Source organism: Mauremys mutica, chromosome 1, assembly GCF_020497125.1.
Source record: "Mauremys mutica isolate MM-2020 ecotype Southern chromosome 1, ASM2049712v1, whole genome shotgun sequence".
Classification (NCBI taxonomy): Eukaryota; Metazoa; Chordata; order Testudines; family Geoemydidae; genus Mauremys; species Mauremys mutica.
Genome location: NC_059072.1, coordinates 324461805 through 324605983, shown reverse-complemented (window position 1 = coordinate 324605983; position 144179 = coordinate 324461805). Strand labels below are relative to the sequence as shown.

Genomic DNA, 144179 nt, shown 5'->3' with positions numbered 1-144179 from the left:
GCTCAACTAGTGTAAATCAGCATAGCTGCATTGACATTAATAGAGCTCTGCTGATTTACACCATCTGTGGGTTTGGCCCACAGTGTTTATCTGATCCTGCTGAGAAAGGAACCCACGTCTTTATTTTTTCCTGCTACAGAGAGAAAATTTAGAGAGAATCAGATTTTCAGAAGTGCTTGTACCTGATTTGATACAAACTCTCATGTATATAGGCAAACCCTGATTTGTGCACAAATATGTGTACACACACACACCCTACCTACCTTCAGGTGTGGCTATGCCTGTGGAAATCTAATCCATACTGTTCTTCTGAGTTTACTGAGAAGAGAAAGGAATAGCCTATTTGCCATGCCAAGAAAGGAGAAAACACATGGGACTCTTACCACCATAAGGATAGGAACCTGTTAACTAAGCATTCAAGGTACCTTTTTGAGCATCAGGGAATAAGAAGCTAAATCAAATAGAACTGCTCTCTTCTGGAATAAGGGCATAGCCCACTATTTCTGGGGTGATGATCATCTTAAACAATGTTCTATGTTAAAAACATGCATCTTTTTATATTTATTTCTGAATTCTTCCAGCAAGTTCTCTATTAACTAGAAGACACCCACCTAACATTTTATAGTCATAACCACTATGTGCAACTGGTGATATCATAAGAGGATGAAACCTGAGTTGTATCTCGACCTAGCCCTAATTAAGGATTCCAGAAGACAAGAGGCTTGATATTCCTAATGTGGAAAAACAAGCAGGATATTTTTAAAGGCTATCTTCTACATCATAAATGAGGGGAGAAAGGCATAAACTCTACTTTTGCTTTGCAGTTCACCTTTAAAAGGGATTAGGAAATGCACAAAGTAAGCAGTTTTTCCTAGCTTCTCATCCCTTTAAAGCAAAGAAACAAAGAAAATGCTAACAGGCTGAATAAACTGTGTTTTCAGTAATTTATTCATACCATCATCTTCTCTTAATCGTAACCTTGGAATCATTGGACAAAATGATTTTTTTTGCATTAAAACTCACTTCTTTTGTAATCTACTTTAAAATATTCTAAATTTCTCTTTAACCCCTGACATTGATTGTACATTGTAGCACTTGATACGGGACACCATTTGCTTTAGTGTAACATCTCCTAGAGCATGATCTATTGTGGGGATGTAGGACTAGATGTATGCACCTTTCTGAACCAGGCTCTGGAAGGCACAGGGGATGGACCACTGGCAACATCCTCAGCTCCAGAGGAATTCTTTTTAGGACAGTATGATTTAAAAAATTCCTGTTTCCCCTTTGCATGCAGTGCATATTTACAGAGGAATAAGATCACCTGGTTTAATTATGCACATGTATTTGCATTGTTTCTTTAAGTTTGCTTTAACCATAGCACAATATAAAATGAACAATAATATGTGTCCCGAACTAAATCTTCTCCTACTTGCCATTTTGCAATTCTGTACAGAGCAAAATAATGGGGATTACATCCTTCAAATCACATGCAAGATACATCACCAAATTAAAGTCAAGTGCTGAAGATCGGAACAGGGCCTTAAGCTTAACATATTTGATGGATCTGGTACATACAGTAGAACCTCAGTGTTTCGAACACCTCAGGAATGGAGGTTGTTCGTATCTCTGAAATGTTCGTAATTCTGAACAAAACATTATGGTTGTTCTTTCAAAAGAAAAATGCTGCTTTTCACCATCTTAATTTAAATGAAACAAGCACAGAAACAGTTTCCTTACCTTGTCAAATCTTTTTTTTTTAAATTTCTCTCTTTATTTTATAGTAGTTTATGTTTAACACAGTACTGTACTTAGTCTGGGGGTTTTTTTGTCTTTGCTTCTGCCTGATTGCATGCTTCCAGTTCCAAATGAGGTGTATGGTTAACCAGTCAGTTTGTAACTCTGGTGTTCGTAACTCTGAGGTTCTACTGTATGTTCATTTCTCCTCTAAGATTTTCTGATACTTCTGAGCTGAATTCTGCACATACACCTCAGTCCTGGAAAGTCTTATGCATGTGACCATGTATTTTCTGCAGATGTGTAAGAGTTTGCAGGAACAGAACCAAGGTTACACTGGAGTCCTTTCACTGACAACAATAGGATTGCTCCTATATAACTGAACAGAATTTGGCTGTATAACATAAAAGTGCCACGAATGAGTTCATGCTAAGTAATGATCACCACTGAAAAATAGCATAAAGTGAGAGAAATTGCACCAAATTTAAACAAGTTAAATAACCGTATAGTTTTTAATGATAGCTCTTAAATCAGATTTCACTTTCAAGGATGCGTTGTATCTCTACCAGCACATTTCCATCAACAATACTTTATGGGCTAAATTATGGATCCCCCTGCCAGGGTGTAGTGGATGAGGAGAGGTCACAGGATGCACCCAGATTCTAAACACAACATGCCCTTAAGCACTAGCCTGTTAGACCAGCCAGCATGCCCAGTGATGCCCTTTGTTCCCAAACAGGAGTGACCACTGCCTTACCTTGTTTGCACACCTGCTGGAGTTAAGCAGCAAGTTGTGTGAGCACACAATATTTCTTTATAAAGAGCAGTAATATTGCCAACCCCAAGAGTTCAAAAATCATGAGTCAGACTCCCTGCTCCCAAAATCAAGCCATTGGCACAATATATGTATATATATTTGGGGGTTCTTTTAACTTGTTTTTGAACCTTTAGAGTTCACATTTTCAAGATTTTCTCCTCATCCTTGAGGGCTACAAAGTGACTTTTTTTTTTAAAATGGAAGCCGAGATTCTCACATAGCAACATGACTCCAAGAGCTGGGGCATTTAGAAAAACACCAAGAATTGCAGGACTTGCAATAAAATTGCAAAAGCTGGCAAGAAAGTAGTAGGCAAAGCTAGGAATCACAATGTCCCAATAATACTTGAGTTATTCTATTTGTATAATCTCACAGAACATAAATTTAGCCATCAAGTGGTTAAAGATTACAACCATAATTGTCTGAAATATTGTTATGTTATAAGAGAACAGAATGGCGGGGGCCAGGGATGTGAAACTTGGAGGTTTGGGTAAAACCTAAGCAAGCAAGTTGCATGCCTCTTTGTCAGCACTATCTCTTCAGTGGTCAAAGTTCACTCTAATTAAAAACAGCCTAGAGAATGCAAAACTGTAAGTCAACATTTTAACAATTAACTAGGAACTTTCAAGTTCTTAATACTTTAAGGTCAATATTTTGTCAAATACAGCCAAAACTTTCAGAGTTAGGCACCTAAATCCATCTTTAGGCACAAAGTTGGAGGCCTGATTTTCTGAAATTCTGGACACTCATAATTTAGAGTGAATTCAAAGAGGATTGGCATTCTTACCATCTTTGGTAATCAGGCCACTTATTTTGGTCGCTAAATATACTTTAAAGTTGGGCATCTACAATGACACCTAAATTTGAAATTTTTGGCCATATATACACAATGCCATGAACAATTAAAGTCCTAGTATCATTATTTCACAGAAACCAGAATTTTGGATATTGAGTGTAGCGAGCAAAAGGTTGCAGCTGTGGGAGCAACATGTGCATAAAAAGTGCACGCTTGCCTACAATACCCTATATTTGCATGCACAGCCCAATGTGCTTTACTACTGATTTGCATGTGCAGAAATTCACTTTGGGACCACAAAAGAGTATTTGCACTCACAATTACAGATTTTGTGGGAGAAATAGGTAATGTGTACTTTTCTGGGTGCACCAACAACTAAAAAATTGGCCATCCTAGAGGAATCCTTCAAAAAAGGTTCACACATGCTTAAGGAAAAGCTCACTTAACATACCCCAACTCTCAGTTCAGTTTTGTCCTGACTGCTGCAAAGAACTTCCAGCATAAAGTAATCAAACTCTGGGGGGGATGCAGTTCTTTAAAAATTATCTTTCAAAATACTTTAAAATTGTGCATCATTAATGGTAATTTTAAATAGGAAGCATTCAAGTATTACCCAACTCCAGAGTTTTGATGTGATGCTTATGTTACTGGAGACATGGGGGGGGAGGGATTCATTAGCTTTTAAAGAGCTGTTGGAAGCATCTGGAATAAAAATAGCTCAGAACTATGGACTCTATATTTTTTTTATCAAAACTTCAAAATACGGAGGAAAGTTCATTAAAGCATAGTCCCTGAGGGAGCCAGATGCTCTCCTGCCCCTCTGAGCACATCCTCTTCCTCCTGAGTCTCTTCAAAGGCTCTACATCTCCTTCCACGTTAATTCCTCAAATTCTAATTGCTCACCTTGAAGGCTCTACATACCACCGCTTTTCCTACATTTTCCTCTTGCACCACTCTGCCACTCAGGATTTATGTTGTGCTAATACTGCTTCCCTTTATGTCCACTTTGCATCCTCTAGCACCTCTGTGATTTCTCTAACTTCTCCTCTCCACTTGCATTAACATCCTCAATCTCATTTGCCATGCAGCTTCCATCTCCTTCCTCCAAATTCCTCCTCAAAGCTCACCTCTTAATGGACTGATGGATGGGAACTGATAAAGTATAAATAAAACAGATCCATCCACTAACCACAGAGGACAAGATGACAGACTAAGGACGAGATGACAGACTAAGGACTCGTCAACATCTATTTAAAGGTCCACAGTGCACCTGCCCTGCACGTAAAAATGCTGGAGAATCAGGCCAGGGCAAGGCATTTGCAGGTATATAGGTTTTTGGTGGGAGGGGATTTGTCTGTGTCTTAGGTATGTAAAGGAAAGGTACATATCACCAAGGTACCCAAGCACTTATTAATCTACATTGTTCATTAATTGTGTGGACACCAGTAATACAAGCATCTCTATATAGAGAAGAACTATACAATTATACAACAAAGTCAATGGGGTCTGATCCAAGTGCAGAAATTATGACAAGTATAATGGCAGACAAAAGTGAGACGAGGTGCTGAGAGTAGAAAAATACAAGCATGATTAACATATGCCATAGTAAGGTCCTTAACTTTCCAAACCTCAGCCTCACTTGAGACAATTATTTACTGGAGAGACTGCAAAGCTGCAGGCATTATACACTCACTTATGAGGCTGCTGGAAAAAGTTAAGGCTGATAGTTTCCCTGAAGGCTTTGATAATGAAATTCAGGAAAAATAACCAAAAATATACCTCAAACTCTTCCAAAACATAGAGAACACATGAACCAAAGACTCCAAAATGGCCCCATTAACTTCTGTCCTTAGAAACTTGAGTGCAGCCTGACATTTGTGGATGAGTGTTCTGTTCCTGGAGGTTAAACTACCAACGATTTAAACACTTCACTACATTTCACTCTCTTTTGATTTGAGACAGAGTAACTGTCTTATTATCCCACTTAACACAAATGGAGGACAACTTAAAACTAACATATCTGAGGGGAATCTATATCATAATACATGGCAATTGGAATCACAGCATTGTTACACTTTCTTCAACTAAAACATTGAAATATCCTATACTTCAGAACTTCAAGCACCATTCTGTTCACTATTTGAACTTATCTGTCAGAATTATTTGGTTATAAAAAGCAATTCCCATTATACATTCAAGGTCAGTCAATACCCCACAACATAGTATAAACTGGACGCAGCCTTCTTATTCACTTCCTGATCTAAACTGTTAGACAGTGTTCCTGTGGGACTATGAACAGAGGCTGTCCATCAGTCACGGGTGAACTGAAATATAAATATAAAATTTGTAAAATGCTTCAGGATCCTTCAGGATGTGTGGTAGATAAACATCTAGTTATTACTACTCTAATTATGATGACGTACAAACTTGAGATTCCTGTGCTTTTTTATTTTTAAACAGCTTGAGAAATCAGAACATTCTTCAAGAAAAAAAACTGGCCCTGTTCAAAACACAATTTAATCTGCCACTGTAATAGTGGGTGCACTACTCATCTCCTCCTGCTGAAAGGTACTTTGTGGCATAGAACATGCAGCTGTGGGAAAAGTTGCAGTGTCACAAACAGATGATTATGAACTAAAAGTCTGAATGGGAAGGAGGTGGAGAAATCTGTCTTTAAATACCAGTATCAAATAGCTACCTGAGAGATGAATTCCTGAAAGGTAAATGGATTTCTATTTAAAGTATTATTTTCATTACCCTTTCACTGAGCGCAAAAAGTATGCCAACAACATTCTGAAAGCAGCAGGAAATGAAAAGAGACAACCTGAAAATCAGTATTGTGGTTTCTGACCCTTTAACCTTGCTCTTCTGGCTATGTTGAAAATGACCATATTTTGGAACAGTTCTAGTGTTTCTCATTTTGCTATCATTTAGCTTTTCTTCCTCTGTCTTCAGTATGTAATAGCATCAAAACATCTAATTTTTGTAAAATTTACATACCTGTCTTTATTTTCATGTAATCTAAGAGGCTGAACGTTTAATAATGACGAAGACAGAAAGCTAAAGGAAATTTAAATACTACAATATTCTTTGTTTGTTGTGCCTATAAAACTAGTAGCGTATGAAAAGAAAATGAAGTTACACGTACACCCACGAGTCTCCATGCCTCACTAATAACTGCATACTGGAGACGGTTCAGAACAAACCCATCTATCTCTTTGGTTAATTTGACGGGTGACTGTCCAATCTTCTTCATCAGGGCATAGGTTTTATCCACTGTAGAAGGCTCTGTTTCTGGATGGGGAACCAGTTCAACCAGCGGCACATAATAGGGAGGATTCACCTTGACAAGGACCAACAAAAAAAAAAAAAGGTATTAATTAACATTGTTACATTGAACCAATAAAATGTAAAGCCTATTTCTGCTCGTACAATTTTATAACAGAATGGGCCTTTTCTAATACCCAGGATGGGCCTGATTTTCAGAAGTACAGGGCAGTCACAAAGCCAGTTCACAAGAATGGCCTGCACTCAACATATCAGAAAATCAGGCCAAGGGGGCCAAATCCACCACGGCTTTAACTCCACAGAAGTCAATGGAGTTACACCAAGCATGAGTTCACTCCAATACTATCAGTATACTTTATGCCAATTCAATTCATTCATTCATTTCTAATTTTCAGAACTGTTTGTTATTCAGATGCTGATTATAAATAACATACCTCTTTTCAAGAGAGCATCTCAAAGGAAAGATTTTCTGCAATAATTTTGCTGTTGTCATAAGTGAACTACACTTCCAAGCAGTCTACACAACTTCTTTCAAGATTCATTTATTTTACTTACTAATTTATATTGACCTGCCCCTCTAACATACTCTGGGTGCATTAGTGAATGTCACATAAAACACTATTCCAAGAAAGCTACAAGACAGAGTGCTTCCAAAAACTACACCCATTCATTTAACAAAAGAGAAACCTCTCCCAGCCATATCCCAATCCCAAGCAGCATTTCTCACCACAGTCAAGAACTTTATTATGTAAACATTAAGGAATAATTAAATAAACAGTTCATTAAAGTTCTGGAATTCTGAAAGAAAGTCCTATAAATAGCAGGAAATTGTACCCACGTTCCTTTCCAGCACTCCATGGAGCCACAGGACAACTGGCACCCTTGTGAGTTTCAGCAGACAGTTCAAGGACTGCATGGATATGGACACATTTCTGTCAGTGGCTGGTCCTCAAGCCCTGCTCTCAAGTTCTTATACGTGCAGCCCTCATGAACAATAGTATTGTCCGGCAAGAGCACCCGAAATGCTATAAATGGCCACTATACATAGTATTTGCATACACTGGATTGTAACAAAGCACCAGTGTTGCCCCCAACTCCTATTGCAATTGTAATTCCATTCACTTTTCCTCAACTGTGCTCATTTAAGTGCAGACTTTGGTGAGCAATGTGCACCTTTCTCCAAATTATCCATCTATGGTACTTCTATAGCTCTCATAACCACAGCACCTGAGCACCTCACATTAGGAAAATATAGTTATCCCCATTTTACAAAGGGGGAAACTGAGGCACAGAAAGACTAAGTGATTTGCCCAAGATCACACAGAAAGATTGTGACCAAGTATGGACTTGAACTCAGGTCTCTCATATTCTATGACTAGTGCTCAGACCACTGGACCATCCTTCTTGTTATGCAGAAGCCTTTCTACACAGATCCTGAGCTAACAGGGGGCCTGATTTTCAGGTACCTGAATCTCCTGCTGACTTCAGCTCGAGTTGTGAAACCTCTACACTTCTGAAAGTCAGGTCCTGAGCGCTCAGCATTAGCCCTTGGGCACTCTAGGCTTCTTTCAGGAGCACTCATCAGCCTGCAGGATACCTCTCTGGTATTAAAACTCAGATTAAACATGTAGGATTAAACGTAAAGCAATTAACAGAGTCTGTTGGAGTACTTACAGGATGTGCCACAATACACTGCTTCACATGCTTAAGGCCAGCGAACAACTTAGTAGGCAAAAGCGTGGAAGTTGAGCTGCTTAGGATAACATCATTATTGACAATAAGATCTAACTGACCAAAAATCTTCTTTTTTAATTCTAGTTTCTCTGGCGTGCATTCCTGGAATAAAAAGTAGTAATAATAGCATTAGAAATCCTCCAGTTAATACTAGTTATCAATACATTTATTTATTTTTCTGACATATATACTGAAGCTTTCAAAGAGATCTAGGCACCCAGGCAAACAAACAACCTAAAATACATATGCAAACAGATTTAGATGTACCTGCCAGCCATAATACTCTTCTCAGATCAACTCATCCATTTAGAACAGGCCTACATGAGGAAATTGGCAAGCATAGCTATAATGAAATAATTTTTTTGCTAGGGATAGGCCAATATAACTTCCCCATGTTGATGCTCTATTCTGGAATAAAAGGGACTTTATTTCAGAACAATTACTATTCTTCAGCATAATTCTGCTATAGCAATGCCGGTCGATCTGCCTATGTAGGCAAGCCGTAAGTGAACAGATACGCATCGCAGTGTACCTTAAAAGGTAGACAAACTCAGGATCTGTAGGATCAAGAGGGACAAAGCAAGTTTCAGAGATCAAGACCCTGCACTGGAAATGTCTGCCAGTGGCCCTGAGACATACAAAGCTAGGGATTGACATCTGAAGTGCCCCCCATGACTTCATCTGTGAAGGAGAGAAGAGGTCTCCAAACCTTAATGGGCACTGTAGGTCAAAATATTCAAAATAACCAGCTGGAAGTCAATGCAGTCTGTGGAGCACATGTACGAATCTTTACTAAGCGGGTGGACAGCCATGTTCTTCACTGACTGAAGTTTTTAAATGGTCTCCCAGTGCAACCCTATGCAGAGCATGCTACAGTAAGCCAGTCTAGAAGTAATAAAGGCACAGAGGATGACTACAGTGGAGTCCATATCCAAGAGCAAAAGTTGCTACCTCTTTGCCAAGTGAAGATGGCAAAAAATAAAAACAAACAAAAAACACACACAACTCTTTTCTACAGGCTATGATTGCTCTCTGGACACCCAACAGTAGGCAAGGTTCAACTAGGATCCAAATTCAAATGTGAATTTCTGTAACAAAAGGCAGATCTATCCCCTCAATAAAAGGGCAGATAACATTTCCATCCTCTCCTGGGGTCAGCGCCCCAACCCACCCATCAGCATTACTCCCCCGAGTTACATTATGGGAAGAGATGGGGGAGGAGGCTTACATTTGGTTTATATAACTTCAGACGGACTTTCTGTGGATGTTTTGGGGTAAGGAATTCCATCAGACTGAATACAAATAGGTAAAAAATATTTTTTTTAAAAATCAGTTTGTGTGGAATTTTACTAAGCTTTAAGTCATAAAATGTCCATGACTCAGAAAGGATAAGTGAGGTCATTTAAGAACAGTAGATAGAGTCCATTGTAATAAATTCCATTATCAAAACAAAATGATACTCTGCTTGTAATTCCTGGATCAGTTAAGCTAGCAAGCTGGTTAAATTTAAATAGTTTATTTTAGCAAAGCCACAGATGAAAAGAACTCTGCAGATACTGTTCAAACTAATAAAAGAGTTGCACTGAATTGCTTTATTGTGAGAACTTATTGTGAGACTCTTTACCTGAAATACTATGCCTTCTTTCAGATCATACGATAATCAAAGGGGGAAAGCTCAGAACTGTAGGAAACCCAAACCAGCTATGATTATGTAAGGGTTCTGAATGGAACATTTGCTTGAAGTTTCTTGTATAGTGACACAATTGTATTCAATTTGTTCGACCAGTGGAATAAAGTTTCTGTCCTTGTGAAGCTTGGAATTATTTTTTTAATCAGGGATACTGACTCCCTGAAGAACAGAGAGAAAATTAAGCCCTAAAAAACCTATTAATCTGGAACTTCACTTGCTGTCAATTAGAAAACTTGGAGAAGTCTGTAGCTATTCTGTTTACCCTGAGAAAAGGGAGATCAAATTATAGGTAGTTAAAATACAGTACTAAGCCTCTCATTTGCTCTCTGGAATAGTCAGTGCAATCCATCTGAATGCATTTTAAGTGACACTGTATATACCTGTGCCTCCCCCCACACACATTTTTTGAGACTATCACACTTCTCTTTTGCTGCAAACAGTATGTCCTTATTCCAAGTCTCTAATGCCCGAATAAGGTTACTACAACCCAACTTTCAACTTAATTAAACCTTACAACAAACATATTTTGTAACAGCCTGATGAGAACATGCCAATTTGTTGGCTTTCAATAACAATGCCCTGGAGAGGCTGCACTGTACAGAAGTTTAATATCTTTTAGAGTTTAACCAATTTCCAAACAGTGCAACCTTTCCAGTGAATCTAAAATATAAATTCAAATAATTCAGAGTAAATACATGTCCAAGCTGGAAACATTGACTCCATCTGCCAATTAAGAGCCTGATCCTGAGAGATCTGGCAACTCTAAAAGGGTAGCTGTACACTAGAATTTTTTACCTCAAGTTAATTTATTGCTATGCCTCAGCCTTGGGTAAAGTACAAATGTTTGTAACCTAGAACAAAAGGCCTCTAAAAACTTAGGTACCTCCAGTTAATTGGCAATCAATTAACCTGAGGTCAGAAAGTCTAGTGCAGACAAACCCAAAGACTTCAATGTAGACAATTATCTTGCACAACTCTGCTACATTGTGCATTCAACGAACCTTTTAAAAGCCTGCTCCAGCCTTCATAACCTTAACATACTGTACCTGCCAAAAGCAAATTCATAGGTACTATGTCAATGTCTGGTACTCTATAACACAGTGATTCTCAAACTTTTGTACTGGTGACTCCTTTCACATAGCAAGCCTCTGAGTGTGACCCCCCCCTTATAAATTAAAAACACTTTTAAATATATTTAACACCATTATAAATACTGGATGCAAAGCGGGGTCTGAGGTGGGGGCTGACACCTCACGACCCCCTGAGAGGTCCTGACCCCCCGTGTAAGAACCCCTGCTATAACAGCTAGAGGTGTTTATTATTATTATTGATTCGGTCTTTTGATATTAGATCAATTCTTTGTAAGACAGAGCAATCAGGACATTCTCCCAGATTTTCATTTTTATTCAAAACTACTGAACATAGTTGTTTCAAAAACTCAGTCAGTGGTTTGGGGTTTTTTTGTGTGGTTAAGTCCTAAAGTTAATATACAGTAATACATGACCATCTGCTAAAATAAATGTTTCATGTCTGTTACAATATTTATGGGCCACTTTCATTAAAGTTTGTCATGTTTAAATGTGCATGCCTATTCCAAAGTTGCTGTTTCCGCCATGTGCATGCAAGTAATTATTATTTAGTATTTGTATTGCAGTATCATCTCATGACCCCGCTCAGGGACCAGGGCTCCACTCTTATAGACACTGAACACATATATAAACAAGAAGTCCCTGCCCCAAAGGGCTTGCAGTCTTGGCCTTGATCCTGCAGTGGTGCTCTGCATGGGCAAAGGGGTCTGACCCCACAGATCTCATTGCAGAATTGTGGCTACAGTAATCCTAAACACAATTTTCACTATTGGCTTGTCTGTACAGTTGGGTAATGCACCCTATGCGGGTGTGATTTCTAAAGCGCACTAATCAGTTGCACATTAATTGGCCTGTGAGGACTCTGCCGGTGTGCATTCAAGGTTCCCCCACCTGCTTTCAGAAGCATGTTAGGGAACCTTCATTGTGCACCCACAGCGTCTACACTGACCAATAAATGCGCAATACATTAGTGTGCTTTAGAAATCACATCTCACAGTGCACATTGCTGCCCTATTTTTCTCTTGGATGGGGTTGAGCAACTCTTATGTAATGGAGAGTCTCAGCTTCTAGCCTCAAAGAGCTGATTGTCTTTTCTTAATGAAAAACCGAGGGGGAAGAACCTCTGAAAGGAAAAGCACAAATCAACATTGCCAGGGGCATAATGGCACGCACCTGAGGTCTTCCCTTAACCACTACCTCATTCTTCCGCTTTTCAGCATATAAAGCCTGATTTCAAGAAACGCTGAGCACTCAGAGATGCACACATTGACTTTTACTGGAGTGGTGGGTGCTCAGCGCTTATAAAAATCAAGCCCATAATGTCTTTCCTGTGGCTATGGGAGTAACTGCTGAACCAAGGAAGCTGTGACAAAGAAATCCTGATCACTTTCTGATGATTACAAAGTGTAATCTGGTTATGTGAAGTTAAATCGAGGTTTCCCAACACTACAGATCCTGGCAGGATGATTTCTCATACATATACACCTTACAGCAGATCATTAGTCTGTCTACTGCAGCACTATCGTGACAGAAGCCATGTCCAGTCTAGCCCTCAGCTAGTGGGACAGTTGTTGAGATGCAGCAGTGAATGGAAGGATTAAAACACAAGAAGAAACCTTATGGTTCTGAGACAGACTCAATAAACCCCATCAGGAAAATAAAGTGACATCACTTTTTCCCAAATACTTTCATCTTCTTTCATAGATAAAATCCACTCAAAAAAACAGTGTGAAAAGATAAACAGAGAATTCAAGCATAGTTATTGCTTTATCATTCAACTACTGAAATAGTTAAAAAAGCCACCTGGATTTAAAAACAAAAGGCCTGATAAGTGTCAGCCTACATAAAGAATATGGAGGCAGCTTATCAGCATATTGATAGGCACCACCAAATATTTGGAAAAGATATTTGGAAATTTAGTCAAGAATCCCTTGAAATTCTCTCATTGTGTCACTTAGCTATAAAGCTGGTGGCCATAGTTAGTTAAAGATAATTTTGGAAAACTGCAGCATATCTTTAATAGAAAAGTGACTCCTGTAGAAAGCCGGCCACTTTGGAAAGAAATAATGTGCACACTCCAAAGTTACTGCCAAGAAACAGTCCAAGCTTAGCTCTATGCAAATTGAACATTATAACTTATGAGCAAATTATGGTTTTCTTTCAAAATTTGCATTTAAGATTTTTTTGGAGGGTGGGGGAGAGAGAAGTATATCTCCAAGTGTCAGTGGCAGTACAGAAGTACATCCATATTTTGACTAGCCCCTCCAGTAGGAAGGATGCATGTGTAAGAGCTGAGATGCATGATGAGATAAACTGCAAAATCTATGCATTCATTATCAAGTGGGTCAGAAAGGTACTGACAAAAGTGGATTCAACAGTACAACAAACAGATGGTAGTACATATGTAGAATCCCCTCTTTGTACACACAGTTTCATACATTCCATTGAGGAAAACGAGATCCATACAACCAAGCTATGGAGTCCTGATTAGTCAATGTGCTTACTAGAAAAGGGGAGAATAAGCAGAAATGTGACTAGGCTGCACATCAGGCAACAGGATGTTTATTGAAACAGAAACCATAATTCTACGGCTGCTGAGCAGTGCACAGGTTAAGCTCAGCATGAGTCCACCAGAATGCTGAAGAGGTGTAGTCTATGATCAAAGCCACAAGCACAACAGAGATTTGTGTCTGTATGGCACCGGTGACCTGTATGATCAGTCATAATAGGTGAATCACACAACAGCAGACCAGTGAAACTGCAAGGTACAATAAGACCGGAGGTGAAAGTAAGCCGGTTCGGGCTGGTACGGAGTACCAGTAAAAAAAGGTGCAGCAGCGTACCAGCAGATAAGTGGAGCATTCAGTACTGGCTTACTTTCACCTCTTTTGGCTGCATAAAAAACAGTTTAAACTCAAAGCTAATAAAAGCTTGGAAAGGGAAAACTCACTGTCACACTGGTTTCTCTCCTCCCTCCTCCTCCCAGACAGGCTGCCAACGTGGCTAGGCTCCTCGTTCCCCTGACCCCTCGCACTCAGCAGGTGCTGCAGCGGCTCCCCTCTAGCTTGCAGCAGGGGGACTGGAGGAGAGAAACCAATGTGACAGTGACTTTTCCCCTTCCACTGGCTTTTATTAGTTCTGGATTTAAGCTGTGCAGCCAAATGCCTATTCTATTCTGCCCCTGCCTTGGTCTCACCGCCCCCCCGCGCAAATAACGGTGAGTGAAATTAACAAGGATGCCAGAAATGTCCCCTAATCCTGCCGGTTGAACCAGGGAGTGAACAGCTGAGTTTAAACTGTTCCTATGCAGGCAGCAGGCATCCTGGGCAGGCTTCTCCCTCAGCCAGTCCCCCGGCTCCCTGCTGCAAGCTAGAGGGGAGCCGCTGCTGCCCCTGCTGAGTGCCAGGTTAGGGGGAGGGGAAGCATGGAGCCTAACCCCGGGGGCAGCCTGGCTGGAGGAAGAAGAAGAGAAACCAATGTGACAGTGAGTTTTCCCTTTCCACTGGCTTTTATTAGCTCTGGATTTAAGATGTGCAGTTAAATGCCTATTGTATTCTGCCCCTGCCTTGGGCTCACTTCCCACCCCCCAACAACTGTGAGTGAAATTAACAAGGATGTCATAAATGGCCCCTAATCCCACAGAGTGAACAGCTGAGTTCAAACTGTTCCTATGCAGGCAGCAGGTGTCCTGGGGAGGCTTCTCCTTCAGCCAGTCCCCCTGCTCCCTGCTACAAGCTAGAGGGGAGCCGCTGCAGCCCTTGCTGAGTGCGGGGAACACGGAGCCAAGCCACATCGGAAGCCTGGCTGGAGGAGGAGGGAGGACAAGAAAAAAATGTGACAGTGAGTTTTCACTTTTTCAGGCTTATTCCAATATTAAAGTTTTGTTACAGACAGTACTAGTAGTAGTAACTTTATTTTGTATATCAAAGTCATGCAATGGGAGGTATGAAGTATGTAGGAGAGGTAGGTTGCTTGTCTCTGGATTGTACCAGTAAGAAATGTAACTCACTTTCACCCTGGCTCCGCCCCTTCTGCCTGAGGCCCCGCCCTTCCAGGGCAGAGTGGGCCCCATACCGGTAAGACCTGTATTTTATTTTCTCCCCTGAATAAGGCTAACAAAGGGTGTGATTCAGTGCCCCCTGAAACTAATGAAGACGCTCCTCACTGACTTCAATGGGCTTTGAATGAGTCCCAAAGCAACACACAGTGGGCGTGCATACTGGGTAAATGAATAAAGGTAAACTGTGGTAAACCTGGTATATTCATTTTGAGGGTGGTATGATCACCAAAAACTCATATTCCCCCCAAAGCTGTTTCACGTCAGAAAGTTTTACATGTAGTTTACTGATCTTGTCTGAAGAAGGTTTAAGTAAAATAGTTTTAAAATATTAGGTCATCCAACCTCAAAGTCTTTTACTTATGATTCTTAGTTCTGCTAGCTCAGGCCTCTGCTGCAGATTGGGACCTATATCATACTTTTCTTCTAGAAGTCCAAAAATGAAAATCAAGAGCAAGGGAACTGGTGGCCATTTTCTTGCCTTCTATATCATATCCTGATGTGCAGTCTTCTCAATGAACAATAATTATCTGCCTGAAGCTAGCAATTCACAAATTGAAATCCTAGAATTTTAAGAAGAGTATTAATACACCAGTGTCTATTGTCTACACACACAAAAATTTAAATGGTTAGTGTATAAGAAGGATTACAAAATGAAAGTTAGTGGTACATTTAGACTGCAGTTTTGTTTTGCTATTTGTAGTTATTACAGCCAAGATGAAAGCACCAATTTTGTTTCCAATCCTATGATTACCATTATATGTGCCCATTCCTTTTGCAAAAAATATCATGAATAAAACTGTAAAAAATATTTATATTCTTGGCAAATGTATTGTTGACACATGTAGTTTTGCCATTCTAATAAACGGTTAAATGATGGATACCCCAAAATATATCTAATAACTTAAATAAAGAGAAGAGCACTTCCAAAGATTTACACTTACTTAACAAATCAGTTAAAAAACTTTCAGCATTGTGAAAATGGGAATACCTTCAAATTTTTCCACTGATACACTTTTGGGATGGTTTTGTTTTTAATTTAAAAATTGCAGATAAACTTATTTGCATGCATTTTATTAAATCTCCAGGACATAGAAGATAGTTCAATGATTGATTTAAATCAGGGGTGGCCAACCTGTGGCTCCGGAGCCACATGCGGCACTTCAGAAGTTAATTCGAGGCTCCTTGTATAGGCACTGACACCAGGGCTGGAGCTACAGGTGCCAAGTTTCCAATGTACCGGGGGTGCTCACTGCTCAACCCCTGCCCCTGCCACAGGCCCTGCCCCTGCCACAGGCCCTGCCCACACTCTGCCCCCTCCCGAGCCTGCCGCGCCTGCACTCCTCCCCCTCCCTCCCCCAAAGCCTCCTGTATGCCACAAAACAGCTGATGGGAGGTGCGGGGAGGGAGGGAGAGGCACTGATTGGCGGGGCTGCCGGTGGGCGGGAGGCGCTGGAAGCGGGGGAAAAGAGCTGATGGGGGGCTGCTGACATATTACTGTGGCTCTTTGGCAATGTACATTGGTAAATTCTGGCTCCTTCTCAGGCTCAGGTTGGCCACCCCTGATTTAATTAAAAAATGGTAGAAAGCTTGCCAAGACTGTAGAATACACCACCACGGACAAGTTGATAGAAATCAGACAGTGGCTTCGGTCTCTATAGATTGTCAAGCACACATCTTTCCATGCTTCACTGTACAACTGTTAGCAGGAAGATGATGCAGCTGCTGAGTAACTGGGTTTGTTCCACAACTGTGTTTTGTTTTCTATACGATGCACAATGTGAAAGGGCTGTATCCATTTATGGTATCATACAAATAAACTGCTGCATGTCATGTGTGATAAGTTTTGACACCTGTCTGTGTCCTGACTATTTTAGAGAGTTTTAAACATTTTACTAAGATTAATATTTTGTATCCCGGCCATCTCTATAGCCAGCTGCCTTGGTTACTCTGGACCACATTCATCACAAGAGGAGAGGCAACTTCTCTCTGCTTCAGCCCTTAGGGCTGTCCTATCTCTTGCCCTTGCTGTCATGGCCCCTAAGGGCTATTGCAGTACGTGGTGTTGCTGGGCCATAGAACCGCCCTGACCACTCCCCCCATAAAAATCTAGAATGCCCCATATAGGAGCATTCCCAGGAGGGCCGGATGGCCCCTATGCACTGATTAAGACAGTGCAATAGGGCTGTAGTACAGGGGTGAATTCTCTTGTATTAATCAATCAGCCTATACAGGTCTTAGAAAGACAGACAGAGACAAAGAGAAATAGAACGAATGCATTAAACATTAAAAAAAACTTTAAAATGATAAAAAAATGGCTTTTGTACACCTACAATAAAAAACCCACCATCTAAAAAAATCCAATATCTCAAGACATTCCAGGCCTAGAAGCAAGTGCTGTGTGTTGCACTGGGAAGCTAGCATTCTCATTTCCATCGCCTTAAAGCTCCCATTTCTAACCCTTCAGCATTGTGAGATAACAGACTTTAAACTTCAGGATTGAATATTGCCTGCCCTGGCTATGAGACCCATATCACCTGTCGGGGGTCAGGACAGTGGAATAATGTAGGGAAAGAAAAATATTTTTCTGTCACATTGTACTGTCCAGGAAAGGGCTGAGCGGTACAAATGTCTGAGTTGCTTCCAACAGTGACTTTGGAGTTACTTTATTTTATTTTTGACAAATACACTAAGTCCATTATTCCTTCAACAGAATAATATACACACAACTTGTTACCCCAAATGGAGTAACCGAGACACTTCAGCTTGAACACACTGGATTGGATAAAACAATAAAACAAGTTTATTAAATATAAAGAGATAGATTTTAAGTAGGGCTGTCAATTAATCGCAGTTGTGAGTTGATTAACTCAAAAAAATTCTTGCAATTAATCGCACTGTTAAACAATAGAATACCAATTGAAACTTCAGCCAATTACTCAGACAAACAAATTTGGTTACAATTTGCAGGCAATAATGCTGCCCGCTTCTTGTTTCAATGTCACCTGAAAGTGAGAACAGGCGTGCGCATGGCACTGTTGTAGCGGGCGTTGCAAGATATTTATGTGCCAGATGCACTAAAAATTCATATCCCTTCATGCTTCAACCACCCTTCCAGAGGACATGCAATCATGCTGATGATGGGTTCTGCTTGATAACGATCCAAAGCAGTGCAGACCGACGCATGTTCACTTTCATCATCTGAGTCAGATGCCCCCAGTGGAAGGTTAATTTTCTTTTTTTGGTGGTTCAGGTTTCCACATCTGAGTGTTTCTCTTTTAAGACTTCTGAAAGCATGCTCCACAGCTCGTCCTTCTCAGATTTTGGAAGGCACTTCAGATTCTTAAACCTTGAGTCGAGTGCTGTAGCTATTTTTAGAAATCTCACATTGCTACTTTCTTTGTGTTTTGTCAAAGCTGAAGTGAAAGTGTTCTTAAAATGAACATGTGCTGCTATAACATGAAATATATGGCAGAAAGTGGGTAAAACAGAACAGGATACATATAATTCTCCCCCAAGGAGTTCAGTCACAAATTTAATTAACATTTTTTTTTAACGAGCATCATCAGCATGGAAGAATGACCTCTGGAATGGTGGCTGAAACATGAAGGGGTATACGAATGTTTAGCATATCTGGCAAATAAATACCTTGCACTGCGGGCTACAAAAGTGCCATGTGAATGCCTGTTCTCACTTACAGGTGACATTGTAAATAAGAAGCAGGCAGCGTTATCTCCTGTAAATCTAAACAAACTTGTCTGTCTTAGCAATTGGCTGAAAAAGAAATAGGACTGAGTGGACTTGTAGGCTCTAAAGGTTTACATTGTTTTGTTTTTGAGTTCAGTTATGTAAGAAAAAAATCTACATTTGTAAGTTACACTTCCACAATTGAGAGATTGCACTATAGTACTTGTATGAGGTGAACTGAAAAATACTATTCATTTTATCATTTTTATAGTGCAAATATTTGTAATAACAAATAATAATATAAAGTGAGCATTGTACACTTGGTATTCTGTGTTGTAATTGAAATCAATATATTTGAAAACGTAGAAAAGTAATTGAAAATATTTAATCAATTTCAATTGGTATTCTATTAACAGTGCGAGTAATCACGATGAATTTTTTTGAGTTAATTGCGTGAGTTAACTGCGATTAATCGACAGCCCTCGTTACTTTCTTTTATTATACAGGTATTATAAAGCATCCATTAAAATGTTGGCCAATCTAGTTGTTTTTTAATATAATAACTAACTCCTAACTCAGTTGCTGCAAGTCTTCTCAAGGCTAAAGAAACAAAAACAATTACTTAGATACCCAAAATGCTTTAGCTCATACTAATATGAAATTTGACACTTGCTAAATACACTGGCTCTTAAAATGACAGAAAAATCTCTACCCATATGATACTGTACAGATAACCACTAACTCGGTAAGGTGAAATCCAGAATCTTGAAAGAAACATTTTGTACTTTTCTAAAGTTCAGAAAACAAATAGGCTATAACAGTGATGAGCTCCCAAAATCCTAAGAACCGGTTCCCTACCGGGTCCTCAGCAGCACTTCGGCAGCAGCGGCGGCGGGGGGGAGGGGGTGTCTTCACTCTCACTCCAGGTTTTCGGCGGCATTTCGGCAGCAGGTCCTTCACCCGGAGCGAGTGAAGAGACACACACACACACACACACCCCCGCTGCCGCCGAAGTGCTGCCAAAGACCCGGTAGGGAACCACGCAGTGAGTACAGTACAAGCCCCACGTGCCTGTCTCCCCGCCCCCATCCAACCCCAACTGCCCCCCTCAGAACCCACACATTTCTCCCCCCCCAAAGGGGTAGCAGCAGCAGCCTGGGGCTCTGGGGGCTATTTAAAGGGCTGGGGCTCCTCTGCTTCTACTGCCCCGGCCCTTTAAATAGCTGCTGGAGCCCTGGGGAAGCGGCGGGACTCTGGCAGCTATTTAAAGGACCAGGGCAGCAGAGGCAGCTGGAGCCCCGGCCCTTTAAATAGCCCCCGGAGCCTCCCACTACCCCTGGGCTCTGGGGGCTACTTAAAGGGCCGGGACTCCTCTGCTTCTACCGCCCCGGCCCTTTAAATAGTTGCCAGAGCCCTGGCGTAGAAGCAGGGGGCCGGCGGCTATTTAAAGGGCCGGGGCAGTAGAAGCAGCGGGAGCCCCAGACTTTTTAAATAGCCCCCAGAGCCCCTATCCCAGGGCTCCAGCAGTGGGGCTCTGGTGGCAATTTAAAGAGCCCAGGACTCCAGTGGGAGCCCCAGGCCCTTTAAATTGCCCCCTGGGAAAGCCAGGCCACCCCTTTAGCAACCAGTTCTACACCAGCTTCTAAATTTAACAACCGGCTCACCACTGGGCTATCAGTGTTCTAGTTCCTTCAATTTCAGATTACTGTACTTGAAATCTACTGCATGCTGTTCAGAGCAAGTAACTGCCTTACAAATGTCTGTTCAACTTTACTCAATATAAAATACAAGACAGGGTATGTGGACACTAATTTTCAGAACTACGTTACTTAACTAACCTCCCCCATCTTCCACTTCTATGTTGTATCCTTTAATTTAGTCTATTATACAGCTGAAGTAATTTACACATGTATAACAGAGACGAGGTGGGTTAGGTAAAATCTTTTATTGGACCTTTTATTCAGTTGGTGAAAGAGACAGGCTTTCGAGCCTCTAATATCCTGGGACCAACACGGTTACACGACATTGCAAAACATATATAACAGACAGAGAGATCCAGCATGATCTCATGCAGGGAAATCCTCTAGAGGATTTTACGTTGTATTTATTTATTTTGGGTGGAGGAATCTTGGAAGAGAGGAGATGATGAAATTCCACAACCCAAAGCTCCTAAAATGCTGATGCTCCTGTCAAAATGGAATACCAGGCTGAAATCTGCAAACGACTGGATGCTCTAGCCCAGGGGTGAGCAAACTACGGCCTGCAGGCCGGATCTGGCCCAACAGGGCTTTGGATACAGCCTGCGGGATTGCCACCCCTGTGGGGCTGCGGGCCTCGCGCCACTCCCGGAAGTAGCCGGGACCACGTCTCTGTGACCCCTGGGGGAGGGAGGACAGAGAGCTCCGCATGCTGCTCTCACCTGCGGGTACCTCCCCCTGAAGGTCCCATTGGCCAGGAATGGGGAACCGCAGCCAATGGGAACTTTGGGGAAGGTAACCGCAGGTGAGGACAGTGCACGGAGCCCTCTGCCTCCCCTCCCCCTGGGGCCGCAGGGACGTGGTCCCGGCCACTTCCAGTAGTAGCAAGGGGCCAGGGCAGGCAGGGAGCCTGCCTTAGCTCCGCCGCGCATTGCTGCCACCTCAGAGCTGCTCAAGGTAAGTAGTGTCAGGCTGGAGCCCACATCCCCAACCCCTCCTGCACTCTACACCCCAACCCCCTGCCCTGAGCCCCCTCCCTGGACCCCTGCCCTGAGTCCCTTCCTGCACCCCAACACCCTGCCCTGAGCCACCTCCCACCCCACACCCCTCCTCTGCCCCAACCCCTGGCCCTGAGCCCCTTCCTGCACCCCAACACCCTGCCCTGAGCCACCTCCCACCCCACACCCCTCCTCTGCCCCAACCCCTGGCCCTGAGCCCCTTCCTGCACCCCAACACTCTGCCCTGAGCCACCTCCCACCCCACACCCCTCCTCTGCCCCAACCCCTGGCCCTGAGCCCCTTCCTGCACCCCAACACCCTGCCCTGAGCCACCTCCCACCCCTCCTCTGCCCCAACCCCTTGCCCTGAGCCCCTTCCTGCACACCGCACCCCCTACCACACCCTGCACTCCCTCCTGCACCCCAACCCCCTGCCCTGAGTCCCCTCATACATCCCACATCCCTCCTCTGCCCCAACCCTTTGCCCTGAGTCCTTCCTGCACACCGCACTACCTCCCATGCCCTGCATTTCCTCCTGCACCCCTGCCCCAGCCCTACGTGCAATTTCCCCACCCAGATGTGGCCCTCGGGCCAAAAAGTTTGCCCACCCCTGCTCTAGCCCTTGCAGATGAAAGCCTGGAACACAAGCAATTTATAGGACTGTTTCCAGTCTTCTGATATGGCTGTCACCAACAAAGCGCTGCGGACAAAGGCATCTCAGACCCAAACATCAATGGATCGGCCAACAGACCCTGGATAGCATAGAAAAATGATGTATGACTTGCTTAAACAGGACCAACCAAGAATACCAACTCCTCAATACCTTGCATAACACAGCTTTAAAACAGGACAGTAAGACATTTTGGGCAAAGGCGGCTCAATTGATGAAAGCTGCATCTGCCAGAAACAACTACAGTACTGTCTATAAAGAACTGCACAACTTAAAAGCCAGTCCATGAAACAAACCTTTGCTTGTCAAAGATTGACGTGGTCACATACTGAACCCCAGGGCAGAATGTCTGAGTAGACGGAAAGAAAACTTACACAAGCTTCTTAACCACATCAGAGCTGCAGATCTGCAGCTGCAGGAGCACCCGAGAGTCCAGTGACTGCCTTTCCATGTAACAGAGGATGTCCCTGTCAAGGAGGTTCAAAGTGCAGCCTGTAAGCTCAAGAATGGCCATGCTGCCAGTATTTGTCTTATAGCTGCTAAGCTGATCAAGCATGACCGGGATTCCATCTTGGAGTGGCTGACTCATATTAGCAACAAAGTATGGATTCATGAGAAACTACCTGTAACAGGGCCCTGGCTCCTCTCCCATCCAGTTTGCTGCAGAAATTTCACAGACTCCACCAGGGGTGTTTTTAGTGACACTTTATTTCTATTTCTCTTCACCAATATCACCACAGTCTCCCATGCTCCTGCCTATTTACAATCTTTGCTAAGCTTTAGGCCCTCTCAGCAGGACCTGAGGGGAACAGAAATCTCCCAACTCGGAGGCCTCTGTATGGCTAGGCTCAGCTAGCCCTGTTCCTCCCTCCCTCCCTGCTACGCTTTCTTCCTGTGCCTCTTTTATCAGCCCTGGGGTGATGGGGCCAATTGAGTTCTTACCCTCCCCGCAGCCTGATTAGATCATTACTCCAACCAGCTTCTTCTGGGGCACTAATTAGCCTTTAAGTGATCAGAGTGCAGGGTCACCTACTCACTCCCTGCACTCTGTCACATGACCCGATGACAGGTGCTGGGGGATTATTCTCCCACTTTGGAAAGGGAAAGGCGATGCTCTGATGTGTTCCCGTCACCACAGCATCACTTTGCTTTCCATTCCAAGCCAACTGTTCACGCTGGTTCTTCTTGAACTTGCTAAGCCTGCCAAAAGCAATCTACACCATCTACAGCAAACCAGGTTTATGCCTGGATGATCAACCACAGTGCAGATTTTTTCAACAATTTGTGTAATAGTAAAAGTCCAAGAGTTTTGTCCCAGGAAGGATGAGGTGTCTATAGTCTTTACTGATTTAAAAGCTGCCTTTCCCTCTGTTGATCATCACTCCCTTTGGCGCTACCTGCCTGGCAAACTCCTCAATCTTCTTGAGAAATGCACTGCCATAGCGAGAGCTGTGCCCGCTTAGGTACTAGAATGTCCAACTGGTTTGAATACAACAGAAGTGTCTGTCAGTGGCATGTGGCTGCTCCTGATTTGTTTAACACCATTACTGACCGAAAGATGGAAGCCATCACTAGCGACATACTGTAAGGTCTGAGGCCTTTTTCTGCAACCATATTAGGAGAGCAGCAATCATGAGCCAAGAAGCAGAAAGACAAATCCTCACATCCATTTAAATTACATTAGAATAAAACAATATCGACCAGTTAAGAAGGAAATCCTGTCCTAATAGTACCTATCATCACCAGATAAAGACACAGATCTTAAGGTGTTTAAAGAAAACTTTGTTTGACAGCATCCTGTCTGGCAAGGAATCACTTAGCAACAGTTGCGGGTGCAAAATCTCTACCTCGTTATTGTTTTGCTTTTATAGACTCATAGGGCTGGAAAGGACCTTGAGAGGTCATCTAATCCAGTCCCCTGCGCTCATAGAAGGATTAAGTATTATCTACACCAGAGGTAGGCAAACTATGGCCTGTAGGCCATATCCGGCCCACAGGACCGTCCTGCCCGGCCCCTGAGCTCCTGGCCCGGGAGGCTATCCCCCCTTCCCCTGCAGTCTCAGCTCGCTCGCTCCACCGCTGGCGCAATGCTCTGGGTGGCGGGGATCTGAGCTCCTGAGGCAGCACAGCTGCAGAGCCTGGCCTGACCCGGTGCTCCGTGCTGCGTGGTGGAGGTGGCGGCAGCAGCGTGGCCCAGTGCGAGCCGGGCAGCCTAGTGCCGCCAGCCACCGGTGCTCCAGACAGCACGGTAAGAGAGCAGGAGTGTTGGATAGAGGACAGGGGAGTTCGGGGTGGTGGTCAGGGGCAGGGGTGTGGATAGAGGTCAGGGGGGAAACAAGGGGTTGAATGGGGGCAGGAGTTCCGGGGGGGGGCAGTCAGGGGCAGAGGTTCTGGGGGCAGTCAGGGGACAGGGAGAAGGGGTGGTTGATGGGACAGAGGTCCAAGGGGGGCGGTCAGGAATGAGAAGAGGGGTTGGATGGGGTGGCGGGAGTCCGGGGGCAGTCAGGGGACAAGGAGAAGGGGTGTGTGGATGAGACAGGGGTCCCAGAGGGGCTGTCAGGGAACAGGGGGATTGGATGGGGCAGAAGTCCCGGGGGTGGGGAGCAGATAGGAGGTGGGAGCCAGGCCACGACCCCCTCCCCTAACCAGCCCGCCATATAATTTACGAAACCCGATGTGGCCCTCAGGCCAAAAAGTTTTGCTGCCCCTGATCTAGACTATCCCCAACAGGTGTTTGGCTAACCTGCTCTTAAAAACCTCCACAACCTCCCTAGGCAATTTATTCCAGTGCTTAACCACCCTGACACTAGGAAGTTTTCCCTAATGTCCAAACTAAACCTGCCTTGCTGCAATTTAAGCCCATTGCTTCTTATCCTATCCTCAGAGGTTAGAAAAATTATTGTTCTTTTCTCCTCCTTGTAACAACCTTTTATGTACTTGAAAACTGTTGTCCCCTCTGAGTCTTCTCTTTTCCAGACTGAACAAACCCAATTTTTTCAATCTTTCCTCATACGTCATGTTATCTAGACCTTTAATCATTTTTGTTGCATGAGACACAAATAACTTAGCGTGGCCACTTTTTACAAATCTGTGTACAGTGAAGGGTGCAGACTGACAACCAAGACAAAAGGAATAAAATGGTCTAGTGCAAAGATTCTTAAGTTCTGGCAGAAAGTGAATAAGATGAATTCAAATAATTTTTCACATTTACCCAACTACTATAAGGTTCTAAATGATCAAACTTTGCTAATGGGTTATAACAGAGCTTAGCTAGCAAATATTATTATGAACCCTGATAAGGCATCAGGATTTTAAGTCTCATATCACTTGCATGACAATTTTTTCTTCAAATGAAAATGAGTTAAGCAGATAAATGAAGATATATATAGGTTTAAAGTTTACTGCTTCGGTGTGTATTCAACAACTTGCCCCCAACTGAACACCACAAAATATTACAATAACCTTTGTTTGCTAGAAATGGAAAAGTCCTCAACTTACCTGAATGAACATAGCACCATCTACTGCTGTCTTTAAGTCCGTACAGCCACTAATGAGAGACAATTGCTTCTCTGCATTCAGAGTTCCTTTCAGCATTCCTGACTTTTCCAGCTCCTTCATTTCTTTGCTAGTGAAAATACAGAATATGCATATAAATTTGTTACATCACACGCTCTTTTTACCAGTTGGCAACCACATCTAGCCATTCTTTGAAAACTATTTTTGTTATTTTGCAATGTCACTTTATGAGTTTGATAAGTTTAAGTGCATGGTTAACAGTTCATGCTTCCCGGTTGGAGGAAAGAAAAGAGATAAGGAGAGCATAAGTGAAATCACTGGGGAGGGAGGGGTGAAAGGTACATGACCCCTACACACAGCTTTTTATTATCCTACTTATGTCCTCCTCAATGTGGCTCTAGGATCATTCTTGGTAGGGTGACCAGACGTCCTGATAAAATCGGGACCGTCCCGATATTTAGGCGGTACTCTTTTTTTTCCCTCCGCCGGCAGCACTCGGCCTTTGTTTGTTTGTTTTTGCTCTGCCGGCGACACCTGCCCCCGCCCCATGTGTCCCGATATTTTCTTCCTCTCATCTGGTCACCCTAATTCTTGGTTCCATCAACTTTTTAAATAATCAAACAGTGTGATCCTGCACCACTGAAATCAATGAGAGTTTTGGCATTCCCTTCAGCGTAAAGAGGATCAGGCCCTTACTGTGGTTGCGCTGGTGGTAAGAGAGAGGATCAATAAATGGTACATCCTGAAATGGGACTGTATCACCAAGCCGATTACACATGAAGTGTCTGTATTTTAGGACAGATTAATTTCTACAGAAAGAGGGAACATACTCTGCATTAATGGACTGCAGAGTATCAAGCACTATTTTATGAAAGTGGAGGTTTGTTCTATTGTAAACCTACTATTTCATATGTTTATAACATGAAGTTAACTATAGTTTGTTTTAAAACAGGGATCGGCAACCTTTGGCACACGGCCTGCCAGGGTAGGCCGCCTGGTGGGCCGCATGCCAAAGGTTGCCGATCCCTGTTTTAGAACTTAGTACATGGTCATAGCCTGGAAAGAAGGCATTTTCTATTTAACCTTTGCTTTGTAAGGGGGAAAAAAGCCACTGTTAGAGGAATCTCCTACTCGCATATAATTTAGAAATACTTTTTATGTTTTTAAATGCAATTTTGTGGTGCTTGTCCCTATGCTGTCCCTTATGTACCTTCTCCAAATCAACTATCTGAGCCACTACTCTGTCTTCCTTCAAATCTCTTTTTTAAGATTAATTTCCATTGTTTGGTTGTGATACACTGCAAATTAACTCATCTAGGAACAAGGAATGGAGGCTATACCTACTGCATTTGGGGGCTCTGTCCTGGAAGGCAGTGACAGTGAAAAGGTTTTAAAGGGTCATAGTGGACCAATAACTCAACGTGAAATGCCAGTGTGATGATGTTGGAAGTAGGGTTAATGCGATCCTTGGATATATAAACAGGGGAGCAAGAACAGGGAAGTGTACAGTATCTTTAATCTTTGTACAGTATTGATAAGACTGTGTAGAGTTATGGTGGCCATATTTTTAAAAGAATATTGAAAAATTGGAGAGAGAGCAGGGAAAAGCCATACAAGTGATTTGAGGGCTGGAGAAAATGCCTTATAGCTAGAGGCTTAAAGTGCTCAATCTGTTTAGCTTATCAAAAAGAAGATTGAGAGGTGACTTGATTTCAAGGTGTAAGTACCTCCCACAGGGAGAAAATACTGGGTACTATAAGGTTCTTTATTCTAGTGAAGAAAGACATAAAAAGAATCAATGACTGGAAGCCAGGGTGGATAAAAATCATTGATTTTTTTTTAAATAATAAAAAAAATCTGATTTCTTTTATTTAAATCGGATTTTTTGATAATAGGTTTTTTCCTCAAAAAGCATATCTAAAGATAGTTTCGAGCTATAATGTATCTCATCATGGAATAGGGATTATAAATTCTATAGTATGAGACAATATGTTCATGTAATGTTTAAGAAAAGTTTTGTAAATGAGTTCCAATAGTTCATGGATTAGGGACCCAATCTTATGGGTTCCCACAGCTTCTATATAGATTATTTAGGTTAATCATTCTATCTACCCAATGGGACTCAGTGCTCAGTCTAGAACAGGGGTAGGCAACCTATGGCACGGGTGCCAAAGGCGGCACGCGAGCTGATTTTCAGTGGCACTCACACTGCCCAGGTCCTGGCCACCAGTCCGGGGGGCTCTGCATTTTAATTTAATTTTAAATGAAGCTTCTTAAACATTTAAAAAACCTTATTTACTTTACATACATACAATAGTTTAGTTATAGGTTATAGACTTATAGAAAGAGACCTTCTAAAAACGTTAAAATGTATTACTGGCACGCGAAACCTTAAATTAAAGTGAATAAATGAAGACTCGGCACACCACTTCTGAAAGGTTGCTGACCTCTGGTATAGAAGATACCATCAGAGATGCTTAGTTTTGCAGTTCTCAAACTGTGGATTTGTCTCTCCAGAGATAACATGCTTGTTAAGCACAATAAATGTTTTAAAATAAATAAAATATAGAGGTGAGAAATACCAGACCTCAACCCTATTGTCCCTCTGCAAATTTGTGTACACAGACTCAATCCCTTACCTCAGGGTTTCTCAAACAGGGGTCGCCGCTTGTGTAGGGAAAGCCCCTGGAGGGCCAGGCCGGTGTGTTTACCTGCCCCGTCTGCAGGTCAGGCCGATTGTGGCTCCCACTGGTCGCGGATCGCTGCTCCAGGCCAATGGGAGCTGCCTGGATCGCTGCTCCAGGCCAATGAGAGCTGCCACTTCCAGCAGCTCCCATTGGCCCAGGGCAGCGATCCGCGGCCAGTGGGAGTCACGATCGGCCGGATCTGCGGACGGGGCAGGTAAACACACTGGCCCGGCCTGCCAGGGGCTTTCCCTACACAAGCGGTGACCCCTGTTTGAGAAACTCTGACTTACCTCTCTCTAAAAGTGAAAAGTTTCAAAAAGTTCAATGAATAGAAGATTGTTGGGGGCGGAATAGATCTAGACAAGGAGAAGAAGTCTGGAGATAAATGTGAGAATGGAGGGACCAGGCAGTAGAAACAAAAATGAAACCATTTGAGAAGCATATTCCAGAAGTCTTGAGGTCTTTCTGAGTGTAGCCTTCATTGATTTGAGATCTACCATACCATTCTCTCACTAGAAGGGAAAACCTATAATGGCAGCAGGCCGTAAAAGAGACCCAGTTTGGGAATATTTTAATGAAGTTCCCCTATCTGTGGGTAAGACAGGTATGCACGCAAAATGCAAACAGTGCAACAAAGAAATGCAAGGCCTGGTTGCCCGAATGAAACAACATCATGAGAAGTGTTCCTTCTCAGGAGGAAGCTGAGTTGAAGATGATGAAAGGAACATGTCTGAACATGCAGGATCTTCAGGTTGGTAAACTTTTTTATTTCATACTTCTTTCTTAAGGACTGCCTGTCTTCCTTCTGGACTACTCTTGAATTCTCATGTTAGAGCAAAAAAGATAGTTGTTACTCTATGGTACTATCATTTTAGATGCAGTTGTGATAAAAAATAAATAGCTGAAATAGGCAGATCTTCCTTTCACAATTTCACCTTTAAAGTAGTACTGAGTGTCAGTGAATGCAATGAGTAATACTAAATGAGCAGTATGGTAATAATAATTAAATAACTGCATTGACTCATTTTGTTTAGGAGAATCAATCCTCAACATACAGGATTCTGAAGACTATCCACCTTCAAGATCATCATCATTTTCTAGAGTTTCAGAGTTATCTGCCAATATAGTGTTTCAGTCACATCACATAGCCACAGTATATCACCTGTAGCAAAAAAGAAAAAAAAAATCTCCATCATCCAGAATCTCTTATCATCCATAAGTTTGTGATATGTACCAGCAGATTAAAAAAAAAAAGGTAATTGATTTAAAAAATTGTCTGGTTTCCTTATGCAACAAACTCTCCTTTCCATTGAGAACCCACACTTTATTAACATGGTTCAGTCATTAAGGCCAGGATACAGTCCACCCAACTGAGCTGATGTCACAGGCAAACTGCTGGATAAAATGTATGAAAGAGAAATTGAGCAGTGTGCAAAAGGTCTAGAGGGTAAAATTGTTAACCTGAGTCTTGATGGGTGGAGCAATGTCCACAATGATCCTGTTGTATGTGCTTGTGTGACAACAGAAGAAGGGAATGTCTCCCTTACAGAAACAATTGCTACATCAGGAAATGCACACACAGCAGAATATTTACAAGAAGTAGCTATAACAAACTGTGGAAAAAAAATTCAAATGTCTAGTACACAGCTTGGTCAGAGACAATGCTGCAAATGTATCCAAGATGAGAAGAAATTATTTAGAAGAGAGCCCCAAGCTAATAACATACAGTTGCAGTGCTCATTTGATGCACCTCCTAGCCAAAGACTTCAATGTTCCAGAAATAAAGACTAATGTTGCTGAAATTGCAAAATACTTCCATAACAACCACTTTGCAGCAGCTGCGCTGAAAAAAGTGGGAGGAACCAAGCTAACTTTCCCACAAGACGTGCGATGGAACTCAGTAGAGGACTGTGTTAAGCACTATATCAAGAACTGGCCTAGTCTGATGACAGTTTGTGAACAAAATTGTGAAAAAATAGACAGCACTGTCACAGCCAAAGTTCTCAACTTTGGGCTTAAGAGAAATGTTGAACACATGCTGAGTACCCTGAAGCCTATTTCTGTAGCCTTGAACAAAATGCAGAGAAATTGCTGATGCTGTTGAAGTTTGGAAGGAACTGAGTGAGATCTTAAAAACAGAAATGTGCAATGATGGAGTTAAATTACAAGCATTAAAAAAACCGAATGGGACAAGCACTACTATCTCCAGCTCATTTTCTTGCAAATATTCTCAATACTCGGTACCAGGGTCAAACCTTAACTGCTGAAGAAGAGGAGTTGGCTATGACATGGACATCCAGCAATCATCCCTCTATAATGCCAACTATAATAAACTTCAGAGCTAAGGGTAAACCATTCAAGAAATATATATTCACTGATGATGTTTTAAAGAAAGCCACACCAGTGAACTGGTGGAAGTCACTTAAGCACTTGGATTCATAGACTATTGAAATGATAATCTCACTTTTAATAGCAGTAGCTTCTTCTACCAGTGTAGAAAGAATATTTTCTTCCTTTGGACTAATTCATTCCAAACTGAGAAATCGTTTGGGACCTGAAAAAGCAGGAAAGCTTGTTTTTCTTTTCCAGATTATGAACAAACAGGAAAATGAAGGTGAAGATGACTGAGTTAGCTGCAGAAGCCAATATTTTAAGTTTCTCGTGTTGACCTGGCTGATATTGTCAATTTAATTTTGGGGTTTTTTTTTAACATTTCATTTAACTATTTTAGTTAAAAACAATTTTAACAAAAACAAACCTGATTTTAAAAAACTTGAATGTTTAACTAAATTCAAAAATTCATATGCTTATTTTGTTAAAATAGTATATGTTTGCTGTTGAAGACAAAAATCCAGAATACATAATGTCGTTGTTTTAGTTAAATAAAACAAATTAAATGTCTGTCTGGTGATGTTCTCCTCCTAATACAGCATGGCAAGAAAATCCTCCAAATATTAATGATTAACCAGTTGAACTGGAGATAGTTCACCTCCCAATGAATTCATAAATATCTGCTTCAATTACCTTTGGTAAATGAAATAACCAAACAATCATTCATTTTCTGACATTTTTAACAGTGAGGGTGATTAACCATCAGAACAAGCTACCAAGAGAAAGTCTTCCCAATACAGTATGAAAGAGAAACCCCTCAAAACGCCTGATTTTTTTGTACATCTACACAGAACATAAACTGCTAAAAATAAACCTTGAAAAATAAAGTTAAATAAACCCTAAAGAAGCCCTAGTTATGGCCTTTAACTCCAAATATCCTCAATAGATTATAAAGAAGGTGGAATTGCTAATATACTAGAAAGAACAAGTGAGGCTAGTCATTGCGTGGAACATGCAAGACGTCAGCATGGACCCTGGCTCATGATTTTTAAAATAACTTTTTCCTATTGACTTTGGCCTTTTCTTTAAATAAAGTTTACATATTTTTTTGTAAGTAACTCCGTGTAAGTATTACTGTGTTGTAGAGTCGACAATGTCAACAAAAACAAAAAGAAAATGGATCAATGACACAATGATCTTTAACTTCCAATCTAAGAAGTGCAAGCCTGGGTGAACAGACAGAGATATTGCATTCCTATTCTCTCTTGAGCATTTGTACTGAAAAAAAATCCAATAAATTAATTCTTTGTGAGGGGAATGAAACCAGAAGTCTGAAATGAGAACAAAATTTCTGGGGTCAGTTTGGCTTGTAACTCCCTGCAGTTGCTTAAATCCATAATCGGCATTAGAAGTTACATTTTAGTATATGCACATCTTTAACCTTCTGCTGAGACTTTTATTCTATTCATAAATTCTTGCTGTTTTGATTGCAAATGCATCTACAATATTGAGAGTTCACCATAAGTATGACAGAAAATGGAAGTGACTGACCTGTAATTGGAGATTTTTCAATATGTGTTGTTCCTATCTATATTCCACAAGTGGGCACGCATGTGTTCCATGCGGCTGAGATTTGTAAAAGTAATGTCTGTTGGTCCGCGCACGTGCAGTTGTTCTTCTCATGCTCCGAACTGAGGGCACAAAGGGCAGCAGAGACTGACACCTTTCCAGTTCCTTTTCTTACGTGAATCAGGTGGGATACGAAGCAGAGGGGATGGAGGGCAGGTAAAGATGGTCTCTTTGGGTGTAGAAATGTTTCTAAGGACTCGGACCAATAGAAGAGGAGACAGTGGATAGGGCAGAATGAAAATATCCTCTGGTGAGGTAAAGGTTTCAGTCCCTCCTGGAGTCTGAGGAGTTCCTGAGGTGGGAACCAATGAATCAGGGGTGTCCAAAGGTCTGGTACTCAGAGGATCCCACAGGGAATGTGCTTGAACTGTCAAATGGGAGTCCAGCACAGAGCTTCCAGACTGGACCTGATGCTAATCTTTTTGTCTATGGACAGTGCTAGAATCAGCACTGATACATCTTCTTCCTTTGAGTCTTACCTTAGAAGATGTATGTGCAGGCCTAATTCCTTAGGACCTGTGTTCAAGGACTCACCTGTGTTGGACCAAGATGGGAATGGAATCCTTTTTTCTTAGAGGCAGATCTGAATGAGAATCTGTCCTTATGCTATGGTCATGTCCCCGATTCTCATGAGAGGGTTTCTTAGGCTTACGTGTTTTGCCTCTACTCTGGAGTTTGTGCTCAGAGGAGCACTGCTCACAGTCTATACGGGGGGAGGGGGATCTCCTCAGCCTTGATCCAACTGGGGCCTCATGGCCTGATCCACAATTGCTACTGTCTCTCACAAGACTAAGGAGGGTAGGGAGCCCCAGGTGCTGCACTTGGTGGCAACGTGAGCCCCACCATAGCAGTAAAGGCAGTGCTGGAGCTTGTCACTGATGGATAAGGAACAGAGGCAGGAGACACAGGGCTCTTGGCATAGTCCTCCTTGGGGTGAAGCTCCCACAGATGGGAGACTAAACGAACGATAAAAAACACTAAACACTAAGTCTAAACTTACCAAAAACTTTTTACAATATGTATTTACTGTAGAGGAAGATCATAGTGGACACAGTATTCTGACTTAGGCCAAACAGAGGTAAGGAACTGGAGAGACATCGGTCCACACCACCCTTTATGCCCTCAGTTTGGAGCACAAGGAGAGAAACTGAACACATATGGACCAACGGACACTACTTGCTATAAATCTCCAGTCTCATGCACATGAGCGCATGTGTGCCCAAACATACAGGAACCAGCACTCGAAGAAGAATCAGACCTTTTCTGTCTGAAACTTAGAGCTGATTGGAAATTCTCTGATGGACTATTTTTCTGTGGGAGAATACAGATTTATTGAAATCGAAACATTTCATACAGACTGAGCTTCCAGGCTTTTTTCTCCCCTTTAGCCCTCCAGGTTCTTTCTTAAACACTGCTCTGTGCACATGAAACACCATCCCTGAACTAACCCATAAGGCCACAGCCCTCTTACCCTTGCAATCCATCATCAAGACCCATTTCTACAAACAAAAAAAAACCAGCCAATTAACAATGGCTAACTAGAGGTCAACGTTAACTGGCATTTATTAAAAACACTCTTATTATTCAAATACATCCAAAGGTGCACACATAATGATGAAAAGTTATTACTGTCACTTTTGTCTCGTTTTTCCTCCTTCTCTTGTATGGTTTATAATACTTACTTGTGTCTTGTCTTAAACTGTTAGTTCTTTGGATCATGGGCAGTGTCTTCCTAGACTGGAATCTCTTGGTGGTGGGCAAGGAAGAGAGATTTCCCATGGCCTTTCTTATTCCTTATATTAGTTTTAAGTAGTTTGTAATGCACTGGCTTGCTTATGTATAGTATTGTGCACCAATGACCTCTGCTGGACAGAGTGTTAATTCTACTTACAAACCTATCTAGATTCATTGCTTTTAAAAGCCAGAAGGGATCATGATGATTATCTAGTCTGACTTTCTGAATAATACAGGTCACAGAACTTTGCCCAGTAATGTCTGCATCAAGTCCATAACTTTAGCTATTGCATATACCTTTTAGAAAGACATTCAACCTTGATTTAAAGATTTCAAGAGATGGAAAATCTACCACACCCTTAGGTAAATGATTCCAATGGTTAATTACCCTCCCTGTTAAAAAATACATCTTATGTCTAGTTTGAATTTGTCTAGCTTCGGCTTCCAGCAATTGCTTCTTGTTATGCCTTTGTCTGCTAGATTAAAGAGCTCTCTATCATCAGAAATCTTCTCTCCATGTAGGTACTTACAGGTAGTAATGAAGTCACCTCTTAACCCTTTTCTTGGATAAAATCAATTGAGCTTTTTAGTCTCTCACTCTAAGACAGCTTTTCCAGATCTCCAATCATTCTGTAGCTTTTTTCTGAATAATTTCCATTTTTTCCACATCCTATTTGAAAAGTGGTACAGTACAACCTCAGAGTTGCAAACAACTGGCACAAGAAAAGGTTCAGAAAAGGCAGGGCCAGCGCTTCCATTTAGGTGACCTAGGCAGTCGCCTAGGGCGCCAGGATTTGGGGGGGGGGGCGGCATTTTGCCGGGAGGGCGGCAGGCGGCTCTGGTGGACCTCCCGCAGGCGTGCCTGCGGAGGGTCCGCTGGTCCCGCGGATGCAGTGGAGCATCCGCAGGCACGCCTGCGGCAGGTCCACCGGAGCCCCGGGAGCAGCGGACCCTCTGCAGGCACGCCTGTGGGAGGTCCACCGGAGCCCCGGGACCGGTGGCGAAATGGGTAGAGCCGGCCCTGCACCTATGGCGCCAAAAACCCTGGCGCCGCTCCTGAGAAAAGGGCAACTAAAATGATTAGGGGTTTGGAGAGGGTCCCATATGAGGAGAGATTAAAGAGGCTAGGACTCTTCAGCTTGGAAAAGGAGACTAAGGGGGGGATATGATAGAGGTATATAAAATCATGAGTGATGTGGAGAAAGTGGATAAGGAAAAGTTATTTACTTATTCCCATAATACAAGAACTAGGGGTCACCAAATGAAATTAATAGGCAGCAGGTTTAAAACAAATAAAAGGAAGTTCTTCTTCACGCAGCGCACAGTCAACTTGTGGAACTCCTTACCTGAGGAGGTTGTGAAGGCTAGGACTATAACAGCGTTTAAAAGAGAACTGGATAAATTCATGGTGGTTAAGTCCATAAATGGCTATTAGCCAGGATGGGTAAGGAATGGTGTCCCTAGCCTCTGTCAGTCAGTTTGTTTGGAGATGGATGGCAGGAGAGAGATCACTTGATCATTGCCTGTTAGGTTCACTCCCTCTGGGGCACCTGGCATTGGTCACTGTCGGTAGACAGGATACTGGGCTAGATGGACCTTTGGTCTGACCCGGTACGGCCATTCTTATGTTATGTAACTCAGGAATGGAGTAACTAAGCAAATATTATGGTTGTTCTTTCAAAAGTTGACAACTGAACATTGACTTAATACAGCTTTGAAACTTTACTATGCAGAAGAAAAATGCTGCTTTATTTGTTTAGCAGTTTATGTTTAACACAGTGCTGTACTGTAGTTGCTTTTTTTTGGTCTTGTACACGCGCGCGCACACACACGTTACCTTTAGTTAAATTGGTGTAATTTATTTGTAAACTTATTTTGTTAAACTGCTGTAAGCCAGGTTTAAACCAATGTAGGCTTCACCACTCACAAAACTGGACCAGTTTAACTAAATCAATTTAAAAAAAAATAAAAACGCAATACCTTTAGTTAAACCTTTTGTTTGCATCCTCTGGATTTAGACCAGACCTAAGTGTTTGGGAAATCCTTGTACTAAGCTGAGTGAATCCTGCCTTTTAGAAGCAAAGAACTCCCAGCACTGATATGTACTACATCCAAAGGAAAAGTCCTTACAGCCAAAATTTTGCTACCAATCATTTTTTAAATACAGAAGAGGAGGGATCACCACTGTGATACCTGAATCAATTGTGTGTTGGAGCAATATAGTTTTTCCTATTTCTATTACAGTAGCACCAAGAGGCCTCTACCAGGATCAAGGCCCCCATTTGCTAAACAATGTATCTATACTGAGCAGGAGACAATCGCATACCTAAAGAGATTTCAATCTAAACAGACAAGAGAGACAAACAGTTAGAGAGTAACAGAGGCACAAAGAGGTGAAGTAACTTGCCTAAGGTCACGCAGCAGGTCAGTGGCAGAGCCGGGAACAGACCTTCGGTCTCATGGGGTCCCGTCTCATGCCATATTTACTACACAATATTGCCTCTACTCAATATGACCATCACCACTAATTATTACTAATTAGCTCTTTACATCTTCAAAGTTCCATAGAAAGATTAACTATTTAATCCTCACAACAACCCCTTGTAGACCAGGTAATTACATATTATTTTCTCCATTTTACAGGTGTGCAAACTAAGACAGAGAGGTTAGTAACTTGCCAAAGGCATTAGGAATGATATATTAATCCCATGCTTATACATTTGCCCCATGCTTCAACTAGCCTAAGCAAAAAGAGATTCCTGAAGTACCCTGAAGGTGAAGGTAAGGAACAAAATACCTCTTGTTAAAACAAAATGTGTTGCAAAGGATTAAGAAATGTGATATGGTTTTCTGTACTTTTCCACAAGCATTTAGTATTTTCAACTACTCTCACAGAGACAAGAATATTTTGGCATTGCAAAGTGCACTGTATTATCACATCTGGAACTCTGTTGCTGATTATTAATATTCATATTACCAATGTATGTCAAATGGAGTCTGTTTTGAGGTATGTAACAACATATCCTATTAATTAATAAAACTGTTTTGACTGAACTTTCTCTGCCTTGATTGGCTGTTTGTGCCAACCCTCTCCCCATCCCCATAGTCTTTTGTCACTACAGGTCAGTCCACACCTGCCCCTCTTACACTCTTCTCCCCTACCCTGTCCCACATACGTCCCTTCCCTTCAACGTGTCCTCTCTCTTTGCTTCTCTTTCCATTTAGCTTATCCCCTCCTAAATAAACCCACAGCCCAAAAAACTGTGAAACTAACAAAACTTCGCAGCCATCACATTTTACACTCTGCTTGTGTGTTACACTCCCTCCCCCAATCCTGTGTCCATCTTGTGTATTTAGATTGTAAGCTCTTCAGGGCAGGAACCATCTACTACCCTGTATCCGTTTTGTGCCTAGCACAATGGGGCCACATTCTTGGTTGATCCTTAGGTAGTATCATAATAAACAAAATTATAAGAAGATACACTGTCAAGTTACTGGCTTTACTGATTATTCATTTTGCACCTTCCCTGATTTTCAGAAGCTTGAAAAATACTATTCCTAGCAATGCAGTCCCTTCCCATTTCGTCCCTCTGAAAGCTCTTGAAATTATTACAGTTGTACTGCATACTTTTTGAGAGTTGTTAGTTAGCTATTGCTTCTGATCAAGTGAGCAAGAGACGAAACAAAATATTGCTGGTTTTGGAGAAGGGCAGTGAAGGGGTTAGCTTATGTTAAAAAGGAAGGCTACTCTGATAAAAGTTTCTGTCACAGGAGCCCCAACATGACGCTAGAGCTACCACCATACCCCTCATCAGAGCACTCTGTGGATGGAACCCTCCAAAGAATTTCCCAGGGTGAACCGCCAGCATCCTGCACGAAGAAAAGAGCAAAAGAAGCAATGTTCAGCAGCGTTAGGGGCAATGACGAGACAAGCCCAAACAAGGAGCCAGTAGCTACAGCAGTCTGCCTTACTCCTTCCAGCAGCACCAGGGGGCAGCACATTTACACAGACAAAAGCCATTTCAGTCAGCAATTCCGGATTCTGTGAGCTGTTTTGGGAGACTGATGGCTTGGGTGAGAGGTGTGTAGGGTGACCAGATGTCCCGATTTTATAGGGACAGTTCTGATTTTTGGGTCTTTTTCTTATATAGGCTCCTATTACCCCCCACCTCTTGTCCCGATTTTTCACACTTGCTGTCCGGTCACCCTAGAGGTGAGAGACCGTTGTGTAGGGCTGAAGGGGCAACAGGGGCGGCTCTAGACATTTCGCCGCCCTAAGCATGGCGTCATGCCACGGGGGGGCGCTCTGCCGGTCGCTGGTCCCGCGGCTCCAGTGGACCTCCCGCAGGCGTGCCTGAGGAGGGCCCACTGGTCCCACAGCTCTGGTGGAGCCGCGGGACCAGCGGACCCTCCGCAGGCACACCTGTGGGAGGTCCACCGGAGCCGCGGGACCAGCGGACCCTCCGCAGACAAGCCACCGAAGGCTGCCTGCCTGCTGCCCTCCCGGCATCCGGCAGAGCGCCCCACGCGGCATGCCACCCCAAGCACGTGCTTGGCGTGCTGGGGCCTGGAGCCGCCCCTGAGGGGCAAGTGGAGATAACTGGGAAGAGGGGTAGATAAGGACAAGCCCCAGTGGCAACTTCACAGCCCCAGACAGTAATGACATATGAGTTTACATTCCAAAACTGACCTATGAACTTTCTGCTCTCTTCTGTCCAGTGGCTGTAAGGACCCACCCTAGACTCCTGGACTGCAAAAGAGAGCAGGAGATTCCTGAGACAGGCATCCAAATGCGTGTGTGCAGGGAGAGAGGAGTTAAGATGTTATGTAAAGGAAGAGGGCCCATTGCTCAAAGGAGTTGTGTGGACAGCTGTTTGTAAAGGAAAGAGCAACAAATAATGCAAAGATGAGCGACAACTGGAGTGGGAAAAATATACACAGTGAGACCATGGACCCTGCCCAGAGATCACATTTTAAAGTGTACAAGACAGTACAAAACAATGCAGGCCTATGAGTAGGGTGTGTTATTTACAACCAGGATACTTCCCAGAACAAGCGAATTTTCAGAAGTTTTTTGAAGGGAGAATTTCTTTACATGATTCTTTTGTTAAAAATAAAATTTAAGTATAGACAAAGTGGCACTGAGACATGGCAAGAATACAACCCAGAAGCTGGTCTTTCCTCTGTCTATTCCTTCCTGCTGTGACTCAGATTGGAGAGGTGTGCAGATGGATGGTTGGCTTGAACAGCAGTGGCAATAAGGCACTGAATTCAAGCTGTGAGGTTGGGATAGGTAGAGCTCACGAAGGCTTTTTCTGGAATAGCATATTGCGGGATCCTACGTGATAGAATATCCTGCAGTTGTGGGGAGGAAGGGAGATGGAGGGACTATCCTAACTTGTCCTATAGACTGAGGCCCTACAGAAAGTAGAAGTCCATGGCCTGGTGATAGAGGGCATCCTGCCCCTGTATTTGAGTGTAGTGGGTGGCTAGGGGGTCTGTTGGTTTAAACAAGGCTACACACACCCCGCAAGATTTCTCTATAGCTGGTAAACCAAAAAGGTAGGTGCAGATTATATTAAAAAAGAAAACACAGAGAAAAATACTTATGAATTCATATATGTAACAAAAGAAACTAAGGCCAGAATTTTTAAAGGTAGGTGCCTAAAGCTAGGCTCCTGGTTAAAAGTGGATTGATTTTCAAAGATGTTGAACTCCTGCATCTCCCACTAACTTCAGTAAGATTTATGGGTGCTCAGCACTACTGAAAATCAGGCTATTTATTTAGTTACCTAAATATTGCTTCAGGAACCCAACTTTAGATTTAAAGCTTCTGGCTTTCATTTCTTTCATACAGTGACTAGTGGAGCTCTCCCTTACTGACTGGACAGCCACCACAGGCCCCAGGAAGGGCCAAAATTAAACACGTTGCTAGGTATTTCCAGATTCTAATACTTACGTCATTTTTTACTGCAGTGTTCTAAATTCCTAACTCAAACACTTAGTTTTTCTTTTGGTGTGTACACTAAATGCATGAGCAAAGAAACAACTTTCAGATAAGGTTACCCAAGACCCCTTCAAAAAGTGACAAACTTCTCAGGGTATCTCAGAAATATCTCTATTTATTTGGTGAATATGAGGGAGAAATGGGGGGACAAAAAAGAACTTTTATAAGATCTATACGCTATTTGTTTCCACTTATTTTGCCAATAACTTCCATTGATATAATTAGGAGATGAAAGATACTGTCCAATGTTTTACCGCTCAGGATTCCATAAGAGTCTGTTCTATTGAGTTTAGGCTTTGGAGTTCTTTTTAAAAAGTTAATTAATTGGATATAGAGAGAATAGTGTTTTATTTATATAGAATGTTACCCAGCCTTGCCTCTGTATCTCTAAGTGTTAGCTGAGGTGCAATTTTGTAAGTGGCATCCTTAAAAATACACACAATAATATATGGGTAAAAGCCGGCCACAAACAGCTACAATTAGAATACAATACGTTAGTTTCTGCAAGAAGAAAAACTGACCACAAAACTAACACAAGTTCCTCTTTTCCCCGGTAATTCACTTTTTCCTTTACATTATTTTTCCTTACAAGTTAAATGTTGATGTGAAACAAAAATTGCTCCATAAAACATGAATCAGCGACCTAAGGGAAAATACTTGTCATCCTTTTCAGCCATTTCTTATCTCAGTTGCATAGTTAAGCAGTGCACAGTGGGATGAAACACTTCTAATGTGTAAACATTTTATAGAACAGAATATGAATTCATGCAAAGTCTTTTTGGAATCTGACTTCCCATTACTGTATATAGCTTCCTTCTTGCTGTAGTAAGATGAGGCCCTGAAACATAAACTCTTGTATCAAAGGCCCAGTCTGAGGCCTGAAGCCTGAACCAAAGTATTTCCAGACATTGCTAAGCAAAAGCTGGGATGTGAGCCAGAGGCAGGTCCCACTAACAGAAGTTGGTGAGAAGAGGGTTGCTAGAAGCAGGTGCATCCACACATAAGTGCTAATAAGAGGAACTTGTGCCAAGATGACGTCAGAACACTCCACAGAGATAACGAGGCACAGGCAGGTGCATCTTAAAAACCAGGTCAAAAGGACAACATGATGGATAGATTTGTTTGAACCAACATGATCAAAGAGGGAGACAGCCCCCAATGAGTCAAGGGGCTGTACTTCAATACATCAGTAGGGATGAGTAATCTGTCCTGTAACTGTATAAAAGTTGGTCCCAGAGTGCACATCTTTGTCCAGCCTAGGGGTCAGTGGAAAGTCCCACCACTGACTGAGCCGGTCCATTGCCACCGAGCACAAATTTGTAGTATGTCTTGTAGAGTATACGGGAAACTATTACTGTGTTCGTTTGACAATAAACCTGGCTCAGGTTCCTTCATACCTTACTAGTCTGTGGTCTTTGGGGGTTCTCTCGGGGTTTGCGGTGTCAGCGATCTGCGCAGAGCTGGGGCAGCGCACAGAGGGAACACACGCAGCCGACTGTTATCATCATCGAACAAGAGCAGAGCACCACACCAGTAGCTATTGACAACACTTGCCTTTTCATAAGCAAATGCAACATACATAAGTTCTGTGTTTAGTCTCAGAAATAGGGTACTACTTGGTCTTCTGACCCACTAACTTTTAACTTTAACATGCTGTCCTCAAAGAATACTGTACTCATAAACCAAAGGGACTGCTACTTGCAGGAAAAGAGTTTAATGAATGGCAAAAAGGTTACAGTATACACTTTACACAGCAGGTTGCACCATTACTGAACAGAGACCATGAGAATTTAGCAATTGGTGTGGTGTAGAATTCTTCATTAACTTGTCCATTCAACTGAGCACTTCTAGGCTGTTCCAATATAGTGAATTCTTGTTAAGAATGCTACTAGTGTTAGTTCTAGCTGGATGTATGTCACTTTTACAGCATGACCTTCCCCTTTTCCTCCCATTTCCTCTGTGTCAGGGCTCTAAATGCTGTGTGCCTGATAACAATTAGCTAGGCAGGAAATGTGTCTCACTTAGTTATACCTTATACATTCCTGTTTCCTTACCTTATGCTGATGTACTGTATGTGTGCTCCCAGCTGATACACCTCCATATTTTCAATCTTGCCGCAGTGGGCCCAAATTTCATTATTTCATTTGTTATTTGCTAGCATATAACTACTCTATTAGTCAACACACCTGCCACAGGGCATGCTTTAAATTTTCAATACTGACATTATTAGGGAGGCAGCTTTATTGATATTCTTGTTCCACCTGGATCTCCTCTCCAGTCACAGGGCAATGGAAATAATTTAGCCTGTGGACCGGCTCAGTCAGTGGCGGGACTTTCCACTGACCCCTAGGCTGGACAAAGATGTATGATGGAAATAATTTAGCCTGTTTTGCGGATGTATACATGGTAATTAATATCCATTGTGTAAGACTTGCATAAAACCTGAAACACTTGCTTCAAATATGGTTTACAAACTATTACTCTGGGTTTTCCTTTTATAAATCAGGTTTATGTCCTAAAAAGTGATGAATACCCAAGTTTTATTACATTTCTTTGTACAAGTAATTTGGCATCTGTAGTCATTTATTATTTTTAAACACATTCTCTCTTGGTAAAAAGGGTGATCTTCAAAAAAAATTTTTTGGTATACTCAAATTTCTTATGGTTTCAAACAGTTGTATACAATAAATTCAGGGTATGTGAACCATAAAACAGTAGCTATTTGATACAAAAGCTAATTACAGTGGAACAAAATTCCCTTTTTTCAGTTCTAAAGGTGTGTAACATGATAGATATGCTGACGTCTTCCCCAATCTTCTTTTAGAGGACTTAAAAATAAGGAAAATCAATAAAACCAAAATTCACAATGGAGTAACTGTCAACTTGTTTTGTAGGAGTCATAATACATGCATTGAAAAACACCATGTAAAATCATAATTTTACTCAGCTTCCACTGCAATTAAATATTTCAGCTCCTGTAGCAGAACCTAGCATCATGGCAGTAGTTCAGAGTGAATTATAGCAGTCTGCTGTAAAGTCACTGTGTTAAGAGTTTTCATGCTAATGTGAATTTGAACTATCAATATAATTTTTATCATCAAAACATCACCTAATGTAACTGCACAATCTGTTCTTACTCATATAAATATTGAATGAGTTTCAGAAAATCATTAAGCAATCTACTTCTATTAAAATATGCTGTGTCACTGAGTTTCACCGATTAATTATATTGTGTTAAAGAAGAATTAAGTCTCTTGACATGTATTGCTTTTTACTACAGAGTGCCTTGAGAGTTATGCATGAAGGAAGAGACTATGTGGAAACATCCAACTAGTCTATTTCCTTTTATGCTTTTTTTTTCCCTGTGTTGAAAGTTTTTGGGTGAAATCCTGACCTCATTAAAGTCCATGGGAGTTTTGCCAGCATTTCACACATAACCTGTTCTTAGGATATGCCTACACTCAAAACACTGCAGTTGTGCCACTGTAACACTTCAGTGTAGACACACACTACAGCGACGGAAGGGGTTCTCCCATCACTGCAGTTAATCTACCTCCCCAAGAGGCAATAGCTAAGTTGACACATACAGATGGAAGTTTTCAGTGTAGTCCAGCCTTTACTTTCCTGTAAATACGCTAACTCCCTCACAGCCACCACAGATTTCTCTAAGTCAGAAATGCACAACCTGTGATATTGTGGTATAAAGGTATTTATATTGGGTTATGGTGTCACCAGAACATCAGAAGTTATTTCATGTCACAACAAACATCACAAAGCAACAACAAAATGCCATGCCTACAGTAAGTGGAGGACTCATCTCTCATGTTGCCCAATTTCCTAGTTTAGGGCTAGACAATGCATTTTTAGCACTGACCTGAGTAAAACAGTGGGTAGCTGGACTGCAGCACAAAGAACCACAGAAGAGATTGTGCCTTTCTGCCCACCCTAGTTCACTGGTGTGTAATCTGCGACAACTCTTTTTGGTTCATATTCCTCTCCCCAGAGTCAGCTGGCTCTGCCTCCCCACATTCCACCCACCAGAACCAGCGCAACCTACAAGTCACCTCTCCCACTTGCTTCCTTGGGATGTAGTATCTGGCTCTCAGCCTCTGTGCTTCTCCCCCAGCACTTGGAGGTAAGATCCACATAGCTCTAATTTGGCAGACAAATTGGAGAAGGAGGAGGGAGAAAAGCTTTACTCCGCATGATCACATAAGGGCTAGATTGTCACTAGCCCTAAGATGGCTTACAGTTCTTTATAACACTTCCCCATTTTAATTAACAATAACTGAGTCATCAGTAAAACTTGCTACCTCACTAGTCACCCTTTCTGCCAGGTTGTTAATAGATACAGAACACTGAACCCAGCAGTGATCATTAAGGAACATAACCATTGATATCCTTCCATCTTGGAAACTCTTTAGACTCTGCTTCCTTTCCATTCAAAAGCCTCTATGTGCGGATATTTTCAGTTTACAATTGTACTCCATTCCTGAATTATTAAGTCACCAAGTTTAGAATTTGTGGGTGACTAAACCCTAAGATCCTGTAGGCTCACGTTTTCAAAAATAGGAGGTTAAGCTCCATATCCATCTTTAGGCACCTACGGGTAGTCATTTTTGAAGTCTCTAAATGACTTAAGAGCACAATCCCACTGAATTCAATGGTACTTGTGTTCCTAAGTCACTTAAAGAACAGGAGTACTTGAGGCACCCTAGAGACTAACAAATTTATTTGAGCATAAGCTTTCGTGGGCTACAGCCCACTTCATCGGATGCATAGAATGGAATATATAGTGAGGATCTATATATACGCACACACAGAGAACATGAAACAATGGGTGTTACCATATACTCTAACGAGAGTGATCAGTTAAGGTGAGCTATTACCAGCAGGAGAGAAAAAAACTTTTTGTAGTGATAATTAAAACCCGACATGCTAACTTTAGGCTCATTTTTTAAGAAAAGGGATTGCGGTCAGAATATTTTTATAATTGTAAATGCTAGACCTGAGTAGAGATTTATGTTGCAGTGCCAGTTTATCTCAGTTGAAGAAATCAGGTGACCTACCTAATGTATTCCAGAGCGCTTGTTATCTGCTGTTGCACAACATCATAAAGTTTTACTCTGAAGCCTCCACCAGCAAACACCATAGCCCAGCTGCGACCAATGAGTCCACTAAAGAGGAAATAAATAGAAAATGTTTATGCATGTAACTACATAGTTCACTTCTGCACCATCAAAAGGATTGTTGATTTAAATGGGTAATGACTTTTCCTACCTGGGAAAAATGTGCATTGAATGCAGTAGACTACAATATGGCCTCTATTTGTTTGACCACCAGTATAATAATTTATATGAGTAATCAACTGCCGCTGCATAGCCACAAAAGGATTACGGGGGTGGGGTGGGCATATAGGAGGGAAACTAGAGAAGAGGAAGGAATAGTGAAAGGTTGGAAGAGGGAAGGACAAAGGGGGGCACAAATAATTTGTGGTTTGTTTTTTATTTAAACTGTTAAAATAAGCTCTCAGTGGATGTGACAAGTCACTGAAAACATAGTACTCTGTTCTGAGCTATATCTTCTGGACAGCGCAGCTCAGGAGGTACAGGTTGGGATGAGGAGGGGCAAATATGGCTTTAAGGCATCTTTGTGTCCTCTGAATTCTGCACACACCCCTAAGCTTGAGTTGGAGCAGCCTAAGAACACCCACGCTAAGGTGTGCCACCATGCTGTAGCCTGTGCAGGAGAGCTCAGTCAACAACCTTTGGAGAGGTCATGTCACAGCTTGCAGCATGCATGCTGCAAACAAGAGGAAAAGAGCACAATGATAGTTCATATTTCTATAGCATCTACCCTCCCAGGATCTCAAAGCGATTCACAAACATTAATAAATGAAGCTTCACCATAGCCATTATACTCCTCTAACAAATAGGGACACTAACGTACAGTGGTTAAATGACTTGGTTTTGTTACAGATCTGCTCTGTGACATTAGTCAAGAATAGAAACCAGATCTCCTTACTTCCATTCATATGTTTTTTAACTATTACACCATGCTTCCTCTTGTTGCTAAGAGAGGAACTGCTCTTGTATTTTCCTTTGAACTGCACGAGTGCCACAGGAAAGTTTCATTCTACAAGGCCATGTGACCAACAGTGAAGGAGGACATAGGTAATGAAAGAGAATCAGCAATATGCCAGGAGGCAAAGGAAAGGCAGAAGAGGAAAGAAAACCGGAACAGTCTTCAATTAAAAACAAAACAGGAAGCTTTTCAAGGAGACAGAAGGAAACAATGGAAATAATTGGAACACAAACAGACTTTAACTTCATGTTAAATGTTGCTGAGCTGGCACAAAGCTGTTCTCTCCTCTTTCTCTGAAAAAAGAAACAGGATTCCATAAAAAAAAATAATAAACCCAATTCGCATCAACTTCTAAGCTGTTTACTGAACCCATGTGGATATGGGATTAAAACTTGTTAGCCACTGTGGCATCCTTATATCGTGGTTATCACTAAAGTATTTGTTAAGTGCTCCTTAAACTATTATAAGCTTCTTATTATTCTGCACCGTCAATATTAAGGAGAAATCCATATATTGTGGTGTCTTGATGCCAAGCAAGGAGTCAAATTTTGACATACTTTTAAAAATCTCTATTCCATACTTTGACTAACACGCTCAGAGAGCACAGCACTTGTAAAGATGTCAACACAACACTGGTGCAAGAGGGACCCAGGCCTTAGTTTCAGGTAACTATAGCTGCCCACTTCTCACAACATTCCCACACTTTGTCTTGGTTAGGCTACGTCATATGGTGGCGTTACACATTATGTACAGACAGGACAAGCCTTCTGACCCTCGGCATACCAATGGCAAATGACGGGTAACTAAGTGTGACCACCAGCTATTAGTCTGGTCACTGTCATGTGACAGCATAAAGACACGTGCCTGAAAATATAACTCACACCTCAAATGGTCTTTCAAGGCAGGCGGCAGAGTACTTTAGCTAGTCAGTAGCAGGTGTGCATTTATAGTGGTTACTCACAGCCACTGATAAATCTGAAGTAACTGGAAAAAGCTATTTTTAAATAAAAAAGCTAATCAGCTTTATCTCAAAAACAAATTGAAATGAGACTTGTATTAATCTCAGTCCCAAAAAGCTACTTCTTCATGTCTTGCTTCAAATAAGTACTATTGTGATACTGTATCTTATCTCTACATGCCTTATGACCTTTACATAAACTTGAACCCACACACAACACAGACAAATACATGGAGAGTTGTGCTTCACGATAAATGAATATGGAGAGAATGAGCACATGCTCACAGAGCTATAAAAAGGGGTAACAAAAGAGACTCTACACTGGACTGCAGCACAAAGTTTTCAGAAGGATCCAAATTTATCAGCAACAGAATGACATATGAACGTATAATAAACCAATCGCACTAAAGCAAAAGTTTTCACAGTTGATGCCTTTTGTACTAATTCTGAGTAATTGTCACTGTTACACAATTTAGATAGATAGATTATTCTCAGTTAACACCTTGCTGTGGTATCTGACTGCTGTTACAGCTGCAAAAACTAAGGCAACATTTTGTGCCTGCACCTATTGGCAGCACATAGACATCATCAGGAATCAATACCAACAGCACAAAGTCCAGGGCTGTGGTTTCACTGGCAGGGTTGAGGTGAAATGCCCAAACCCTTCGCACTTCCCTGTGGCATTTGTCACCAGAGCCCCTGGTGGCTCTCAGCAGAGCTGGTACCTGCTGCTCCCTCTGGCCACTGCATCTAGCCTCTAGACCCTGCCTCCAAACAAGAGACCGCTGGAGCTTACCTGCCAATCACCACAACCTGTCCCGCCTGGGTAGGCTCCATGTCCTGCAGGGACCCCTGCCGCTGCAGGAGCGGGACGCACCACCAGAGCAGTAACCTCCGGGGGCACCTCCTGCTTAGGGACGCTCTCTCCCCATCCCTCACAGGATGTCACAGCCTCTCTGATTGGCTCCCTGTACAAGCGTTCCGATTGGCTGCCCGAAGGGCCCCTAAGCAGTTGCTCCTATAGAGTCCCTGTGCCGAGATGTTTCGCTTACCCGACGGTGAGGAAAAAAAAAGGGCGGGCGGGCACGACAACCAGCTCACCCGTCAACCCGTAATTACCAGGCGTTAGGAGAGTGATTCTCTTCCTGGCTCATTGTGAGAACGACTGGGGAGGGTGGAATTTGGAGGCAAAGAGTCTCCAGCAAGGTTGTATTTGGGGAGCCCCATTTCCCAGCCCCCACCACAAGTCCCCAAACACCCCCATACAAAGTCCCCTAGTCTCAAGTCCTTCCCCCTAGCAACCCTCCCCCCAACACAGCTCACTCCCATCTCTCCTCCCTTGCCCCAAACTCCTCCTCAAAGCTCCCCCCACAGGAATGCCCCCTCTCTCTTGCTTGCCCTGGCCTTCACATCAGCTCCCCCTGGTGGTGACTCTTCTCCCTACCCTTCCGTGGGCAGCAGGAGGATGCACTGGGAACGTCCCTGTTCCCTCCCCACCAGGCAGTGCAGTCACTGCTGAGGCCCAGGGCACCAGCATGTTGCACAGGCGGGGGTGATCAGCATCCCACGGCGGAGGGTGGACATGGAATTCCAGCTATTGCCCATAAGCAAGAACAAAGGAGCATGTGCTTCCCCAGTTGTTCTGCCCTGATTGATGTGCCTGTCATTCAGGCAATCTCACACCTCTTTCCTCTCTACCCCACCACTGTTTTACCTACAAAAATGACAAACACCTACCCTTTTGCCATGCCATTTATAATGTCCATGCAATACAGGCAGGACTTGAGTGTTTAAGGTCCTTTGAAAGAGCTACACACATTAAACTGCAGGGTACTTAGTGTATTTACCTCAGAAAGAGGAACTGCTGAGCTGATCCTCTTTGTTTAAATTAAAAGCTCTCAGTAATGAAATTGGCAGGTCTTTTCTGAACACAGTGTCTGAACAGAAAGAAATACTGTAGTTGTCAGACCACAGTTGTCCTCATTTACATATGAACTATTTGTCTTAAGCCTAACCAGTGATGTGCCTTGATAGCAGTTCCATACTGAAGTTGAGACCTTCAAAATCCATTCTGTGCATTTGTATGGCAGAAGAGGGTTATTGTTTTGAAACAGTAAGTTTCCATTAGAACTAAGAAAAAATAATGGAAATATTTCTGTTGATCTGGTTTTGTAAAAACATATTTCTTTAAAAAAGAAAATGTTGTACCACATTTGACTTGATAATATTCATTTAATGCCTTCAATTGGATTACAATACCCTCTGTTCCTACTGTAGTGCTGCGTCTCCCTATTACTGTGCACTAATCCTATGGATTTGCTACTTGTCTAAGCATTCTCTCTTGTAATATTATGCTAGATTTCCCTGAAAACAAACCATAAAAAGGTTAATATTTTAAATTCATAGGTTATAAGGACAGGAGGGACCACTGTGATCACACAGACCTTAGGACTTACCTCAATTAATTTTTTTTTTAACTGGAGCCTCTTTTTTAGAAAAAAAATCCAATCTTCATTTTAACAGTGCAGATGATGGAGAATCCACCGCAATTAACAATTTGCACCTCGTTTCTAGTCTGAATTTGTTTAGCTTCAACTTCTTGCCATTGGATCATGTTATACCTTTGCCTGCTAAATTGAAGAGCCTATTATCAAATATTTGTTCCCTATGTATGTACTTATAGACTGTGATCACTTCACCCTTCACCTTCTTTTGTCACACCTGCTCTTAAAAGCTATAGCATGTGGTATTAGCATTACAGTAGTGGTTGAAAAGACACTTCCATTCTAAGCACCTATTTTCAGGAGCTTATAAATTTCAGAAAAATTTGGGTTAAAAATTATTATACTTAGACCAAATGTGAATGTTTGTTGTTTTCTTGGTAGAGTCTGGTGAACCTCTGTTGGGATAATTCACAAATGGCCTAGCATTTTAAAAGTATTTTTCACATAGTCTTTTTAATTCTCCAATAAATTAATTTAAAATGTCATTTTCTAAATGTTCTAAATGCTCCATCAAGGGGTGCGGGCCCTGGGGTGGGGCCAGGGATGAGGGGTTTTGGGTGCAAGTGGAGGCTCTGGACTGGGGCCGAGGGGTTCAGAGTACAGGAAGGGGCTCAGGGCTGGGGCAGGGGGTTGGGAGGAGGTTTGGGGTGCAGGTTCTGGGTGGCGCTTACCTCAGGCAGCTCCCAGGAAGCCGTCTGCATTTCCCTCTGTCTCCTAGGCCGAGGCATGGCCAGGCAGCTCTGCACACTGCCCCTGCCTGCAGGCGCCACCCCTGAAGCTCCCATTGGCCACGGTTCCCAGCCAATAGGAGCTGCGGAGATGGTGCTGAGTGTGGGGAGCAGCCCACAGGGCCCTCGTGGCCATCTCTAAGCCTATGAACCAGAGAGAGATACCGTCAGCTTTCTGGGAGCCATGCAGAGACGGTCAGGCACCTTGCCTGCCCCGTTGCAGGCAGCCAACTGGACTTTTAATGGCGTGGTCAGCAGTGCTGACCGGAGCTGCCAGGGTCCCTTTTCAATTGGGCATTCCAGTCGAAAACCAGATGCCTTGCAACCATATACTGGAGCCTGACCCCTTTAGCCATTACCCAGGCAAAACTTCCACAGAAGACAATAATAGATTCTTCTGTGTAAGAACAAGACAACAGGCGTTTTCCTTGCTGTCACTGATGATCAGACACTCTAATGCTTCCATGTCGCCAGTGAATAGATAGATGGGCAAAAACAAGAAAAAGAAGAACGATGAAAAGATTAGAAAAGGAAAAGGGGAGGACATAGGAGGTGAGATTTTCAGGGTCAAAATGACAGGAGAGAGAGTGGAATAAGGAAAGAAGCGTTCCCTTGCCACAGCATAAATATTTGCAGGCCCGTTAATTTGAGTAGATGGTTGGTGACTCTTCTCTTTCCTGTGATCCCTGCAGTAAGATCAGAAACCTTAACCCTATTTAGCAGAGATGTGATGAAAGATTCTGGGCTTAATTAGAAAAGGAAAGCAAAGTTTATCTTGACATATGAGATGTCCAAGTGGCGCAAACATGCACTCACCAAACTGGGCATTCTTTTCTTCTCTCAATATAGAGATTCTTTCTCCTTAGTCTAGAAGCAGTAGGAGCAGCCTTTCACAGTTTCATTGACAGCAGCAAAGATGACCACTCCATTATTTTTTGGTATGTGTTTTCTGTTGAACATGCTCCACTTCTAAACCATATAAGGGCAAAAAATCCTGCTATTGGCTGAAGACAGTAGGCAGGATCTTACTGTAGGGGGAGGAGCTAGGGCTCTATAAGAGTAGCTTGGATGAAGCAAAGCAGGGCAGAGCTAAGTATTACTTTAAACAGGCTGAAATGGAAATATGCAAGAAAGTAAATGTTTGTTTTCTCCCAGGAAAGCAAGGAATCATGTATCTCTGAAATGCAAAGTGTTTCTTGAGTTAGGAAAAATTTACCAAACCCACTGGAGTGGAATGAAAACAGAGGCATAGTTCATGTCTGTTAAATATTAAATGCATTACTTGGTCACTAAAGCAATCAGAAATAGCGTGTTTCACTTGAAGCAAACTAAGGTATGTTGCTAGTTACTATACTATATAAAGCTCAGAGAAATCATGCTGAAGAATGGAAAGTTAGTTAAAATGCTTTTGTTTTAGTAACATTTATCTATCTTTGTAGAGTTAAATGTAGCTGGTAATGTTCAATGCAAATTATGTGATTCTAACTTATTACCAAAATTATATTCAAAAATACTATAATCCTGTAAAAAGCTGTCTACATGAGGCAAAAGAGCAAGTGTAGTGGACAGGTGGATGTTACAAAGGACATGCTATAAATGTGATTTAACAGAAAATTGTCTTAAAGGTGGATTTCCTTGTTAGATAACATCTGCTTTACACACGAACTACAAGACAAGCACTGTTCATAATCAAGGTTTTTTTCACTATATATTTTAGACTAATTTATTTATTTATTTTCAAATCCCATATTGGATCAGTTTATGTACACCTCCACCCCGATATAATGCAACCTGATATAACACGAATTCAGATATAATGCGGTAAAGCAGCACTCTGACAGATCAAAGCAAGTTTGATATAACGCGGTTTCACCTATAACGCTGTAAGATTTTTTGGCTCCCAAAGACAGTGTTATATCGGGATAGAGATGTATTTAGATAAAGTAAGACTACACTGAATTGCTCTTTGGAATAGAATACTATATATATATATATACTAGATCACCTAGGCTCATTACTATATTATTGTGATTAATTTTGCTTTTGTGCTGTATATTTTACTTTTCTAGATCAGTTTTAAAAAATATCTGCTGCTGCCCATTTTTAGTGTAATATGGTAGACAAGAAAATTCTGAAACAATTATTGGGCCTAGTGCTTACTGCTGGTACCATGAGTAGCCTTATGGACTCCAGTACTATTTTCTGACTTTTATTCTCTTAAACCAAAAACCACAATAATATCAATACATTTCATAAATAAACCTTTTAGAAAGCCAGACATGCAAATACTTCCTACCATTATTTTAATTGGGCCACATTGCACATACTCAGAGACAAAAAAAAAGCTTTCTTAAGTTGAAGTTGCTTCGGAAGAAATGATGGTGAAAAAAATTGAGTATGAATAATGAGTTGATGTATATAGATTCAAATATCCATATTGTTCATGTACTCTAACAAAAAACATACACATATAACAGTCAACATAAGACACATCTTGCAAGCTCTTTTCCCCAAGATATGGCAATCAAGAAGCTTATCAGTTAATTTATTAAATAAAGTTTTAAAATACTAATTTCACCACATTATCTGTATTGACTGTAGCTGTGTAGTAGCCAACTACATAAGCAATAACCTTTGCAGCATATTGCACTCACATCTGCATAACACTGATACAATGTAAATATATAATTAGGCAGATATTGCACAATGAACTGCCTAATTATAACTAGGGAGTCCATGTAACTTACAAGGTTTACATGGACTCCCACAAATACTGGACTGCAGCGCATAAAGCGTTGTGGGATAAAACGAAAGCGATTACATGATCCTTGGGGTAAGTTTGTTGTCTGTAGTGTATGTGTTTGTGGTGTGCTTGCTGCTTGACTGAAATATGGTGTGGTCTGTTCGTTTGGGGGACCATGTGCCAAGCCTAGTGACCTGCTAGGCAAGGCTGAGAGCTTCTTGACAAGGCTTTGATCCCTACGCCCATTAACACCCATCATCCCTTAACCAGGGGGCCGGGGTAATCAGGAAGACTAGGGCTTTATAAAGCCTGCTCCTAAGCAACCAGAGGAGTTAGTGAAGAGGGGAGTTTTGCCATGGAATTTAGATAGGGAGCGGGGGCGGGGGGCTAGATATACTTATTCTTTAAACTTAAGGCAATAAACACCCCTGATAAAAACAAAACAACAAAGGAAGGAGTGGCAGGAGTAAAAAGAGAATGCAGGCAGAAGTTCAGCAACAGAGTTGGAGCTATCCAGTTTATAGCACTCAATGCAGCATGCATGATTATCTGCCCTATGGGCAGATGGCATATATGTGTGCATTTGGTGCAAGGAGCTCCTGGCCCTCAGAGACTGTTTGCAAGCTATGGAGGCTAGAGTGGCTGAACTGGAGGAACTAAGGGAGACAGAGAGGTACATAGAAGAGACATTCCAGGAAACACTAGAATGGTGCCACCCCTGGTCTGACAGCCTCTGTGCTGTTGAGGTGGATGAAAGTCTCAGGGAAGGAGAACATCCAACTGGAGCAGAGGGAAACGATCCCATAGTTGAGACCCTCCTTCCAGATGATGTCATGGTATCCTCTCGCACTGAGGATACTTCTCAGGGGGAGGGAACTCCAGGTATTAGGAAGAGACAGGTAATAGTTAAGAACAACATAAGAACATAAGAACGGCCGTTCCGGGTCAGACCAAAGGTCCATTTAGCCCAGTATCTGTCTACCGACAGTGGCCAATGCCAGGTGCCCCAGAGGGAGTGAACCTAACAGGCAATGATCAAGTGATCTCTCTCCTGCCATCCATCTCCATCCTCTGACGAACAGAGGCTAGGGACACCATTCTTACCCATCCTAGCTGATAGCCATTTATGGACTTAGCCACCATGAATTTATCCAGTCCCCTTTTAAACAATGTTATAGTCCTAGCCTTCACAACCTCCTCGGGTAAGGAGTTCCACAAGTTGACTGTGCGCTGCGTGAAGAAGAACTTCCTTTTATTTGTTTTAAACCTGCTGCCTATTAATTTCATTTGGTGACCCCTAGTTCTTGTATTATGGGAATAAGTAAATAACTTTTCCTTATCCACTTTCTCCACATCACTCATGATTTTATATACCTCTATCATATCCCTCCTTAGTCTTCTCTTTTCCAAGCTAAAGGTCCTAGCCTCTTTAATCTTTCCTCGTATGGGACCCTCTCTAACCCCCTAATCATTTTAGTTGCCCTTTTCTGAACCTTTTCTAGTGCTAGAATATCTTTTTTGAGGTGAGGAGACCACATCTGTACACAGTTAGGGGGATTCAATCATTAAAAACTTAGATAACTGGGTTTGTGATGACTGGGAGATCCGCATGGTGACTTGCCTGCCTGGTGCAAAGGTTGCAGATTTCTCGAGACAACTAGATAAGTGTGCTGGGGAGGAGCTGAGGAACTGTCCCAGCTGAGGAATTGTCCCAGACTGAGGTGTCAGAGGAAGTTTTGGAACAAATTGATAAATTAAACAGGAAGACGGGACCAGGTCCAGATGGTATTCACCCAAGAGTTCTGAAGGAACTCAAATGTGAAATTGCAGAACTACTAACTGTAGTCTGTAACCTATCATTAAATCAGCTTCTGCACCAAATGACTGGAGGATAGCTAATGTGTTGCCAATTTTTGAAAAGGACTCCAGAGGTGATCCTGTCCATTACAGGTCAGTAACCCTGACTTCAGTATCAGGCAAACTGGTTGAAGCTATAGTAAAGAACAGGACTGTCAGACATGTAGATGAAGATAATTTGTTGGGGAAGAGTCAACATAGTTTTTGTAAAGGGAAATCATGCCTCACCAATCGACTAGAATTCTTTGAGGGGGTCAATAAGCATGTGGACAAGGGGATCCAGTGGATATAGTGTACTTAGATTTTCAGAAAGCCTTTGACAAAGTCCCTCACCAAAGGCTCTTAAGCAAAGTAAGATGTCATGAGATAAGAGGGAAGGTCCTCTCATAGATTGGTAACTGGTTAAAAGATAGGAAACAAAGGGTAGGAATAAATGGTCAGTTTTCAGAATGGAGAAAAGTAAATAGTGGTGTCCCCTAGGGGGTCTATACTGGCACCAGTACCATTCAACATATTTATAAATGATCTGGAAGGAGGGGTAAACAGGGAGGTGGCAAAATTTGTGGATGATACAAAACTACTCAAGATAGTTAAGTCCAAAGCAGACTGTGAAGAGCTACAAAGGGATCTCACAAAACTGGGTGATTAGGCAAGAAAACAGCAGATGAAATTCACTGTTGATAAATGCAAAGTAACATAATCCCAAATATACATACAAAATGATGGGACTAAATTAGCTGTTATCACTCAAGAAAGAGATCTTGGAGTCATTGTGATAGTTCTCTGACAACATCCATTCAATGTGCAGTGGCAGTCAAAAAAGCTAACAGAATGTTGGGGATCAGTAAGAAAGGGATAGATAAGAAGCCAGAAAATATCAGATTGTGTCTGTATAAATCCATTGTACGCCCACATCTTGAATACTGCATGCAGGTGTGGTCGCCCCATCTCAAAAAAGATATATTGGAATTGGAAAAGGTTCAGAAAAGGACGACAAAAATGATTAGGGGTATGGAACAGCTTCTGTATGAGGAGAGATTAATAAGATTTGGACTTTTCAGTTTGGAAAAGAGATGATTATGGGGGGATATTATAGAGGTCTATAAAATCATGACTGGTGCGGAGAAAGTAAATAAAGAAGTGTTATTTACTCCTACTCATAACACAAGAACTAGGGTCACCAAATGAAGTTAATAGGCAGCAGGTTTAAAACAAACAAAAGGAAGTATTTCTTCACACAGCAGCCAGTCAATCTGTGGAACTCGTTGCCAGGGGATGTTGTGAAGGACAAAAAGTATAACTGGGTTCAAAAGAGAATTAGATAAGTTAATGGAAAATAGGTCTATCAATGGCAATTAGCCAAGAGCATGCAACCCCATGCTCTAGGTGTGTCTAAGCCTCGGACTGCCAGATGTTGGGCCTGGATGACAGGGGATGGATCTCTTGATAATTGCCCTCTTCTGTTCATTCCCTTTGAAGGAGTTGTTATAAACATTGGGATTAGGCCTTGTCTATACAACAAAGATAACCATGTTTAAACATGGTTGTAGACAAATCACATTATAACTTTAAAAAAAACTGCCTCTGTAGAGAAAAAAATAAAAACAATACCAGAAATCTATAAGAAAACTATATTTTAACCCTGATAGCTACCTAGGCTAAAATATGGTTCCTTAACATATCCATAACAGTGGAGGGAGTGGTTCTTTCCACGTGGGAAAGAATAAACATGTTATAACATGGCTTACCTATAACCATATTAAACATGTTTATTTCTGTTGTATATATGGGGCTGTAGAATGCAGAAGTCCCTTGTTCTCAGTACAGTGCTCAGTCCACTAGATCACGCTTCCTCTCGCTATTTTTGGCTTCCTCTTGTTGATGCTACAGTGGCTATCAACATCTGAGTCAGCTCAGTTACCAGCAGACAGCTTAGAAGGGAACTGTGGCAGCTGTACTACTAGCAACAGAATCCTGAAAGGCAGCGCCTCATAAAAAGCCATGAACTGAACGGGCATTCTGCCAAAAATCAAAGTACCTTTGGCTCTGGTTTACATGGACACGAGGGGCCAGCTACAGGGTGGGACCATGAATACTATGATCTTTAGAAAGACAATAATCTGATGACAAACTTTCAATCATAGCTAACAGTTTATATCAGGATATCTTTGCCAGGAAAGGGGACAGAAAACTACATTTTTAAATAATGAAGTAGTGGAGTAAGGGGGAGGGGGAAGAGTTGTCTTGGGCTTTGCAGGGCATAGAAACCAGGTCCCAATTGGGCCATTTTTTTTTTACAAAATTGTATCAACTTAAATGTCTAGATCCTAGATTGCAAACTCTCTAGGACAGGGTTTCTCAATTTGTGGGTCATGAGTCGTGACCCAAAATGGAATCACCAGAATGTGTCAAAGGGACATGGAGGCCCTTGAGAGGAGGAGAGGAGTTGGGTCCTGTCCCCACGGAGGTGGAGTACTACTATCAAAGGGCACTTGAGATCTACCAAACAAAACTAGGACCGGATGACCCAAATGTAGCCAAAACAAAGAATAATCTGGCATCCTGCTATCTGAAACAAGGAAAATTTAAGCAAGCAGAAGGAGGCTTCGGGTGGAAGGGGTTCAGAGCCTGCACCTATGTCACAGCAGAAGCTCCTGCGGCTCCTGCGGCTCCAATCCTGAGGTTGACGGGGCTCGGCTTCCCATTCTGGGAGTTGCTACCTCTTGCAGGGGTCATAGCACCACTCAGGTTTGGCCCTCCATCATGATGATTGAGGGCCAGCCATTCCAAATTAGAGTGAATGGCATTGTGATCCCAGGTGCCAGTTTGCAATGCCACTTATACAAATTTGGCCTGGCTGGCCCCCCTGAGTGACGCTATGACCCTGTTTGTCACAACACCGAGAGCAGGAAGCCAAGTCCAGCCAGACCTGTGGGGCAGGAGCTCCTGCTATGGTATACATAGTGTACTTATTATATTAATGTGTATATCATATACTGTGGGTAAGAATATCAAGTAAACAAGGTTCATTTATTTGTTTTGCTCTAAAACTATTTATTGGGTTGTGACAAGACATCAAGTTTACAAATTGTTCCTGAGCCCAAAAAGGTTGAGAACCACTTTTCTAGGGCAGGTATTATCTTCTGTTATTTATTTGTATAAAGGTATAGTACAAGAAGGTCCTAATTCCTGTCTGGGGTCCTGAGCCACTACTGCTATGGAAAGAATAAAAGGTACAATTCCTATAAGTTTGTGTCATTAATTAACCTGAGTGTCCAATACCTTCACAGTAAAGCCTCTCCCAGCTCTCAAGACACCCAGACAATTACAGCTGACCTATGTTCGTCTATTAAGTAAACATGGTACAACTTGTTCCCTGCTATAATCTAAACTAGGTTAAACTGTACCAAAACCATTTAAAAACATGTTATCAATCAACAATCTGGAGATGATTAGTTTGTTTCATTAAAGATATCGTGCTATTAAGAAGCACCTTTGGCCCAGCTACTTAAGGGTTTTTAGGCTCCTAACTTCCATTGAAATCAATAGAAACAAAACAGGAATGTTTGCCTCACTAAGATCCCACCTATTCATGAACTATTGCCAGTGTCCTTTCAATCTGCCACATGCACATTCAACAGTTATCCTGCACCTTCTCAGACAGTAATTAAATAATTCCTTGATGCTGTCCAGTATCTGGTATATGGTTTCATGAGCCAGGGATACAAAGGGTAGGGCAGCTTCCCCAGAATCACTAGTGGCATTTTTCACAGTCTGTACCCTGGTGTTCATCCATTTTACAAAACTATGATAAATCCTGTACAAAGTATGCCTTGTGACATATCATTTAAACCTCATAATTTGCTGATCATTGTTGTCCTGGTAAAATGTGTATGGCAACACTGTATGTAAAGTTATAAGATTATATTGTATGACATTGCTGAGACATGCTCCAAGTTTAGAAAAGCAGGCGGACACCAGCTCCTCAGAGACAAAAGGCAAACTGATGCCTCAGCCAAGTGTCAATAAAATCAGATGGACTAACACCTGGTTAAATGGCCATTCTTTGGCAGAAAGAAGAATGTGAGTGAGAAATTTACGTCTTGGCTAACAGACTTGCTGTCGCCTGAACCCAGCTGGAGAGAATTCTCAAATAAGAGAAATGCTATGAGAAGGGAGAACAGAGGACACAAAACACATCTCACCCCTCATTTTGACTCATGACATCAACAACGTTTGAAAGACAAATGAAGCATCATTGAACTGAGGGAGTGGTCCTGGCTGAAGGAATACAGCCAGACTGCTGTGAGCATGTAATGAGAAAAACCTTTTTGGTTCAGGTTCACTTAGCTTGTTAAGTTAGGTATTAGTTTGTGTTTTACCTTTTATACCTTCGTAACCAATTCTGACTTTTATGCCTCATTATTTGTAATCGCTTAAAATTTATCTTTCTGTAGTTAATAAACTTGTGTCTGTGTGTTTGGAATCTCCATGTGAGATAGAGGGTTTGTGCATATCATTTTCTGTTAGTCTGTCATTTTATTTTCTATGAGCTTGTATTATTATTATTATTGCGGGGCAGTACAAGATGCACATTTCTGGGGACAACTCTGGTACTGAGAATTCTGGAGTGGCTGGCTGAACACTCCTATAACTCAGCTGGGAGTAATTTACATGCTAGAGGCTGCCTGTGAGCAGGCCAGGAGAGGTTGCTCTCAAAGCAAAGCAGTGTAAAAGGCACCCCGGCTTGGAGAATTGAGGGAACACAGCTGTCCAGCAGTCCAGAAGTACTCCAGTACTTTGGAGAATGTCACAGCATTCCAGCAGTGCTAATGTGGTTGTGCTGGTACAGGATAAGTATCCCTGCTTACATCTTTTCAAAAAGTATTCCTACAGATGTAAGCATCATGAGTCTTCCTTGACCAGCCATCATTAATGTCAGTGAAACACCCTCCAGTAATATACAAGTGCTTGCATAACCAGGCACAAATACCCATTTCTGTTTATGTACTAAGCGCTAAGGTCGGGGGAGGGACCAGGCAGCAGGATCAGGCTATGCAGCCTATTACCCCACCACAGTTCAGGAAGTCCATTGCTTCAAGTCCCTTTATTATTTCCTGCACATTGCCCAGAGTCACAATACTATGCAACAGGACACGCTTAATAGCCACGCACACCTGGATGACAAACGTCCCCACCATGGACTAATAGCAGCCTGGGATTGCACACTTCTAGAGCACAATCACCACCCTCTTTTCTATGGTCAAAGCAGCTCTCATTCTGATGTCTCTGCAATTGAGGGCTAAGACGAGCTCACCACACAACCCTAGGAAAGTGGCCTTTGTATTTGAAAGTTCTACAGCAACTACTGCTCATCTCAGATCTGCCTCACAATATAGTCCCACCACTTCAGCCCCATTTCATGGGCCCAGAAGTGCCACTCGACCACGTGGACCTCGTCAGCGAATGCCAACAGCACCTTGCAATTTTTATGTACTTTCTGCATCATCCATTCTTCCTTCTTGTTTGTCTCATCTTCATCACAGCATCACCAGCTACTGTGGCAGTGGCAGTCATTGAAGCTCTGCAACTAGACCTGTCTTTAAAACAAACACAATAACTCCAATCTGTGCAAGGTGATCCTGGATGGCAAGATAGCAGACACTGAAAGAGCAGCACAAAGAACTGTGCACATTTTAAAAAAGTCACAAAAGTTATGGGCTGGAAGAAAGGGAATTGCAGGAATTTAACCCTGAGCTCCCATAATTTCCTGAACATATTGCTGGTATTCTACAATGAACTGCAAAAATTTCCCACAAAGCTGTGGAGTGGATGGTGGTATTGGGTACACTAGGATACGTAAACATACTGCATCACATCTTTTGCTGACAGAACCTCTGGCAGTGAGGAAGCATAGCAACAAAGGCTGCTAAGTGTGCACATGCTGCACTGACATAGAAATGTCGGTAATGTTCTACCAGGAAAACTTTCTAGTTTAGACATGGCTTTAGATTGTAAACTCTTTGGTGTAGGCTCGGGACCATCTCTCTGTGTTTGTACAATGCCTACCAAAATAGGGTCCATGACTAGGGCTCCTAGTCACTACGGCAATACAAATAATAAACAAGTTATAAATATTAGGACTTTCTATTATATGCAATATAGAGCAACATAGCAAAAGAGTTGCCAGAATGTGTTACTCTCACACTCTAGGGCACCCCACTTTTACCTTTCCATGGACTCAAGGCATAACCCAGTTAATTTAAGCACCCCAACCCTTACCCAGTTCCTAGGGCTCGGGGCGAAAGCAGGGGCGGCTCTAGGAATTTCGCCGCCCCAAGTAGGGTGGCGCGCCGCGGGGGACTCTCTGGCGGTCGCCAGTCCCACGGCCCCGGTGGACCTCCCGCAGACGTGCCTGCGGAGGGTCTGCTGGTCCCGGGACTCCAGTGGACCTCCCGCAGGCATGCCTGCGGATGCTCCACTGAAGCCGCAGGACCAGCGGACCCTCCGCAGGCACGTCTGCGGGAGGTCCACCGGAGCCGCGGGACCAGCGGACCCTCCGCAGGCATGCCTGCGGAAGGTCCACCGCAGCCGCCTGCCGGCCTCCCGCGGGACGCCGCCCCAAGCGTGCGCTTGGCGCGCTGGGGTCTGGAGCCGGCCTTGGGCAAAAGGAAACTACCCTTACTCAGTTCCTAGGGTTTAGGGCCACCCTTACCCGATTCCTAGGACTCAGGGCATAATCTTCTGCAGGTTTGATGGGTCTTTTACCAGTTAAAGAACCTTACCCAGTAATATCCTTAACCTCTATTTATTAAGAATTACCAAAACAGAATACACATGCTAAGCATACAATGCTCACCACTCCCAATAAAGCAGACACTTTTCTCAGTGGCTAGTCAAGATTAGATCGTCCAGAACTCTAGCCTCTGCACTGTATGATTGGCAGGATGCTGAGAGTGGGAGTCCGAAAACACTTCCCATATTGAGGGCATCTCATTTTTTGCCTCCCTATCAAAATGCTTATCTTTCTTCACAGGTATAACTGTAGCAAATTCCGACAGATGAGCATCTGTCAGAATTTGCTATCCTGGACCAGGGGATGAGGAAAGGTGAGTGAGGGGAAGCATATTCTGACAGGATTACCATCGTCCGTCTTAATTTTCTGGTCTAAAGGATGAGGAAAGATGAGCGGAAGAATATGCTGCCCCTTGGTAAGCACATAGGCTACAATTTGTAAACATGCTTAACATAACCCATAAAGTACTCACATAGAATCATGGGACTGGAAGGGACCTCAATAGGTCATGCATAACATTAGGAACATTCATAAGTGTTTGAAGGATTGGTGTCTCAGATGGTATGGTGATGGATGCTACACAGAATTCTAGAAGGATCAAACAGGAATAGTCAACCTACATCAACCAAAATATTTAGGTGCCTGATATATCCCAGTATCAGAGGGGTAGCCATGTTAGTCTGGATCTGTAAAAGCAGCAAAGAGTTCTGTGGCACCTTATAGACTAACAAACGTATTGGAGCATGAGCTTTTGTAGGTGAATACCCACTTCATCGGATGCATGCATGATCTATCCCAGTGGATCACGTAATTCTCTTGAAGGATCAGGGCCTAAAAGTTGTCACTAATCTTTTTTCCCATTGATTCATAGATTCCAAGGCCAGAAGGAACCATTGTGATCATCTAGTCTGACCTCCTGTATAACAGAGGTCATAGAAATCCCCCCAAATCATCCAATCTTGATTTAAAAATTGTCAGTGATGGAGAATCAACCATGACCCTTGAGAAATTATTCCAATGGTTAATTATTCTCACCATTACAAATATATGCCTTATTTCTGGTCTGAATTTGTTTAGCTTCAATTTCCAGTCATTGAATTGTGATATACCTTTCTCTGATAGATTAGATATTTGTTCCCCGTTTATGTAATTGTAGACTAATCAAGTTCTTAACCTTAACCTTCTCTTTGTTAAACTACCAGTAAATACATTTTGCTCCTTGAGTCAATCACTTAAAGCCAAGTTTTCTAACTCTCTAATCATTCTTGTGGCTTTTCTCTGAGCCCTCTACAACTTAGCAATGTCCTTCTTTAGTTGTGGGCACTAGAACTGGCCACACTATTCTGGCAGCAATTGCACCAGTGTCAAATACAGAAGTAAAAATAATCTCTTGACTCTTACTGGAGATTCCCATTTATGCATCCCAGGATAGCATTAGCTTTCTTGGCCACAGCCTGGCACTGGGCGCTCATGTTCAGCTGATTATCCACCCCCCACCCCCAAATCTTTTTCTTTGTGAACTGTGGGTCATGAAGGAGCGTCTCCTTTTTGTGCATGTTGCTCCCTCCACCTTTCTCTGTGTGTTTTGGGGCGCGGGTTGGCTTTGCTGAAACTGACTGGGTTTCACCTCTGAACCTGCCTACCCTAGCAGGAAAAAGGAAAACCTGCCTCAGAATCAAGTCTCCAGCAGGCAGGTGTCTACAGCTTCCCTGACGTGGCACAGCTGGAGCCCGGGGCACTGGGGTAGAGGAGGCCTCTAACAGCACAGCCCTGTGTAGGGCGCTGCGGAGCAGCACAAACCCCGCTGACCTCTCCGCTTTTTGGCCCCGCTCTTCTCCCGCCCTTCGCTCAGGGAGCAGAAACTGAGGGTCAGGGCAGAGTGTGAGCAACGGCTTCCAGACTTGCTACTGAGCATGCGCCAATCGCTCGCGCACGTTCAGCAAGTGCAGAGTCTCGCAGGAGGCTGTTTCTGACGCCACAAGGGCCAGGGCCCGCCGAGTCTCTCTCGTCTCCTAGCAACCGGACGCACTGCTCCCGGCCGCTCCGCTTGCCGCGGTGCATTATGGGATGGGATCCTGTGAGCGACCACTGCCCGGAGCCCGTGCGGTGCGGGCCTGTTACCGGCTCCCCTGCTAGCGGGGCCGCAGAGCGGGCGGGCTCCCGGACAAGGTAGCGGGCGGAGCGCTGAGGAGCGGGAAGATAACGGGGCTGGAGTCGATGCAGGAGCAGCTGCGGAGCGGGCTTTGGGCGGGGCCCGTCCTGGGGAACCGGGGGCGAACGGCGTGTGGCGCCGTTACAGTCTGACGGTTTCTTCCCCTCCACTGCCAGTGCCGTGGTCGGGAGCCCTGGCTCTTTGGGAAAGAGCCCATGTCTCCCGCTGGGTCTGTACGCTCCGTACCGCAGTGGGGCCCCTCGCCCTCCGGCGGGGTAGGGTGACCAGCCAGCAAGAGTGAAAAATCGAGGCAGGGGGTGATAGGAGCTCATAAAAATAAGCCCCAAATATCGGGACTGTCCGTCTAAAATCGGGACATCTGGTCACCCTAGGGCAGGGGTACCCCACATGCGAGGAATCCCACGAGCCCAGCATTGTGTAGCGCTGGTGAGGGGCGCGCGCATTCAGAGACAGGCGTGTGCGAGCTTCAGTTCTGCGTCTCTGCCGTAGATACAGGAATTGCCAGACTAGCTAGAGCATCGGGCCAATTATTAGTCCATTCTCCTTGCCCCGGGTACTTCAGATCTGCTCAGAAGCTCGTTGACTTCAGCGGGGCTTGCTACTTTTCCCAAACAGACTAGGTTTCAAGGGGACTATGTCCCTTTAAGTCTGTGTTGAAGCTTTTTGTCAGGGTTTAATTCGAAACCCGCTGAAGTCAGGGTTCGATTTCAGTGAGGTTTGGATTAGGTCTAAAGTTTTAGTTCTTGTGAACGAAAAAAAGCTTAGTACTATTCATAATTTTCCAATTGTAAGGAGACTTATGATAATGCTGAGAAAGTATTTTGCATAATGTTTCTCAGGTAAAAATGATGCAAAATGTCCACCTGGCACCTAAAGCCGATGAAGATGATCTTTATTCTGGCTACAATGACTATAACCCCACCTTTGACACAGAGGTAAAACTACTTACCATTTCTCAGTTATATATGTGTATGATATAAGGTAATCTTCACATGGAGTTGGCATTTTGATGGTGCTTTAGATATGATCAGAAACAAACCAGCAAGCATTGCTGCTTTGTAGTTTTCCTCCACCCATCCATCCAGATTTATCAAAAGTCTCAGAGATCATTTTGAGTGGTTATAATTTCATTGCTGGTTTTCTATTCTGAGATAGTTTTGTTATGCACCTTCAACCAGTGTCTATTTGCTGTGAAGATTAGAATTTATGAAATATTAAATTGTAACTGTTTAAAAGCAGAGATTTAGTAGGTTTGTGTTTTGGCATCTGGGATGAAATCCTAGCCCCATTGAATTCTATGGGAGTTTTGACATCACCTTCAATGGGACCACATTGTGATTTTCTTTGAGTCAAGTGTATATATTAAATGGAATAAAATCACTAATTTGTCAAAATAAAATTATATTTGGAAAATTACTGTTGCATAAAATCATTTTAACCCAATTAAATAAGAATGCAGACTAAGCATTCAGTTAATAGCTTCTATTCAGTGTTGAACTACTTGAACTTATTAGGTCCAGTATTCTAGAACTCATTTCTTTTCCCTAAAGCTGTCCCTCACCACATGTACCTATATATTTCTATGATTCTGTGATTTCATAAGTGATGTAAAACGGCTTTGGAGCGGAGCCCGAAGCTGGAGCGCGGAGCAGCTCCGGAGCAGTGGAGCTGCAGGTTTTTGCCTGGAGCTGGAGTGGAGCCGGAAAAAGACATAATAGGTCATGTAGTTCATTGATCATTATAGTGTATTTTCAATATACTATGTCCTCCTCCATAAGCTAGTAAGATTTATACTACATCCTGCATGTTTAAATATATAAATAGTGGAATACCTAATATATGTTTATGGAATAGCAATGAGAGATGCACACTAGGATCAGTTAAGCATTCAAATTAGCGCCTGTATAGCCCTTTAGACAGAAATAAAAAAGCTGTGTATGGTAACTACTAAGTATTATAAATCAAGCTCAATTTTCTCCCAGTGTTTTACTATTCTTCAATGGTTACTCTGATTTGACATTGCTCTGTGTAAACTAACAGTTCTTTAAGTGGTATAATCATAGCTTATTGACACTACAAACTGTAATTTGGCAGTATCCAAGGGCATCCAAACGCAGGGGCTAGTGCCCCCACAGTGGAAATATTGTGGGGGCTCCACCCTCACGTATACTTGTGCATGCCTGGTGGGGATGAAGGGAGGCAGAGGTGAGGGCGGGAACAAGAGGGGCTGAAGGCACTGCAGCAGGGCCCAAAATCAGGCCTGGGAGCAGATATGAACTCCCAAGCTCCCCTTTCCAGCCTGGAACTGCCCCCCTCCCCTCCACCTGCCAGCCAAGTTTTAGTACCTCCCCTCACTCCCTCTCCTATTCCTCATCTCCCAGGCAATAGTAAAGCACTGTAGGAGCAAATTACTTATTTTTATTTGTTGTCTTTGGATAGTTCTTACATTATTGTTTTGTTTCAGGATTTAGAAAATGACACAGCTTTTCAGCAGGCTGTGAGAACTAGTCATGGTAGAAGACCCCCAGTAAGTAAATTTTAAAATATATTGTAATATTTCTAAACATTCTCAGGAGATCTGGATTCTAATCTTGGCTCTGCCACCCATTGCCTTTGGGCAAGTCTCAGTCTCAATGCATTTCTAAAATGACGATAGAATGTTTAGCCATTTATGTGAGATATAAGGCCGAAATTATTAGAGCTACAGCATGAGATTTTAAACTTCCACCATACAGTAAGTATAGTTCTTATACATGATTATTTTTTAAATATTTGGATGGGGAAAAGTCAACCTGTGGAATCCTTTTCCAGAGGATGTTGTGAAGGCCAAGACTAACAGGGTTCAAAAAAGAATTAGATAAATTCATGGAGGATAGGTCCATCAATAGCTATTAACCAGGATGGGCAGGGATGGCGTCCCTACGCTCTGCTTTCCAGAAGCTGGGAATGGGCAACAGCGGATGGATCACTTGATGGTTCCCTGTTCTGTTCATTCCCTCTGGGGAACCTGGCATTTGCCACTGTTGGAAGACAGGATACTGGGCTTTGGTCTGACCCAGTTTGGCTGTTCTTATGTTTATCTGTCAGGGGGTGAGCCTCTCCAACACACCCCTATGTGCCTTCCCCCTGGGTTCTTTCAATCAGTTATCAGATTTACATTGACTCAAGAGCATGCACCCCTCTGTGGGGTCTGATTTTATTAAGTTTCTACAAAATGTGACTTACCAGGTGGAACTAACAAAAGTCACCTTCCTCTGGCTCCTTATAAGACTCCTCGTCTGCTCTTTGTCCCATTTCAGGAGACATCCTCCTGGAGCTGAGGTTATGCTTCAGACAGTCCCTCCTGGGCAGCAGGATATACATTAATGAAACAGCCAGTCAGTCAGTCTCCTAGGAACAGCCTCAGCCCTCCTTCTTGGGTCTGGGTTATAATTTAGGCAGCTGTAGGGCCTTAGCCAGCTTCTGCCTCAACTGGCCCCTTTTTCATCAGTTAATCCTGATGTTAGGAGGATCCAGCAGGCAGCCTTCTTTCTTCAGTGTCTGTAGGCAGCTCCCTGAGATGACAGAGGAGACAGCATTTATGCTGGTCCCCTTCTCCCAGCTCATTCCCAATTGGTGGAGGAATGGTGGAGCCTTGCTCCGCCCTCTCTGCAAGGATCCTGCCCCAGGCCCTTAAAGATACAATGACAGGATTTCCTACTCCTGTTCTTTTTGCGGATACAGACTAACACGGCTGCTACTCTGAAACCTTCCAGGCACTGTTCATTCCCAGGACCGCTTCCTCTACATATCCCATCTAGGTCTTTATGTTGGATCCTTCAAACCCTTAAAAAGGACATGGCAGAGTGTCCTGACCACTAAGCACTACTGCCTTATTCCTATACAATAAAATGAGCCAGACACTGATTAGAATGAAATAACAGATTCTAAAGCGTCCCTGCATAATGCATCAATCCAGAAGGAAGTTGGCCTTGACATACCTCAAAGGTGGGATGGAGAATGGAGTATAATATACCAAACTCTGGAGTGTTGTTGCAATTTAATTTTATTCAGATAACTTTGGTTGCTTTTATTTAGTTATAACTTCAAAACTCTTACATCCTTTTTCAAAAGAAATGGAAAATTGACATGTAGACCTTACTTTTGAAATGTATATTCTGTTGTAAGGACTGTGTGCTTCTAAATAAGAGCTGAACCCATTAAGAATCATGTGCAATTTAATCACCAGAAAGGTACATATTTTAAAGCGGGAGCTATGATTTATACAAATAAAACTGAACATAGAGACATCACTATAGAACTTTCTGTACTTTTTTTAATGCATGATCATTTCTGTGAACTTGTTTTATTAACCTATGTAAAAAGACCGAGTAATCATATTTGGATTAATTATGGTTTGTTTGTTTTTTTTACCAAGATAACAGCCAAAATTCCAGGCACATCAGCTTCACGGCCTTTAGCTACAGGGTTTGGGGTAAGTTTTAGTTCTGTGTTTTAAACTTAATCAAAGAGAAGCTCTACCTGGGGTCTTGAGTCTATACAACCCTCTAAAGCCTATGTTCAGTGTTGTCTCTTTTTGTCTCAATCCTTTCCTCCGGTGAGCCACACTCATTGCTTAACTTTGAATATCAGCAGCTGCGCACTTGGATAAGGCACAGTTACTGATTTTTCAAGATACTTGACAGTGCTTCCTAGGTACTGTATTAGAGGACAGAATTCAACATTAAAGGTTTGATTGAATTTGCTTTGAAATTGACGGGAAGACTTCCATTGACTGCAGTGGGAGTTGGACTGCACCCTTTGTGTTTATGTGGTGGTCAGTTTTGGAGTATGCTATAGAAATTGCATGATGCTAATGTAAATATTAAATTTTAAAGAATTTTCAAATTACATTTAATTTTATACAGATTTCTTTTGAGTTCTTAAACCCTAAATATAGACAAGATCATTTGAATAATTATTCATTACTTTAATTATAGCTATATTTGATGCCTAATTTCTCTTCGGTCATCTTGTGGATCCCACTGCCATTGCAAGATTAAATTGGAAGGAACATTCTTGAGTGCTTTTTATCCAGTCCTATTTAAATAACTCAAGCAATGGAACTACCTTTATGAACTATTCCACAGTGAATTGGACTTCTGTTTGGAAATTTTTCCCAATAGTCATAATTTTCCTGTTGTCTAATTTGATGTCATCACTTCCAGTTACACTCTCTCGGAACACCTTAAAATTCCTCATCCTCCTCAGTGTTTAGACCCTTTAAGTATGTGCTTCTCTAGACAGGTATATTGCTTTAGCTATCTCTTAGGCAAGCTCACTGGTTAGAATTTTCAAAAGCACCTAAGTCCCATTGAAAGTCACTGCACTGTAGACTTTCCTCTTCCCCTGCCCTTTGATCTGGACACACCCCTTTACCAGATTATTTTTCCTCCCAACACTCATAGTTGTGGATATTTAGTGTAGTAATTAGTGGTGTTTGGAGAAATTAGTTTGGTAAAGGGCTGTGTTCAGAGGGGCAGTTCCCATGGTAAGGGAAGGCTGGCATTATTATTATTATGTGTATTATAGCAGGTAAGGGCTCCAGTCATGGACCAGGACCCCGTTGTGCTAGGCAGTGTACAAACATGGAACAAAAAGACACTCCCTGCCTCAAAGAGTTTACAGATTGCATTGGTTAACACCAGAAAGAAGAGTGATGCAGTAATCAAGATGCAATATAGTGAGAGTACAGGTTTTAACTGTGTGGCTAGATAGGAAAGGACGTATCTTAAATAGCTTATTCAGAAAGAATCTCTAGTGGGACAGAGTTTAAACTGTGGTGCACGATCTATGGTATACAGTAGTTATCACAATAGTAAGGTGAGGAGACGTAGATGGTCTTTACTGTTAGGAGACTTGACAGCAAGTAAATAAAAAGTTGTGTGTGTTATGCATGCAGCAGCTGTAACTGTTTATAAATGAAGATGCTTAAGTGGCAGGGAAGGGGGTAGAAGTGTATCTGCTGATGGAGAACATATTAACAATTAGCTGTTGCAAATTAACCCTTTATATACCTTTTCTGTTGTAGAATAAAATCTGACAGAAAAGCATAGCTCACAGTGAAGAAGCTTTTATGGGCACGTGGCCCCATTTTATTAGGTTTAGGTTAGGGATGTAAAATGTTAATCGGTTAACTGGCCCCCAGCTGCACTCAGCCGGCTGGATGGCCAGCTGACCCCAGCCCCATGGCTGGCTGGCTGACCCTAGCTCCTGCCTCGACGGCCAGAACAACCCCGGCTCCTTCCCCTTTAATCGATTAACCCTTTAAACAATAGAATTGTAATAGTTTAAACGGTTAACTTTTTAAACAATATTTACATCTCTAGTTTAGGTATAAAGCATATAACTTACAGTTATAACATGATCAATAGCCAAAGTCCTCCTAAATCTAATTAAAAAATAAAAACTACCTATTGTACTGGGTCTATCAGGATGCACCTCTCTACTAATGTTTGTGTTGACTGACAATTAAAAAAAAAAAAGTCAGTCATGAAATGTATGACTGCGATGGACAAATTTCAACCAGAGCCCATTAAAAACTGATTAACAGAGACTAAACAAAAAGTATACAGAAAATTCAAAGGGCGTAAAATCTGTGAAATTTTACAAGGCTTATCTCTTACTTCTAGAGTAAAACAGGAATTTATTTAAATTTTAAATCCATTTTAGAACTCAACCATAACTATGGAGTTGCTACCAGGTACCTTCATAATATTTATGCCCTACAGTGGAAGCATATCCTGCCTCAGTGAAATCAATGGGAGTTTTGCTATTGATTTCAAGGGGAGCAGGATCATATCCTAAAGTTGTACATTCATGCGACCGAAACGACTACATATTTAAGTATTTATAGTTTTGGTTCTAAACTTCTAAAGTAGAAAAAGATCTTAAGATTGTTAATTTTATTTTTTTTTTATTTTGGTAGTCAAAGACTTTATTATCGTCATCAATGGGAAGACCAATGACAGGAGCTATACAGGTAATATTTTATTATTGACTTTGAGTGTGGGCTCAGTATGCTGAAGTTATACTGTGAATGTTCTCTTTTTAATGAAAATGTTCCAGGAGGTGGATATGCTGTCTCTTTGCCAGCTATGAACTCTCCCAAGCTTGGGGATTTCTCAGCTACTGAATTACAGCTGGTTTCTAGACAGCTTGTGCCTCTTTGTCTTGTCCAATTCGACTCAATCTGACCCACAATTTCTCAGGGCTCTCAATCCTTGCTGCCCAGGAAAAAAAGAACTCTGACACTCACATGGCAGCATGTGACAGCACATTACAGAGCTACTAGTCTAACAGGCCAGCCCTTAAGAAGAATATTTAAAAAATCAGAGACAATTATATGGCATACATTAAAATTATCAGCAACAAAAAAGATTAGGGTTATCTATGTAAAAAGGCAAAGTTTGTTTGTAACTTTTATTACTTAGAAATAATTCCAATATGTATTTTGCTACTGTAGAGTCTGCTACAATATACCTAAGGGTTGTGAAAGACCCTGGTCAGTGTAAACGAGGCTTACTAGTGCTAAGTCGGTCTGTCATTCATCATCATTCATGCCCGTCACCCCAACCGGGGTATGGGCCGCCAACCACAGATCACCACAAAACATGCTTCCCACTTATGTTTGAATATGTAACTCATCCCCCTGCTTTTTCCCCATTTTTGGTTTTCAGAATATTTTCAATCATAAAAAAGTCTTTTTCTCTTAATTTAAGGATGGAGTTGCTCGACCTCTGACAGCAGTTCATGCAGCAGGTTACACTAAAGCAGCTTTGAGAGGTAGGATGGCTAGAATTCACTGTCTGTCATGAAATTCACTGTCTGTCATAGAATTTACTGTTCTCAGTGCCATGTGTTAATTTGCAGGTTCTGTATTTGATCCCCTTGGTCAAGCAAGAGGTCCTGCTCCTCCTCTAGAAATGAAAAATGAAGATACGTATGTAGCCACATTTTTGTTCTGTTTTGCAACAAATGCTTCCAGCATTCTTAGAAAAATTACAACAACATGGTACTCAGGAAGCCTAGGGGCCAGATTCTCTTTCTGCAGGAAGAGGCCCAGATCCTGCAAACATGCACAAGCTTAACTTTACTAGATTTCATAGAGTTCAAGGCCAGAAGGGACCATTAGATCATCTACGCTGTCCTCCCTATTAATTGTCACCCAGATATCCTTATGTTCAGTCTAGTTATTTTAGATCGACTAAGTATTTTGATCCTTGGGAAGCTAAACTGTTATGTACCTCAGACAAAGAACAGGAGAGACCGAGGTACCACCAATGCCTGAGGCCCCTGCAGTGGCAGGGAATTGATTATGCTCAGATGATCGTAGCAGGCGATGCACGCCCCATGCTACAGAGAAAGGTGAACCCCCCCACCCCCCCAAGTTTCCTGCCAGCCTTACCTAGGGGAAAAAATTCCATCCCAATGCCAAATCTAGCCATCAGTTTGACCCTAAGTATGTCAGCAAGAAACTCCATCCAGGCATCTAAAACAATTCTCTGTACCATCTCAGAGCACTGGTCCACTCCATCTGGTGTTTCATCTCTAGCTGTGACCAATCTCTGATGGTTCAGAAGAAAGTGAACCCCATCCCCACCCTAAGAATACATCTGACCAGTAGTGCATGAGGTCAGGAGATTCCTTCCTGTTCCCTGCAGGTCACCAGCTGAAGTCCTGAAACATGGGATTTGATTATTTTCATTGTCCTAATGTGGAGCTGCAATCATTAAGCGCAGGAGTGGGCAAACTTTTTGGCCTGAGGGCCACATCTGGGTGGGGAAATTGCATGTAGGGCCATGAATGTAGGGCTGGGGCAGGGATTGGGGTGCGGGAAGGAGTGCTGTGTGTGGGAGGGGGCACAAGGCAAAGGGGGGTGCAGGGAGGGGTTTGGAGTGCAGCGGATTGGGGGCTCAGGGAAGGGGGTTGGGGTGCAGTCTCCAGCCCAGTGCTTCTTATGTTGAGCAGCTCTGGGGTGGCAGTGGCACACAGCAGGGCTAAGGCAGGCTCCCTGCCTGCCCTGGGCCCATGCCACTCCCAGAAGTGGCCAGCACCAAGTCCCTGCGGCCCCTGGAAGAGAGGGGGGCAGAGGGCTCCATGCTCAGCCCTCGCCTGTGGATACCTCCCCCAAAGCTCCTGTTGGCTGCAGTTCCCCATTCCTGGCCAATGGGAGCTGCGGGGGGTGGTGCCTGCAGGTGAGGGCAGCACATGGAGCCCTCTGCCCCCACATCCCCCAGGGGCTGCAGGGACGTGGTGCTGGCTGCTTCCGGGAGCAACGCAGGGCCAGGGCAGGCAGGGAGCCTGCCTTAGCCCTGCTGTGCCACAGGGGTGGGATGGCAATCCCGCGGGCTGGATCCAAAGCCCTGACTGGCCAGATCCGACCCACAAGCTGTAGTGTGCCCACCCCTGATTAAGAGCATGCTCAGGGCAATGCAGTGATCCTATTCTTTCCATGGCCCATGGAGGAAGGGGATGACCCGGGGATTCACAGATTCCAAGGTTACCAAGTAATTCAGATTATTCTGTAACAGTAACCTATCCCTCTTATTATTTACTACCCCAGCAATATGTGTGATCTGTAGACTTTACCACAAAAGATTTTATGTAATCATCTAGATTGTTGATAAAAATATTAAATAATGTTGGACCAATGTGATACCACCATAAATAGTTCCATTGATTTCAATGAAACTACTTACGGTACTAAAATTAAGCGTGTCCATAGGTTTTTGCAGGCTTGGGGTTTAAGCGTGATTCCTGTTGAAGTCATGGTGGTTCATATCCTGCAGAAAGAGAATAGAGCCTCTGGTGGTTAAAAAAACAATTAGCTTTCCTCCTACTCCACTCTTGTATTTTGTGCTCTGCCTGTGGCTCTGGATCCTGAATATAGGTGTGGCCTTTGTCATCAATGAGTGCTGTGGTACAGAAGAGAATCAGATCTGTTAGAGGACTAGAAGAGTACTTGCTTGGCAAGGAATGTTAGTGGTATTTGTAGACTGATACTCTGAAATTTCAGAGTATCTTCCCACTAGGAAAGACACAGGAAATTTTACCACTTCTTCCGTCTGTTCCTTCTTTCCAGGATCTCAGAACCCAAACAGACTTCACATATGCCAGAACTGAGGTGGTGAATGTTACTAATCTAGTGTAAATGTTGGATGGTGCTAGAGATTTGGCACAAAACAGATTGGGGAGGAAGGATTCACGCAGAGCCATTGGGCTTCCTGAATGCCAGGGGTAGTGGGACATGCTGCAAGTGGAGAAAGGATTGAAATAATCTATTATGCAGCTAATTTTTTTGTCACAGATTAAATAATTCTGGATCAATCACAGCTTTTGATAAAATCTGTAATTTTGATGAAAAGTTGTGCTGACTGTTAAAAAAATTATCATTACAAATTGAATTTCTACTTTTGCTTAAACTAGCTCTTTAAAATAGTACATATGCAATATTGGATTTCCATTGGGTGCTTGAAAGTTTCACCCAATGCATGTATCTATACTATCTTTACCCAAACAGCTCAAGTTGAGGCTTGTTACATTAAGAGGATCAGAGCCCAATAACCCAAACCTCTGTTCTGTCATTAAATGGATTGCTCGCTGAACATGGTAAAACTGCAGGATCTTCTCTTTATTTTCTTCCCTAGCTCACACTGTTGATAAAACTTCTGATAGTGCAGCAACAAAGGGCCACTTTTACAGTTGTGTTGTCTATTAAGAAATGTCAGATGCTATGGCATGTTAATGAGACCTAAGACAGCTATACTACATTATTTTTAATAGACTATATTCAAAAATCTTTATATCATTACTGATATTTGCATAAGACAAATGATCCATTATTTACCCAATTTTAGTCCAGAAGAAAAGATTAGACAGTTAGAAAAAAAAGTAAATGAGTTGGTTGAAGAAAGCTGCATTGCCAACAGCTGTGGAGACTTAAAATTGGTAAGTTATCTGGGTTTCATTTGTCTTTTTATATTATTATATGCAGGGACATTTCATACATGCAGATATGCTTTTTAAATGCTAAATTGACTGTTGGTTGGTCATAAAATTTCCAGTTGTTAAAGCTAGGTTGTCTTAATTTTGATATTGTTATGGCTGATCTTGTGGTCGTGGTCTGCATTGCCACAAAGGAGACAGAAGCTTGATGCTTAGTGTGTGTGTGTGTCTCTCTCTCTCTCCCCCGCTCCCCCCAGTCAGTGATATTTGGAAATGCTGGAGATAATGTGCCTAATATTATATAATGATAATCACTCTGCTGTCACATAGGGTATGTCTACACTGGCAGAGCTGCAGCACCAGCAGTTACAGCGCCGCTCAGAATGCGCTGAAGGGAAACCATGGTAGTGTGTTCACAGTGTCAGCTGCTTGCACAATAGCATGTTCACACTTGCGGCACTTGCAGCGGTATTTGGAGGGGTGCACTCTGGGCAGCTATCCCACAGAGCATCTCTTCCTCTTTTGCTGTTAAGAGTTGTGGGAAGGTCGAGGGGGTTGTAGGACATCCTGGGTCCTGTCCCAATGCCTCATGATGCATAGCTTCGCATCCCAGCAATCCCTGTGCTTCTGTCTGCATTTGGCGCCATCTTTGATCGGTTTGTGTACTGCGCGCTCTACTCTGCCTCTTTGGTCTGCAAGAATGGATCCCGCACTGTTGACCAATATGCTGCTCGTTCTCACTAACACGTCACGAGTGGCAGTGGAGTTATTCCTTAAAATACAAAGGCAAGAGGAGTTTGACATTGATCTTGCCATGCGTAGTAGCTATGACACGAGATTGCTTGTGGCATTCACAGAGGTGCTGACCACAGTGGAATGCCGCTTTTGGGCTCAGGAAACAAGCACTGAGTGGTGGGATCACATTGTCATGCACGTCTGGGATGACTAGCAGTGGCTGCGGAACTTTCGGAAGAGGAAAACCACATTCATGGGACTATGTGATGAGCTTGCCCCAGTCCTGCGGTATAAGGACATGAGAATAAGAGCTACCCTGCTGTTGGAAAAGTGTGTGATGATTGCACTGTGGAAGCTGGCTACTCCAGATTGCCACCAATCAGTCACTAACCAGTTTGGAGTGGGAAAGTCAACCGTTGGACTCTTGTTGATGAAAGTGTGCAGGGCAATTAATCGAATCCTGCTCCGAAAGACCGTGACTCTGGGCAACATGTGTGACATTGTGGATGGCTTTGCACAAATGAGCTTCCCTAACTGCAGAGGGGCAGTAGATGGCATGCGTATTCCCATTCTGGCACCAGACCACCTAGCCACCGAGTACATTAATCGGAAGGGGTATTTCTCTATGGTTCTCCAGGCGCTTGTGGATCACCGTGGGAGTTTCACAGACATTAATGTAGGCTGGTCTGGAAAGGTGCATGACGCATGCATCTTTTGGAAGACTGGCCTGTTCAGGAAGCTGCAAGCAGGGACTTCCTTCCCGGACCAGAAGATCACCATAAGGGGAAGTCGAAATGCCCAGTGATGAGCTGCCAAAATATTAACAACCGGTTCCCTCTCCTCACCCCATGAGGGGTCATGCCCCCCCCCACTCCTGTACCATCCAACACCCCCATGTTCCTTGACAGCCCCCCCCCACCCATGCCCTATCCACCCCCCCTTCCCTGACCCCTGACTGCCCCTTGCCACCCCATCCAACCCGGACCCGGACGCAGGGGCAGGAGCCGAGCCGCGCCGCCCGGCTGGACCCGGACCCGGACGCAGGGGCAGGAGCCGAGCCGCGCCGCCCGGCTGGACCCGGACCCGGACGCAGGGGCAGGGGCAGGAGCCGCGCCGCCCGGCTGGACCGGGCCGCCGGGGCGGGGGCGGAGCCGCGCCGCCCGGCTGGACCCGGACCCGGACGCAGGGGCAGGAGCCGAGCCGCGCCGCCCGGCTGGACCCGGACCCGGACGCAGGGGCAGGAGCCGAGCCGCACCGCCTGGCCGGACCCGGACCCCGGGGCAGGAGCCGCGCCGCCCGGCTGGACCCGGACGCAGGGGCAGGAGCCGAGCCGCACCGCCAGGCCGGACCCGGACCCCGGGGCAGGAGCCGCGCCGCCCGGCTGGACCCGGTCGCAGGGGCAGGAGCCGAGCCGCGCCGCCCGGCTGGACCCGGACCCCGGGGCAGGAGCCGCGCCGCCCGGCTGGACCCGGACCCTGACGCAGGGGCAGGAGCTGAGCCGCGCCGCCCGGCTGGACCCAGACACGGGCAGGAGCCGAGCCGCGCCGCCCGCCCGGACCCGGGGGCCGGACCCGGCAGCAGGAACCGCACCACCCGCCCGGACCCGGCGGCCGGACCCGGCGGCAGGAACCGCGCCGCCCGCCCGGACCCGGCGGCCGGACCCGGCGGCAGGAACCGCGCCGCCTGGCCGGACCCGGCGGCAGGAACCGCGCCGCCCGCCCGGACCCGGCGGCAGGAACCGCGCCGCCCGCCCGGACCCGGGGGCCGGACCCGGCAGCAGGAACCGCACCACCCGCCCGGACCCGGCGGCCGGACCCGGCGGCCGGGCAGGAACCGCGCCGCCCGGCCGAGGTCGCAGCTGGACCCTGGGGGCAGGAGCCGCGCCGCCCGACCCCAGAGTCTCGCCAGGACCTCGCCTAGCGGCATGCCGCCTGGACCCCTCCTCCCACTGGCACCCCTGTCCCCGGCCCCAGCTCACCTGGTGGAAGCGCTGCTTCTTCTCAGCCCTCCCAGGCTTCCCGCGTGAACAGCTGATTCGCGGGAAGCTGGGGAGGGGGAGGAGAAGCCGGAGGAGCTTCAGAAGAGGAGGCGGAGTGAGGTGAGCTGGGGCTGGGGGAAGGGTAGAGAGCTGCTAGAGTTTTAGTTAAATTTAAAAGCCCTTTTGGAACAAGTTGTCCCTCCAGGAACAACCGGTTCTAAAGGGGGCTTCTAAATTTAACAACCGGTTCGCGTGATCCGGTGTGAACCGGCTGCAGCTCACCACTGGAAATGCCCATTGTGATCCTGGGACACCCTGCCCACTCCTTAATGTCGTGGCTTATGAAGCCATACACGGGTCACCTTGATAGCAGCAAGGAACAGTTTTACAACAGGCTAAGCAAGTACAGAATGACTATTGAGTGTGCTTTTGGCCGTTTAAAGGCCTGATGGCACTACCTATATGGGAGGCTGGACCTGACCGAAGACAATATTCCTGTGCTTATAGCCGCATGCTGTACACCCCATAATATTTGTGAAGGGAAGGGTGAAAGCTTCACTCAAGGCTGGACTGCTGAGGCTGAATTTGAACAGCCAGAGATCAGGGCTATTAGAGGGGTGCAGCACAAAGCCATAAGGATCAGGGATGCCATGAGGCAGCAATTTGAATCTGAAAGTCACTGATATTTGCTGCTATGCTCGGGAGTGCAGTGCTTGTAATGCTAGGAGGTGATTGTGATTGGTGCAGACGATGCACTATGAAGGTTTAAGAAAATTGCCTGTTGATTTACAGGGCTCTGCTTTCAATTAATGGAATAAAGATTGCTTTCAAACCAAAACAATTCTTTTATTAAAAAACAACAACTGGAAGAGAGTGACAAACAAAAAACACATTAGCACTGAGGGGGAAGGGGGAAGGGAGGGTCTCAGGAGGCGGTGGGGTCCTGGGACGGTTAAAGATTTGTGTATGTCCAGGTATCATATCCAACCTTCTCCTTTGGAGTACAGTGCTTCAGGTACTGTACTTCAGCAGGGCTAAATTGCAGAGGAATGGGTGTTGAGTGCAGTGGGTACTGGGAATCCGCAGTGCTGGACTGTGATGGGGCAGGAGTGGAATGCAACAGGTAAAGACTGGAGCCAGGAGGTTGATAAAAGTGTGTTGGCAGTATCTGAAGTGCACGTGGGAAAGAGTTTTGCGATAGCAGCTGCAGGGGAGAGCGGGCATGGAGATGCTTGATTTGAAGTGCTAATAGCACTTGGAGCATGTCTTCTTGGTGCTCCATGGCTTTGTTCTGGCGTGTCACATTCTCCTTTTGGTCCCTCTTCTCGCTGTCCCGCCACTCCTTCAATTCTTGTTCTTTTGGCCGCGGAATGCATCATGACATCACCTAGAAAGTCCTCTTTAGTTCTTCATGGCCACTTTCTAATTCTGTGCAGTTGTTCAGCTAGAGATAACAAAGAGGGAGGCTGGGTTTCCACGGTCATATCTGTGAAGTCAAAATGCAACATTTTACAGGAGCAGTCTTGTTTGCAACACATAGACCACTGATTTGGTGATTTAAAATACAGCCACTATTCACATTCTTATCACTAACTGGCTGAGCCCAGGCAAGCACACACGAGCCACAAGACCCCCAAAATGGTGAGTAACCGCGGGGGCAGAGGAAATCGGTGTTCCAGGACTGTACTGTACACTGGACACGTGGCTCTTGGGGAGAGCTAGCACTGTAGGGGGGGCCTTATAATCATTCCTGTCTCCTCATTTTCCACAGGCTATGTTCATTATGTAAGATATCTCACTGCTGAGGGTGAGCAGGGGAATCAAGGGAGGGTCTTCTCCAAGACTGCAGCTTCCACCCTGGTCCTTGGTGGCTCGCCCGGGTGCAGCAATGTTCCCCCCTCTCTGTGATGGCAGAGTGGCACGGGACAGTTACCCTTAATGGGGCAAGAAACAAAGCAGCTCTGCCAAAGAACCTGCAGCAGTGGATTGCCCAGTATCTCCATGAGGCAGATTCCCGTGAAGTGAGGGAGTCAGTCAACAAACACCCTGTTCCACCGCTCAGACTAGGCATGTGGTTGTACGCGTATCATACAGACACAAGCCTGCTTTCTGCAACCTTCCTGCCCCCAACAACTCACTTCACCAATTCCCAAAATCAAAGCCACTTACCAGGAGCCTCCTCTCCTGTTTGCGCTTCACCAAGATTCGATGGCTGTGACTGGCTAGCCTCCTCGGGGGTAGAGAAGTGCTCCTGGCTGCATGCATCTCTGACCTCCAAGTCATCCTCTGTCTCTGGGTCCCTCTCCCCCTCCACATCCTCGTCCAAATTTCCTCCTCTTGGCTCGGTCCACTCTCGATTTGCACGTCAGTCAGCAACGTATCTACAGTGGCCATCGCAGTGCAGGTGGGGTCACCACCGAGTATCACGTCCAGCTCTTTGTAGAACCGGCAGCTCGTGGGCGCAGCACCGGAGCGGCAGTTTGCCTCCTGCACCTTGTGGTAGGCGTTCCACAGCTCTGTCACTTTGACCCTGTAGTGCAGTGTATCCCAGTCATGGCCCCTTTCTGTCATGCATCGTGAAATCTGTCCGTAGGTATCATAATTCCTATGTCTGGAGCGCAGCTGGGACTGGACAGCCTCTTCTCTTCAAATGCTGATAAGGTCCAACAGCTTGGCATTGCTTCATTGCACACCTGGTGTGTGGAGCAGGCATGGTCACCTGGAAAGATGCGCTGAGACCACTGCACGTGTCACCAAGTCAACAAGAAGGGGACTTTCAAAATTCTCAAGGAATTTAAGGGGCGGGGCTCATAGTTGGTCACTTGAGTTCAAACCAATGACCAGAGAGGTGAGGACAGGCATTGTGGGACACCTCCCAGAGGCCAATCGCAGTGCTGTAATCAACCAGGGTGTCTACAGTGGCACTGTAGCCCTGGTGCAGAAAGCTGTACGCTTCTTGTTGGGGTGGCTTTTTTACAGTGCTGCAACTGCGCAGTTTCTGCACACTAAGTGGTGTGGCAGTGTGTGCACCTCACAAGTTACAATGCAGAAAGCTGCTTTACTGCGCAGAAACTTGCCAGTGTAGACAAGGCCATAGTCTCTTAAGGCTAGATTTTTTTTTTTAAGTTGTTAAGCCTAAATACCTTTAAAAATCTGGCCCTAAGTAAAATGGTGTGACTGACTGTTTTTTGATTTTCATATTTTGTTTATGACATTACTTCTCATACTCTTTTTAAGATCCTGCATTAACTGTAGGGTGACTAGTGTATTATGGAGGTTGCTTTGCTGAATTTTCTTTCGGAATATTGTTTTAATCTTAACTTTTTTTTGTGTAATATTGCTGCTTATTTGCTGTAAGGTGTGTGTGTGTGTGCATATGCTCTATGTGCATAAAGGAAATATGTATTAAAATTAATGTATTAATTTCTATTTTAAATATATGGGAGTGGGTCTTGAGAGGGAAGACAGACGGCAAGACTAAACCGTAATATCTGCTTTAAGGCTCTGGAAAAGGCAAAAGATGCTGGAAGAAAGGAAAGAGTGTTGGTGAGGCAACGTGAACAAATTGCATCTCCAGAAAACATCAACTTAGATCTCACTTACTCAGTAAGTGCTGAAATGTCTGGGTGCCTGAATAAGATCTGGGTGTAAAGTGTGCTTTCCAGTAACATGCCTTTTTAATGAAATTGAGTTTACTGTAATGCACATATTTTGTGTGAGTTCCCAGAACAAATTTCCAGATCAGATACACTGTATATTTAGAAATGTTTTTGAAAATAGTTACTGTAATTCTGGAAAACAGCAATTAAAGGGTACTTTTGTTAATATTCCTAAAGCTTAATGATAATTTTAAAATTAAGGGTTTGTCTTCAATTCTTAAAATTGGTGGTAGGCGTTAAGAAAAGATTATGTAGGGTCTATGCCCTAATATCTAAGGAGAATTTAAAGTTGTACATTAGTTAATACTGTACTGGAAGTGTTTCACTAAGAATATGTCAAGCCAGGCTAAACTGATAATATATTTGAAGGCAAGTTAAAAAATAAAAATGAGAAAGTGATGGATGTAATTTATCTGGTTACGGACAAGGCTTTTCTGTTTTTGTTAATAGCATGTCCCTTCATGAGCAGATAGACCACAAATAGGGGCGTACACCTTTTTGAACTATGCTAAAAATTACACATCTTCTATGAGTTAGAAATAAAAAAACATTTTAATAACAACCTTACCTCATAATTTACTCATATTTAGGCCTAAAAAGAAAGATTAACTGTGAAGAGAGTTCTTTTGCCAAGGGATAGCTTCCTCTGAATAGGTGGGTATCATGAGGCTCATGATAGAAGTATACAAAATAACAAACTGTATAAGCAGGGGTGGCCAAACTTACTGACCTACTGAGCCCCACTTCTGCTGAAGTCCTGAGCCCCGGCAGGTGCCTCCTGCAGGGCCGAAGCCCCACCAGCCTGTCTTAGCGAAGAGGCCCCAAGTTCCCCTCCCCACCCCCCAAGTCTGGAAGGTGGAGAATGGAGGGAGGGGCATATGGTTTTCTGCAAGCTGCACTTTAACTGTAAAAGTGCCGCATGCAGCTTGGGAGCCAGGGTCTGGCCACCCCTGGTATAGAATAAGTAGATGGCAAACTTCTGTTCATTTTGTCTCATAATACAAGAACAGGGGGCATTCAATTCAATTGAAAGTCCAAAACTGTTCAAAACTGATAAAAGGAAATACTTTTTCACCCAATACACAATTAGAGCATGGAACACATTACTACAAGATACATTTGCAGATTTAAAAAATCCCTGTTTTACGTTTATCCTATGTGTTCTCCACAGCTTATGTACAGACATTTAGGATGCAAAATGTTTGCTACCTCTTCTTTAGATAATTGGGAAAATGGGAAGTATGCGAGAGACAAGGTGGGTGAGGTAGTATATTTTATTGGACCAACTTCTGTTGGTGAAAGAGCTACATGGTCAACAAATATATTAAAGCATCTTTCTATCTATTTTGTATATTGAAATTTTTCTAATGGCTGCATTGATTCATATTGGTTACTTTTTGAGAAAGAGATGTGGTTATGTTATGTATTCTCTTCCCCCCTCCCCCCAGGTTCTTTTCAACTTGGCAAGCCAATATTCTGCTAATGAAATGTATGCTGAAGCACTAAATACATATCAAGTCATAGTGAAAAATAAGATGTTCAGCAACGGAGGTAAGTTACACACCAAAATGCCTGATACTGATGGCAATGTGTTCACTAACCAGCTATTTGACTTCACTTGTGAGATGCTGAGCACCTCCTGAGTGCCCTCAACTCCCAGGGAAGCCAGTCAAAATTGACAGCAACCACCACCTTGTAATGTCAGACCCCATGTCCTTGAATGATTTGATGTGGTTTTGTTCTCCAGCTAATCCAAAAAGTGTTCACTTTCCAACCAAAGTACAAGTCCAGATTAAACAAAAAAAATCCTTTGCCTTCCTTTATCACTGCTGATGCAGGGTTGGTCAGTACCAACAGTAGTTTTCCCTTCCTAGCCTGAACAGTGCAGTAGTCCTTTCCATCATTGTCTGCCCTGGTTTTCCCCTGTTGATTCTGAAGTGAACGGGAGGTTCCTTCCCATCCTATGGAAGCCCAGCCATGGGCCCCAAATTAGGAAGCTAACACTTCCCATCCTGAACCCTCTGTGCCACATGCTTCATTCCCTTCTCCCCACCCTCTCCAGTTTCCTTCTGTATCTTGCCTATCTCTAGGTCTCTTCCCAGACCCCCTCCTGGTCTGCTTCCCCAAACTTCCTCAGCAGAGAACACTACAGCAAATCCTGTCTCATCCCTGATCTCCTAGACTGAGTAAGAAGTTTGTTTTATACAGTCCTTTCTTTCCTAGAATTCCTTGCTGTCTCTCCTTGAATTCTCTCCATTCTGAGTGGAAGTCAGGAACAGGCTGTTTTGGACCATGCCTTAGCTTAAAGGGCCAATAGACCCTGATACAACTACTGATACATGAAAAAGGTGCTTCTGCAGTCTCACTGGCTCAAAGTTTGCATGAAGAGGGATGATATGAATATTTTTAGAAGGTTGGCACATAGGTCATTCACTTTACTTTTGTGATAGGCAGACTGAAGGTGAATATGGCAAACATTTATTTAAAACAACGAAACTATTCAAAAGCTATCAAATTCTACCGCATGGCTCTAGATCAGATTCCAAGTGTCCATAAAGAAATGAGGTAAGTTTATATTGTAGAAGTTTTGAAATTCCTTTTGTTTTGTATATACAGTAGAACATATGATTTGAAAATATTACTTAACAATGATTTCTTTAATTAGGATTAAAATAATGCAGAACATTGGAGTTGCATTTATTAAAACTGGCCAATACACTGATGGCATTTGTTCTTTTGAACACATAATGAGTACATCTCCAAACCTGAAAGCAGGCTTCAACCTGATCCTTTGTTATTTTGCCATTGGAGACCGTGAACAAATGAAAAAAGCTTTCCAAAAGCTGATCACTGTTCCACTGGAAATTGATTATGACGACAAATATATTTCACCAAATGTAAGTATGAACTAAGCAAAATCTACAAATTTTATTTGCAGCGGGAAAATTTTGAATGTTGAGGAAAAAGAATCTGTTGTATATGTGTACGTACATGTCTGTGTAAACATACACACATGATGGTGTGATGTTTTACCAGCATGAGTTGAGAATGGCAGTACTACTCACTAGTGATGGTACTCTTGAAAACATTACCAAAATGTTTTTTCTAGAAAATGTGACATACATAAAATATGTGGTTGTGTGTTGTAGTATGGAGTTGGCACTCATTTGGGATGACTTCCTGTTTTGCCACTTTTATTTATAAAACATTTACATAAAATACTTGTGTTTAAAATAATAAAAATGACAAATCAATGAGTAAGTTATGCAAGTCATCTCAAATGAGTGCCAGTAAAGCCTATAATATCATAGCACACATTATACAGAAAAACAATTTTATTAAAGTTTTACAGAGGATTTGGTTTTGGTTCATTTTAGTTTATTGGAACTATTTTTTTTAAATATTCCTCCACCAATAAAGCTAGGCATCCTTGTACCATGAGACCAACTGTTCATGATTCTTAGATAAGAAAAAATAACTAATAAACTTAAGACACCTCTTAAAATAGCCTAAAATATATTGTTTGTCCTGCACTGCCGCTCAGCATAATTTGGAATAAAATTCCACTTTTGGTAGAAAAAAAGAAACTTTTTGTGACAGGTTGATTTAGGGGGGAAGAGGAATCTTTTTTCTAATCTACTTAGAAGTTGACATTTTAGAAGTAATTCTAGACAGCTGGATTAATGGGCAGAATGCAAATGAATGCTCAAAGACAAATCAAATTCATCTGTCACACACAGTGATGTGGATTGCTTGGTAAACTGGGCATAAGCAAACCTTGTGTGTTTCAATGTGGCCAAAACGTTAAGTCATTTCTAGGAATAAAGACTGTAGGCCATATTAAGAGGATGGAAGGGCGCTATCCTGGGAACCAGTGACTCTGGAAAACACTTGAGGATCACAGTAAAATCAGCTGAACATGAGCTCCCATTGTGATGCTATGTCCAAAAGAGCTAATGCAATATTTGGATGTGTAAACAGAAGAATATCAAGGGCGGGGGGATTATACTCCTGCATTTGGCACTGGTGTGACTGCCCCTGGAATAGTGTGTCCAGTTCTGACATACACAATTCAAGGAGCTCTATCTATTTAGCTTATCAAAGAGAAGGTTAAGGGATGATCAAATCACTGTCTATAAGCACCTACATGACGAGCAGAAATTTGATGATAAAAGACTCTTCAGTCTGTCAGACAAAGGTGTATAGCAAGATCCCATGTCTGGAAGTTGAAGCTAGACAAGTTCAGACTAGAAATAAATGCAGATTTTTAACAATAAGGGTAATTAGTCACTGGAACAACTTATCCAGGGTTGTGGTGGATTCTCCCTCTCTAGAAAATTTTAAATTAAGATTGCATGTTTTTCTAAAGGAGATACTGTAGTTCAAACAGGAATTAATTGTTGGAAATCCTATGGCCTGTGTTATACAGGAGGTCAGGCTAGATGATCGCAGTAGTCTCTTCTGGTTTTATAATCTATGTATTGATGAGAGATCCTCCACAAATACATGGAGTGTGTGTGTCTGTGTGTACGTACACACAGACACACACTTGTTTTTTAGATATGCTGTGTGTGAGACTGACACAAGGGACTGACTTCATGATTTAATAGACTCGAGAGATGGAAAAGACCCATGATTATGTATAATCATAGAACCTGAAGACTGAAAATATCTATTACTTGATGTAGTCAGACTCTCTGTCTACCTTGCTGAATTGGGACCTCTGTGCAGCACTAAGCATGTGCCTAATTTTAAGCATGAGAGTCGTCCCTTGCTGTCAATGGGACGACTCACATGCTTATGTGCCTTGCTGAGTCAGGGCCATAGATTTGATACACAGAGTACTATAGTTGGTAACCTATGTGGTTAACATGTAATGTGATCCACATACAATAGCAGACAAACAGTATAAGGGTACTAGTCACAAATGTAATTATTTTTAATTTTGTAATTAGAATTTGTTAACCACAAACAATAGTTCATTATTTCAAAGGTCAGAGGATATCAACCTATAAAATGGTAAATAAATAATATTTTGTATGTAAGTTCTTTGAAAAATGCCAGTCTAATTGTTCAATTGAAATAAGCCTTTTAAAAAATGTATAGTGTGTAATATGTCTGTGGCTTCTTATACTCTGTGTTAATGTACATATATGGCTGTACCATATATATAAATATACATTTCCGTAACTTATTTTTTTTTAGGATGATCCACATACTAACCTATTGATTGAAGCCATTAAAAATGACCAATTAAGGCAAATGGAACGTGAAAGGTAATGCTGGAAACATAGGTCCCTATCCATTCCAAATCTGCCTCTGTAGTTGCTAGCATATGGAAATTGACACCAGCTTTCCAAGCTGCAAAGCCTGAGAGCTATTCCCAGGGGTGAAAGTAGAAATAGGGACTTACCGGTATGGGGCTGGGTTGGGGCCGGCTCTGGCCCCTGGAAGGAGCGGGACCTCGGGCAGAAGGGGCGGGGATGAGGGGGGGTCAGAGCCAGCCCCGGCCCGCCCTGTACCGGTAAGTGCCCTCCTCCTCCCCCGCCAGGGTAGCAGCAGCAGCCGGGGGTTCTGGCAGCAGTTTAAAGGGCACGGCCACTGCTACCGCCCCTTGCCCTTTAAACCGCTGCCGGAGCCCCCGGCTGCTGCTGCTATCCCAGGGCTCTGGCAATGGGGCTCCGGGGGCTATTTAAAGGCCCGGGGCACTACTCCAGGGGCTAGTTAAAGGGCCCAGGACTCCCCTGCTTCTACCGCCTCAGCCCTTTAAATAGCCACCAGAGCCCTGGAGTAGCAGCGGCGGGGCTCCGGCGGCTATTTAAAGGGCCCAGGGCAGTAGAGGCAGCAGGAGCCCTGGCCCTTTAAATAACCCCTGGAGTCCCACCATTACTCCAGAGCTCCGGCAGCAGGGCTCTGGTGGCAATTTAAAGGGCTTGGGGCTCTAGCCGCTGCTGGGAGATCCAGGCCCTTTAAATTGCTGCCTGGGGAAGCCGGGCTGCCCAGGTACGGTGCACCGGCTGTTGCCGATATGCTGTACTGGCTTACTTTCACCTCTGGCTATTCCTTATTCTGGATGGGATGGCTTTAAAATACTACATAAATTCCCTAGTAATGACTGTTGGGCTTGTGAAAGTGTCAGGAGAAATACTAGATATGCTAAAACAGGTGGGCAATTTTTGGCCTGGTTGGCTGAAAAATAGCCAGGGAATAAGATTTTAAGGGACCTTCAGAAACCAATCTTGTGTCCTTGGCTAACAGCTCCATTCTGAAGCTCAGCCAAGTAGAACAAAGGGCCCCATTATTCTGAAGATTTCTTCCACTTCCTAACTGTTATTTAGGAACTCGGGAGGTATTTGGTTTAAAATAAAAAAGCAAAGGGAGAAAAATCTGGCCCTGGGTCACAGTCCTGTGTATCCCTAGGGAGTGGAATAGGGAAGACAGACAAATGGAGGAGAAGAAGTTACAAAACACTTGTTTATGTGAGTTCCCCATCAGTGAAGTACACTGCTCAGGTGTGGGGGGAGGGCTTTTTTAATTTTCTGAGCCCTGTGCAAAAAGCACACTAGATTGCATATGAGTATGTTAGACCACTGCAAAGCATCCAGCATATGTGGCCTGCTGGCACTGGAAGATAATATAAATGTTAGTCTTTAGGGATATTGTACAGTGCAGCTGGGAGCAAGCCTCCCAGTCCGGGTAAGACTGACTTGTACCAGCAGGGATGAAGCTAGTGTGCTAAAAATAGCAGCAGAGACTCAGGCGGTTCTGAGGTCAGGTGGCTAACCTGACCTCAGAACCGTGGGTTTGGTGGGCTTGAGAGCCCAAGCTGTCACCTGAACTACAAAGTCCACACTGCTATTTTTAGCATGCTATCGCAAGCCCCGCTAGCATGAGTCTACCTGGATAGAAGGCTCACTGTCAGCTGCAGTATAAACATACCTTATGGGGCCTTTATTATTCTGAGATATTGTATTATCAGATCTTCTTTCTGTATTATAAATCGTTATGCTCCAATTCATATGCTAGGATAGGATTGTTGTGTAATGATATATTTTAGTGACTAACCTCTCTCTTGGATTTATGCAAGTCTCACAAAACTTCTGGCCTTAGGAAATACTGTAGCATTACTAGCTACCTAATCTATATATTACTCATTGAAAGATGTAATATTATCCTTAAATCATACTATTATTTTACTGATGTTTTGATTAAACAATAATATAGATGTTGCTCAGACTTAGTTGGTGAATAGCGATTCAAGGCACAGGGTAAGGTAACTAAGTTTTTGATGTTTTCGTATATACTTTTTCTAAACACTGATATATATCTATTTTAATTCCTAAGGAAAGGCCTGGCAGAAAAATATATCATGACAGCTGCAAAATTGATTGCACCAGCGATTGAAACCTCCTTTGCCATAGGCTATGACTGGTAGGAGACAGTTTTCTTCAGTTTAACTGCATGCCAATTTCTGTCCATAATCATAAAACCAAGTTCACAAATGTAGAAACCTAGGAAACATAACATTAGAATTGTGCTTCTTGAACAAAGCACCCAAAGTACTTTCAGTCAGCTTTGATAGCAATGCCTTGGGAAAAAAAAAAGAGAAATATTGTGCTTTATCCATCTACAAAACAATTTAATTACATCACAGACCATAGAAACTCAAATGTCAGTCATATAGTTATTGAGCTGCTTTACAACTGTTTACATTCATACAAAGTACTCATTCAAGAATCTTGCAAATTCCTGATTAGAGGATAGCTCAGTGGCTTGAGCACTGGCCTGCTAAACCCAGAGTTGTGAATTCAGTCCTTGAGGGGCCATTTAAGGAACTGGGGTAAAAATCTGTCTGGGGATTGGCCCTGCTTTGAGCAGGGGGTTGGACTAGATGACCTCCTGAGGTCCCTTCTAACCCTGATATTCTATGATTCTAAATCACATACAGAAGACAATTGTTCTGTACTCTTCATTAAAGGTCTGAACATGACATGCTGAAGATATACAGTGTCTTACTCTTCTGATGCTAATGACTTCACGCAAGATCAGGGCCTCTGGTTCCATGTGCAAACCAATTGTTTAAATGTTATGTAACTGTTCTGCCAGTCAGAGTTGGCAGCAACAAAGGCTGTGTTCAGAATCTAAGGGTTCCTTTTCAACAATACAACACACAGCCGGCTCAAGCCCCCACCCAGTGACCTGGAACAATTACACACCACCCCCTGGGTGCCTCTAAGCCCTGGTCTACACACAGCCCCTGGTTCGAACTAGGGTACGCGAATTCAGCTACGTGAATAACGTAGCTGAATTCGAACTACCCTAGTTCGAATGACTTACCGTCCGGACGCCGCGGAAGCGAACTCCACGGCTCCAAGGTCGACTCCGGCAACTCCTCCTGCCGCGGTGGAGTACCGGAGTCGACCGCGGCGCTTCCGGAGTTCGAACTATCGCGTCTAGATCAGATGCGATAGTTCGAACTCCGAGAAGTCGAACTCGCCGCGTCGACCCAGCGGGTAAGTATAGACGTGGCCTAAGAGGCAGTACTTCCCCTCTTGCAAGCACGGAGTCTGAGTGTAGCAAAAAAACTTTTAATAAAAGGGGGGAAGTAACTCTGCATTAATTTGGGAAAACACCATAAACTTGAACCATGAGCAAAAGACCCACTCCCAAGTAAGTTGGGCAGTGTCCTTTTTGCCTGAGGTTCTTAAGTCCCAACAACTAAAAGTCCCTTTTAACATACCCTTCCCTTCTCTGCAACCCACTGTGCAGTTGTTGTCCTTGGTCAATGCAGACCCAGAGTTCACAGGTGCATCTGCAGGATTCACCTCTCACCCTGGTTGGAGGAGGAGAGTAAGAAGGCACCTTTCTCACTCTGTTACCCAGGCTCTCACTCACCCCTCCTCTTCACCAGCAACCATGCTTCTCCACCAGCTGTGGTCTTCAGGCCACCACACAGCTCTCAATGAATTCAGCTGTTAGCGCAGGAGCCTCACTACTGGTGCACACTGGGCAGTCTCTTGAATCAGAGACACTTTCCCAAAGCAGGTCTAAGCATTAGACCTAGATACCAGTGATTTCAGCTCTGTGTGTGCAACAAGACTCTCACTTCAGTCTAAATTAGTTCCTGTATTACACAGTGGAGAGAGGAAGGGTTAAATGGTATCTAAGACCCTTACATAGGGCCCACACCACCTGGTACACATACTTGTCCCCACCCTCTCTCAACTCATTGGGCTTTGGAACCCATGTCCCCTGCCTGATGAGTGCTGTTCAGTTGAAGATGAGTTCCCTCATTCAGTGTATGCCTAGTACAGTTTTGCTGCCCTTGATTCACACAACAAGGATAACAACCTTTTATTACTCCTGCCCTAATAACAAGGAGAATGGGGATCCAACACTAGCCAAAAGTGATCATTTGAGCAAGCAGTCCTGTCATGCTGAACACCTAGGCAGGGTGGGTGTGCCCATGCAAATTAGATTAGCTCCTGAAGTCATTTTCCACAGCTCATCACTAGATGTCAGGGGAGAGCTCATTCATACTCTGCTTACATCATTAGACAGAACTATTTTGGCTCCATTTATAAACCTTATGTGCCTAGCTCATTCTATTAGAACATTTGCGTGACAAGTGTAAAAGTTAACATGGTGATAAAGCAGCTCATTAGCATCAGAGATGTGTATATATATTAATATATTAAACTAAAGTTTTTCTGGTACACATAATACTCAAGAAAATAAGATAGTATATAAATGCTCTACATGGAGAGAGTAAGATATTAGGGTGCCTTCTCAAAATGCAGTTTGAATTCTAGGTTTCTGATGTTTGAAGGGCTTATTGTTTGTTTATTTAACTCTAATATTCATGAAAGATAATATGCTCTCAAACCACTGATATGTGCCTACAGCTTCAGCTTCACCTGAGGAAGTTTTTGTGTTGAATTTCCTTAGTATTTGAAATAGTTGTAACAAGGAAGTGAAGGAAGCTTGTTGAGGAAAAAGGGCTTTTCCCTACTCATTTCTCCTGCCCATAAAAATGAAAATAAGTTACCACTCTTAATGACTTATGAATATACACAAGCAAAGGAAAATTTTCAAGACTTGCAGATCCTACAATTACATTTTGTTAATACACCTATGTATAGATAACTTAAAATAACCTCTTACAGTAAAAGAGTGTTTAGTCCACTGAAGCCCACAATGTGGTGTTTGATGATTAAATAATAGATAGAATCATATTATTTCCCTAGTGTAGTTGCTCTGGCTTCTTAGACTTTAAACAAATATGTTTGGAGAGGAGTGGCTTCTTGTTAGCAAGTCAAATTTGCTTCCTGTGGATCTGGTGTTGTGTTCAAAGGAAGCAAAAGAATAGATTCATTTATTCATTATGCATTGTCTGTGCGTACATGTAGGTGTATATAAATACATATACAGTTATCTTTTAGTTTTCATTCAGCTTTCCTTGTGCTGCTTCTATTCACAAAATACTTGCCATGAAATAATGAAAAAAAGTTATTCTTTATATCTAATAACTTACAACAAAGTTATGGACATTCACTTAATGGCTAATTAAATGATTAGACACATTAGATGGGTTTGTGTATATTGGGGCAGATTCACTCGTATGCTCTGGCAGCCTTCCCCAACTCCCAACCACACAAAGATGTTGAAAATATAGCTTAACCAGACAGTTGAATTTTCAGCTACTTTCCATTGAGTTCATGGCATATTACAGGTATCTGTGCTTAATCAGATTAATTTTCTTTAGAGAAATAAAGTAGACATGAATATTATGTACATTTCTTATGTTACTGAGGTGTCTCAAACTTCAGTTAAAAAGAAGTACATGCAACTCATGAGACTATTGTCTGATCTTCCTCCCCTGAGGGATCGATGGAGTATTCAGGTCTGTCTATATCTTTTGGTTAAAAAGGTTTTAACACTGGCCATCAAAGTATCTCTGGCCTCTTCTCTCATAGCAGACTGTTTTGTAATGTTTTCAGTACAATCCTTTTCCTCTGATACCAAGAGGTGTCAGGAGACTTTGGCTGTGGAGAGGTGATTCACATGCCAAACAGATTATAGCTAAGGCTGTTTTATTCACAGGTATTTTTAGTAAAAGTCATGGACAGGTCACAGGCAGTAAACAAAAATTCACGGCCCGTGACCTGTCCATGACTTGTATTGTATACCCCTAACTAAAACTTGGGCTGCGGGTGCTCTGACGGAGTGGTCCAGGGGCACTGTAGGTGCTGGAGGGGAAGTGGGCAGCAGTGTGTGGCCCGAGACCCTTGCTGGTGCTGCGCGGTGGGAGGGTTAGCAGGGCTGGAAGGCTCCATATCCGGTTCCGCGCAGCTCCCCGAGAGCGGCCAGCATGTCCCTGCAGTTCTTGGGGGGGGAGGGGGAGGCCGGGGGGCTTCACAAGCTGCCCCTGCCATGAGCGTCAGCTCAGCAGCTCCCATTAGCTGGGAACTGCAGCCAATGGGAGCTGTGGGGGTGGTTCCTGCAGGCAGGGGCAGCGCACAGAGCCTCCTGTCCCCTTGGCCTAGGAGCTGCAAGGACATGCCAGCCGCTTCCGGGGAGCCCCCCTGAGGTAAGTGCTGCCCCGCACCCCAAAGCTCTGCCCCAGCCCTGAGCCCCCTCCCACACCAAAACTGCTGCTGGCCCGGGGTGGGCCAAGCCGGGGTGGGTGCACCAGACTCTGCAAAAGCCATGGAGGTCACAGAAAGCCACAGAATCCATGACTTCCGTGATAGATACGCAGCCTTAATTATAGCATCTGCTGGGTTTGATGATGAAAAGTTATTTAACAAGGCCCTCAGAAGGCAGTAGCCAAACCTGCAGTAATAAAAAAGCATTCACTTCCAGCTCCTAAGGAAAATGAGAGATTCCAGAGACAATACCAGAGAGGGGTTTCTTTAATTAATTTAAGTCCAGACCGTCTAGAAGATCAAACTGTTTATATAATAAAGATCTTGGTCCATATCACCAGTTCTTTCCAGAACATGCCACCCTAATAAAGCCCAAAGAACTGCCGACTGGAAGAGAGTGTTTTAATGGATGGGAAGCTATGAAAGTTCAGTTCCATGTCAGCTTTCTTTTCCTGGTACTGCTGCATAATAAGACTGCCCTAGAGGGCACGAACAGGAAGACGGGATGATTGTTCAGCATCTTGAAGCTGGAGGCTTGGGCTAAATAAGCTGGATTCTAGAGATGATGGTGTCACACTCACAAGAGGGGTTGAGCTGAGGTCAGGCATGAATAATTTATAACTAAAAAGACCCTTCTGAGGGTTGTTCTGAGAGATGTTTGAAAATGAACTTTAAATGTGTTGCCAGACTCAGGCTCTACTGTAGTGTGGCTGGTGCTATATTATAATGTCTGAGAATATCCCTAGAGATTTTTTTGTAATTCACTTTCTCATACAGTACACATTTACTACACAACCTCTGGGACATGTATACCATTTCTAATTAATTTATCCAACCAATACATATTTATTTTTAGGGGTTATGTCATTGTAGTACCCAGGGACCAAACTATAGATGTGTCCCAAGCTTTGTACAGTTTTACCATTACCAGTTCTTTCATAGAATCCAAAAAGCCAAATTTGATTAAATTTGAACTGTTCTTTAAAACACTTTTGATGTATGGAAACACTATATGTGTCTGCAAACAGGGGGCTACGTAACATAGCAGAGAAACTTCCTCTAGATAACTAATTAGTAGCACACATGAGTTGAAGTGACATTAATGCAGATACTTACTATAAATAATAATTATTTCTGTGGATTCCTTTTTGTTGTAGGTGTGTTGAAGTAGTAAAAGCTTCCCACTATGTAGAGTTAGCCAATGACCTGGAAATAAATAAAGCAATTACATATTTGAGGCAAAAGGACTTCTATCAGGTATCGTACTTTTTAAAAAACATGTTTATGAATATTGTATTGACAGAGGCATCTGAGGATATGTCTACAATGTGACTGGGAGTAGACAAACTCGTGCTAGTTAGTGCACAAAATAGTACTATGGATGTTGTGACAAGCAGTGGCTCAAGCTAACCAGCCAAGCTTGGGCCCAGAAGTTTGACAGCCTTGGACGCAAGTTGCTAGCCAGAACCCCCCTGCCTATGCTGCAATGTCCACACTTCTATTTTTAGTGTACTAGCTCTGTTCATGCTAGTGCGCGTTTGGCTACCTGGACTGGGAGGCGCACTCCCAACTCCAGTGTAGTGTAGACATACTTTATAAAGCAGCAAGGCCATATTTTTCCAGCAAGAGCTTTGCCTTAAATAGTCTCTCAGATTCTTGATAACAGTGTTGATATTGGTCTTTATTAGAATAATTCTACAAAAAACATTGATTGGGGAGGGCTTTACCTACATTAAATTTGTCTGTTGTCACAGGAGGGAGTTATTAGACCAGAGTATGAGCAGATGCACTTGCTATTATATTATTGCTTGTAGTATTGTAACAATGATACCCTTCCTCCATTCCTGCATATGTACTATTGCACCCCATTAGGGTACTGTAATCTGTGTCAGAACTGCAGTCCATCTTCTTGTCCTTCCATGCAGGCACAAACTTAGGAAATATAGAGGTAAGGCAGTGGCCCCAAGAATTAAATACTAACATGTTTAAAAAGGAAGAGCATGAGTATAGTCTTTCCATACTTAAAATAGACTTTTGGTGGTAGAGAGAGAGGGGTGTATGTCTTTACTATATTTTTAAATTAATTCTACTGGGACAAAAAAAAGTGACCCTAAAATACATGTATTTTAACAATAAAGGGCTTTAGGGGTCACCTTTCTGTTTGTTTGGTATTCTGAGGCCTTGTCCATCCTCAAAGTAGCACTGGTTTAACTAAAACCAGTTTTTAAATGATTTAGTTAAACCAGTGCAAATGCGTGTGTGGACTCTCAGATTTAAACCTGGCTTATTGTTACATTAATTCCTAACTGAATTATGCTAAACTAAATAGAAACCAGTTTTAAATTAATATAAAAGTGTCCACTAGGGAGTTTGCACTGATTTAACTAAATCAATTAAAAAACTCACCTTTAGTTAAACCCTTGCAACTTTGTATGTACACAAGGCCTTACTAACTAAACTATAGGAAAAGTATATAGAAAGAGTACAGCTCCCGACTGGCTTAGAATTGTTATCTTTGTTACCCTGTCTTCTCTGCCCCCACCGAGACCAACTTGTCTCTTCTACCTGGTATGTCTTGTCTTTTAGACTGTAAGGTAGGGTAAGGGCTGTCATTTAATATGTGTTTGTACAACACCTAGCACAATGGTACCCTGGTCTGACTGGCTTATAGGTTCTACTACAATAGAACTTTTAAATAATAATATAGGAACCTCTAAAAACATACTACTTTTTTTTAAATAGAAAGTGTTCCCCAAAGCACTTAGGTACTTTTGATTCCGGGGCTATGTTAGTACCTACACAGATACTTCTGTGGTCTCCATCACCATAGTGTCTGTCTGAGCATCTCACAAATATTAATTACTTTATCATAGCAACATCTCTGTGAAGTGCGGAAGTAGTAGCATCCCCATTTTACAGATGGGGAACTGAGGCATAGAGGTATTAAATGACTTGTCCAGAGTCACACAGGTTGATGATAGAACTGGTATTTGAACCCCATTGTCCTGAATCTGGTGTGTTAACCACAAGACCACCCTTTCTGCAGACCAACTCCAATTAAAAAAAAAAGTAGTGATTAATTTTGGGTGGGCAGTGCCTTGTATATATGTTCTAAGCCTGTCCTTCCAGTGGAACTACCAGGGAGGGGTAGGATAAGCCACCGTTTTTCTAGTGCTGACACTAGTATTACAGGTGGGTTGCACATGGTTGTGTATGAGCCAATAATGGGGCATGTGCACGAATTGTCTTGAATATATAGATACAGCCAGATAAAGTTATACTCACTCAGAACATTAATATATTAATATGCAATATTCACAAGATAGGTATATTCAAATGCTTCATCATCCCATTTGATTTTACAGTATGCTTTGTACTCTTTTGTAGTATAGAACGGGATCATTTAAAAATTTTGAAGGACAAATATACTCTGTTTTGTTTGGATGTTCAAGAAATTGACAAAAGAGGCAAAATTATTCCTACTTTTTCCTCCATAGACACATTGCAAACTGTTCTTTTCATTTCTGCCTATTAGGATAGGTTTCTATCTTTATATTGGCTTTTCTCCCATTAGAATTTGACAACTGACTCAATGTCTAATGTGTAATGACAGTAGCTGTGCAATGATTTGGGGTTTTAGATTAGTGACCAGGACTAAACTCTGAAATTTCAAATTTGATTGAATTTGAACAATTTCTTAGTGGAGCACAAAAGTCTCACATGTTGATTAATGCTTTAGTAGATAATTTTCATCTTGTATGTCTCCATTCACACATTCAGTGTCTTGATGGTAAGATTAGTTTAACTGTGTTTTTAAAAATGTAATTTTTGCTTTCCTTTCACTATTGCTACTTTCGTTGTGTCTCGCATTTTATTTGATACTGTAAGTATGAAGAGGTAGGTACATTATTAAAATATGGTGCTTAATTAGTTTTAGTCTTCTAGAATAGTTTGTAACTTGGCAAATTTTCCTTGCTAAACCCATAATAAAAGAGTAAGTAAAACAGTACTTCTAGTGGAAATATTATGAAGATTTTTGTGTTTCGTTTACAAACCCAGTTTTATCTTCCCATTTCCTGACACACAAATGGATGGACCCTAGAGGAACTATTTCAGGAGAGAAGTATTTTATCATTCAGATTCTAGGCCATTTTCTTGTATTCTTATACAGTAACTCCTCCCTTAACGTTGTAGTTATTTTCCTGAAAAATGCGACTTTAAGCGAAACGGTTTTAAGCAAATCCAATTTCCCTGTAAGAGTTAATGTAAATAGGGAGGGTTCGGTTCTAGGGAAATTTTTTTCACCAGACAAAAAAACATATATTATATAGATATACACACAGTATATGTTTTAAACAAACAATTTAATACTGTTCACAGCTATGATGATTGTGAAGCTTGGTTGAGGTGGTGAAGTTAGAGGGTGGAAGAGGGAGGGATATTTCCCAGGGAATGCCTTGCTGCTAAATGATGAACTAGCACTCAGCTGAACCCTCAGGGGTTAACACGTTGTTGTTAATGTAGCCTCTCACACAAGGCAGCACGAACATGAGGGAGGGGAGACAGCATAGCAGACAGAGACAGACACACACCTTGTATGTGGGAGAAAGAGAGATGCACACTGCCCCTTTAAGTAAGCTGACCCACTCTTAAGTGCATTGTCTTTTTAAGTGGATTAGGAAGTTGAGACAGCAGTTGTTGCCCCAAACTCTTTCTGTCTTTCTCTGTCTGTGTCCTTTCCCTGCTTTATATGGAGAAGGGGTAAGCGGGGTGAAGAGGGACACCCTGACATTAGCCCCCTGTTTTCCGCCCCCCGCACAGCAAGCAGGAATCTCTAGGAGCAGCTCCAAGGCAGAGGGCAGGAGCAGCACATGGCAGTGGCAGGAGGGACAGCTGAACTGCCCAGCAATTGATAGCCTGCTGGGCGGCTGCAGCACAGGGAACTTAGGGGAGAGGGGAGCTGATAGGTGGGCTTCTGGTCCACCTTGGTTCCAAGCCCCCACCAGCTAGCTGCAACAGGCTGCTCTTCCTGCAAGCAGTGGACAAAGCAGGCGGCTGCCAAACGACATTAGACGGGAGCATTGCACAACTTTAAACGAGCATGTTCCCTAATTGATCAGCAACAAAACAACGTTAACCAGGATGACTTTAAGTGAGGAGTTACTGTATTCTTTCTTGTATTCAAATAATAATGTCCAGTTGCTGATTCCTATGATACCCATTTTTAGGGAAAAAACCTTAATGAAAGAGCTGCATTGTACTGTAAATAATACCCTAAACCTCGCAAATCTCAAACTCGGTTGGGAGTTAATTTCAGAATTGAGTGTCCTATATTGAGAACACCACTTTCCTAGTCCTTTACAGTTCAGTGTTTGGAGTCAAATAGCTGACACATTTCAAACTGGCTGCAGCTGCCATAATGGGGTCCTGAAAGAAGATATCAGAGGTGAAAAAACCTCTGGAGTCACCTGGTCTAGCCATTTTTGTGGAGCAGGAGTTTCCTCTACCTTGGTCTCTCAGGTATATGTGTTTACCTACTCTTAAGGCACCACCATTTGAGGTATTTAACTCCCTTTGCAGCTTATCTTAGGCCATAGTCTCTAACAATTCTTCTTTAAAAGAAGGTGCTTGTAGTCTCTCTCATTCCCATTTCCTCCATACTGCATTCACTAGTATGCATTCTTACAGTTGATGTGTGTAACCTTCCCCTGGGGAGCTGTCACCTGATGTGCCAAGACTACTTCGGCCCCTGCTTTTCCTGCCAACTTGGGACCACAACACCCTGTTTTGCTGAGCCAGATACGCCCATCTTTTCCAACAAAGACCCAGGGTCTGAATTACTTGCCCCAAAGCTGCAGAATTAATTGAAAGCAGCTCACAGAAGTGTTCTTGTCTTTAACACTCAGATGCCCAACACCCAACGGGGTCTAAACCCAAATAAATCCGTTTTACCCTGTATAAAGCTTATACAGCGTAAGCTCATGAATTGTTTGCCCTCTATAGCACTGATAGAGAGGTATGCACAGCTGTTCGCCCCCCATACATACATACTCTGGGTTAATTAATAAGTAAAAAGTGATTTTATTAAATACAGAAAGTAGGATTTAAGTGGTTCCAAGTAGTAACAGACAGAACAAAGTGAATTACCAAGTAAAATAAAACAAAACACGCAAGTCTTTGTCTAATACAGTAAGAAACTAAATACAGATAAGATCTCACCCTCAGAGATGTTTCAATACATTTTTTACAGACTGGATGCCTTCCTAGTCTGGGCACAATCCTTCTCCCCGTTACAGCCCTTGTTCCAGCTCAGGTGGTAGCTAGGGGATTCCTCATGATGGCTCTCACTTTTCTCTGTTCCACCCACTTATATATCTTTCAAATAAGGTGGAAATCCTTTGTCCCTCTGGGTTCTCCCTCCCTCCCCCTCTCAATGGAAAAGTACCAGGTTAAAGATGGATTCCAGTTCAGGTGACATGAGCACATGTCACTGCACGACTTCATTACCCACTTGCGAGCACACACATATACAGGAAGACTTACAGGTAAAACAGAGCCATCTGCAGGTATTAATACATACTCTGGGTTAATTAATAAGTAAAAAGTGATTTTATAAAATACAGAAAGTAGGATTTAAGTGGTTTCAAGTAGTATCAGATAGAACAAAGTAAGTTACCAAGCAAAATAAAATAAAACACGGAAATCAAAGCCTAATACAGTAATACAATTGAGTACAGATAATATCTCACCCTGAAAGATGCTTCAATAAGTTTCTTTCGCAAACTAGATGCCTTCCTAGTCTGGGCACAATCCTTTCCCCTGGTACAGCCCTTGTTCCAGCTCAGGTGGTAGCTAGAGGATTCCTCATAATGGCTCCCCCTTTTCTCTGTTCCACCCATTTATATATCTTTTGCATAAGGCGAAAATCCTTTGTCCCTCTGGGTTCCCCCCCCCCAATGGAAAAGCACTAGGTTAAAGATGGATTTCAGTTCAGGTGAGATGATCACATGTCACTGTAAGACTTCATTACCCCTTGCCAGTACACACACATACAGGAAAACTTACAGGTAAAACAGAGCCATCTGCAGTCAATTGTCCTGGTTAATGGGAGTCATCAAGATTCCAAACCACCATTAATGGCCCACACTTTGCATAATTACAATAGGCCCTCAGTGTTATATTACATATTTTTAGTTTCAGATACAAGAGTAGTACATTTATATAAATAGGATAATCACACAGTAAATTACACCTCTACCCTGATATAACGCAACCTGATATAATGCGGGTTCGCATACAACACGGTAAAGCTCTGACACTCTGCTCTGAGCAGCGTGTTAAGGGTGCCGGGCCAGGCCGGGGCCGAGGGGTTCGATAAGGGGCAGAGGGTATCGGGGATGGTCAGGGGCTCCCCCCACCAGGGTCTGGGGGGCAGGAGCTGAGAGACGGCACTTTTGGGGGCCCCGCAGTCCCAGAGTGGCCCAGGGGATTAGTGGGGGGCTGGGAGCAGCCCGCTCTGCTTCCCTCGCCCTGGCCCCAGCTGTGTCGCTCGGGGGAGGGGGATTGGGGGAAGGGATCCCTTTGCACTGACCAGCAGCAGCGGAAATGGCGAAGCCCGGCCCCAGCCCGCTCCACTCCGCCAGCTCCCAGCCGCAACGCTCCGCTTCCCGCCACAGGTGAGTACGGGGGGCAATCCGTTCCCCAACCTCCCTGCACTCACCTGCGGCGGGAAGTGGAGCGCCGTGGCTGGGAGGTGACAGAGTGGAGTGGGCTGGGGCCACGTCGCTCCACTTCCTGCCACCGGTGAGTGCGGAGGGCGTCCTTTCCCCAACCTCCCTGCACTCACCGGCGGTGGGAAGTGGAGCAGCCCAGCCCCAGCCAGCTCCCAGCCATGGCGCTCCACTTCCTGCCGCAGGTGAGTGCAAGATCTTTCCCCGGCCGCCCCCCAGGGACACGGCTGGGACCAGGGCAAGGAAAGCAGAGCGGGCTGGGGCCTCGTCGCTCTGCTTCCAGCCGCAGGTGAGTGTGTGGGGGCATCCTTTCCCCAGCCTCCCCGCACTCACTTTTTTCTCTGCTGACCATCTACCTAGCCATTTTCAGACGTACATATTGTTTTAAAATAATCTTTGTGCGTTAGTGGTGGTTTGAATCTCTCTTAATTTACAAGATGGTTTTGGTATAAAATTTTAAAGTAGAGCACTGGGATTTAGCCTTGCGAGTTCTACTACCGTTACTGGGAATCCACAGCCTAGGCCAGGTGCATTACATTTAAACTTGGCCTTAGTACATATATAATGTGTACATCGGAATCCAATTATAAGGATTGGTTTTGACAATGTGTTTTGATGGTTGTGTCCAATTGACCATTACCCTCATGATACATAGTGAACTTCCCAAATTGAGATGTGTACATAGAATCAACATTTCCACCTTCCACCATGATAAAATGAGTACCGCTAAGGCATTTTAATGCCAAGGCATGTCATGGCTTCATCTAGCTCACACAGTCTATAATATGCTTTACCAGCTGCTGAGCAGCACCCAAAATCATGTGTGAACTTCTTTTCTCCCTTTGAAAACAAAGAAATTACTTCCACTTTAATCTTTATAAACGAAGGTGCTACCATATCAGTAGAAGGAAAGGGCAAACAAATCAGCAACAACAGGAAATGACTTTAGGAAAGCAACTCGATATAGATAGATAGATAGATAGATAGATAGATAGCTGAAAGGTCACTAAACCAAAATTCCATTGTAACTGAGATGTGCAGCCTGAACTTGAAGAAACAATTTGATGGTAGAATACCTCAGACATAACAGTACTGTATTTGTAGATCTGCGGGAACAGTTCTTGATTCATTCAAATACATAATGAGAACCAAAATCCTTATAGCTAAAGTCTTGAGTTTCAAAGCCCATTAAATCTGAAGCCATGCATTTTGAAACTATTTCCTTGACTCTCAAATTGGTGCTTTTCTTCAGAGAATTCTATATAATTAAAAAAATGTTCGGCTTTGTAGTAGTTTGTACTTCCTATGTAGTTTGCTAGGGAGCAATAAACTTCAGTTAACTGTGTAAACTTCACATGTCCTCTTATGCCACACTAAGTCATGCATTTTGAGTAATGTAAAAATAGCATGTCCATGGATCATTTAAAAACCTTGTATTTTTTCCCTACCAGAGAGCATTATGCATTCACATTACTATGATAAGCAAATTCAAGATTTTAACTTGTGCAAATAGTGGGTAACCTGAAGTCATTACATTTGCATTGATGTAATGGAGAGTGGAACTGAGGCAAAAGTATCATTAAACAGTTTTTTATGTACTTAATGTAAATATTTAGTAGAAACTAGCTAAAGATTTTGTTATATTTGGTCTATAGATATAAATCTTTCTTATATTGCTGAAAAAATTGCCCTCTATTTGTAAATTTGTTAGTTAATTATTATATCATTTTTGTTACTCTTTTCACATATCAGTATTACCTCACCAAAGTTTATGAAGTTAATTTCTGATGTACAAAGGGATCTGTAAAACTCCATAATTTGCATATGTATTGTCCTCAATCCTCTCTTCTCTGAGCACATTGTGTAATATGAGAAATGAAAGTGATTAGCCATTTCTGTTAGAAATTTTGCTTTGTGTATTTATATTTGTACTCCAAATGTACTGTTACATATTTTTTTATTGTTACATTTATATCTTTGTTTGTGAGTCTTTAAGAAAAAAATCTTGAGGAAAAAGTGAAAATATTTACACAATACAGGTAGTTGACAAAATGAAAACGTCAGTGAAGCTTTTTTTTTTTTCTTTCTTTTTTTAAATGAATGGAATTTCTATGGAAAAGTGTGGATATCTGAACAGAAAGTTCAGGTATTTTCTAAATCTAATCCATACGCTGGATAACAAATACCAGTTATGGATACCAGTACTGTGGGAATTTTAAAAGTATGAAATATCAAATATTTTGCAGTAGAAAAGGTTATGTATAATTTTGTCTAAATAGTAATTAATAAATTACTAATTAGTAATTAGTAATATAAGTCAAGTAGTAATTTTAGTTGTTTATTTCTTCACAAAAACATAGGATTTACCTGCACAGTTATAGTTTGAGTAAGTTTGTTACAGTTTAGTAACTTGTTTGTAAATTAATTCTAGGCTGTGGAGACTTTAAAAATGTTTGAAAAAAAGGATAGCAGAGTAAAAAGTGCAGCTGCAACAAACCTTTCATTTCTTTATTATTTGGTAAGTATGCCTTTTTTGTTGTTGTTGTTGTTGTTGTTAACTCTGAGCTCAGAAGAGACTCTGCTTCTGTAGCAATTTTTGTATCTATCTACGTGTTCTTTCTCATCATTGAGACAAAGCTCATGAAAACAAGAGGTAAGAAAAGACACCATTTTAACTAGTCAATGTCTGTTCAGTGTTTTGAACTGTTAAGTGCTATGCAAGAACAAAGTACTTTATTATTTTTTATTATAAATGTTAAATATTAACATTTCAATTGTTGCCTTTACTTCCTAATTGAAAGTAGGGGCTGTGGGAGCAGAGGCACCAACTTCCTGAGTTCCCAGAGGGTGCTCGACCCCTGCTTTGACCCAGGCCCAGCCCCTTCTCCACCCCATCCCCCAAGCCTCTGCCCAGCTTCTTCCTACCCCCTCTCTGCTCCCCACCCCGCCTCTTCCTGGCCCATTCCGCCCCCTCCCCGCATCTCTTCCTGCCCCCACTCTTCCCCCAGTGCCTCCTGCATGCCTCTGAACAGCTGATCACTGGCAGGTGAGAGCCACTGGGGTGGAAGAGGAGGAGCTGATTGGCAGGACTACCAGTGGGTGCTGAGCACCCACTACTTTTTTTCTATGGGTGCTCCAGAGCACGCATGGAATCGGTGCCTGTGTGTGGGAGCGCTCTGTTTTTATAGGGGTACAAGAAGCAGAGCAGACAGAAAGGAGTGTTCCAACTGCTATGCCATTACCCTCCCTTCCCTGGCGGCAGCAGCAATTAGAAAGTGGGTGAAGAATTCTGGCTGTGCTGCCAGGAGGAGCCCCTGCTGGAGTATAAAAGACTCTTCCCTCATGTGGATGTTGTGAAGGTGAATTAGTTAATGTTCATGAAGCTCTTCATATATCTATGTTCTGGTTATTAGTTCCCTGGCTTCCTCCTGTCATTGTGCTCTCTGAATGTATGTATTCAGCTGCCTGACCTGTCACCCATTCCTTGTCTCCTGCTGGGCTCACCTACACTTTTACCTCCCTCCATCTCTAACAGGGTTCTGTTCACCTGCACATCAGTAATAGGGCTGTGATCCCACCCTTAACTCCCATAACTAGACTTGGGGAGGAGTGGAGACGACGACATTTAGAACACTGCTCTGTGCTGTCTTCTCTGCCTCTCTGATTAATATTAATTTTCAAGTAGAATATAAAATAAGTTCATTTCGGAGGCTTAAATGATTCTACAGTGTTTCTCCCACCTTTCCTACCAATATAAGGAGCAAGCCAGCATTGGGAGGGAGATGGACAAGATGACAATGTAGGTCTCACTCTCTAATTTTCAGGTTTCTGTGACCTGAAAAATGTGAGTGATCTTTTTTCTACAAGCTCATAAAGAATAGTATTAGGATTGAAGAGTATTAAATATTTTTTCAGACTGCTATTATATCAACCATAAACAGACTAAGGTTAGTGCCAAAGAAAATTATTGATTGACAAGTTGTTAATATACTATGTGTATATATATATATATCTTGTTTACACAGGAGAATGAATTAGCACAAGCAGCCAACTATGCAGATTTAGCTGTGAATTCTGATAGATACAACCCATCAGCTCTCACTAATAAAGGAAATACTGTGTTTGCAAATGGAGACTATGAAAAAGCAGCAGAGTTTTATAAGGAAGCTCTAAGGAATGATTCCTCATGCACTGAAGCACTTTACAATATAGGTAATGTAGAGGTGTTTGCATGGCTTAGAGTTTAGATAAGGCTACTAATGTGTTTGAGATTCTAGTTTTCAAACTTGTCCTTTTTAGAAATGTTAATTGAAATTAAAATATGTCATTTCCATTAAACTGTTAATTCTTTTACCTCATGATTTAAGATGTAAAGTGAGATAATATCCTTTGCTTCAAACCTCTTCCACAGAAACTCTGCACCAATATTACTCATCTGTTCTTAGACTAATTGATGTTGGTAAATCACTTTGAAGATGAAAATTGCTATAAGTGCTAAGAACTATTTTCTATTCAAAATGTAGGTTTTGAATAGTACTACTCAACCAAATTATCTCCCCTTCCCTTTCTGATGCCCCTTGTTAAAGGGATGGTGTTATATATGGCTGTGGGCCTTGACTGAATAATGACTATTGCCCTAATCAGCTTTGGTTCATTTAGGTCACACTGCCTGAAAGGACTGTCAGGATGGTTCTTAAGCAAGCAGTGCAGCAAATCTACTGAGATGCAGTTGAGATGAGAGAGCAATCATCGGGGAAAGCACAGTTATTTTGCATTTACCTCTAAGCCAGGGCCAGCTCCAGACCCCAGCGCGCCAAGCGCGCGCTTGGGGCGGCGTCCCGCGGGAGGGCGGCAGGCGGCTCAGGTGGACCTCCCGCAGACGTGCCTGCGGAGGGTCCTCTGGTCCCACAGCTTTGGTGGAGCATCCGCAGGCATGCCTGCGGGAGGTCCACCGTAGCCGCGGGACCAGCGGACCCTCCGCAGGGACGTCTACTGGAGGTCCACTGGAGCCGCGGGACCGGCGACTGCCAGAGCGCCCCTGCGGCGTGCCGCCCTGCTTGGGGCGGCGGAAATCCTAGAGCCGCCCCTGCTCTAATCAGTGATGCAGCTTGCTTTTTTAAAAAATTCCATCAACTTAAAAAAAAAATTAAAGGTACTTTCAAATACCACATCTGCCTTGAGTATCCTTGTGGCTTTATAATCATGTTTTCCTATTTTTTTAAAAGTTTTTTCTATCTATTGTTGCTTTATGAAAATCCAATATAAACAAGGAAAACTGACCGACTATCAAAACGATGAAATTGACTATCTGAAAACGGCTGCCAAATGTACAAATTAAACAAACTGAAAACTGAGAAAAATATTTTTTCGGTCTCTTTCATGTGTTCCCTATTACAATAATGCAGGAATAAAAAATTCAGACAAAAATATGATTTTTAAGTTAATAGCATCCCTCTACTGCATTTCTGCTTCATTGTTCTTGGTTATTCTGCTAAATTACTGTGCCTGTACTGATGTTTTGTTTTGCTTGTTGAATTCATTTTGTAATTTTTATTTTTAGGTTTAACATATAAAAAGTTAAACAGAATAGACGAGGCTTTGGATTGTTTTCTGAAACTTCAGGCAATCCTTCGAAACAGTGCCCAAGTTCTCTACCAAATAGCAAGCTTGTATCTTTTGCTGGGTCCGGATGCCAAATATTGAATTTAGTCTATATTAGAGGATTAGATGAGATTAGTCTTAATCAAGACATAAAAGTTGTTTTTGTATGGCTAAAAAAATTTACATTTAATCAGGAGACATTCATGTGGGGTTAAAATATATGTGGTGTGTAAAAATAAGGCCTGATTCTGCAACCCTTTATTTTGGTGAACAACATCACTGAAGCCAGTAGACTAACACACATGAGGAAGGCCTAGTCATATATGGATAATTAAAGCTAAGGAGAGGCCTGTAACTCTTTAAATATATTATTTTCAAAATAACATCACTTGTATAACACACATAAGTATAATGGATATAAAACCTTAAACAAAATATTATAGATCATTACAGTGACGTTCTACTCTGACAAGGGAATTTGTAAAAATAGCTCCATAGGATTCCTTGTTTATTGTCTCAGTGGCTTTCAGACCAGATCTGCTCAGTTTACATGTAAAAGCATAATCATCTGTCAATCCTGCAAACTTTGCCTGGGATCTGAAAGCTAAGTTGGGGTCTTACTTGGCTCTATGCCTCATCAGAAGTAAAGATTCTGCAGCCAGAACTTAGTTAAGCATTCTGTTGATGATGTGCAAACCACAATAGAATCCCTTCCAAGTCATAATAGAATCCCATTGCAGTATTGGCTCAGCATTTTTAAAAGTAGTGAGTCATAAAACTTCTTATAGGCAGAAAAGTAAGTAGATATGAATCTAACTATACACAAGGGGTGAGGTCCTCTTCCTGCTCCCACCTCTTTACAATGGGTTAAAGCACTGGAGTGGCATAAAGGGGTTCTAAAGGTCTGGTTCTGGTTGGGGGAATATTCCCTTGTATTGACAGTGGGTAACTCTGCCTTCAGAGGACCCCCTTGCAAGCTCTGGCATAGGGGGCATTCTGGGGACAGGGTTGAGAGTCAGAGGAGTGTGTTGGGGAGGAGCTACAGCACATCATTCTGTGGGGATTATGAACAGGGCTAGCACCCGTAGGGCAGCCCAGGGAGGCTGCTGTAACTAAACAGGCCCCTTACAGCTGTCTAATTACAGTGGGGACTGCTCCAGCCCTCCGAGCTGCCCAGAAGTGGAAGAGACAAAGGTGGCTTAAAGCCCTCTTCTCCTGAGCCGCAAATTCCATGCTGTGCTTCAGAGATGCAGCATAGAGTGGCACATAAGGAACAGATGTACTCCATAAGGTGGTGGCAATTTTGCCTTGTCATTTTGTTTAGCACAGAACCACACTAAGAAAACTAAGGACGTTTGTGGGACATAGAGACAGGGTTATTGAAGTTAATGAATTATACGGATGTAAAATTAGTGAGAGAGAGAGAGAAGAACCAGGCCAAAAGTGTTTTTAAGGCTGAAAGAGAAGCCTAGACTGTTAACACTTAATTATGTTATTTATAGTAAACTAAAGTACATCTGAGTGGGAAGAAATTGTTAAGTAAATGTGCAAAAAAAACAAAATATATGTCCACATTGCTGTGTCTGGCAAATCTTTTCAACATGCAACTTTTGGATTACATTTACATTATATAACATAAGAATTCCTCTTGATGAACCAAAATATGATCACCATTTGAATGGTCCTTAACTGAAGATACCTCAGATATGAAATAATGGAGGATCCCAACCAAGCCATAGAGTGGCTCATGCAGCTTATCAGTGTAGTTCCAACTGATTCACATGCACTGTCGAAACTAGGGGAATTGTATGATAACGAAGGCGATAAATCCCAAGCTTTTCAGTATTACTATGAGGTATGTGACCTATGCATTTTCTAATATTTATGGAAATAAAAGGGTGCAGTAGGCAATGTTTACTTACAGTAGTATTTAAATTGCCAAAAGTATGTACAGAAAGTAAGGAGAATCAGATTTTCCTTAGGAAAGTATAATTATTTGTAAATCAAGCTTTTATTGTCAGATCTTTATAATAAGGAGCACACCAAAAAAGGCTGTGGGATATTCTGATGTGGGGCTCCCTCGATCTCTCCTATTGAAGTTTTTCCTCTTTAATTAAGTAATTTAATTAAATATTAACTGGGCCAGTGAAAAGAATGTCAATAGAACCCTTGTAACAAATTTTGTTTCTAGTAAATCCAGAGATTAGTCCTATTAATAATACCCAAGACACACACACCCCCATCAGTAAAACTAAAATCTATAGTCAGTACAAAAGTTTTGCTTATTTATGTGGCATTAATCCCAAGATTAATTAAAAACAGATTAGAAGTATTCCACTAAAATAAAGTGGATATGTGCATACACTTGACTCTCTTTTTCAGATGTTTAGAGTTAGTTTATTGCTCGTCTAAGTGTAGGACTGGCAGCTCTGTAGACTGGCCTTTTTATCCACAGAACACGTAAAGCAAGGGCACTCAGCACTAGCTTCCTGGCACTATTCTGACTGGGTGTTTCACTCCTGTTCTGAAAGGGACCAGCTATACAAGTGACACAGTAGTAGTTCACTCACCATGCTTACTTTTTTCCTTGGTATCTTTTCTGAGACTGCCCACAAAGGTGCCAATTGAGAGGGTATTTTGAGTGATGTAGGCAGATGCCTTTCCCTTAGGAACAGGAATGAGACTATCAGCCCATCTCACATATGTCATGCAGTCCTCAGGTTGTAAAGTCAGTGGGTCACAACCATCGCTGGTGTAATTCTGAAAGTCAGTGGAGCTATGTTAGTCTGGGGATTAATTTGGCCTGGTATTTTTCTCAGAAATGGCTATTTTTAATGAAAGTCTCTAATTTTATTTGTACAAACATAAATGAAAACTTTTATAGTAAAAAAAAATGTTTTTCACTGAGTTTTCCAGCAGACTACTTGGCTATCTGAAACTGATTAATGTAATTTGTTATAGAAACAACTTGCTTAGCATTTTAATTAACTTGTTTTCATACAGTAGTAATCTAAGAAGGCAAACTTTTTTGTGTGGTAGAATACTCTTTTGCTGCTGCTAATTATGCTAAAATAATAATTCTAGTAAGGATTGATGGAAAATGTGAAACTCATCTCAGGTAACTCTTCTAAAAAGTATTTTGTAATTACAACACCTGACATGTTCTCTTTAGGGATTAGTTGGTATAGTACAGTGCTTTCATTCATGTATTACATATTTTTGGCATCTGGAGAATTAAACACTTAAGTGAGTAAGATATTCCAGAAGTAAAATAAAGATGTTGTTTATCACTAAAATTATGTTTCTTTCACCTTCCTTATTTTGTCAGTCATATCGGTATTTCCCTTCAAACATTGAGGTCATTGAATGGCTTGGAGCCTATTACATTGATACCCAGTTTTGTGAAAAAGCCATTCAGTACTTTGAGAGAGCAGCACTTATTCAGTAAGTAATGATTGTTATTGCATGTTTAGTCAAATATCTTGTACTGAGGGTTTTTCTTCTTGTAATTATATTTTGGAGACATGATACGTTAATTGCCATAAGATATGTCAGCATTAAATACAGCTTTAGGTATTGTTTCATCAGGTTCCTCACCTTTGTATTTGTTTGGAGGGGTGTTTTCCTTTCCCAGCTTTCCTCGTATGGTAAAGACTGTTGATTCAACCTCATAAACAAAAGCATCTTTCAGCAATTAATTTTGTTTCTTGTTCATATTGTTCCTATTCTCATAAAAAGAGTGGCATTGCAGAAAACATCAAACACTAAATCAAACCACGAACAGTACAGTATTAACAGCTAACAATGGATATATGTTGACAAATCTAATTTATTCTAAATTTTATATTTGACCTTAGTAAAACTGTGTTTGTGACATTTGGCCTTAGTAAAACTGTGTTTGTGCACTTCACAGAATGAGCTACTTAAGGTAGTCTGCATATTTTATTCTAGACTTACAAAGGGAGTTTAATATACAAGTGACCTACATGTAAAAATTTGGCCAAATTTGAAACTGGAGCTCAGAATTCAACCGAAATTATTTATAGCTATAGAAAAATACGTATTTTCCTCATAAAAGGACCACATACATATTTCCATGTGGAATTTGTGTCAACAGACAAGCTAAAATTCACATAACCCCATGAAACCCGGAGGTAGCATTTCTCTTTGTGTGTGTTTTGGGAATCCTATCCAAAATCAGACTGAGCCAAATTCAGTTATTACTTGGCTTGTTTAGGATGATCTAAAATTTGACCTACTATCTGATTCATGTATGACACTCAGGTTAAAATGCCCCTGAAAGTATAAGGAACTATTTATGTGTTTGGGCAATCCAGACACCATTCAAGAAAAGACTGTACTGCAGAAAGGTTATTAAAATGCAGCAGAAATTAATATTTTAATTGAATGGGAGTGTGTGTGTGTGTGTGTGTATAAAATTATTTAAAAAAAGGATTAAAATAATTTAAAACAAATAAGGCTAGGGTTAAATAAAAAGGGGGAAAGGCAATAGTTAAACTCAAATGTTTGAGTAAATTATAAACGAAAATAGAAAGACTAGGGCTAAATGCAAAGTATATATAGAATAAACACAGGAGTTCACATAATTTAAAAAAAATAGGCAAGGGGATAAGCATAAATAACCAAACAAAAAATGAAAATAAAACTGGATTTTTGCCTATCACCACCTTAGCAAAATTGCTTGTATTTTTGGATTCTTTCTCCCACCTTTTGTCTGCATTGTCTTTGTAGATTGTAAATTCTTTGGGGCAGAGATTTCTCTGTGTGTTTGTACATCACGTGTACATTGAGGCCTCAAATACTGTTTGGAGTCTTTGGGCACTAACCACAGAACAAATAACTTATTAATAATACTAAAAGCACAAGTTTGATCCAAAATATGGCAGCCTACCTGCCAAGCAACATTGGTAAGCAGGACTATATAACCCTTGTGTTGAGACATTGGCTCCCTATGGATTATCTGATCCAATTCAAGATCATGTTGCTGATCTCCAACACACTCAGGCCTGGTCTACACTATGGGGTTAGGTCGAATTTAGCCACGTTAGGTCGATTTAAAAATGACCACGCCCACACAACCAACCCCGTTCCATCGATAGGCCAGGAAAGAATTGAGTGAGTGCGAAGAGCGGAGGCAGGATGCAATGCTGAGGCTAATGGGGGAGCAAACGGACATGACGAAGCGTCTGTTGAGGTAGCAAATGGACATGATGAAGCGTGTGTTGGAGCTGCAGGTAAGCCAACAAGAGCACAGACCCCAGCTGCATCCACTGTATAATTGCCTACCCTCCTCCCCATGTTCCATAGCCTCCTCATCCAGATGCCCAAGAACATGGGGGGAGAGAAGGCTCCAGGCACCCAGCCACCCCACTCCAGAGGATGGCCCAAGCAACAGAAGACTGTCATTCAAGCAGTTTGATTTGTAGTGTGGCTACAATAAACAGTGTGGCCTTGTCCTTCCCTCTTCTGCCACCCCACCCATGCTACCTTGTCCATTATCTAATTTTTTTTTAATTATTAAAGAAAGAATGCATGGTTTCAGAACAATAGCTACTTTATTTTGAAGGGGAGAGGGTGGTTGGCTTACAGGGAATTAAAATCAACAAAGGGAGCAGTTTTGCATCAAGGAGAAACACACACAACTGTCACACTGAAGCCTGGCCAGTCATGAAACTGGTTTTCAAAGCCTCTGTGATGCACAGCGTGCCTAGCTGTGCTCTTCTAATCACCCTGATGTCTGGCTGCTCATAATCAGACGCTAGGCAATTTGCCTCAACCTCCCACCCTGTCATAAACGTCTCCCACTCACTCTCACAGATATTATGGAGCACACAGCAAGCAGCAATGACAATGGGAATGTTGGTTGCACTGAGATCTGACCTAGTCAGCAAACAGCGCCAGTGAGCTTTTAAACGTCCAAAGGCACATTCTACCACCATTCTGCACTTGCTCAGCCTATAGTTGACCTGCTCCTTACTACTGTCCAGGCTGCCTGTGTAAGGCTTCATGAGCCCTGGGAGCAAAGGGTAGGCTGGGTCCCCAAGGATAACTATTGGCATTTCAACATCCCCCAATGGTAATTTTCTGGTCTGGGAAGTAAGTCTCTTCTTGCAGCTGCTCAAACAGCCTGGAGTTCCTAAAGATGCGAGCGTCGTGCACCTTTCCCGGCCATTCCACATTGATGTTGGTGAAATGTCCCTTGTGATCCACCAGTGCTTGCAGCACCATTGAGAAGTACCCCTTGTGGTTTATGTACTGGTTGGCAAGGTGGTCCGGTGCCAAGATGGGGATACTCATTCCGTCTGTCACCCCACCACGGTTAGGGAACCCCGTTGCAGCAATGGTGGGGAGGGATAGCTCAGTGGTTTGAGCATTGGCCTGCTAAACCCAGGGTTGTGAGTTCAGTCCTTGAGGGGGCCATTTAGGGATCTGGGGCAAAAATCTGTCTGGGAATTGGTCCTGCTTTGAGCAGGGGGTTGGACTAAATGACCTCCTGAGGTCCCTTCCAACCCTGATTCTATGATTCATCTACTATGACTTGCACATTTCCCAGAGTCACTGCCCTTGATAACAGAACGTCAACGATTGCATTGGCTACTTGGATCACAGCAGCCCCCACAGTAGATTTGCCCACTCCAAATTGATTCCCAACTGACTGGTAGCAGTCAGGCATTGCAAGCTTCCACAGGGCTATCGCCACTCACTTCTCAACTGTCAGGGCAGCTCTCATCTTGGTATTCCTGTGCTTCAGGGTGGGGGAAAGCAACTCACAGAGTTCCAAGAAAGTGGCCTTACGCATGTGAAAGTTTCACAGCCACTGTGAATCATCCCATACCCGCAATACTATGCGGTCCCACCAGTCTGTGCTTGTTTGCCTGGCCCAGAATCGGCATTCCGCTGTATCAACCAGCCCCAGTGCCGCCATCATGTCTCAATTGCCACAACCTGTGCTTTCAGGAACATCTATGTCCATGTCCTCATCAAAATCCTCGCCATGCTGGTGTCTCTTAACCCAGTTCTGCATATACTCAAGAATAATGCACGAGGTGTTTACAATGCTCATAACAGCAGTGGTGACGGTGAGCTGAGTGGGCTCCATGCTTGCCGTGGTATGGCGTCTGCAGGAAAACAGGAGAGCAGAGTTGCAGTGGAAGCGGTGGATGATGACGGTTAGCGCCGCACAGATTTCTGACAACTTGGAGAAATTTGCTATTGAGGCCGAGCTCATTTACAAGAGCAGGAGAGCAGAGTTGCAGCAGAAGCTGTGGATGACGATAGTTAGCAGTCCTACTGCACTGTCTGCTGACAGCACCACCCAGAACACGACAGCAGCGGTGACGCTGAGCTGAGCTGGCTCCATGCTTGCCGTGGAATGGTGTCTGCCCATGAAAAAAGGCGCAAAATGATTGTCTGATGTTGCTTTCACGGAGGGAGGAGCTACTGACGACATGTACCCAAAACCACCCGCGACAATGTTTTTGCCCCATCAGGCATTGGGAGCTTAACCCAGAATTCCAGTGGGCGGAAGAGACTGCGGAAACTGTGGGATAGCTACCCACAGTGCACCGCTCCGTAAGTCAATACTAGCCCACGGTAGTGAGGACGCACTCCACCTACTTAATGAGCTTAGTGTGGATATACGGAATCAACTGCATAAAATTGATTTCTAAAAATCGACTTCTATAAAATCAGCCTAATTTCGTAGTGTAGATATACCCTCAGCTACCTAACGACCACCTTTATCCCCATGACTAGGATGTCCACCGTAGCTCCACAATTCATGAGAAATGGAGACAGCTTTCTTGGCTGGCCCACTACTGTTGTGTATTTCCTTCCTCAGGAGACTAGAATGACCTCAAATCTCACCATCTCCAGGATGACATACAAGAACCATCTGTCAGCTTAACTTTTCCTTTACAAATAATAATGAAAGTCAACAGCAAAAACCTTTCATCTTTTAGTTAAGATTGAGACAGTATATTTATATGACTCTTCTACAAACTTTATAATAAGAAAATTACAAAAAAATCCCAAACATTAAATATGGAAATGGATAGTTAAAGTAATTTATAGAACTATTCCATTATCCCTTTTGTCCTTGCAGTCAGGTCCACATGGGAAGGTCCTTGTATTTAAAGCCTCATTTACTAACATATACTACTATATAGAAAGTCTAAAAATATAATAATTGAAATTAAATTCTAATAAAATGCTCAAAATGAAGTTCTGCTTTCCCACTGGTTACTGTGTTTGTTATTAATTGTAAGGAAGGGATTGGTACTGTAAACAAAAACAAATGCAGCAGCAGCAGCAGCATGCAGCTCTAGACACAACAGACACAGAAAGAGGGGAAGGAAACAATGTTAATCAAAATGGTATCTTCAGCATTGGACATTGCTTGGTAACTGAAGACTTGTTGTTTGCCTCAGGCCTCAATTTCTCCAACTAGTCATTTACTACCAGGAAATTCCCAACCCATTGGTTACTTTATAAAATAAATAGCTTTAAAAAATGGAGACAAACCAGTGAAAATATTTGTGAAACACTGATTTAAATACTTGCTATCATGCTGTTCAGTGAAGCTGCCAACCCCTTAAAAATTTGTAATGCAGTCAGGCTCTTGGATCACATATGTTGGCACTCTTAGCCAATTTTAAAACACTGGAAAGAACACAGCTGAAACTAGAAAAAATTCATCCTGATTTCATAATCTTCTTCTGGCACAGACCTAAACATTTAAGGCCTAATTCTCTAACCACTCAATTCATGAAACTTTGTGTATTGCCTCAACCCCGATCCCCAGTTCTCAATTCTGTTTTAGTGGAATATTATTTCCAATCATTCAGTGATATTTTATATTTAAATCACCTCCTTTAACTTGCATTTTAAGATGTATTTTGAAATGAATTGAGAATTGTATTTCTGAGAATCTTGCAGGGGCAAATTTTAGCAACATAAGCAATTCAAATAGTAGTAGGAGTTGTGGAGCTTAATTCTGTGCCCTCAAAATGTAGGATTTTCATACCAAGTTGCCTACTAATAATTTTTATTACAATGGAAGTGTGTTAGGTGCTCACTTGGATTCCATTGCTGTGTGCAGCAGGCACACACATGTGCTGCAACTGAGAAATATGCAGCAGACTTGTCTTACATAAGCTTATTTTGCAGAACACTAGACTGCAAACAGAGAAATTGTTTGGAGGTCAAATTGGCTTGACCTGTGGTTGAATAAAAAAATAAATAATGGATGAACAGTACAGCCAGGAAGGTAAAGAAAAATGCTAGATTTCCACTAGAGAAGCCTCCCTACAAATTGTTAGAATGCAATATTTTCTAGGACATATTAACAATCAGACAGGACTATACAGTCCAAAGAACTTTCCACATATGGTTTCGGTCAGCTTTGAAGAATTGCCATGGCAACTTACCAGCCCACACATAGCTATATCTTTTTTAACTTGCTAATAATGAAAAAATGTGATTAGTTTATGTGCCCTTCCTAGAAAGGATTCACCCTGAGTGAGCCGACAAGTAGAATTTTGTGAGACTGGTTTAATAGTGGATGTACACCAATACTTTGAACTTCACAGAACAATTCATCTATTTCATCATTTGCTAGTACTGTATACTAAATGTTTTTATTTATTTATACATAGACCAACACAAGTAAAATGGCAATTGATGGTTGCTAGTTGTTACAGAAGAAGTGGTAAGTGTCTCTACTTGTTCTGTGATTTTTTTATAATTGGTATTTTTTAACTTTATATATTTTGAATTTTTATCTACTGATCTTTTGTACATCTGCACGATGAGTTCTTGGTTCTAAAATCTCCTTAGCCAGTAGCATGCTTCTGCTTTGTGAATTTTCTGTATAACAAAACATTACCTTCCTTGAAGTCCTGGATTTAGTTACTCCTCTTTGTACTGTCTTGTACTTATGAGTGGAGCAGTCATGTGCAAGTAAAGAGAACAGGCCAAACTAGTGTAAATAGTCATATTGTATTTGATTTATGTCAGAGCACCATATGATGTAACAATAGCCCAGTAGGAAGAAATTTCTAGAGTTGCTCAGCTGAACAGACCACATTAACAATATATGTAGTGGATACAATTTCTAGATATTAAAAAAAAAATTTGAAAATTGAAGATTTAAATTGTACAAACAGAATACATATTGCCACTTCAAGACTGAGCTCTCACCCGCTGAATTTTATAACTGGGATTCTACAATCTGAATCTGCTATTGATAATAACCACACGGGGACAGAAACCGTGTCTTCCTCTTTGTATTGTTCAGCACCAAAACACACTAAAGATATTTTAATAAATAATACTTTTCTTTCATGCTGTCCTATTGTTCCCACTCTTTCCCTTGCTCCTTTAGAGCCTTACACAGAAGAACCGAATGACAAATTTGCAGATTTTCTTATGTTGTTTGCCCAGTTACCTGATTCTGTGGGATGGGGGAGTAAAAGCTGGGTGACCATGTGAACTGAAAGATAAAGTCAGCACCCAACCAAAATCCAGCACAGAAGAGCTTTCCCAGCAAAGGAGCAAGACAGCTTGGCCACCATTATGTTCATTAGATATGCTGGGAAAATCCCCAGTATGTCCTACCAGCACATTCCAATTCAGTTTGAGCCCCCACCCATCATTTAAAAAAAACACATTTGAATTTTTTTTCAGCTGCTCACAACCAGCTTTAATTATTATAGTCAGGTAATAATTAAAGAATGCCAACTTTAACTGCATCATTTGTGATCTAGGATTATTAAACCACATGCTCTTAAAAATAAAGCAGCTGAAAAAAGCTGGAAGGTACCGAGTCACATCAGTTTCTGGTCTGATACTGTGCCATTGTACATGCTTGTGTGTGTGATGTTGTTTATTTTGTTTGCAGGTAACTACCAAAAAGCTCTAGATACATATAAGGAGATACACAGAAAATTTCCAGAGAATGTTGAATGTAAGTTGTTTCATTGAGTGGTGCAGCTTTCAAGGTAAAGGAAACTCTACGCTATATTGAATATATCTATTAGTAATCCATATTATGTAAGTATTTTAAAAATAGAAAATATTCTCACAGACTACCTTCTTTCCCAATACTAATTCTTCACATTCCTTGTGATAACTCTAGGGCTTGACTAAAGTAATACTAGGGCAATATTGAGGAAAGAAGATGGAAATAAACTTGCTTACTGATTTCCTTCCTCCCTCCTATCTTCTTCCTGCAGTTTTATAACTGTGCTGTTTATTTACTCTTCCAGGTACGTCTACACTTAAACCACTACAGTGGCACAGCTGCAGCTGTTCTGTTGTAGTGCTTGAGTGTAGACGCTACCTATGCTGATGGGAGGAGTTCTCCTATCAGCGTAGGTTATCCACCTCCCTTATGGCCATTGTAACACTTCTGGTGAAGATGCTTTAATAACTCCACCTCCATGAGAGGCGATAGCTATGTCAGCGGGAGAAGCTCTCCCGCTGACATAGCACTGTCTACATGGGGATTATGGTCAGTATAATTACATTGCCCATGGGTGTGGATTTTTCACACCCCTGAGTGACATAGTTATACTGAAGGAAGTGTGTAGTGTAACCCTTAGCCTGAGAGTCAGTTGTTAGGTCGACAGAATTCTTCCATCGACCTAGTGCTGTCTACACCAGGGGTTAGGTCAGCATAGCTGTGTATCTCTGGGGAGTGGATTTGTCACCTCTGAGAGATGTAGCTATGCCAATATAAGTTCCCAGTGTAGACCAACCCTTTAAGTTCTGTGTGTGTACTTACAGAAACATCCGTTGTTACCTGTAGACCCTACTACTGTCATCTCCCCAGACCAGATTGTTTCTCTTCTTGTGTTTGCCATCCTTTCATTTTATAGTCTACAAATCTTACTGTGATTAAAAGTTTTACCAAAACCAAGTATCCCAAAAAGGCATGAAGCATTTTTTTAAAGTTTAGTTGTTCAAGTAGTCTCTGGAAACCCTTAGAGAGTACCAAACTGAGGATACATGGTAACAAGAAACATCACTTCATGAAGACTGATAGATGCTTCACCAGTGGCAGAAGCAGCTCTGCGGGTGAATCGAAGAGCATCACAGAGCATGGTTTGGGAACCATTGCTCTATGTTGCTGTAGCAGCCCCATTACCTCACTTATTGTTTAAAACCTCAGTACTACAACAGTCCGTTTGCCACTTACCAGAATTACATTTTTAAACAGTTTAAGGCAGAACATTTACTATATTTTAAAAGTAGACTTGCAGCATTTTTTTCAGCTACTAGTAATTTTACCAAGTTTCCTAAATTCTCTTGAAGAGCAGGCTTTACAGAGGTCTACTGTAGTAGAAAAACAAAACTTTTGCCTTACTTAAGTCAACAATGGCAACACAAGTTTTGCAAAATGGTTTCTCACTTTAAGATCTATAGGTAAAAAAAATATAAGGCATGTTAATATTTGTAGTGTGTGAATCAAAGGAGTGGACTATTTTGAAAATCTTTCAGTAATTCTAACATTCTTTGAACATTGCTGGCACAAATCCATGACACTGAGGATGCAGTACAGAACTACTAGGAAAGTAGTCACTGTTCATCATTCCACTGTTCTATTAATTCCTAAAGCCAATGAGTCAGAAGCTCTCTCATCTCCCTGTGCTTCATCAGCTGTTGTTAAATCACCTTTTAACTAGTTGTTGAGGTTTTCTTCTGTTTACTGGTTATTGATAGTTTAGCGTCGTATTTAGATAGGTGTCATTCCAGGCTGCTGGGCACGCAGAGACAGTGGCAGCTCTTTTCCAAATTAGGGACTGTGTCTCAAAGGAGTTCTCTCTTCCCCTAAGTTCTTCCTATTTTATCATATAAGTCTGGTCTACCCTGAAAAGTTATATCAGCATAGTTACATCCGTCAGGGGTGTGAAAAAAACACACCTCTGACTGGCATAGCTGTTCTGACAAAACCCCCAGTGTAGATACAGCTATGTCAATGGAAGAGGGCTTTGTTGAGGGAAGTGATGTTCCTACAGCAACAGAAAAACTCCTTCTGTCAATGTAGGCTGCGTCTGCACTACTGTGCTGTGCCAGCATAGCCTATACCAGCATAGCTATCTCTACACTAGCACTTTTGTCGGTAAAACTTTTGTCAGTCAGGGGTGTGAAAAAGCACACCCTTGGCTGACATAAGTTTCACTGACAAATGAGCCGGTATGTTGGCAGAAGATGCTCTCCCGCAGACATAGCTGCTGCTGCTCGTTGGGGGTGGTTTAATTATGCATACAGGAGAGTTCTCTCCATCGGCATGAAGTGGCTACACAGGAGACCTTACAGCAGCGCAGCTGCAGCAGTACAGGTGTGCTGCTGTAAAGTCTGTGGTGTAGACATAGCCATAGTCTCCATAGCATAGACAACCATAGTCACATTTAGCCTTCATATCAATTTTTGAACTCTATAGAGATTGATATTAACGCAGGAGCTAAAAGGCCACCCACCATGCATCTGAAGTGCTGACTCAGCACTGGAGTAATTAGAAAATGTAACTATGCTAGTGTCCATTCTTTTCAGCTCATTGGCATTGATGACTTATTTTCAATAAAATGCTATTGCGATAACAGTTTAGCATATGTATAATGCTTTTTATTTTCGAAGCATTTCACAAACACTATGTAACTAAATTTCACAATACCCATTATTAACCATTCTACAGTCAATCACAGAAAAGTTAAAATTGCTTGCATAAGATTCCAATCTGAGTTGCTGGTATTAGAAAGTAGGAACCCCTGATCCCCAGTTCTTTGCTATGTCCAGAAGACCATGCTGCTACTCTATAAATTCAGTTTTACTAGGTTAAACATACTGCTATTTTTTCACCTGCTTTCAAGCCCTTTTCTAAATATATTTTTAATGTACAATTAGGTCTACGGTTCTTAGTTCGTCTCTGCACAGATATGGGGTTGAAAGAAGTTCAAGAATATGTGACAAAGCTCAAGAGAGTAGAAAAACTAAAAGAAATAAGGGAACAGGTATGTTTGTTTTCTCCTATGAAAAGTGGATTTTTTTTCATTTTTATTATGTAGCTTCACTGCCTAGCACAATGAACAGTAAAATAATATTTGCTATAATACTTTAGCCTAGCTAGAGTGAACGTTCACTTCCTGGTTTACAGATGTTTAAGTTGGTTTTGCCATAACTCTTGGATTCTTTGGTTTTCAGAGGTTTAAATATAGGTGCATTCTAGGTACAAGGCACATCTAGTCAACTTTAACATTTTGCCTTAATGAAGTTTTAGGGCAGTGAATTTCCCTTGGCTTTGAGGAAGTGGTAGTAGTGAAGGGGGCATGACGGGGGGCACAAGACAGCTTACTGGGACTACCTCACTGTCACTCAGCTACCAGCTCTGCCCTCCATCGTGCCCCCCAGTAGGATCAAGGGCAGGTAGGAAGGTGATAAACAAAAGCCTGTGAAGAGCACATCTACCAGATGGTGGTAGCAAGGATGAGAGAGAGCCCCAAAGTCTGTACTCCACTTTTGGGACTACCATAGGGAGAAGGGGTTCTGCACAACCCTCTGCAGCATAGGAGGATTGCAAAGATGTGAAGTGACTCATTCATCTCAAGGGAATGTTTTCAGGTGAATCCAAACACCTCATGGAGATGAATACAGCCTGACAACAGCTCTTAAGTGGTGTAATCTGACCCATTCATTTCAATATGTAGTCTCCTCCCCTCCCCCTTCTACCTCAAAATCTACCGCAAGCCCAGTCATGGAATACCAGGTTTCAAGACAATCTTATTATGTACATGGACTTTAGAGCAAATTGAATACTAAAATCAGCTCCTTATTGGGGGAGAGGGCTGTATCTGAGAAACTTCTTGATAAATGACTCCAAATTTACTCCAAGAAATATTTCCTGGCCCCTCGTGTCATACCAGTATTCAAGGTAATCTCACTAGCTACATATATTTCACTGCATATTGAAAATGTAAACAAGCTCATAATGTGGGGAATGGTTATTGGTAGAGCCCTACCAAATTCACAGTCAATTTTAGTCAATTTCATGGTCATGGGATTTTAAAAATTGTAGATGTCATGATTACAGCTATTTAAATCTGAAATTTCAAAGTATTGTAAGGGTCCTGACCCAAAAATGAATTTTGGAGGGTCACAAGGTTATTGGGGTGTTGCAGTACTCCTACCCTTACTTCTGCACTGCTGCTGGCGGAGGATCTGCCTTCAGAGTGAGCAGCTGGAGAGCAGCGGCTGCTGGCTGGAATCCCAGCTCTGAAGGCAGAGCCACCGCCAGCAGCAGCACAGAAGTAAGGGTCGCATGGTATGGTATTGCCACCCTTACTTCTGCACTGCTGCGGGCGCAGCGTGCCTTCAGAGCTGAGCGCCTGGCCAACAGCTGCCGCTTTCCATCCACCCAGCTCTGAAGGCAGTGCAGAAGTAAGGGTGGCAATACCTACCGCAACTCCCCCTAAAATAACCTTGCGACCCCCCTGCAACTCCCTTTTGGGTCAGGATCCCCAGTTTGAGAAACGCTGGTCTCCCTGTGAAATCTGTATAGTATAGGGTAAAATATCAGATTTCACAGTCTGTGATGAGTTTTTCATGGCCATAAATTTGGTAGGGCCCTAGTTATTGGGAACTCCTCAATCATATGGCCCCATATTTGCACCACAAACTCTACCACAACCCCTGTTGCAACATAACAGTTTTGAAGACAATTTCCCGAAGCATGTGGGACTTAATGCATTTAGGAAAATTGACTGCTAAACAGTAAGCAAGGCTCAGCCTTAACTTTGGTGGTGCTGCCACCCCACTATGACATTAGTAATGAAACAACTAAGCAGATAAAACATTACCTTTTCAGATTACAACTCCAAGAGGTTCTCACTGAAATGAGTTAAATTGGTTCTGCTTTATCTCTAGTGGGTAATGGTCCACATTACAAACACACTCACTTTGCCACAACATGAAATAACTGGTAAACTCTACTCAGGAAAGGTCAGAAACTAAACTTGTATAAAAACTGGATTAATTTTTAATTGGAGGGCAGAGGTCCCTGGGGTTGTAGAGGTAGTTACTCACTTGTATACAATATCAGCACTACTTTTTCCTGAGTTCTTACTTATGCAGCATAGGCCTGCAAATATTAAGAAATGTAAGAAAAGCATCTTTTTCCTTTTTTAAAAAAATATTCACACTTTGTATACAAATACTGTTTTTGTTTGTTTTTAACGTCTTTACTTGATGATGTGAACCTGAGCTTTCTGGGCACTTTTGAACACTTACTATTTCTGTGCATTAAACTACTAGTGAAAATATTTAAACAATTAGATTGTTTAACTTAGTTGTTTAAGATTATAGTAATATCTCAGTGATGTTAAAAATGTAATATTTCATTTTGACTTGATACATTAAACACTGAAAGTCCAGGGACTAGGTGCCGAATACTATCCTTCTCCATTTAATCACAACATAGGTATACAGAAGAACAAACTCTAATACAGTAATTTTATACAGCTATGGTAAATTAACCATAATTTGGAGAGGCTAATTTGCAGATGACTGGAATGTTATGTTAATCACAACAATGCATCATTCCTACATATTCTTTCATAACACCAGCATTGCAATGCAAAATAAGGGTCTCACACTATGATTCACTTTGTGCCTCTCCAGTTGTTAGAGGTTGAGTTCTGTAGCTCAAAAATTATAAAAATCACCCCTTATGTTTCCCTGCCAAATACTGATTTCAGTCTGCAAAGAAAGGCACAGGTCAGTTATTGCTCTCTGTTTTCAACAGCAATTAAACTCAGTTTCCCTTCCTCAATATTTCAGGCCAAGCCATGATCTCTTTACTATTGTGCCAAGTGGTGAGGCAGTAAATAGATAATTAAATATTTGTGGAATATGCCCTGATTTTCAGTAAGTCTTACTTAGATCTTGTCTACATTTGGAAATTTACCAAAATAGCTATTCTGGAAAACTCCTATGTGGCCACTCTTATTCTGTAATAAGAGCGTCCACACGGGGGCTTATATCAAAATAACTATTCTAGAATAACTATTTCTGTAAATTTCCAAGTGTAGACAAGCACTTAAAGGTATCCAGCCAGAGATCTGGAAACATCTGTGGGGTAGGTGAATATTCACCTGAATATTCCTTAATGCATTAACATTTCCCTGGTATTTCATTTAAAAGAGATGCACACACACTGGTACTAGTACACAAATTCACAAAACCTTATTGGCATTGGTTCAAATACAGGTAGTAGCATTGTATATTTATTTCTCTACGTGAATTTAATGACTGAAAATGAGCGCCTGATAAGCTGTGATGTGAACCAGGGATAATATGTACAGACACCATATGATTTTCCTCAGTGCCTCTCAGTTCTAATATGCAACACATTTCTGCTCTTCCAGTCCTGGGCCTCTCTTGACCAGAGGCTGCCAGTTGTGCCAAAAATGATTCTGTCATCCACGTGGGAATAGGATGTAAAACAAACTCATTTCCACTTGTGAGCCATTAGAGAATTTGATCTTGCGTTTTCACAAATGAAACGCCAACACATAGAACCTACTTGTTCCACATTAGACCCACTACCTTCATTTTCAGTTTTTCCTTTTAAATTTGCCCTTATGTTTGAAATACTCAAGAGCTTTACACAGTGCTGTGGGTATGAATTTGGAATGCATGTGCCCACACTTTGTATGTTATACAGTACATACTATTTAGAGACTGTTAGGATCATTTTGCAGCTGCTCAGTCTCCAGAATTTTTTAAGTGCCTTTATGTTTTCAGTTATACATGATGCAACCATTAACTGGAGGTCAAGATAAATTAAAATCAAATAATAAAAACCATGCACAAAGTAAAACTAGACCCTTTGCATGTGAATTTACGTACATCTTTAGGGTACTTTGAGAAGATTGGTCGTGATGGAGGTAATAAATAATCCACCAGACACTGTTGTATTTATAGCATAGATGATGGCAAAGGCCGCAATCCTGCAAACAGTCATGCAGATGCTTAACTTCATGTGTGTAGTCACACTGAGTTCAAAGGGATTACTCCCTTCACTGGAACTTAACTAGATTATACTTCATGCTTTCAAGTTAAATATGTACATCATGTTTCCAGGATCAGGTCCTAAAATGTTAAGGCTTTAAAGAACCTCAGCTAACTTGTTATTACTGAATCTCCACTCAGCTAAACAATTTCAACTAATATTAAAATAAACTGCTTAGGAAAGTCATTTTATGTCACATGATTTAGGTTTTCAACCAAAGGCCTATATAGTCCACACATCTTTTTTAAACAGGCTCTTAATTTTATACACTGAATTTAGATAGAACTTTTTTAAAAATAAATTAACAGATGGAGGCTCTAAATATTGAATCTTTGCAACTGTCCATCAAAAAGCTCCTTATTAAGATGTATATTTTCTGTAATTGAGAAGATATATGCATCTGAATATTGGGATTACGAAATCAGAGGCCCAATCAATCGTGCAATACAGAGGTATTGCTTGAACAAAATAACAGTAACATTTTTAAATAATCCTAAAAATAACACAGCTGGAAGGTGTTTGTGGTCCTTTCCTCATTCCAAGAAAGTTGACTTTTTAAACATAGTTTTTATAATATTTACCATTGCCTTCATGTTAGATTTAGCACTCAACGACAAATTAAATTAACTTTTTTCCTGACATACAGTTCTGTGCCAAATATTAGAAATTTAAGACCTGTGGGGTAAATACTTCTCTTTCTAAATTTTCTTCCTCCCCACTTGAATCTTTACAATAATAAAACACTTCTTGGATTTACAAGATGTTAGTAGGCAAATACTACTTTGAACTCATGTAGAGCGGGATACCTTGAGAATTTTTTCAGCTGTACTAATCAAAACTTCATGTAAGGTATTTTTCTTCTTATATAAATGTTATCTGAAAGAACAGATTTTATTGAATTTTTTTATTTGAACTTCATTAGTTCTGTGTAAACATTGTATTTAACTCTGATTTTAAATGCAACTTTTTGTACTGAAGAAACAAGATTTTAGTTGCACAATACAATATTATTGTAATTTAATTCCAATTTAGTGTTCTCTACTGTTTATAGCAGTAAATTGAATTTTGAGCTTCAGCAATTCTATCTAATATAATTATGCTAAATAGGGTTTTTGTGTATATTCCTTCAAATTTATTTCACTGTTGTTCTAGCGTGTTAAATCTGGCAGAGATGGCAGTGCGCGTAGCCGCAGAGAAGGGAGTGGTAGCGGGGGTAAGTACTTGGAATAACAACTTTGCTTAAGTGTTGGAGTTGTCAAAGTTCTAAAAGAAGAGTTTTTCTTAGTGTTGTAAACCCTTTTATATTTATACAAGTACATATTGAGTAATGCATAAATATTATTTTGCAAACTTCACTTACATTTTTTAGCTTCTTTGGTCTTAGTATTGTGAATATTAATCTTTGCTCTGTAAAATCTCCACTAATACGGTAGCTTTTTTGTTTTGTTTTAGGGTTTATATAGCACATACAGGTCTCATGGTTTTCCTAAAAATAAATTTGTGGCCTGTTTATAAAATAGTTTAACTGAACACTCTTTGAATGTTACATTTTGGATGAACAACACTTATTTTAAAGAGTCATTGTCAAGTGCCCTGAGAAAGAGGAAAAAATAGCTATAAGAACGGGTTTGTAAAATGCTTCTGTGAATTGTTTTTAATTGGGGAGATTTTTGCAATGACTTGCAGACACTTCCTCACAATCCTAAAACTCGGAACTGATTCTCTGGTCAACAATACTGGGACAAATTCAGATTTACAGTTCAGCATAACTACCTTGATTTACAGATGTCAAGTCCAATAGATGCAGATGCAACAGAAAATCAGCTTTTCAAAAAATCTATCAGGCATAAGATGATTTTATAAACAAAGATGATCACTATAATGTGTAAGAGGCCCAAGAGAAATTTAGCATAGTGCCATAAATTAGGAAATACAGGGGTTTTTTCATAAATGCTATAAAAAAGACATTTTGGACTGATCACACACAAAAGTGAATGCCACTGTGCGTGTGTGAATGGTCACATCACATTACTCGTGAATGGCAAAGCCATGAGTGACTTATGCAGACCAAATACGTGCGTAGAAAGCCTTCATACCACCTATCATACATACTGCTTACATTTCCTGTTACAGAAAACCAATGTGTGGAATGGTTCAGGAAGTTTGGTTTTTTAATAAAAATTGGACTATTTTTCTTGTCCTTCCACCTGCAAAGCCAGATGTCTTAATTACCACTTATCCAACTGTACAAGGCTCATAAAAAGCCATGAAAACCACTAACATAACCCAGAATAGCTTTTCATTACTTAAATATTTTACATCTATGAAGTCTCCTATCTTAGGATCTTACAGGGCTAGAACGGAGTCCTGGGGTGCCTTAAGAAAGGGGTTATCTTTCTATTTTACAGTGGTATGAAGCCCCCATTTTTAGCTCTGCAGTCCTACGAGATAGACTTTGAATTAATTATATTTTTATACAGAAAAACCCCATCACTTGTCGGGGATTGTCGTTTTGGGCCTCAGGCTAAGATAATTTTAATTCCTCATGTTGATAGGAGGGAGAGAAGAAAACATTTCTGAGACAGTTTTTTGAGTCTGCTCAGGGGTTGGAAATATTAGAATAAATCCTACAGAGATCGATTAGTGAGCAATGTGCAGGTCAAGCAGTCAAAAGTGCATGATAAACAATACATAGTTCTGCAATTTATTGCATAGATATGACTGCCACACATGTATGCATGTGGATGTTTTAGTCAGCTTTATCACACACACCTGTACTGTCACCTAACATTTATTCACACTAATTACATCTGAAGTTATAGGAAACTGTTATACCTAGAAAACATATCATAATATCATTTCAGATTGCCTCTTTTTCTGATAACTGATTTTTGGGTTCTTGTCACCTGTATAAATCTTGGAGATTCATGATCCTTATGAATAGGGCCCTACCAAATTCATGGTTGTGAAAAACACATCATGGATCGTGAAATCTGCTCTTGACCATAAAATCTGCTCTCCCCTGTGAAATCTGGCTGTTGTAGGGGGCTCGCAGTATTGCCACCCTTACTTCTTTGCTGCCTTCAGAGCTGGGTGGCTGGAGTATATAGAGTGGTGGCTGCTAACAGGCACCCAGTTCTGAAGGCAGTGCTAACTCCAGCAGCAGCACAGAAGTGAGGGTGGCATGGTATGCGGGGGGCAGGGCCAGCCTTACGGGTGGGTGATGGCTTAGCTGGGAAGAGATGGAACTTCCTCTTTCCCTGCATGATCCACTCCCGGGGCCAGGTTAGACTCAGCTTCAGGAACGTCCCCTGGCTGCAGGAAACTCCACAGCTGCTGTCTAGGGGTCCAGCTCCAAAGGCAGTGATGCCGCCAGCAGCAGCACAGAAGTAAGGGTGGCAATACTACATCCCCTCAACAGTATCCATGCAACCACCCCACACAACCCCCTTTTGCGTCAGGACCCCCATGGTTACAACACCGTGAAATTTCAGATTTTTAAAATCCTATGATTGTGAAATTTACCAAAACAGCCCATGAATTTGGTAGGGACCTACCTATGAACCCTAAGGAAGAAATTCACTATAGTGGGCTGGGCCCAAACAAAGTCCTCTGCACCTATAGTCTGGTCACAAAGTAGTCATGCAGGATAACCTGTGGACCCCAAGCTTGTTTAGGTAGAAATGGAGGGCAGCATTGGGGTCAGACCAAAGGATTCAGACTTGTGCAAAACAATAGCCCTGATATCCATGTAAGTGTTGCAAAGGGGCCCTTTCCTCTTTCACAGCTACATTCTGTCATCGTATGTACCCTTGTTAGTGAAAGAGTGGAACATTACCTGAGAGAGAAAGGGATGTTTGGTAGCTTAATAAATAAGGATGTAAATGCAAGAGGACAGCTAGTAGGGGAAATAAGAAAGATCCTAGCTGAGAAGAAGTTAAGACAGCATTAAAGACCCTGAGCTAGCATTTTGTCAATACTTCTCTTAAGGACAAAAAATATATGTGGAAAATGGAAAAAGAGTTGAACTCATTAGGAACTTCTACCACAAGCTCTAGTCATTCTAAGGCACTGAGTTTTTTCAACTCCACAGATTCATACATCCGCCATAGACCACATGTAAAGAAACGCATGGACGCTTGGAACGCTATTGTAAGAGATCAAATCTCATAAGAGCAATGGGTCCAAGTTGAGCTATAGCTGGGCACTCTTCCATATTGATTTCGATTTTTGTGCAAAGTTCTGCAGTTATTGTATTTAACTCCTGAGAGACTGAAAAGAATTTAGGCTTTGGAAACAAACTTTTGTAGGAAAAAGTTCTAAGGATGCTCATTTATGCAAATTTGGTGCAACTGACCAAAAATCAAACAGTTTTTGAAACAGCTCAACAAATAAGCAGTATTACAAAGGAGGCTCTGTCCTGAGCCTGGAGGTATTTCTACTGGGGCTCCCAATTAAAAGTTGAGGCAAGATGTACTACTTAAACTTTTCAGAAGCAGTCAAAAGCACCACAGATAGATTGATAACTGGGTATGCTAGCCCTGTGAAACACTATCGGTGAAGAAGTTGGCACACAAGAGGCAATAGACATAAGTACTGTATTGTAGTATAGCTCCCATTTACAAACTTGGAGTAAGATCCAGTGGGACCAGAAGCCCTAAATAGTCATTTTTTCTGTGCTTGGCGTAGCTCAGGGGTCGGCAACCTTTCAGAAGCAGTGTGCCGAATCTTCATTTATTCACTCTAATTTAAGGTTTCGCGTGCCAGTAATACATTTTAACGTTTTTAGAAGGTCTCTTTCTATAAATCTATACATACAACAAGAGTTTAGTTATATATTAAAGTAAATAAGGGCTTTAAAATGTTTAAGAAGCTTCATTTAAAATTAAATTAAAATGCAGAGCACTCCCAGACTGGTGGCCAGGACCTGGGCAGTGTGAGTGCCACTGAAAATCAGCTCGCATGCCGAAGGCGGCACCGGTGCCATAGGTTGCCTACTCCTGGTGTAGCTTAACAGGATTACAAGTCTGTGTTTCACAGTTTAAAAATTCTATATACACAATCTGCCTGAGGCACACAAATAACATAAATATGGGTTACTTTATTCAAGATTTTTGTATGTTTATTGCTAAAAAAAAAAAAAATTCACAAATTTGGGGATTCGTTTTCTCAGTTTCCTTACAAAGACCAATGGGGATCATTTTCCTGAATTTTTTAAGAGATTTGATGTCATTAGCTGATCCAGGAGAAATGTGGAATCCTGAACTCAGTTCTTGTCTGCTGAGTAAAAGGGGATTGTTTTTACATACTATTTTTTATAATTTTTAACTTTACTCTCTTGCAGCCAAACATGCCTATGTTTCTTTGTTTATTAGTTTTCATAGACTTTTTCAAATGTTTTATCCATATCTGCTTACTTATTGTTAAGGTTAAGATTCTGTCACAGGTATTTTTATTAAAATCAGGGATAGGTCTCGGGCAATAAACAAAAATTCACAGATGCCCGCCACCCATCCCTGACTTTTACTAAAATATCCTGTGGGGCGACAAACAGAGCACTTCTGGGGCTTGCAGCTGCTCCAGCCCCACTGCTGCCCCTGCGGCAGGGGCTGATTACTGCTGCTCCAGCCTGCTGACCCAACACCAGCCACTGCTCTGGCATGCCCCTAGGCTGGCCGCCGTTCTGGGGGCTGCTGCCCCGGGGCTGGCTGCCACCCTGGGACTGAGAGTTACTCCAGCTCTGCCCTAGAAGTCCCGGAGGTCCCGGAATCTGTGACAGAATTGTATGCTTACTTATAATAGAATTAATAATAGTACAAGGTTCCCTTGTTTTGGACAGTGACACTGAAAACACATGCAGAGGGGAGACTACGGGAGAATTAAGTGGGCTAGGTTTGCCCATAAAACTTAAAAATAAGTTACTGCTTTTCAGAAATAAACTATACAGAAGATGCAGGAGAAACATTACAGCAGGGGTCGGCAACCTACGGCACGCGTGCCGATTTTGAGCAGCACGCAGCTGCCTGCCACGGTTCCAGCCCCACTCAGCCCCACCGCCCACCACTCTCCTCTGCGGGGGGCCAGGAGGTAGAAGCTTGGTTCTGTGGCAGCCAAGCTTCCCCCTCCCCCGCTTCTTCCCCCAGCGTGGTGCTTTCCTGCCCCGCCCCTTCTCGTTCCCTGCACCAATCAGTTGATGGCCCTAGTGAGGGGGAAAGGGAGGGGGAAGAGCGGCAGTGTGTACACAGCTCTGTAGAGGAGACAGAGGCTTTGGCTACACTTACACTTCAAAGCGCTGCCGCGGCAGCGCTTTGAAGCGCTAAGTGTAGTCAAAGCACCAGCGCTGGGAGAAAGCTCTCCCAGCGCTGTCCGTACTCCACCTCCCTGTGGGGAATAACGGACAGCGCTGGGAGCACGGCTCCCAGCGCTGGGGCTTTGACTACACTGGCGCTTTGTAGCGCCGCAATTTGCAGCGCTGCAGAGGGTGTGTTTTCACACCCTGCTGCAGCGCTGCAAATTTGTAAGTGTAGCCAAGCCCAGAGAGAGGTAGGGATGGGGCCTTGGGGAAGGGGGTGGAACAGGGCACATCCCTTCCAGCCCCCTGCCATGAGCCGCACAGGGCAGGGGGCTGGGAGCACCCCTACGGGCCGAGCACCCCAGCCCTCATCCCCCCACACTGTCTTCTGTCCTACTCCCCCCCCACACCCCCCAGCCCTCTGCCCTGACCCCCACACACTCAGCATTCTGCCCTCAACCCTCCCAGCCCCATACACACCCAGCCTTCTGCCCTGCACCCCACACAACCCCGCCCTCTGTCCTGACCCCCCCCCCACAGCATTCTGCCCTGCAGCCCCACACCCCCAGCCCTCTGCCCTGACCCCCCACACACACTCAGCATTCTGCCCTCAACCCTCCCACCCCCGTACACACCCAGCCTTCTGCCCTGCACCCCACACACACACCCAGCCCTCTGCCCTGACCCCACACACACACTCGGCATTCTGCCCTGCACCCCCCATACCTCCTAGCCCTCTGTCCTGACCCGCCCATACACTCAGCCTTCTGCCCTCAACCCCGCCACCCCAACACACACCCAGCCTTCTGCCCTGCACTCCCACAGCCCCATCCCTCTGCCCTGAGCCCCCCCACACACCCAGCCCTCTGCCCTGACCCTTGAACCCCCCCACAACCAGCCTTCTGCCCTGAACCCCCCAGCCCTCTGCCCTGAACCCCCCACCCCAACACACATCCAGCCCTCTGCCCTGCACCCCCCCAGCCCTCTGCCCTGATGACCCCCCCACACTCAGCCTTCTGCCCTGCACCCCCACACACCCCCAGCCCTCTGCCCTGACCTTTGAACCCTCACACACCCAGCCTTCTGCCCTACACCCCCACACACCCCAGCCCTCTGCCCTGATCCCTGAATCCCCCCCCCCCAGCCTTCTGCCCTGAACCTCCTCCCCCAGCCCTCTGCCCTGACCCCTGAAACCACCCCCCACCCAGATCTGGGGTCCCGGCCGCAGGCCCTGCTCAGCCCGCTGCCGGCCTAGGTGAACAGAACCCCAGGCTGGCAGCGAGCTGAGCAGGCTGGCAGCGTAAGATCAGCATTTTAATTTAATTTTAAATGACGCTTTTTAAACATTTTGAAAACCTTGTTTAGTTTACTTACAATAGTTTAGTTATATATTATAGACTTATAGAAAGAGACCTTCTAAAAACGTTAAAGTGTATTGCCGGCACGTGAAACCTTAAATCAGAGTGAATAAATGAAGACTCGGCACACCACTGCTGAAAGGTTGCCGACCCCTGCATTACAGCATAATCCTAAGAATTCAACTCTTGCATGCATACATATGGTAGATCTGCAAGAGTGTTCAGTGGAGGACTCAGGGCCGTCCTTAGGCATACGCAGCTGCTTAGGGCACCACGAAATTTGCAGCACCAAATTGCCCCAAATTTCATGGTGCCCTAGGCAGCTGCGTGCTGCATACGCGCAGCACCAGCCCTATCCCTCAGCCGGCCCCCCCTGCAACAGGCAGGGCCATCCCTGGGGGCAGAGGGGGGGCATGGGGCCCCAGACAACTCCCTCCGCCCTGCCTCTTACCCTTCCCCCCCGCTCCCTCCCCGGCCCACCCCCATTCCACCTCTTCCCCCAATGACCCCGCACTCACCAGCAGCAGGAAGCAGAGAGACACGGCCCCAGCCCGCTCCGCTTCCCTTGCCCCGGCCCCAGCCATATGGCTTGTGTTGGGGAGACGGCTGCGCCCGGCTCTCACCAATGGTGGGAAGCAGAGCACCGGGGCTGGGAGCTGGTGGAGTAAAGCGGGCTGGGGCCGGGCTGTTCCGCTTCCTGCCGCTGCTGCTGAGTGGTGGTGGGGATCCCTTCCCCCGAGCGACAGGTGGGCCAGGGTGAGGGAAGCGGAGTGGGCTGCTCCCGGCCCCCTGCTAATCCCCCAGGCCATTCTGGGCTTGTGGGGCCCCCAAAAGTGGATCCCCAGAGCTCCTGCCTCCCAGACCCTGGGGGAGGTCTGGGGCTGCATAGGGCACCCAAATGGCTAGGAACCACCCTGGGAGGACTGTACCTCTATCATAACAAAGAAAAGCAGTTAAAAGTTATCCAGTCTCGGTTGCTTTTGAAGGTTTAATTTGTTCAAATTTCAAAAAAGGGAACCAAGTGGTGTTGAAATCACTATGATTTATTTTTGTATTGTTGGCAAGCTTTTCCAGAAGAAATATGTTCCTGACCCTTTAAATAGTTTCAGGGTTCTTTTGTTTTTCAATGCACAGCTAAGGAGCATTTTGCTACAACAGAGAAATGAGAAATAAGCTTGGAATTATTTCTCTCTTTTACAGGAAGACCCAGAAGTATCACTAGAAGATCTAGACACAGTCTGGATCTGGCAATTTCAAAGATTATAACTAAAATGAACACCCACTTTGGGGTTCTCCTAAACTTATCTTTCCTCAGCAAGCATCAGATTTGCATTTTGAAATCTTTTTTTTTTTTTTGGTGACGGGATGAGATATCATTGGTACCTCACCTTACAATGCTTTTCTGTCATAAAAAAAAATACAGAGGAGGTAGTGGCCCAGAGACGCAGTTTAGAGTGAGTGAGTTGTCTGAGGGTGGGTTGGTCCCCTTCTCCCATCCATCTCCAGAATCCATTGGATTGAAAGGCTGCACTCCTTGCCTTCTCCATGACTCCCCAGGCCCCAACTGGGAAAAAAGTGAAGGAAACTTGTGGAGACAAGGAAAATCTGAGTTTCTTTGCCCTCTCCATCCCTCCTGCAGTTATCTCAGAGGGTGGAATAGGGTTGACTCCTCATATTTGTACACACTCAGTAGAGCCTACAGGAAGCTCCATGTGTAATAAAGGGACATGGATTTTAGAGCAGTGAAGGGCAATAGGCATTGCAGTTCAGGTCTGCACTTTAAGGCAAGAGATTTGCAGAAAGTCTTCTCACTATCTTAAGGCAAGAGCCTCACAGTCAGTTGCATTTTCAGCTGGCTTTCGGGGGAGGGGGCGGGACTATTTCCCCCTTTGTGCTCCATTAACTCCAAATTCTCACATTAGAATAAATTGAACATGTTTTCTGCGTATTAACACACTCTATGGGTTAGCTTAACTTCCATGCTAGAAATGGTTTACACTTAAGCAGATTTTTAGATAAAATACTTTGCATTAGCTGGGCAGAGTGCTGAATTAATGGGTTTTGGCTAAACCAAGCCAAGCTCCCTTTTCTCTATGGACCCCCCTCCCCACCACCACCACCCCCGAAAGTGTAAATGCATCTCTCTATGTCCTTCAAACACATTTTGGGTTGGTGAAGCATCCTGATTCTCTGTTAAGAACTTTAGCCCACTATGCACTTTATTTCAGATACTTTAATTTTTTAAGGTGACTTAGATCTAACTAAATGATTTCACCCTTAGTAGCCTGAGAAAAGAAAGTATTTCATGCATGTTCTGTGCCTCATATACATTGTGTAAAATAGTACTAAAAATAGAATTAATGTATTCTGTCATTTTGGAGGAATTGCTTGTGTTGTAATTGTTCTTCCCACCTCTCTAACTTATGACCACTGAAAGTTTGCTTAGAAATACCAGCTGTAAATCTGTACAATTTGACTAATGTGGTATACATGTGTAACCCACACACCTCCTGGATGTGGTGGTCTGTCCCATCTAGTGGCACTGAGACCACTTAGAGAGAGTTAAATGAGTCTGCTCTATAGCCTTAGCTAAGGGCCAGTTGGTTTTTAGCTCATGTGGTAGAACAGAGGTGGGCAAACTACAGCCCGTGGGTCGGGGGCTGCACCACATGGCTCGGCCCCGCTTTGGCCGAGGCTGCTCCAGTACTCCAGCTGGGTCACAGGCCTCACCACGTGGCTCAGCCCTGCTCTGGCGCTCCAGCCAGGGCACTGGGTCGGGGGCCGCACTACACGGTTTCTGCAGCATTGCCCCGCTCTGGCGCTCAGTCAACCTGTGGAACTCCTTGCCTGAGGAGGTTGTGAAGGCTAGGACTATAACAGGGTTTAAAAGAGAACTAGATACATTCATGGAGGTTAAGTCCATTAATGGCTATTAGCCAGGATGGGTAAGGAATGGTGTCCCTAGCCTCTGTTTGTCAGAGGGTGGAGATGGATGGCAGGAGAGAGATCACTTGATCATTACCTGTTAAGTTCACTCCCTCTGGGGCACCTGGCATTGGCCACTGTCGGTAGACGGCATACTGGGCTGACCCAGTATGGCCCAGTATGGCCATTCTTATGCTCTAGCCAGGGCACAGAGTCGGGAGCCAGACCGCACAGCTCCCAGAAGCCGTGGCATGGCCCCGCTCCGGCTCCAACATGCTCCAATGTCCCCCTCCGGTGCTCCAATGGGAGCTGCAGAAGCGGTACCTGCGGATGGTGCAGCGTGCAGAGCTGCCTGGCTGCACCTCTGTGTAGGAGCCAGAGAAGGGACATGCCACTGCGTTTGAGGTAAGTGCCGCTCGGAGCCTGCACCCCCGAGCCTCTCCCCACGCCCCACCCCCCTGCCCCACCCCTGATCCCCCTCCTGCTCTCCAAACCCCTAGATCCCAGCCCAGAGCACCCTCCTGCACCCCAAACCTCTCTTCCCCTGCCCCACCCCAGAGCCCGCACTCCCAGCCTGAAACTGCTCCCCTTCCCACACCCCTCCTCCAGCCCTGATTCCCTTCCCACCCTACGAACCCCTTGGTCCCAGCCCAGAGCACCCTTCTACACCCCAAACTCCTCATCCCCAGCCCCACCCCCAGAGCCTGCACCCCCATCCAGAGCCCTCACCCCCTTCCAAACCCCAACCCCAATTTTGTGAGCATTCATGAGCCGCCATACAATTTCTATTCCCCAATGGGGCTCTCGGGCCAAAACGTTTACCCACCTATGTGGTAGAGGTTTATGCACTAAGCTCCAGAGATCCCAGGTTCGATCCTGCCCGCCGACAACCAGGGTCTGTTGGTGTAACAAGTGAGGGCTTGTCCAGGATTTCAGCTGGGAAGTCTCTGAAGCTTGGGACATGCTTCCTCAGCTAGGGGAAGTATGTAACCCCGCCCATCAACAACCGGGGTCTGTCAGCATTACACATGTAACTAATCTGCCGACTAAGAAGTACAAAAACATTTGCGGAGAAATTAAAACCATTTCAGCTGGATATAGCAGTGCCAAAACCTTTAAGTGTTCCAAAGTAGAACTACGTATACAAGATTTTGCTGTACTAATCATTCTTCCACATAAAAATTAGCAGTGATTTTGTTTTATATGTTCATTCTTTTTAGTTTAATTTTCCCTTCTAGCAATCTGCACCATCTGTATGTACAATAATCAACAGTAACTTTTAAAGTGCAGTTGAAAGTATATGAGTGAACATTAATAAATGTGCACATTTATGCATAATATGTAATTACACTAAATTTTATATTAAGCGTATGACATAAGTAGCTAGGAAAAGCGGAGAGACAAGGTGTTTTAGGTAATATCTTTTATTGAATCAGCTTCTGTTGAAGAGAGAGACAGACAAGCTTTCAGGTTTACACAGAGCTCTTCTTCTGTGTTAGCTCAAAAACTTGTCTCTTTCACCAAAAGAAGTTGGTTCAATAAAAGATATTAACTCACCCACCTTGTCTCGCTAATATCCTGTGACCAACACAGTTACAACAATTCTGCATATAGGAAAATCAGAGTTAAGGCTGCTACTCTACCCTTAATCCACCTTGTTTTGTGTATTGCAAAGGTCAGATAAAAGCATATATGATTTATTTATTTTAATGCTTTGTTTATTTAGAAGTTTTAATAGGTTTACAAATGCATGCCATGTAAATATAAAAACAAAGCAATAATCATTACAACAATGAGCTCTTGTGTAGAGAGACATAGGAATACAAACATCAGATCCCTCTATCTAGCAGGGTGTTACGATCTTACTGAGTGAGCATGATTACAACATCCACGACTTGTCTTTTCTAGTGATTTTTGTGAACTCAAGTGAAATCTCTGATTTCATATTTAACAGACTAGTCATATCAATCAAATGTTAATTTAAAAAATTGGTTAGGTGTGCTAGTGTTTTCACAGGGGAATGTACTTTGTCTGAGTATTGAATAAATTGTCTCCAAATCTATTTTGCTGTGAACTTAATTGGTACGTTGACTTTTCCATAACAACCTCCAATTTTTTTGTTGACCTTTCCTCTAGAATTAGCCTCACACTTGAAAATGACAACTAGTCTATCAGTAGCCTAGCAGCTACTAGCAGATGAGAGGTTAATTTTTTATTTTCTTGTGTGTGACCATTTGTGCTAGGAAGCCCCAGGAGGATTGGCACAGGATTTTGTGCACAGTAATAAATGCCAGGATTCGGAGTGTATTATCCATCTCTATGGATCATAGGGGGGAGGGATAGCTCAGTGGTTTGAGCATTGGCCTGCTAAACCCAGGGTTGTGAGTTCAATCCTTGAGGGGGCCACCTAGGGATCTGGGGCAAAAATTGGTCCTGCTAGTGAAGGCAGGGGGCTGGACTCAATGACCTTTCAAGGTCCCTTCCAGTTCTAGGAGATTGGTATATCTCCAATTATTACCTTTTTTTTATTACCTATGCACGTATACATCCAATTAACCATTATGCACACAGATTGAGAGGAAAAGCAAGGGAGATTATGAGAGTGGTAGCCATAATTCCAAGTTTACTTGCTTTTTGTGATTAAATATAATTTTTAAATCAAATTTATAAAATATCTTAACCTACTTTTTGTACTCAAATTCTTTTAAAGGTTTTTTTATACTTTGATTCTTTGAAGGAATGTTTTTCTTTGGTTTAATTAATATTGTATTGGTCTATTGGCATTTTGGATGGACCAAAAATCAATATAGTGTGAATGGCTCTGCTAGACTAATTACAGTGGTGATGTAGTAATGGCTTTTTAATAGAGAATGATAAATTGCTCCTTTGCAGATTAAAGTCACTTTACTTTCACTGGAAGTTAGTCACTGACACAAAGAGCTAGTTCGACTCTTCACTATATGTGCCATTGTTAAATAAATAAATAAATAAAGTGTAATTGACTAAAATGTTGTGACTGCATAGAATATTGTTTTCATTATGGGCAGTAACTTTTGTTATTTTAAAAGTAAATGATAAAATTGTTATTATTTGTACTGTTTCTAGAATAATGCAGGCAGAACTTATTTGCAGTCTGAGAAATGTTTGCAGTGGATCTTTACTGCAAGTGCTTGTTTAGTCTTTCCAACAATTACTATAACTCAGAATCTATACTCTAGCAGATAAAACCTCACAGAAATTCCTTGCTTCCATAGAGTTTCCATTGTCATCCTTTGTCTTAACATTATCTTTATATTTTCCTTTCTTTATACATGCCTTCTGTCAACCCAGTGGTTATAATAGGTTTGTGAACTTGTCCTGCTTTTGGTTTCTTTTGACTCTTTCTCTGCATGATCTCTGTCTTTCCTCCCATTTTGGCAGCTGTCTTTTCCCTGAAAATACGTGCAGTCCTTTCTCAGAAGTGTTAAAAGGTCTGTGTAAATTATTCTTTAATCAAGGCTGATGCATTTTTAATAACACATTTTTATTTAATTTTACAGCTTTTTCCTTGGCTAGACAGACAGACAATCAGTAGGCCATTTTTGGTGAAATTTGGTGTTATTTCCATAACCCACAAGTGAGGAATGCATATTAAAGCAAACCAGATTTTCTGTTCACTACAGACTAGACATCTCACCTCTGTAAAGTATGCACATTTGTGCTAAAATGCATTAAAAGCCAGATCCTCCTTTGAAATTCTTCTGTCCAGTGTGGGGTCCCAAGATCCTACAGTCTACGATGCAAAATTAAGTTCCATGGAGTTGGCCAAATTACACATTTAGAGAGAGTAAAAAAAATATAAAAGATTTATATGCAAAGAGAACTGCAAAATGTAAAATTTTATGACAGAAGTTTTCACTACTTACCAATTGTATTATAAAGCTCTCAGTCAGCAAGATTATTAATTACTACCCAGTGATGGCCAAGTCATACATCCCTTGCTAGGGTTTAACACCTCCCAAAAGCAAAGATTACCTTACTGATAAGTAGGAGCAGCTTTTCCTCTCAATCTCTATTCATAATCCCCAAGGATATGGGAGTTTTGCTTGAGCAGAAACTTATAGGATCAGTTTGTTGGTTGGTTTGACAAACTGGCCTGGCCCCCTGGCGAGCCACATGCCAAAGATTGCCAATCCCTGGGCTAGGTGCTGAAAAATCAAATAACTTGGTAAAAGTGTATCAATATTTAAAGGCAGATGCAAAAGAGTGGTAGGTCTAACTAGTTATTAGAATGAACTGTATTTTATATGGGTGCTGTTTTATGTGTAAGGAGTAAATATGCAGACAGCAAATCACATAGTGCATGTTGTATTTCACTTCAGAAAACCTTCATTTTTTTTCAGTTTGCTAGTTTTGTCAGAAAAAAAGTGGTTTCTTGTGTTAGAGTAGATGTGGATTTCCCAATTTTTTTTTATTCAGTCACAAGTCCCATTAACTTAATGTCATGAGAATTTTGCCAGAGTAAGGATTAAGTAAAAGCTACGTAAGGACCATAGTTAAAATTGCTCAATTTAGGGTACTGAAGTACAGTGGATGGTTCATTTATGAGAAACACCAGGTGCGCGAGGTAATATCTTTCATTGGACCAACTTCTGCTGGTGAAAGAGACAAGTTTTTGAGCGACACAGAGCTCTTCCAGTCTTCAGTTTATTTATAGTCTGTTTGCATTTCTGGTTTTCCTTTTTATGTTCAGCTCTTTTTCTGCTTTTCTGTTTATGTCAAACCCTGCAGCTGCTTCTTTGTAATATCTCTAAATTACATGCTTCTCGCTCTCCCGTCTAAGGGCTTGGCTACACTGGAGAGTTGCAGCGCTGGTGGTCGGTTTACAGCGCTGCAACTTACACACCGTCCACACTTGCAAGGCACATACAGCGCTGCATCTCCCTGGCTGCAGCGCTGGCTGTACTCCTGCTCTGCCTCGGGTATAACTATTGCAGCGCTGGTGATGCAGCGCTGCTCTGCCAGTGTGGCCACCAAAAGCGCTGTAATTGGCCTCCAGCAGAATTTTCCCATAATGCTTTTAACTAAAGAACTCTTTGTTTTGTTATGATGTCTCTCTTTGTTTTGTTGTGAACTCGGGGCTCCCAGAGCTGCTTATCTAAAAAACAAACACAGCTCCTGTTTGCTGTGAATGAGGCAGGCAGGGGATGAATGTCTACAGCTAGTGTTTGCTTGAGGAGAGAAACAGCACGGCAGGGAGGGGAAGGGGGGGAAAGGGAGTCCGTGGGAGCAGCTGCTTATCTGGTCTGCAGGCTGTTTGCATTTAAGAGTGAATGAGGCGTCGGGGAAATGATCAGAATTTGCAAGGCAGGGAGCTGACACAGTGTCGACTCCAAAAATCCACTCTCTCTCTCTCTCTCCTCCCCCCCCCCACGCTCCTTGTCATACTCCACCCCACCCCCTCTTTTGAAAAGCACGTTGCAGCCACTTGAACGCTGGGATAGCTGCCCATAATGCACCACTCCCAACACCGCTGCAAATGCTGCAAATGTGGCCACACTGCAGCGCTGGTAGCTGTCAGTGTGGCCACACTCCAGCACTTTCCCTACACAGCTGTACGAAGACAGCTGTAACTCCCAGCACTGCACATCTGCAAGTGTAGCCAAGCCCTCACTGTCCGAACCCTTTCACGTGCTACCTTGATTTTCTTTATCTTGGTTTCAGCAACTTCCTTCTCTCTGAAACTAACCTATTAAATCTATACAATTGCTGCTATTAGTAGTCTTCCTCTCTGGCAATCCCAGCTATGTGATTCCCCGCTTCATATCCCTTCAAATCCCTTCCTTTTCTGTCACTTTCATCATCAAATGCAAACTTACTGTCTTCAGAGTCCTAAGGCCTTATTATTTGTATTATTGTAACATGTAGGTGCACAGATCCTACCTACTCTCTCACTCTCCCTGCAGACCCTTTTTAATCCTCCTCCGATTCTCATCTTCACACCTTCTTCCAGCTTGCTACTCACTTCCTGGCCCCTGGGTCTTGTCCAAAGCACATTGTAGTTAATAAGAGACTTCACTGAGCTTTGGATCAGGCCCCTTGTCTCCCAATTGATTTCTGTTTATTCAAATCCCTCTATAAAACACATTTCATCCATGAAGCTTTTTGATAATAATCCACCAAAGATAGATAAATAATAAACCCTTCTCCTCACCCTATACCCCAAACTATATTTTCTCTGTCTGACTTAGATTATATGTTCCTTGGAGCAGAAGCAGTGTCCTCCTGTAGGGCTTGTGAATGGCTGAGCATGCTGCACTCAGCAATATATTAGAGTAAAATAAATATTTGTCTTCCTTGGGGAAGAATAAACTTGTAAAGATTATAACAATTTAACAACAATATTTGTAATAAATATGGGAATTACAATTTGTAGCCAACTCCTGACTTCATACCCTTTGCCTGTTCCCTTTCAGCTGGGAACATTTCAATAACAGCATTGTTGCCTGTTGCAAAGAAGTATATTTATGTTTGGCTGCGTGGCATAAGATGCTCTGTAAATACACCAATCCAAAACAAGGGGCATTTTCCCCTGGAAGCAAAATATTGAATCACAAATTGTTCCAGCAGACAAAATTGAAAGCTTCCTATAAACTGTGAAAAAGATTCAAGGTTGCCCTGTGACTAGACCGTTTAGAGGGTCTGGAATACTGCTGTGGCAATAGAATGTTAATCTGACAGTGTCTGGGTACTAGGCAGCCGTCAGAACAGTCACATGCCAGGGGGCCCATTGCAAACTGAGCTGAATAGAATGTTTACAGCAAGATGCAGAGCCAAGATGTACTGTATGTATGAGCTGTGCCTGACTGCCATGCCAACAGCACATGCCTCTCAGACTTTTCTAATGAAAGGCAAAGTAAGTGTTCTGGATTTGAGACTGATAGTGTCTGACAGGTGGATCACACCAATATATGAATAGATATACGTGTCTGAAATGTTTGTATGCATTGTAAAACAGGCATCGTTTGTAGGACCCACATGTTGTAATCGGTTTAAACCCTCAAATATTAATGTTCCTTAATTTTAATAGATGTTTTAAGATGTTAGAATTTGAAGCTAAAAAGATGTAAAATAAAAGTTTAATTATCCCAGAGCATGAGTGGCACTGTGTATTTTGACACACATATACAGATCACAGAGGTCATATTTTTAGAAATCCGTATTAAAATTCAGTATGATGGCCATCAGGATAATAATGGTGTAAGATATAAAAAAATTATTTAATGCAAATTAGTCCAATTTCAATTGCCTATCTTGCTTTCATGAAGTATGCGGCAGTGTTTTATTGTGTTTTTTCTCTTTTTTTCCCCCCCCAGATAGTGGCGGTAGCGCTAAGGGGGAACGACTAAGTGCCAAGCTAAGGGCTTTGCCTGGAACAAATGAGCCTTATGAAAGCAGTGGTAATAAAGAAATAGGCAAGTGGACTGTGGTACCTTCTGAGTTGCTCCATCTTGCCTAGACAAATGGAATGAGAAATAATTGCTGAAAATCATATTGAATTGCACAAATTATGGAAGCATTTTCATCATGAAACATGGATGAAAAATAGTTATTGTTTCTTTGTTCCCAGGTCTACCATAAAATCATTAACTTATGCTTGTATGTTCTCAAACATATCCATTTAAAAGGGTGATTTAAACTACCGAGTCTGCTCACTGCAATCCTCTGCCAGTTTTTGTACTTTTACAATCACATATTTTATTAAGGGGAGCTTTTCAAAATAGCCTAAGGGAGATAGGCACCTCAATCCCATTGAAATTCATTAGTGCCTGGAATTCTCTTACTGAACCCATCCACCATTACTCTTCTGCCAAGCTCCTTCCTAAAACCTATTTCTCTAAGTCTTGCATATTAACTATATAGTTGTAATAAAGCAATAGAAATAATTTTGAAAAGGAAACTCTAGCCACCAAAACATATGCATGACCACTATTGTTCTCTTCCTCTTGTTCTGTAATGGAGTAATGTAGAACCCAAACCTGCATAGACTCTTACACAATGCAGAATCTCATTGACTTCAATGGGACTGCACTTGGGTATAATGGTTTTAGCTAGTAAATCCCAAAGCGGTAAACTTTTCAGGGCACAAAATCAGTGTCTCCTGTAAAGCATCATGCACATCTATAGCATGCTCCACATAATTCTTGATTTTAGTCTCGTGTGATTGATACAAGCTAAATTGCTTTAAAATAAAGCTTATGTTTCAACTCTTTTCTTTTGAATCCTAGATGCTTCCTATGTAGATCCACTTGGACCACAAACAGAGAGGCCAAAAACTGCAGCAAGGAAAAGAATGGATGAAGATGAGTTTGCTGATGAAGAGTTAGGAGAGGATTTGCTTCCAGAATAATGTACAGTACAGGATACCATTTATGTGTTTTGAAAATTTTAGCAGAAAAATATTCAGAAATGATAATTTTGTATTAGAATTTGATAAAATGTTTGAGAAAAATCTATGTTGTATTTATGGTAATGTGTATATATAAAATTGTGAATTTGGAGTCAAGAGTTTCTATTATAATCAATAAAACAATAAAAAATAGTTTTTTTGTTTTGATCGTGCATACAAGCAGTGCACAGGCACTTTTCTAACAAACTGGTTGTGAATTGTAGCAAATTTAGAAAGCTTTTGTTTGCACAGATATTACACATTGTAACAGTATCAAGTATCTCTCTTCAGTGGTTTACATTTTTATAGCATCTTTCAACCCCAAATACCTCAAAGATCATGCAAGAAGGATGGGAATTTCACAGGCCTAATGAGAGAGCAGAATTTATTTTATAATCAATATGAACTGATTTACTTTAATAGTGTCACATAATACACTGTCATCTTCAAGGCCCAATTCAGCGAAGCACATAAGCAAATGCTTAATTGAATGAGACTTAAGCACATACTTAAGAGCAGGCTTAATTGATTTGCTGAATCTGAGCCAAAATGCAGCTACACTCAGACTTCAAAATTGGCACCTACCTCCCCTCACTCGAGGTCAGCCTCTTGGGTATTTCAAAGCAAAGTATCATATTTTTGTCATTTTACTCCTGTTAGCCCAGTGTGTGGTCAGAGGATGCACATGCTAGAATAAAATCCAGCGCCATCAACAGAATTGGTAACTAGATTTCAGTTGCAGAATC

The 144179-nt window shown here is 42.5% G+C and overlaps 2 protein-coding genes and 1 long non-coding RNA gene across 7 annotated transcripts in view; 1 reads left to right on the top strand and 2 right to left on the bottom strand.

Moving 5' to 3' along the window:
- Window positions 1–51353, bottom strand: part of CRYL1 (crystallin lambda 1) — a 76151-nt gene extending 24798 nt beyond the window's left edge. The window contains exons 1-5 of one of the 2 annotated variants that reach the window (XM_045017817.1): window positions 51253–51353; window positions 45232–45339; window positions 25757–25883; window positions 8313–8474; window positions 6499–6693 (exon numbers count right to left, since the gene is read on the bottom strand). In XM_045017817.1, the coding sequence (XP_044873752.1) occupies window positions 6499–6693; window positions 8313–8474; window positions 25757–25883; window positions 45232–45314 (567 nt within the window). In that variant the 5' untranslated portion in view covers window positions 45315–45339; window positions 51253–51353. Of the gene's footprint in view, window positions 1–6498; window positions 6694–8312; window positions 8475–25756; window positions 25884–45231; window positions 45340–48000; window positions 48159–51252 lie in introns of those variants that run through there. The other variant, XM_045017807.1, reaches the window with a different exon arrangement.
- Window positions 51354–60217: 8864 nt separating this feature from the next.
- Window positions 60218–63814, bottom strand: LOC123370907. Of its 2 annotated transcripts, none has more exons than XR_006579619.1 (3): window positions 63642–63814; window positions 62305–62420; window positions 60218–60636 (listed from the first exon to the last, which is right to left on the bottom strand). It is a non-coding gene; the product is annotated as an uncharacterized LOC123370907 (long non-coding RNA). The 2 variants fall into 2 exon arrangements; XR_006579618.1 differs by having other exon boundaries at window positions 60218–60632.
- Window positions 63815–63835: 21 nt separating this feature from the next.
- Window positions 63836–143586, top strand: IFT88 (intraflagellar transport 88). Of its 3 annotated transcripts, XM_045017772.1 has the most exons (27): window positions 63850–64001; window positions 64845–64940; window positions 66470–66532; window positions 68423–68479; window positions 70973–71026; window positions 71766–71829; window positions 71917–71986; window positions 74904–74994; window positions 81206–81310; window positions 82812–82914; window positions 83814–83928; window positions 84029–84260; window positions 86569–86639; window positions 88708–88794; window positions 94169–94268; window positions 96900–96908; window positions 103173–103259; window positions 104767–104953; window positions 106302–106410; window positions 108047–108197; window positions 109671–109786; window positions 116020–116072; window positions 117264–117329; window positions 120269–120375; window positions 125583–125643; window positions 142361–142459; window positions 143273–143586. In XM_045017772.1, exons 2-27 carry the CDS (start codon window positions 64851–64853, stop codon window positions 143392–143394), a joined length of 2469 nt encoding a protein of 822 aa, XP_044873707.1. In that variant the 5' UTR covers window positions 63850–64001; window positions 64845–64850; the 3' UTR covers window positions 143395–143586. The 3 variants fall into 3 exon arrangements, with proteins under 3 accessions (XP_044873727.1, XP_044873707.1, XP_044873717.1); XM_045017782.1 differs by lacking the exon at window positions 96900–96908; XM_045017792.1 differs by lacking the exons at window positions 96900–96908; window positions 142361–142459 and having other exon boundaries at window positions 63836–64001.
- Window positions 143587–144179: the final 593 nt, after the last annotated feature.

Bases quoted from the DNA above. Each gene is read 5' to 3' on its own strand.
- IFT88 (XM_045017772.1), top strand. From the start codon at position 64,851: ATGATGCAAAATGTCCACCTGGCACCTAAAGCCGATGAAGATGATCTT. The intron at 71,027-71,765 runs GTAATATTTTAT...TCTTAATTTAAG, and splicing joins CAATGACAGGAGCTATACAG to GATGGAGTTGCTCGACCTCT. The intron at 142,460-143,272 runs GCAAGTGGACTG...TTTGAATCCTAG, and splicing joins CAGTGGTAATAAAGAAATAG to ATGCTTCCTATGTAGATCCA.